This window comes from Oryctolagus cuniculus, chromosome 3 (genome assembly GCF_964237555.1).
Source record: "Oryctolagus cuniculus chromosome 3, mOryCun1.1, whole genome shotgun sequence".
Taxonomy (NCBI): Eukaryota; Metazoa; Chordata; class Mammalia; order Lagomorpha; family Leporidae; genus Oryctolagus; species Oryctolagus cuniculus.
The window spans coordinates 144,943,859-145,088,037 of NC_091434.1; the positions used below are offsets into that span (position 1 = coordinate 144,943,859).

General features: G+C 40.8%; 1 long non-coding RNA gene and 3 pseudogenes across 5 annotated transcripts; all 4 read left to right on the plus strand.

Annotated features, from left to right (window-relative positions):
• Positions 1-513: 513 nt before the first annotated feature.
• Positions 514-62,922, plus strand: LOC127491650 (uncharacterized). Of its 5 annotated transcripts, none has more exons than XR_011387407.1 (6): positions 514-1,384; positions 32,943-33,067; positions 49,804-50,073; positions 53,961-54,204; positions 55,259-55,359; positions 60,231-62,634. It is a non-coding gene; the product is annotated as an uncharacterized lncRNA (long non-coding RNA). The 5 variants fall into 5 exon arrangements; XR_011387406.1 differs by lacking the exon at positions 32,943-33,067 and adding an exon at positions 62,641-62,922 and having other exon boundaries at positions 517-1,384; positions 60,231-60,305; XR_011387409.1 differs by lacking the exons at positions 32,943-33,067; positions 60,231-62,634 and adding an exon at positions 62,641-62,922 and having other exon boundaries at positions 518-1,384.
• Positions 62,923-67,686: 4,764 nt separating this feature from the next.
• LOC127491649 (cyclin-G1 pseudogene) lies at positions 67,687-70,770 on the plus strand (annotated as a pseudogene).
• Positions 70,771-138,233: 67,463 nt separating this feature from the next.
• On the plus strand, positions 138,234-139,222 carry LOC108176917 (small nuclear ribonucleoprotein-associated protein N pseudogene; annotated as a pseudogene).
• Positions 139,223-143,739: 4,517 nt separating this feature from the next.
• On the plus strand, positions 143,740-143,861 carry LOC127491922 (small nucleolar RNA SNORA40; annotated as a pseudogene).
• Positions 143,862-144,179: the final 318 nt, after the last annotated feature.

Sequence of the window (144,179 nt, forward strand, 5' to 3'; positions counted from 1 at the left end):
ATGGCTCTACTCCAGATTCCAGCTTCTTGATAATGTATACCCTGGGAGGCAGCAGGTGATAGTGCAAGTGCTTGATCCATGCCACCCATGTGGGAAACCTGGGTTGAGTTCTAGGCTCCTGGCTTTGGCCTAGCCCAGCCCTGGCTATTGCAGACATTTGGGGAGTGAACCAGATAATGGGACATCTCAGACAGTCTCTATGTGTAAGAAACATTCTGTGTCTCTATCTCTGCCTTTCAAATAAAGTAAGTAAACAAATAAATAAATAAATAATTTATACGCAATAGGAGGAGAGATATATTACACTGGTGAAATGGGCACATCAGGGAGTATGGCAGAAAAGGGAAAAGGGGGGTTTAAACTTTTTACCTTATGCACTTTAGTTTCACTCAAATACATTATAACAAGCCTTTTGTTTTATAACTATATAAAGTTTATCATTTAAGTATTGAAACAGTGGATTTAGAAAAGTTGATTATTTGCACATTTTTATGTCTTCTTTAGCTTTGAATGTTTTATCAGCAGCTTTTTTTCCCTATCAAAAATCAATGGAGTTATAGCTACTGAATTGTGAGAGACAATTCTGTTTCATAAAAAAGTAAATCAAGTCAGTTAGTTAAGATATCAGAAAGACATTTTCCAATGAACAGGTGATCTAAAATATATACTAAGCATGTATTTCTGAACAATACACACCACAAATATGAGCTTCATTCAATAGAAGTCACTGTGTAACAGACCAGTTATGAATATGTGAGGCATTGTAACACTGAATTAATACTGCAATAATAAAGAATATCCCTACAGAAAAGAACATAGATGCTGTAGTTCTTGAAATAAAAGCTAAACAGCAAAAATAATTTATGTATGAAAGACCACAACAAAATTTCCACAGTGTTCTCCCACAGTGGGAAAGCACAAAAATGTCCTCGTCTTTCCTGTAGGAAGTGTAGAGTGCTGATGTACCACTGGGACGCCCCTTCAGGATGACACGTTTCCTCAGCTGCCAAGGGCATGGCTGTGCTACCCAATCAGCAGCCTCAGTCCTCATCGCTCTTCAGGACTGGTCTCATTTGAAATCTGATACCTGTCCTAAGGTCATGCTCCTTGCAGGGACAGCCAGCTTACAGACAGGTCACCTCATCACCTCAGGGCCCCTCACCTATAGAATCTCTATAGAGATTCTCTATAGAGAATGCTCTATAGAATCAATTGTCTAAGTTCCAGAATTGTGGAGGACTCTGTTCAGATTGCCTAACAACCTTCCTTTTCTCTCTGCCCAAGTCCCTCTTCTTTTCTTCCCTCACACATGTATGATTCCAAGAGGACCTCCCCACCCCCAAATCTGGCTACACTTCAAGTCTCCATCCCAAAGGATACCATGGTAGGTTCTGGAAAAAAATATTTGACAAGAAATAAATTAGATATGAGTTATTTTTAAAAAATTCATGTTTGAAAAAAAACAAACAACCCTAAATTAAATGAAAAAAACAATAGTAAAGTATCATAGGAATTTCATAAGGAGATCAAGAAATATCAATATAGTAAGACCTATCATTCTCAAATCATAAATCAAAAATTTGAAAATAGAGTGGAATAACAGTGAATAACAACAATGACAAAATGTAAATAGCATGGAAACAAATATAAAAAGGAAATGTTGTGATATATGTGAAATAAATTTTAAAGATTTGTAAAAAGAGATCAATAGGGAGGAAGATCCTGCCCTACCATTTTTCAAAATGTCATATAAAACTGTTGGATGAGGAATGAAGAGGCTATGAAATACATGAATCTAAAAACAAGCTCATGAATTGATGAAGATTTAGTTTGTGATAAAAGTAGCTTTTATGTAAGTAGGGAAAAATTAACTTGTCAAGAATACTATTGCAGTGAGATGAATCAAGTTAGACACGTAAATTACATCATGGGTTAAAATACGGTTAAGTTCTAACTTTCCGCTTGAGCTTTTGATTCACAACCTCTTGGCATCTGTGTAAGAACATTCTATTCATTCTTATCATCTTGTTCTTTATCTTCTGCCTCTCCCTCTTCTTTAAAGAATATTTACTTATTTCTTTTAGAGAGAGATAATTGAAGAGAGAGTTCCCAACCACTTACTCTCTAAATATCATCTTTTTCTGTATATTCTGCCTCTCCTTTTTTTTTAAATATTTATTTATTGGAGATAGATATGGGGAGAGTCAGATAGAGACCTCCCATCCAATGGATCACTCTCCAAATGCCCACAATAGCCAGGGACTGGGAAAAGGCCAAAGCCAAGGGCTTGGAATTCAAGGTAGGTCCTCCACATGGATGGCAGGGACCCAATCACTTGAGCATCACCACTGCCTGCCAGGGGTTCCAACAGTAGGAAACTGGAGTCAGGAATTGAACCCAGGCACTCTGATCTGAGATATGAGCATCTTAACCAGCACCTTAACCACTAAGCTAAATGCTTGACTCTGCCTCTCTCTCTCTCTCTCTCTCTCTCTCTCTCAGTTCCATCAACATTTAAGCATGCTTAGGACTTTCCTATTTTAAATAGCCAATTGATAATAAGTAAAAACTCTCTCGAGAAGGTAGAAATCCTCTCAAACCCACTAGCTTCTTGGAGCTATTACTACATCCTCTCTTCCTCTTGATAGAAAGAGGTGCTCTGTCTTGGCCTCTTCTCTCCAATTACTTTTGCATTTTTGTCTTAGCTTGTGTCCCCAGGAAAATTCTGGGACAGAAAATGTGATGCAGAACGGCTTTGGGACATGATCTAGGAGATACACGGGCAAAATTGAGGAAGGCAGAGAGACAAAGAGATCAGCAGAGTGGTCCCTACTAAGGCCTCAAGTAGTCGTGTGGGGAAGCACAACAATTTTTTCCAATTGACACAAAGGGACTGGTCTTAATTATCTCTTCATCAGTGGTCCCTGGTCTGGGCTGCCTTGAGCATGACAGTCCTCCTTCTACATCTGAAGGGTCCTGCCTATGGCCAATGGCAATTCCTGGAGAAGGAAGGAGGTGGCTGACTCTACAGGCAGGATCTGGATGGAGCAATAAAGTGTATACTACATCTACACGTAGAGGTTCACAACCCTTTGCTTCCTAATTAATGTCTCTCCATCAGAGCAAAGCTTTCCCAAGGTTCTGATTCATCTTGTTTCCTGGTAAATTATGAAAAATTTGTTAGTGGGTTGAACTACAGCCCCTATTGTTGCAGATGATCTCATAACTATAGTTCATATACACCATCTTCCTTCTCTGTCACCCATCCTACAGTTCCCTCTCTCTCAGCTAACATCTCTGCTAGTGTAGGCAGCTGTGGGGTTGGGTGACTTCCACCACAATTTCTGAGTGGTTTGAGCCCTTGGTTACTGTGCTGTTCCCAAGTCATGGTGACTGTACTTTCCTATATACTATTTAAACTGTGCATGGCAGCAGCACTAATAGATAACCCAGTGGACTGCCTGAGGATCAAACATATTCTATTCCCCTCTCATTAGCTAGCAACTTTCCCACCTCCTCTGACAGCTGGATCAATTCCTTGTGCCAATCTGGTGAATCGTTTCCTTTCCTTTCCTATTGGTCTCTTTTTCTAATGATCCTACAAGATGGTTTGGTAGTAGTCTAAAATTCAATGATGGCCAGTGCCGTGGCTCACTAGGCTAATTCTCCGCCTATGGCGCCAGCACCCTGGGTTCTTGTCCCATTTGGGGCACTGGATTCTGTCCCGGTTGCTCCTCTTCCAGTCCAGCTCTCTGCTGTGACCTGGGAAGGCAGTGGAGGATGGCCCAAGTGCTGGGGCCCTGCACCCACATGGGAGACCAGGAGGAATCACCTGGCTCTTGGCTTCGGATCAGCGCAGCACGCCGGCTGTAGAGGCCATTTAGGGAGTGAACCAACAGGAGAAAGACCTTTCTCTCTGGCTCTCTCTTTTCTCACTGTCTAACTCTGCCTGTGGAAAAAAAAATAAATAAATAAAATAAAATTCAATGACACCATTACTGGGAACTGGACTCTCTAGACCTTCAGAAAAAAAAATATGGGCAGAAAAAATATTTTAATTGAATCATTAGGAATAATGCTATTCGAAGTCACTCCTACTTTATAATCTTTGGATTCCCAAAGACTAGAGATGCTGATCTAGGCTGATGATTCCCCATAAGCTGATGTCCACTCCACCTGTTCTCCTTTAAAATCTGTGACTTCAGCTATGCTTTTAAGAGACCAATCTCTCTTCATCAGGTTGATTGTCTTTGAGTTATGTGGAAATTGATAAGGGCTGTGTGTGCCTTGGTCTCGCATAGGGTCAGAACTAGTATGAAGCAAGAAAGGCACTGAGGGTGCAACATTTAAGGATGCATTCCGCCTCATGGCTATGCACCTGCTCTGGGCCACTTCTTTTTCCATAAAAAATGACTAACCAGGGCCACCACCAGGTGTTCTGCCCATTGGGAGGATCTCCTCTTGGCAATAGCTTTTTAGACCACCTCTGAGTTACATTATAGTGCTGAAACATCCATTTTTAAATTGAACCCCACAGACCCTTCCATTAATCCTGTTTATTCTTTTCCTGTATCTGTAACTGCCTGAAAGGGCTTTGCCGAAGCAGTAGGAATGAATTGAGGGGAAAATGCTGTACAACACTGGCAGATGACTGGGCTCCTGGCCATGTACTCATGTGGTTCACTTGTTCTTTCTGGCCCTGTCATGCTCAATTCCAGATGTAACAATTCCATCGTGTAAGATCGCTGCAGGGCCTTTCTCAGTGTGTGATTTGGTGATGTTGACAGAATGAAGCTCACAAGAAAAACTCTGGCTGTGCAGACACTGGATGGCCCTGGACCAGATTCTAGATTCTGTCAGCTGTTGGGACTGCTATACACTCCACAGTGTATTTTCTCTTCACAGATAGGCCTAGTGCTAGAGTTCCTAGCGAACAGTCTGGGTGACACGGTTGCTTACACTGTATCCTGGACTTGCTCTTTCCTACAAAGCCCTTTTCAGTTCTTGTCTCCATTCAAAGATGGCAACTTTCCATGCTGCCTGGTAAAAGGATTCAAGCAGTATTTCTAATGGCAAAGCTGTAAAATACTGACCCAGTGTGGTGATTCTTTTTAAGTTCTGGAAGATATAGGATGTAATAAATTGTCCCTTATTTTAGAGAATGTCCTAACACATCTAAAATTACTGAATCCTTAAAATCTTGACTTTTCTGTCAGTTTGCTAAGACATTGTAGGGTTTATCTCCCATCCTATGGAATGCATGTGTTCACTCAGTTTCTGACATCCTGTTTACTGCTAATCCCATCAGATTAAAATAATGTCCTTGGGGCCTGCATTGTGGCATAGCAAGTTAAGCCACTAACTGTGATGCTGGCATCCCATAAGGGGCCCAGTTCAAGTCCTGGCTTGATCCACTTCTGATCCAGTTCTCTGCTAATGGGCTTGGGAAAAGCAGCAGAAGATAGTCCACTTCTTGGGGCCCTGCCATCCACAAGGGAGACCTGGATGAAGCTCCTGGCTCCTACTATCAGCCTGGCCCAGTCTCAGCCATTGCAACTATTTGTGGAGTGAGCAAGAGGATGGAAGATCTCTCTCCTTCTGTCTCTCTGTAACTCTACCTTTCAAACAAATCTTTAAAGATTAAAATAAAATAATTTCCTTGTGGAATGTCCAAGTTTCTTTAGAGCATGGTAGATTGCAGATGAGTTAATGGTGCTCTGGGGTAGGACCATAAATGCATACTGTTGTCCACCTCACATGAACTTCTCCCGATTTCTGCTTCTCATAGAAATGGGAAAGAGTCTTTTCCGGGTTGCTAGTTGCATCTTATTTGCCAGAGATAGGCTATACACCAATCCATTAGCTGCAATGAGACCACTTCTTGGTCTAGTGGCCCTAGCAGCCACAGTGATCCATGTGATTTTTGCAAATTAGATGGGACTGTTATGCAGCAACCTTTGCCTTCTTTAAATCTTTGCTGTAAATTCTTGCCTTTGCATACCCCTTAGATGTTGGTTTTCCTTATGATTCCATCCTAGAATTCCCCTCATTATCAGCAAAATTCACAGTTGCATAGGGTCAATTACAATCTGTACTGAATAGGAATCTCATGTTTACCTTCAATAAAATATGTAGGGTATAAATATTTAGGCAGACTCCTCTCTGAACATTAGGAAATGTGAAAGGCACATCTAAGGTTAACATATCAAAAACGGAATCTTCTTGGAGACAGGCTCCTGTTCCCAGGTTCTTAGCGAATGATATTACCTTCCAACAATCCCTTTAACCAGATATCTGTGACTTGGCTCATTCTCTTTCACACAATAAATATTCTATGTCAGCAAGTGCAATTGATTCTACCTCAAGTCCATCCTTGACCTCATTTTTGCTGATGTAGACGAGGCCACCTGTGCAGCCTCCCAAGTCACTGGTTGTCAATGGCTATCTTGCTAAATGTGAACTTCTTGCAGAGTTTGCAAGTCTTTTTACCCAACTACTCTTTACCTTTGCAGTCCCTTTTCTCATCATTCCTCAATTTCTGTCCTAATTTATTCCTGGCCTTTGACTAGATAATCCCTTCTTAACTCTGAGCTCTTAGTTGAAAACCATTCCTGAGGAGATAGTTTATGTTTTTGTTTTTTTAAGATTTATTTATTTGCTTGAAAGTCAGAGTTACACAGAGAGAGGGGAGGGGGAGAGAGAGAGGGAGAGGTGTCTTCCATCCTATGGTTCACTCCCCGGTTGGCAGCAATGACTGGAGCTGCGCCGATCTGAAGCCAGGAGCCCGGGGCTTCTTCCAGGTCTCCCATGTGGGTGCAGGGGCCCAAGGACTTGTGCCATCTTCTACTGCTATCCCAGGCTACAGCAGAGAGCCGGATCAGAAATGGAGCAGCCGGGTCTCAAACTGGTGCCCATATGGGATGCTGGGTGCTTCAGGCCAGGGCTTTAACCTGCTGTGCCACAGCACTGGCCCCAGGAGATATTGTTAATCATGGGTGAAATAGTATAGAATATTCATTAACAGATTATGTTCGAAAGTCCTACTCGCTTGGGTCAAGGGCCTCATTGCTTATTATTTTTTTCAGGTTACCAAATCTCTTTGTCCCTCACTTTCTTTCTCTCTAAAATGGGTATATGCTTTTCTCCTATAGTTTTATAGTGAGAATTAGACAAAATAGTGCACATTTAATCTTTAAGACATTATAGGAGACACACAATATACTAAACAAATGGTGATTATTTTAAAAAGTTAAATAGCATAACTATTTATCCTTAATCTTATATACATTGCAGCAATTGCCTATTTCCCCCTTTTAAATTCTTTTGTAGATTATAGATTCCTTGGGAACCCAATATGTCTCTAGTCTCTCCCTCTCTCTCTCTTTTAAAGAGAGGCAGAGCTACAGAGAGAGAGGGAAAGAGAGATCTTCTATCAACTGTTTCATTCCCTAAACGGACAGTCTGAAGCCAGGAGCCTAGAGCTTTCTCCAGGTTTCCTACATGGGTGCAGGGGCCCAAGCACTTTTCCTAGGACATTAGTAGAGAGCTGAATCTGAAGTGGAGCAGGCAGGACTCGAACCTGAGCCTATATGGGATGATGGTGCCGTAGGTAAAGCCTTAACCTACTATGGGATAGTGCTGGCCCTTCAATATGGATCTATTCTAATTACAGACTCTTTTGTAGCAATAATACAAATATATATAGAATACAATGGCATTGATACAAGGGTGTAGAAATAATTCTAAGAGATCCGGCGAAGCTCAAGGAAAGGAGTGACAACTTGAACTTGGTTCTGAAGAATAAGCCACAGAGGTACAAGCAAGGGTGAGCGAAAAGGGCAGTCTCCCTCCAGAAGACAGGATCTACAAGGGCTTAGCCACAGTAGCCCTGTGATAGCAAACACTTGATAAGACCGCTGTCAAAGAGCAGGCACAGAGAAAGACCAGTGGCTGGCAGCAGTCAATTTTGGAAGCAAAAGCTTTGTCTCCTAGGCACCCAGAAAACCTCTGGAATTCACTGTGGTTCAGTGTGTGAGGTACAGTGCTCTCAGGAAAGCAGAAATCAGTTTTCCCCACATCCTAGCTGGATGAAGAATTAGACTTCTATTCATTTTTTAAAAAATTTTTTGACAGGCAGAGTGGACAGTGAGAGAGAGAGACAGAGAGAAAGGTCTTCCTTTGCCGTTGATTCACCCTCCAATGGCCGCCGCGGCCGGCGCGCAGCGCTGATCCGATGGCAGGAGCCAGGTACTTATCCTGGTCTCCCACTGGGGTGCAGGGCCCAAGCACTTGGGCCATCCTCCACTGCACTCCCTGGCCACAGCAGAGAGCTGGCCTGGAAGAGGGGAAACCGGGACAGAATCCGGCACCCCAACTGGGACTAGAACCGGGTGTGCCGGCGCTGCAAGGTGGAAGATTAGCCTAGTGAGCCGCGGCGCCAGCCTGACTTCTATTCATTTTTTAAAAAGATTTATTTATTTATTTGAAAATCAGAGTGACACACAGAGAAAAGGAGAGGCAGAGAAAGAGAGAGGTCTTCTATCCTCTGGTTCACTCCTCAATTGACCGCAACTGCCGGAGCTGCACCAATCCAAAGCCAGGAGCCAGGAGTTTCTTCTAGGTCTCCCATGCAGGTGCAGGGGCCCAAAGAGTTGGGCCATCTTCCAGTGCTGTCCTGGGCCACAGCAGATAGCTGGATTGGAAGTGGAGCAGCCGGGAATTGAACCGGCATCCATGTGGAATGCCGGCACCAAAGGTGACAGCTCTACCCACTACACCATTGCACCCAGACTTCTATTCATTTTAATTGAAATAAATTAAGAAAGATTTCTTTGCCCCACCTTGTGTAGGTCTCTCAGCGTGGAGTCACACCTGCTGCAGAGTTTCAAGAAAGTACTGTTAGCCATGTCATCTTGGGTTTTAGATCAAACTTTGAGCCAAAGCAGCTATGATAACACTGCATACTTCTTCATCAAGGAGGTGTATGTAAAAGGAGAGAGATCCAAGGGGTTTAAAGGCGAGCTGTCTTTTGAAGATGAGGGAATGTTGTACAAAGGGGAAATCGGAGAGTGATGATATAGCAGGTTCTGAGGAGCAGAAAGCAATACAAATGAAAGAGCAGGGGGAAGAATTTGCCTTGAACAAGAGAAGTGAGCTAATTCTTCCCCTAAGACAGAAGGCAAGCAGAGGAGGAGAGGTACATACTACATTAAAACTTCTGTGAGGGAAAGAAGAAAAGGACTCGGGAGAATGGAGCAGACAATGGCGGAGTGAGGGCAAAAAACGAGGTGTTGTGGTTCAGATATGGCCCCTACAAGTGCATGTTGAAATCCTATCACGTAAGGTGATGGTATTAAGCGACAGATCATTAGGCAGTATCTACGTCATGACAGTGAAGGCCTCATGGTTATAGAGGAGTTCTGAGGCTGCTTTTCCCCTTTCTACCATGTGAGTGTACAGTGCGCATGCATCACCATGAACCAGAGACTGAGCCCTGACCAGACTCTGGATTTGTTAGCCACTTGATTTTGGACTCCCCGACTTCCAGAACTGTGAGAAAGAAATTTTTGTTGGGTGTGTGTCTGAATGGACTAAGATACTTAAAAACCCCCTGAGGATGAAAATAAAATGACATCTTCCAGGGACATTTAGGATGTTATCTGGGCAGAACTGGTTTAGCTTGCATCTTAATTGAAGAGATTTTGTTTTAAGTTGGGGGGGGGGGGTGATGATCTGAAATGGCAATGGAAGGAAAGAAAACTCTGGTATCACCTGTTACCACTTTTAAGCACATTATGCAGTCATAATGTATTTGCAGTCCTTTGTAAAATCTACAAAGACAATAACCACATCCTTTTAAATTTTTGTGTCCCTGGCTCTGGAATGGTGTTGCCACATAGTTCTGGAAAGGACCACAGAAGGAATGCTCTGTTAAAAAAAGGTTTAAGGCACATTTCCAACATGATGGGGTTTCAGGAGAGGTGTAATTAGACAAGTAAGCTGTTGGGGGCTGGGTAGGAGAAAGACAAAGCAAAGTTGTAATGACAAGGCTGTGTAAGAGAGAGGCCCAGAGGGAATTGTGCTAAAGCCTGTGAAGTTGTACAAGGATGAGAAGCAAAGTGGGATGAACTGACCTCAGGCAGAAATTCTGGACTCAAACTGTTTCTGTAGTAAAGCAGTGGAAAACCTTGTGAGGGTCAGTGCTAGGTTGTATGCTCCACTTGGGGCCTAGTCAATGACCCGCAGGCTCTTAGGAATGCACATGGAATATAGAAGGGAAATTGTTATTTGTGTGGTTAGAATTCAGCAAAAGGAATGTCATGGTTAACCCAAGTCATGACAAAACATCCAGTCTGGAAAATTATTTTTTTTATTTAATCCTTTAGTGTATAAACTGTTTTCTCAGATTACATTGGGTATTTAATTCTGAGTACTTCAACGTGATTTCTCCTGTTGCTTCCTGTTGATTCTCTCAGCTGTTTCTTCCCCCCTCCTTTTTTTTCTGACAGTCAGAGTTAGACAGTGAGAGAGAGACAGAGGTCTTCCTTTTCCGTTGGTTCACCCCCCAAATAGCTGCTATGGCTGGTGCGCTGCGCCAATCCGAAGCCAGGAGCCAGGTGCTTCCTCCTGGTCTTCCATGCGGGTGCAGGGCCCAAGCACTTGGGCCATCCTCCACTGCCCTCCTGGGCTACAGCAGAGAGCTGGACTGAAAGAGGAGCAACCAGGACAGAATCCAGCACCCCAACCGGGACTAGAACCCAGGGTGCCGGTGCCACAGGCAGATGATTAGCCAAGTGAGCCGTGGCGCAGGCCTCTTTTTTCCCTTTTCTTTTTCTCTCTGCCCTCTCCCCCTCTTCACCCAGTTTTGGTACCCTTGCTTCTCTTATTTCCAGTTTTTTTTCCCTTAGTCTTCCTTTTATTTTCTCCTTAGCCAATTTGCCTTTGGGAGAAAAAGAGAGAGTTTGCGCTAAAATAGAGAAAGAAGGTGAAGGAAAGGTGTGATGATGTCCAATGAGCATGCCTTTCTCCTCCAGATTTCATAGGAAAAATGTTCCCTACAAGTTGTGATTGACTGCAAACAAGTGACATTGGTTATCCAAGTGGAACAACAGTCAGGGATGGAGAAATTTCAGGGTTATGGGCAACTGTGAGCCTGAACTCAAGAATACATGGCAGGGGCCAGCATTGTGGACCAGCAGGTGAAGCTGCCACCTGTGGCAACAGCATCCCATCTTGCAGTGCCTGGGAAAGCAGTGGAGGATGGCCCATGCTTGGGTCCCTGCCACCCTATGGCAGACCTGAATCAAGTTCCTGGTTCTTGGCACCAGTGTGGCCCAGTCTTGGCTGTTACATTCATTTGCAGAGTGAACCAGCAGCTGGAAGATATCTCTTCTCTCTCCTTCCCTCTCCCATCCCTCTCCTTTTCTGTTTCTCTGCCTTTCAAATAAATAAATAAATCTTTTTTTGTTTTGTTTTTAGGAAAGGACATGACTTTTAATTCCATCTTCACCTCTCACTGTGTAGGAAGTTCTTTAGCCTTTCTGAATCTCAAATTTCTTATTTCTAAAATGAATACATGGTGATATAACTGTGGTAAGCAGAAATGTGGTCTCCACAATCCTCACTCATGAATATATGTTACTTCTCATGATGAAGGGGACTTTCAAGATGTAGTTGAAGTGCCTAATGTTGACGCAGAGACTAGGAGATCATCCTAGTTGGTCCGGAATCACCCAGTGCACTGATGGAAGACCCTCAGGGCATGAAACAAAGGCAGAGAGATCCAACTTGTGAACAGGGCTCCGTGTACTGTTCCTGGCTTGAAGATGGAAGAGGCCATGGGGAAATCTCGAGAAGTAATACATTCTGGCAACCATCAGTTCTCTTGGCAGAGGATCTGAGCCCAGTTGAGAGGAGAAGCACCAGCCAAGACTTTGATTTCAGCCTATTTAGATGCTGAGCAAAGATTCCAAACATTGTGTGCTAGGCTTCTGACCTACCCCACTTAGGAGATGATACATTTGGATTATTGAAAGGTGCTCAGTTTGGTGGTCATTTGTTGTGGTATCAATGGAAAGCTAATGCTAACCATGTGAAAATTAAAGGAATTGAAATATATTTGGAGTCTTAGTGTAGTAAATAAGTTATTTCCCTTTCATCTTTCAAATATAGGTCCTACTATAGTGCAGTAGATTAAGCTGCCATTTGCAATGCCCGCATCCATATTGAAATGCCTGTTCAAGTCCTGGTTGCTCTACTTCCAATCCCATTCCCTGCTAATACACCTAGAAAAGCAATGGAAGATGGTCCCACTGCTGGAGTTCCTGGCTCCTGGCTTTAGCCTAGCCTAGACCTGGCTATTGCAGCTATTTGTGGAATAACCAGCATCTGGAAGATATTCTCTCTCTCTCTCTCTCTCTCTCTCTCTCTCTCATGCTCTGCCTTTCAAATAAATAGTTAAAAAATACAGGAGCCACTGAGAAAGACAAAAAATGCAAATGGGAATTTAACACTGATGTTATTACTGGTAACGATTGAATTGGGCAGTGGGACTACCATGTACAAAGTTTCTAGTATTTATCCCTGGAAACAAATTCATGTTTCCAGTCATGAACAGAGTCAGATGACCTCAGGCCTCCTCTGTGAATTGAGAAGAGATTAGATCACAGCCCTTTCTGTAAGTAGGAGATATGGAAGAGACAGACCCATGTGTTTGAGTGGAACATGGTTATTTTCTCCTTGCAAACTCCTATCAGGTAATTCCCACGCACCCAAATGGTAGGAAGAGAGCTTGCCAGTGCTGTTCCAACTAACATGCACAAGGAAAAGCAGTCCATGAGAATGAGGTCCTTGGCAATGAACTTGGCAAAAATTTGATGTTTCATAATTAGTTACTAACACGTGACAATAACCAATTTTCCTAGCACTGTCGAATTCCCTATATCTGGGGTATATCCCATTCCAGTGTGATTCTTTTCCCTGAATCTGGTCCCACTCCTCACATTGACCAATGCCCAGAGATCTCCATTTTTGTACCCACTGAGGCTAGCCTCTCCTGCTTGTAGAACCTCACGTGGCTGCCCACCTTTCTTTGCCTCCTGTTCTAGTCCCCTTTGGGATTGGCCCAGTGAGTCTAACTAACTTGAGATCAGATTCTCCATGCTTCTTCAAGTGTAGACTCATAAAATATGTGAGACAATCACTGCACATGTGTTTTTTGTAAAGAGAGATGCAGTAGGACTCCTCTCTTCATTCTAGATGCCCTACATCCTCTCTGGAAACTCAAAAACTTGAGTAGTCTTGAAACTCATCCAATAATCACACCCTTTTTCTAATTTGAAGACACTGACAGAAATAGTCAATTTTTATACTTTTACTATTTTTTTCTTAAAAACTTGGTAAATGTGTATCACAATCTAGTGACCAATGGTGTATAATTTCCCACAACATTATTGATGGTATAATATATATATATATATATATATATATATATATATATTCATGGTTAATATAATTAGTAATTTATGGTGCTACACAATGAGCATAATGCTTTCATATTTCATACCTGAACAAATTTGATAAAAATGATACAACATGAACATGATATTAGTGATGAGAATTTTAGGCTAGGTAAGAAAAGGTGAGGACTGTGGTTTTCTGGTAGCATTTAGAAGGAACAGAAATTGCACAGAAGCCTCACAAATTACAAACCTTAATAGTCACTGACTTGAAATCTAGGCTGGCGCTGACTATAGTACTATTTTGTGCTCCTCTTTCCCAGCCAATTAAAATTCCAGCAATTACATGGCATTCCACTTGGCTATTTTTGCTATCTGCGTAAAGCCAGCATCGCCTGGGAATCACAGGATGTAGAAGGGAAGTGAGAATAGCACAAACTCCTCTCAGTTTTAGAAAAAATATGCTTACTTTGTTCAGCTATCTAAGGGGGTAAATGTGCAGTCTTCTCACAGCACTATCAAGATACCATGGTCAATTCTAAAATATTTGAAGACATCAACATGCTCATTGAACAAACCCCTTCTTCTTGCTGCATTTAAACAAAATACCTGTGAAAATCTGTAGGGCCTTTGGTTACTCTGAAAAATACAGACACTGATATATATTTCATAGGATGTTTTGGAGTATTAAATTCATGTTCCTCTATCTATAGAACACCCAGTGACCCTCCCCCTCCACAATGCTTAGAATAGTGCCCAACACACAAAAAGATATAAGCTATTATTATTATTCCTTAATACTATATAAATCTGATGATACATTCTTTCTGTAACAATACAGTATTTATATGGTATCTATAAATATTTTTTGTTTGTGAAGTGCTTCAATAATTCACAAAACTTAACCCTGTCATGAAGCCATGTCATCAGGCCAGGTAAATGTATATCCATCCAATAGATTTTAAAAATGAAACTATAAATTTACAATTGAAAAAAGTTGGGAAGGATGGCATTGCAGTACCAGGGGTTAAGCTGCTGCTTATGATGCTTGCATCTGATATTGGAGTGCTGGTTCAAGTCCTGGCTGCTCTGCTTCCCATCCAGCTACCTGCTCATGTGCCTGGGAAGGAAGCAGAAGGTGACCCAGATGGAGTTCCAGACTCCTGACTTTGGCTTGGCCCAGCTCCTGCCATTTCAGGTATTTGAGTAATGAACCAGTAGATGGAAGAACTCTCTCTGTATCCCTCCCTGGCTCTGGCACTGTGCCTTTCATATAAACACAACTTTTTGAAAATTAGCCTTGAAATTAAAACTTGTGTTATCACCTTCTAAGTAGTATTATTCCTATATAAATAGTCCAATAGTATTATTATTCCTATATTCATATTACTAGAATAATTTATTAATAATTAATTAAATAATAAATGTTATTAAAAACTATGTAAATGTTAGTAAAACATTTTTAATTTTTCATCTTCTACACAGACATTCTACTCAGATTAATAAATTAAAGTTATTTTCAAAAGGGAAAATTTTTCATTTAATTTCAGTTTTATCTGAAAATGCTATGTTGCCTTGTCAAGTCCATGTTTCTGCTGGAGTTTCAGAACCTCTGTGATTTTGAAGCAGTCAACATTTATATTTCAGCTTATAACAGCACTCCTTGGCAAGCAGCTGCTAATGACAAATGTTTGCCATTCTCTGAGCTCAGAGGAAGGATTCTTTTGAGAAGCAGAATTTACACTGTCTCCCTGGAGCAGTGACTACACTGACCTTTGCAAAATGCTCACAATTGATTGTAAGAAAATAGAGACTTCAATGAAATAAATACAGGGCTCTAAATGGGAACAAGAAATGCACAACAAGGCATAGACAAAACGGGATAAAATGCACATAAAGGCCAAAGGACTCACAATAAGTTGCTCAAGAAATCGGTTTATGAGTGAAAAGAAATACAGAATAGATGACGCGAGGGAGAGCCATGCAAACGTGGGTTGTCAGCTCTTTTCCTTCAAGTCAGAAGGAAACAGATTCGCCAAATAGAACAGCCGTTCCTTGATTTAACAGGACTCTTTATCTTGCAAAAACTGGCAAGTTTCTAGGCTTCTCCCATACTTAAAAAAGTCTTTAGACTAGACATTTAACATACACTTTATCAGGCTCTAAGGACGGGAACTTTAAGAACAGCTGCTGTAGAGGCAGATACCTCAGCAAAGACAGTGGTTGGGGGGTACACATCCCGTACTGGAGTGCCGGAGTGCAATCTTCAGCTCTGCTTCCTCTCCCAGATTTCTGTCAGCGCAGACCCTGGGAGGCAGCAGGTGGTGGCTCAAGTGGTGAGGTTCCTGCACCCGACGTGGGAGACCTGCACTGAGCTCCCAGCTCCTGGCCCCAGTCCAGACTGTGTTGGGGGTTGCAGGTGTGAGCTACCAGAAGGGAGCTCTGGCTCTATGCCTCTCAAATATAATAAACAGATGAATAGATTTTATAAAAGATATCTGCTCTGACTCAGGCTTCAATCTTCTTTATTATTTCATAGCTAATGGTGGGTTCTGAGCTGGAAGAGAAAGCAGCATATGTACATTAGGGTTTGGGTCTGGGAACGGAGAGGCAGTGCACATGGGAGCCACAGAAAACTCCACTGAAGGGGAAATGAGTGGAGAGAGTTGGGTTGGAGGGGACTTGGACACTGAGCAAGAGAGAGTAAGTATTGCCTGAGTCAGTATTAGTCATATTTCTGGCTTTCAAGCATTATAACCAAGCTCTGCCTATCCTACACAAAATAAGAATTTTAATTGGAAGGACATCGGAGGTTTTACAGCTTGGTTTGGCAAATGAGCAAAACCAAAGGAGCTCTGAAGGGTGAGCTAATAGGAGCCTAACAAGACTTGTGCACTGGTAAGAGGCTGGTCACACTGCCACATGAGAAAATATGAGCTCCAACTAGTGAATGACGTCATCAGGCTTCATGGTTACAGGAGCCTCAAGGTCAAATTGGCAAATTCAAGATCATGGACACGTTCCTTGCTCTGCAGGTGTCGAGTGAGAATTAGAACCTCTTATGGAACTGTAGGGCTGGACACTCTAGCAAGGCTACACAGAAAGAGGCTTTGACAACAGCTAGATAAGCTGCTCATAAGAAAGGATGCTAAACAATGAAGAAAATCCTATCAAGGGGCAAGTGTTATAGTGCAGTGGGTTAAGCTGCTGCTTGTGGTACTAGTGCGGGCTCATACCATGCAAATACTAGTTCCATTTCTGGCTGTTCTGCTTCTCATCCAGCTTCCTGCTAATGTGCCTGAGAAGGCAGCAGATGATGGAACAAGTGCTTGGGGACCTGCCACACATGCAGAAGGCTGGACTTGAGTTCCAGGCTCCTGGCTCTGGCCTAGCCCAACCCTGGCAATTGCAGCCACTTGTGGAATAAACCAACAGATAGAAGATCTCTCTCTCTCTCTCTCTCTCTCTCTCTCTCTCTCTCTTGCTTTTATGCCTTTTCAAATAATAAGTGCATATTTAAAAAAACGTATTTATTTGAAGGGCAAAGTGATAGATGGAGAGAGAGGGAGAGTATGTTTGAGAGACAGAAACAGAGAGAGAAAGGGAGGAGGGGGAGAGAGAGAGAAAGGAAGAGAAAGGGAGAGAAAGGGAGAGAGAGAGAGAGAGAGAGTTCTTCCATCTGCTGGTTCACTTCCCAAATGACTGCAACAACCAGGAGTGGGCCAGTCCAAACCCAGGAGTCAGGAACTCCATCTGAGTCTGTCACTTGGGTAGTGGGGTTCCAAGCATTTGGACTGTCATCTGCTTTCCCAGGCACATAAGCAGGAAGAAGAGCAGCTGGGACTTGCCAGTGTGGTAGGCAGAAGCTTAACCCACTAATGCTGGCCCTAGATAAGTAAATCTTAAAAAACAAACAAAAACACCCAAGATCCATTATGAACTCTATCGGCAGTATTTATTTGAGTCTATTCACATGTCATTCAGCTGAGTTGAATACCACTGATGGCAGAATGTACTTTTTCTTTCTTCTTCTTTTTTTTTTTTTTAAGATTTATTTTATCTATTTGAAAGGCAGTCACAGAGAGGCAGAGGCAGAGAAGAAAGAGAAGTCTTCCATCTGCTAGTTCACTTCCCAAATGGCCATAATGGCCAGAGCTGGGCTGATCTGAAGCCAGGAGCCAGGAACTTCTGGGTCTCCCACATGGGTGCAGGGACCCAAGGACTTGGGCCATCTTCTACTGCTTTCCCAGGCCATAGGAGAGAGCTAGATTGGAAGTACAGCAGCCGGAACTCAAACTGGCTTCCATATGAGATGCCAGCACTACAGGTCACTATGCCACAGTGTCAGCCCCACAATGTACTTTTTCAACTCTTCCAATTCACTCTGCTTTCATTCACACATCACACATATGCTACATTTCTCTCATGAGAAATTTCTCCTTCCTTGTGTTCATTCACTTGCCAAACGCAGCCATTCAGTACTTTAAACTTATTACCTACTAAGGTTGTGTAATTGTCTGAACATGTTTGAACAGATTGAATGCATCCTTGCTCACTTATTTTAATGAACACCCTCTGCATTTGGAAGCCATCCATTGGAAAGGCAGACTGTCCAAATTCAAAAATGAATTGCTGAAATTCTCAATTTTACTTCCTGTGTAATTGTAATAGCCCCAGTTTTCAGCAGTGCTTCAATGCAAAATATCTGGACATGACAACTATAGAATCTTCATATTTTGTTAAGTGTGAGACAAATTAGTTTAATCATATACTTGTGTGTCCAACCAGCTCATGTCAAGTGGCTCAAATTTGCTTTGCCCATCATTCTTCTAGTCCTGTTCTAAATGAAATTCCAATTTATTAGGAAGATAAAAAAAGAAGACACATAGTAAGAATAATAAAGTATTACAATCTATGATATTATTTGTATACACAAGTTAAACCTTCATAAAAGCAGTGGAACCTCACTGAGACCTTGAAGAGCAGAAGGGAACCTAAATAGTAGGAAGGGGAAGCTGTGTTGTGAAAGCCTTAACAGTTAGGCACTGTTTCAGACCTAGTACTTCCTTATCCAATAAATTGCTCCACACAGTAGTAGTTTGTGTTTCTTGGTAGGAGATTTTTCCTTCAGCTCCACACTGATTCTTTACTCCAAAACTCATCCTGTTTTCCCAGAGCCTATCTCTGAAGTAGGAGCACAGTAGAACTGGTATGCTATCTTCCCTCTTCTCCCTTCTCCATGGAGGAAACAGCACTCTTCACAGGTGCATTTGATGTCAACCTCCTTCCTAAAATTCTCCCATGACCTAACTTTTAACTTAGGAGAAGACTAAATCCCATCCCATGGTCCACAAGCTCCTGAATAATTTATCCCTGGCTTCTTTCTTATCTCTACTCATGCCTTTTACTTCCCTCCTTACCAGGCCATCACTTATTTCCAAGAGGCACCAATGTCCTGACCTCAGGGCTTTTGTTCTTCTTGGTTCTGCTACTTGGGATATTTTTCCCGGGCTGTTGAAATGTGTCTTTTTATCAGGCCTTATCTCAGAAAACCTGCTGTCATGACTTAATCTATGATTGTCTCTCCTCTATCAAATTTACTCTCTGTTGTATCCTCTTGTTTATTTGATAGCACTCATCAACTTGAAATTATCTTGATTTTCTATGAATCTCTGGCACTTTCCTCTGAGGGCAAAGATAGGGTATGTATTGATCACCAGTAAAGCCCTGGAGCCTGGAAGGTGAGCTAGCATATGGAAACTCCATGGAAAAGTATTTAGAATGACTCCTGCTGACTATTTGTCATAAGTGAAACATTACGGAGCAACTCCTGAGGGTTTGATTTTGAGGACAATGTGGAAAATATTAATCTTACATGTCTCATAGGAGCGTATTGATCCGAGGCTGGACTACTGCATTGCTTGTTCTGTTGATCATGACAGTCATCATGAGATCAATTACATTTTTGAAATTCTGGAAATCAGGCTTATCACTGCCTTCACTTCATTCATCCCATGCCCCAAGGGCCTGAAGTCCCTGAGAAGGAAGAGTTCTTAGAACTGGTCTGATTTAAGTTGTGAGAAGCAGAAAAGCATTCTGGGGAAATAAAGCAGGGTTATCCTGAGCCAGCAGACATGAAGAGGAGAAAGGACAAAGATAAGACTCTAACCAAAGAGAGATTATTTAGTGTGAGGGGAGTTGCATGTAAATAAAATTCTTCGATATTAAGACTAGATCAATGCTAAGGAACTGTTAGGTTAAAGAATAAATCATAAATCTAGGAATAAGATTATAAACTGGATGCTGAAATACTTGGGGACAAGTTTAAGTCCTGGTGCAGAGAAGTAGCCTTGAAATGGCAGTATCTATGCAGATAATATTTCAATTCATTATTGGGTGAATTCTACATGGTAAGAAAGAGAATTAAGAAAGATGCTTTAGACAATAACTAATGGTTCCATATCAACCAAGAAGCACATTGTTTTTATTTTTGATAAATCTAAATTTTAACATTTATTTGAGCTTCTTTGCCAGAACATATAGTTTTCTCTTGACTACATAAATTATTGAGATTTGATTTGTTAGAAATTTTATTTCTTAGAAAAAATAGAAGTTATAAATTTTTCACAATTGTATAGTGAGTAGCATAGCTGATTTTGGGTATTCATTGCTTTTTCACAATTCTATTTTTCATCTTCACTGTCCCTCTGCATTTTATTTTTTAAAAATTATTTATTTTGTTTATTTGAAAGGTAGAGGGATGGAGGGGAGACAGACAGACAGACAGAGATACTGACAGACATCTTGCATTTGCTTCTTTACCAACTGAATGCATGTAACAGCCAGGCCTGTACCAAGCCAAAGCCAGGAGCCTGGAACTCAATCTATGTCTGCTACATGGTTTTCAGGGGGGCCCAATCACTTAAGTCAGCACTTGCCACCTCTAAGGAATACATAAATAGGACGTTGGAAATAGAAGCAGAGCCAGGACCTGGACCCAGGCCTCCAATATGATATAGATGCAGGTGTCACAAGCGGCATCTTGACCACTGTGCCAAATGCTTTCTCCCCTCTTTCTTTTCAACAGGCATTCATTTTTCAGAGTTTGAAATGTGACTACAACAAGATGCTAGATTCCGTTAGAGACATGAGAAGAGAAATCTAGAACACTTGCAGGAGTTTGGGAGAGGGTGGTGGATGTGGGCGGGAGATGTCAGAGAAGGCTCTGTGACCGTGAGACTGACTACAGGCCTGCTTGACTCACTCACAAGCACCTTCCAATTTGTGAAGGGCAAGGATCTCTCTTCATCACTTTCCACTCTGAATTTAGCAACCCTGAAGGCATCAGGTCCTTTGGCTACAAAAAAAATGAGAAGCCCCTGAAGTCTCTTCAACTTTTGTCCCTTGGTTGAGAACATGCACATCCAGAAATGCAAAATTTTGTCACTCCGTTCATGTCTATAATGATAGCAGAAGTGCTGCAAATATATTTTTTAAAGATTTATCTTTTTATTTGAAAGGCAGAGCAACAGCAAGCAAGCGAGTGAGAGAGAGAGGAGAGAGAGACTTTACCTGCTGGTTCATTCCCCCCAAATGGCTACAATAGTCAGGACTGGGCCAGGATGAAACCATGCGCCTAGAACTCCATCCAAGTGTCCCATGTGGGTGGCAGGAGTCCAAGTACTTGGCCATTGTCTGCTGTTTTTTCAGGTGCATTAGCAGGGAGTTGGACTGCAAGTGTAGCAGCCAGGACTCAAATTAGCACTCTGATAGGAGATGCCAGGTGTTGCAAGTGGTGACTTAAGGAGCTGAGCCACAACAAGGGGCCCAAACACTGTGAATACTGGTTTTAAGGTTACATTTACATTTTAGGACATAGGCAAATTCCCAAATATGGAATCTGTGAAAAATGAGAATTTTGTCTCTTTGTACTACTACCAGGTATAATTATTTCCTCAATGTTCCAGGCACTATTTTTGTTTTCAGCTATTTTGGTTCAGTTTTTTTGTTTAAGCTCCAACTGGTTCTTTTGAACCTTAATTTCAAACCAGGTAATATTTCTGTGAGTTCTATACTCTTTTTCCACAACTGTCAATTTCTCTTTCATATTTATTTACTTATGTGTCAAAAGGGGTATCTTTTTCTTTCTTATCCCTTTGAAAACAGTCGCAATACTTATTTCAACTCCTTTCATGTCTGTGTTATCTCTATGTTATTGGGTATAAATTTTCTGATTCATGAATCTGGTCCTCTCAGGTCAGTGATGATTCTTGGTCTTGCTTCCACTGTATGTCTCTGACTGTGAGCACCGTGGCCTTTCAGTTCAGTCAGCTCCATGGTGAGGTCATTGCTTTAGATCCAGCCTTTGTTCACTGCTTTGATCTCCTATAGGATCTTTCACTCTCTTTCTCCTCTTAATACTGCAGTGTGTTGATTAATATTTATTTTATAAACTTCCCACAGTGTGAGTTTTAAGCTGATAAGCTACAATGTCAGATTTGAATAGGAGCCAGAAGTTACAACGTTCAGTCCACCATCTTGAAACCAGCCATTTCATGATGTTGTCAGAACCTGGTAGTAAACATAGCTGTGGAAATAAAGCTACTGACAGAAGTTGGACCATAACCAAAAAAATGCATTGGTAGCCAAGAAGGATCACAGAATGGAAAGGATTGAGGGAACAAATGCCCTGAGCCTCACTTCTTCCCTTTATTCTCTCTCTCCCTTTAAGATTAATTTATTTATCTGAGAAGCAGAGTTACAAACAGAGAGAGGGAGAGAGAGAGAGAAAGAGAGAGAGAGAGAGAGAGAGAGAGAGAGAGAGAGATCTTCCATCTGCTGGTTCACTCCCCAGATGGCTGGGACTGGAGCTAGGCCAATCTGAAGCCAGGAGCCAGGAGATTCTTCCAGGTCTCCTAGGTGGTTGCAAGGGCTCAACCACTTGGGCCATCTTCTGCTGCTTTTTCAGGTGTATTAGCAGGGAGCTTTGATTGGAAGTGGAGCATCCAGGACTTGAACTTGCATCCACATGGGATGCCAGCCATGCAGGAAGAGGCTCAATCTACTATGCCACGGTGCCTATGGCCCCCCCTTTCTTCTTTTGACAGTGACACTCCCATCCTTTTTTAAGAGACCCAGCCTTGAGCCACAGAGTTGGAAAAACTCAGGAGACATAATCCACTGAGAATTTCTGAGCAGAGCTTAGAAGAAGAAATAAATGGAGAAAAAATAGCACATCAAACTATTGATTTTTCCCAACATCCTGCTTTTACATATACAATTCATGTTTAATTGATTAATAACTTATAATTGAGGGCCAGATTGTTGTGTTAGCCAAAATTAATATATATGTTAGCATAATCTAACTAATAATGCATTTTTTAGATTAAATCTATTCACTAGGACGTGTGTTTGGCCTAGTGGCTAAGTTACATTAGGGTGCCCATAATGCAAATTAGAGTGTCCATATTTGAGTCCTGGCTCTGCTCCCAATTTAAATTCCATTCTAATGGTACCCTGGCAGGCAGCAGGTTATGTCTCAAGTGCTTGGATCTCTGTCACCCACATGGGAGACCCAGAATGGGGACCAGGAACATGAGAATGAGGAATCCTGGGTATTGCCTTCAAAGATTCATGGTCTTTTAGAGGAAAAATTCATATACACAGTTAATTCCATGCCGGATAATAGGTAAGTCAAAGTCTTTAAATGAAATAGATCATGTAGAAATAAGTCAGGCAAAATGTAAATAACTATGTCTGAGAGGTTTGTAGGTTTTTTAGAGAAATTATCTGAATTGTGCATCAAAAATTTTATTTATTATTTGAGAGGCAGAGTGACAGAGAAAGAGACTGATAGACAGAATGAGAGAGAAACCCTTCATCTGCTGGTTCACTTCCCCAAATGCCTGCAAAAGCTAGGAATAAATGCGGGCTGACACTCAGTGCCAGAAACTCAGTTCAGATCTCCTATGTGAAAGGTAGGGACCCAACTACTTTAACCATCACCTGCAGGCTCCCAGGGTATGCACCAGCTAGAAGCTGGACTTAGGATCATGTCTAATTACACTGGAAGACCTTTCTTTGCTGTTGTTCCATTGGTGTGAGACAGCTCTGACAAGTTTGTGCTTTAATGGAACCCTTGTGTACACGGGGAGAAGTCTCCCTGGGTTGCAGCCCTTCTGCAGTTCTTCTAAATCAGCAAAACCTAAATGTGTAGGGTCCAGAAGTAGATTCTAAAGCTGGGGTACAGTGGGCCAATCCTACTTCCTCCCCTTATTTTTTGGGCACAGGAAGTCTTGCTATTGGGTATAAAGCACTGTATACATCTCATCCTAGAGGATGCTCCAAGCAGCTGCTTTGGATACTTCAATAGGTGTTCCAATATTCTACTCAGTTGGCTGCTTCCAAGATGACACGCTGTATGATAGGAACAGTGAGCCCCATGCCCACTCAGTGTTATACCTTTTTCCTTGGTATGGATCACTCCATCTGAGGTCATTTTATATAGGATCCCCTGGAAGTAAATCAGGCCCTCTGTAAGTTCTTGAGATGTCCTCTGTTGAGATGTACAGCATGCAAGAAATGCAAACTCATGTTTAGATGTGGTTTCACCTCTGGCAAGAGAAAATTGCTGTTCTCTCCAGGGTGAATATAGTCCAGTATGATCATCTCACCATAATGTCAAGGGGTGGCCTCCATTGATGACACTGTCTTGTGTGAGACTTGACATTGGTTTCTGTTACAGATAGATTGGGAATTCCACAGTTTCAGTAGCCGCAGTGGAATATTTGTGCTGCTGTTTCTCATTGGGCTAAGGTTGCGATGGGAATTCCTGGAGGTGTCTAGGTTTGCACACATATCAGAAAGCATGAATAGATTCGTGCAGGCATCCACATGATGGTGGCACAGATGCTCCAAGTCAGAGAAGGTGTCAGAGAGCGGTGGGGGCCAGCTGTGGTCAGGTCACGTCTGTAGGCAGGTTACCTCATTATGTAGCAAGGGCCAGCACAGAAAGATTGTACAGAGAGAATGTGAGGCAAAGCATGTGCATCATCTTTTTAACAAATAGGAATGTGCCTTTGTTTTCAGTAGCATCAAATAGAGCATGGATATAGGAGAATCTGCCTGATATCAAGGCTAGGAATTAGTCACTTTACTGGTAGGCAGACTAAAGGAAGAAAGCTTTCCATTTTTAAATGGCAAATACTTTATGTTCTTGAATGGACTCATGATAATGAATATTTTAGCATCCTTGATACTGATTACTACGTTGTTTTAAAAATTACCTTTGTAAAACGCATTGTAATGAGTGTCAATTCACTTTATCTTTGGTAACATTGGGAATGAAAATTCTAGTCTCAAAATTAATTGAAGAACAGTGTATTATTTCAAATGTGCAATTTTTGAATCACTAGTATGGTTATATATTTTAAAAATGTATGTTTCTTCATTAATCTCTTGGAGACCAGTTCAAATCACTTACCCATTTTAAAATTGGATCTCTTTATGTCTAATTTCTTTATGTACTAATTTATTTTACTTATTGCTTATCATGTATGTTGCTAATAATTTCTAGTTTTTCATTTGATTTCTAATATTAATTAAGAATTTAAACATATAAATTCTTTATTTTTCCTTTTTAAAGATTCATTCCTTTACTCGAAAGGCAGAGTGACACACAGAGAGATCTCTCATTTGTTGGTTCATTGTACAGATGCCCACAATGGCCAGGGCTGTGCCAGCCAAAGCCAGGAGCCAGGAACTCCATTTGTGTCTCCCATGTGGATGACAAGGACCCAAGTACATGGGCCATCTTCCATTACTTCCCAGGAGCATTAACACAGAGCTGGGTCAGAAGCAGAGCACTCAAGACTCCAAATGACTCTCCAAATGGGATGCTGGTGTCACAAACAGTGGCTTAACCCACTGGGTCAGAACACTATCCACACTTTTTTCCCCTGGAGATTGACATTTTAATTACAACCTTTTTTTTTTTTTTTTTAATTCCAGGCTCGTTACTGATCGCTAAAAGAAAGTCTGCCAATCATAGTTGTCAATATGTTAACTTGTCTCTACATATCTGTTATAATCTCTATTTATAAAACATCACTGATTTTTTTTTTTTTGACAGGCAGAGTGGATAGTGATAGAGACAGAGATAAAGGTGTTCCTTTAGCCTTTGGTTCACCCTCCAATGGCCGTCATGGCTACCGCGCTGCGGCAGGTGCACCGCACTGATCCGAAGCCAGGAGCCAGGTGCTTCTCCTGGTCTCCCATGCGGGTGCATTGGGCCATCCTCCACTGCCTTCCCGGGCCACAGCAGAGAGCTGGCCTGGAAGAGGGGCAACCGGGACAGAATCTGGCGCCCCGACCGGGACTAGAACCCGATGTGCCGGCGCCGCTAGGTGGAGGATTAGCCTAGTGAGCCGTGGCGCCGGCCACATCACTGATTTTTATTTTGCTTCAAGTTAGTTTTTTGAGAGAAAGAGTCCGGAACTCTATCCAGTTCTCCCAGTAGGTTTCAGGGATCCAAGCCCTTGGGCCATCCAATTGCCTCATTCCAAAGCAGGAAGCTGGATCGGAAGTGGAGGCAGGACTCCGGTCCCAGTCACCGCAATGTGAGATGGGCGCATTCAAAGCAGGGGCTTAACTGCTGTATCACAATACCTACTCATATTTTTTATTTTTATAATCAATGAAAGATGTGGAGAGGAGTCTAAAATTTGCCTTGTAGGGAAAACAGCTAATAAAATTACATTAAAAATTATAACATCTTTTAGTGGTTCAATACAATTACATTTATCGCTCACCTCAAGCAATACGGACTATTTTAAGTTCTTAGATCTTTGCTTTTCCAGTGCAGTTTGCAAATAGCAGCATCAGTTTGGAATACTTGCTTACAATTTAAACCCTGTTCCAGAATGGATCCATAAAGATCCACAATTCAACAAGGTGATTCATCTGTTATTGTTTGAAAAGCATTAAGCAACTAATTAACCAATTTCCTGGATTATGAGATTCATGAAAAATGAGTTGTAGAATAGCATAACTGAAATCTGTATTGTTTGCAAATTTGCTCTCCTCTTACCCCCAAGATTTTCATTTTAGTTTCTGACCACGGGTATTATCATCTGAGTTCTAGATGATGTCTTCTTCTTTTTTTTTTTTTTTTTTTTTGACAGGCAGAGTTAGACAGTGAGAGAGAGACAAAGAGAGAAAGGTTTTCCTCTTTCCGTTGGTTCACCCCCCAAGTGGCCTCTACAGCCGGCACGTTACAACCCGCGTACTGTGCCAATCGGAAGCCAGGAGCCAGGTGCTTCCTCCTGGTCTCCCATGCGGGTGCAGGGCCCAAGGACCTGGGCCATCCTCCACTGCACTCCTGGACCACAGCAGAGAGCTGGACTGGAAGAGGAGCAACCGGGATAGAATCTGGGGTGCTGGCGCTGCAGGTGGAGGATTAGCCTAGTGAGCTGTGGTGCTGGCTGATGATGTCTATTCTTGACAATGATCATTAAGCTGTGATTCTCACCACCCTGCAGAATAGTTAGTCCATAGTCAGAGGAAATAATAGGAAATCTCACTTTATTTCCAGGGATAATGAATTCTTGACTCTGTATCCTTAAGGAAGAAGATTAAAGAGAGAAAGAAAGAGGAAGCATTTAATTTAGGTCGATGCATTTTAAGGAGTTGTTCATAGCTGTATCATAATTGCTTTCATTAATTAACTAATTTATTACGTACTAGTATATACAGCACTGTACTGGTTGTTGTTGGGGATGATAAAATAATAACCAAAAGAAATAGAATAACACCATGATTATCCGTAACTAGTATCTCTTGAATGCTGAAAATGTACTGGACATTTTCCTGGGCATTTTTCTGGCTTTGCAGTCTCATAATCACTCTTTGAGATTGGCACTTCTACTAATTCAGCTATATAGAAGTCAAACGAAGGACTCAGGAAAACCAATCAGACTTTTGCAAGGTCACGCAGCTGGTAAATGATGCCCGAATCCTTGGAACTACCATCCATGGGTGACTACCTGCTCCATTCCATCAGGAGATGGCAGTTTGCAAAATTGATGAAAGCATTTATTTGCATTTTGAATTTCTTCCTTTTAAAGTTTAAGATAAGGAATGTGAGCACTACTCCCATTGCTGAGGTTGAAAATAAATAAGCATATTTATAAAATATAATAAGCATAAGGCAATAAATAAGTAATAAGCATAAATAAATAAAATAGACATAGCCAGTTTATTTCTAGTTTCCTTAAAAAGCCTGAGAGAACACATCAGGAAGGCCTACTCTATGTCCTTTCCCCTGGGGCTAATTGGAAGAGAAATTCGTAATAAGTGAGTGGAATGAGCAAGTGGGGTTGAAGATGCAGGTTTTCTGCTTCTGCACTCTCTAAGCAAAACTGTGGTGAGGAATTTATTTCTCTACTGTGTAAAGAACATCATCCATTATATATGTACTGAAAGAAAGAGTGATTATTTCAAAGAAGAATAGATGGATTTACTAAGGGGAGAGGGAATAATTCTCTGTGTGAGTGTGTATGTGCATAAGCAGGAGATTGTGTGAAGCACTTTGCTTGATTTTATTTTCCAAATGTGAAGTGGAATAATGGAAAACCTTTACGTAAACTGCTTAAACATATAAATGTCATGTGACCCAAGCCTTGTCATGGCAGAATTGCCTCTTTGATTTATCACGATTCTGTGAAATTCCAACTCCTTATTCTCAGCAAGATGCATGAAAAGAGCGTAGAGTGCGAGCACTGTGGCTTAGTGGGATAAGCCTCTGCCTGCAGAGCTGGCATCCCATATGGGTGCTGGTTTGAATCCCAGCTGCTCCACTTCCGATCTAGCTCTCTGCTATGGCCTGGGAAAGCAGTAGAAGATGGCCCAAGTGCTTGGGTCCCTGCACCTGCATAGGAGACCCAAAGGAAGCTCCTGGCTCCTGGCTTCGGATTGGCGCGTTGCGTTGCCGCCAACTGAGGAGTGAACCAGCAGATGGAAGACCTCTCTCTCTCTCTCTTTCTCTTTCTCTCTCTGTGCCTCTCCTTCTCTCTCTGTGTTACTCTGATTCTCAAATAAATAAATAAATCTTTTAAAAAAAAAAAAACATGTCTCCTTTATCTTGGCCAGCGAATGACTGCCTTACTACTGTCATATTTTCTCTCGCCCTAGCCTTAACCCTTTGGAAACCACCTGCACCTGCCTCTAGTGAGGCTCTGCATTGACAGTCAGGACCCCACCCAGATTCCCTTCCTATATCTGGTGCTTTCTTTGGCTTTTGTGTTCCGTGACAAGAGGCTGTGAATCCCAGCCAGGCACAGAAGCAAACAGTGAGAGACCCTAAGTCATTATCTCCCATGACTGGTCTTTGTGTTTGTTCTATTAGCTGCAAATACTCTAATCAAATAGAGTAAGATGAACAGGGGAAAAGATTGTTGACTTACTTCCTGGTGTCACTTGGTGTGTTGTAGATCTTAGGGTTTATGTAGGACCTACAGTGGAAATTATGAAGTGGGATGTGATTTTTGTCCCACCAGTTTCCACTTTGAGTCTTTCATACTCTGCTGTGATCCCCTGTCCTCCTGTCATACAACTTAGCCTTTTCTTCTCCCACTATTTATCAAAGGATCTTTATATGACTTTAAAATAACTTCTATGACTTTTACTCAATGTTAACTTTTCCAAAAGCTACATACATTACAATATGTGCATCTAATTGTGAAATGAAGAGTGCTTTTTTTTTTCATGTTAAAAAACATTGGAGATATTGTGGAGTCGAAGAAGGAAATTTCTTTTTTTTTTTGGAATTAAAAGATAAGTTTATTTTAATGCAAAAAAACCCCTTGAAACATGCATTTCCATGAATTTTTTTGAAGAAGCATCATATGCAACAGGGAATAGTCTCAAAAACATGAGCAAAAGAAGCCACGTGCCAGTGTCTAGGACCTGTGATTTCATTTATTTGGAGTTCTTTTTTTTTAACTTTTATTTAATGAATATAAATTTCCAAAGTACAGAATATGGATTACAATGGCTTCCCTCCCATAACATCCCTCCAACCGGCAACCCTCCCCTTATCCACTCCCTCTCCCCTTCCATTCACATCAAGATTCATTTTCGATTCTCTTTATATACGGAAGATCAGCTTAGTATATATTAAGTAAAGATTTCAACAGTTTGCACCCACACAGAAACACAAAGTGTAAAGTACTGTTTGAGTACTAGTTATAGCATTAAATCTCAATGTACAGCACACTAAGGACAAAGATCCTACATGAGGAGTAAGTGCACAGTGACTCCTGTTGTTGACTTAACAAATTGACACTCTTGTTTATGGCCTCAGTAATCACCCTAGGCTCTTGTCATGAGCTGCCAAGGCTATGGAAGCCCCCTGAGTTCACTGACCCAAAGCCAGGGGCAAGGAGCTCCATCCTGGTCTCCCCCATGGGAGGCAGGGACCCAAACACTTGGGCTGTTTCTGTGGCTTTTCCCAGGCTATTAGCAGGAAGCTGGATCAGAAGTGGGACATGAACCCATGCCCAAAGGGGATGCTGGCATTATAGGTGGCCGCTTAACCCACTACGCCACAATGCTGGCCCCTTCTCCAAGTTTTTAATTTACTTTATATACTCACTCGAAAGGGGATTTTATAATTAATACTTCAGTCAATGGAGAGTTAGGTCCTAAATGCTGGGAAGTTCCATTGTTATAGCTTCAAATTTGATAAATGGAAATTCTGCACATGTAGATTAACACAGCATACAGGGAGGAGGCATTCTTATGTGGGAAATCTGGCTTTGAAGCCTATTTTCCTTTCCAAACCTTCCTTGTTCACTTGCCTTATTGTGCTTCACTGCCCCCTGTTACAACTCTATCTGTTCAAATGCCTGCAACATCCAGGAATGGGTCAGGCTGAAGCCAGGAGCCTGGAGCTCAATCCGGGTTTCCCACATGGGTAGCAGGGATCCAAATACTTGATCCATCATCTGCTGTCTCCCAGGGTGCACATTATTAGGGAGCTGGATCAGAAGTAGAGGAGTCTGGATTTGAACGCAGTCACACTAATATGAGGTAAAAACATCCCATAACAAATGTGCCATGTGCCCACTTTGATAGTTTTTTAATTTAAGCTTTAACAGCTTTATTTCTAGGCATTGTATACCATATTTCATGCATGTTATTTTCACACTATAATATCTCTGAAGTCAAGATATTATCTTCAGTTGGTGGCATCCCAATGAAATGAAGAGCCATGCTTTTTGTCATCACTGTGAACTATGAATTCCCCCCTAAACTTATCAAGATTTAATTTAGAGTATTACATTCACAGTCAATGGTGAAATTTAGTTCGTAGGCTTATCTGTTCATACTGCTTTTCTTTTTATCAGTATATTATATGAAAATTAATTTTGGGATTCTCCAGTCATTAAACAGCCTCATTACTTTACATGTTAAAAATTATGTTGCAGTACAACTTGGTCCAGCTTTTAAAAATGGTAGATCTTTAGTCACATTTTCAATCTCTGCTACAGTTTCCAGCTCTTGGGCTTCTTGGATACATTCTGAGTAAGTTATATTTAGCTAGTATGTTCTTTGGAGAATGTGTCTATGAAAGTTGCCTCAATCTATATTTTTCATTTTATATAATTCAATTTTGTTTGTTCTTTTAACCTAATATTCCACCTTGTCATCTGTCATTAACATTTCCACTCCTATTTTCATTTTCTTTGAACTTGCAGGGAATCTTTTGTCCCATTCTAATATTTTCAACCTTTGCTCCTCACTTATGTCAAGTGTGTCTGCTGTTTGATAATCCACAATGACAAGCTCTGTGTTTCCAGGGGATGTTGCAACCCTCTCATGCTTTAGTAGGAGATGCAGACAGTTGATTTTACTCCAGTATGTTACCACATTTCCCTCCTCTCCCTCCTTGCTTCCTTGGTCTGCCATTCATTCCCTCCCCCTTTTCTAAATATTAGAGTTCGCCCAAATTTTATTTAATTAAGGCTTATCTTTCCTTACACAGTTTTCATAATCATGTGGGCATTTTATACTGTTTTCTGACAAAACAACATCAATTTTTAACTACATCAAAATGTTTTATTCCTTCCTCTCCCTAACCTGTAAGAACTTTAGAAGACTTTGACTCTCCGAAGCCTATTTTTTAAAGCTAATTCCTTATTCTCACCCTGTCTTCTATACTACAGTGTCTGAGTGTTTACAGCAGGTGATAATGGAACAGGCAACCAGGCAGTCAACCAAACGCTGCTACAGGGATGTACTCGGCTCCCCACACAGGAGACAGCAGCTTGAGACATCGCCCCATGCCAGCGAAGAGTACATCATTGCCCCATGTCAGCAGGAAGTAGCTTTAAAGACAGATCATCATCCCTCTACCCCTCTTGGACTTTTGGGACTAATGTAATCCCATACAAACCTTGCTTTATAAAAAACAAAAGCGGGGAATGTTAGAAAACTGGCGCAGTTGGCCGCATGGCCCAGCTACCTGAGCCAGGCTCCACCCCCATCCTAATGGGATTGGCTGCTTCTGCTTCCCTGCCCACCCTCAGGCAAAGTTTTAAAAGGGCCTGTTCCTGAACACGTGCTCTCTTGGCCCTTCTCTCCTGCTCTCTCTCAGCTTCTCTCCTCCTCTCATCTCTCTTCTCCCTCCTCTGTCTCTCTCTCTTACAGTCTCCTTCTCTTTTTTTCCTTCGCTACCCCTTCACTCCGGTCTGTAGGTTATTCCCCAATAAACCCTTTCCCTTAAAAAACAAACAGAAAACAAACAAACAACAACAACAACAACAAAATAAAGCTAATTCCTTACCACTAAAATGCAAAATATTCTCTATCTAATGACTTCTCAGGAACTTATAAAGAAGGAAATGTATCAGAAGTCATTATTTTGCCAAAGAAAGTTATGACAACTACATGATAACTAAATAAAGCATCATATACATTAGTGCATATTTTTATGTTTTTGCAATCATAAATTCAGAACTAAGACATCTGAATCTAATAGATAAAAGTCATAGTACAGTGAAATCTTTAGTAGTTATTTAATTTTATTAAACTTGTTCATAAAATGCAAAGATACAGCTAATTCACAGTTTTATTGCAAGTTAATATTGGGAATTTTAAAAGTTTTATGTATGCATTTTATGGTTATAAATAGATACAAATTTCTTGAAAAGTTAGTATAGAAAAATATTTGTGGTTTTTTTGGAAGTTGTTATTAGTCTACCGTATCTCCATATGTTAAGTAAATATCTCAATAAATTACCATTCATAATTTTATGTATTTATTTTTGAAGAATTATTTTATTTATTTGAAAGGCAGAGTGACCAAGAGGCAGAGACAGAAAGAGAACTTCCATCCACTGGTTCATTCCCCATTGGACACGATTGTTGGCACTTGGGCCAGGCTAAAGTCAGAAGTGAGAAACTCCATCCTGGTTTCCCACATAGGTGGCAGCAACGCAAGCACTTGGGCCATCCTCCCCTGCCTTACCAGGTGCATCAACAGAGTGCTGGATTGGAAGCTAAGCAGCTGGGATTCAACTGGTGCTGCAATATAGAATCCAGTGTCCCAGGTAAGGGCTTAACTTGCTTTACCACAATGCCAGCCCCATAATTTTATTTTTTTCAGGAAAATAGTTTGTTTAGTTTTTCCAACTTATATTTGTTTAAACCATTAACATCTATGTATCCATGAAAAAATGCCTGAATACCACAAAGGCAGCTGAACATAAAGGGGTTGTACATATTTTTTTTTAAGATTTATTTATGTATTAGGAAGGCAGTTGCAGAGGGGGTGGGGAAGAGAGGGGGGAGAGATAGAGATAGAGATAGAGATAGAGATAGAGATAGAGAGAACCTCCAGCATCAGAGGAGAGGAATCATGTGGAAAGAGGGCAGATCTGGGTGTGTGTCAAGTTTTGAAGGGGGTTGACATATCAAGAAGATATCTGGCTAGATTTAAAGCAGTGTTCAAACAGTTTCTAAATAGAGTACATAAATGTTTACACTTCTATCAGTCTAGAAATAACATGACCAGTGCGTGTGAGGCTCAGGTCAATTAAGGCAACTGTAGACTAGAAAGGAAGCTTTTGGAGAAAAATCATTGGATGGTTTTACAGATATTATGAGGGCATGAATGTGATGAAGTATTCAATAATTCAAGGAAGATATCTGAGCTTTAGAGATCTACTCTGCAGAGTAGAGTCCGAGAAAGAAAAGTCAAGGATTGTGCAACCCCATAGGCAGAAAGCAGGAAGTTCCTTGTTCATGTTCTTGAGGTCTAGGCAAGAGAGTTTCCCAGGCAATTGAGCGACCTGTAAACAAATGCTCTTTCTAACCCAAGAAGTAGAGACAAATAGTTCTTACTGATCACCCAAGATGAAATTAAGGGGGGATCTTCAGTAAGTTTTAATCATAAAAGTTTCAATTATCTACTTTTATGCATGTATAATCATGAGAACAACAAATTAGGCACAACAAAATTGTTAGGTAAACATATGGTACCAAATCAGACAGGGCAAGGGGTGGAAGACAGACATGGAAGTTGTGCATAGACATTGCTTGCCACGTCTTGATCCCTCGGAGGGCAGACACCCCCAATTTCTCTGCCAGAAACCTACATCCCTGATGAGATGAAATTGTCCTCACATCCTTCTGATCCTGGGCTGACCCTTTGTATGTTTCATCCTCTTTATCCACCTTGTTACTAGTGCCTAGACCTTCAGCGTTCCTTCCAACCAATCTCTATAGTTTATCAGTTTGTTCACTCCTGACCTAAATCTCTGAAAGGTTAATTTAGATTTTCATCATTTCATCTGAATTAGTTTCTTCATGAGTCAGTTTTACAACAAATATTTATGAATTACTTACAGAGTGTTACTCCAAACAGAAAACTTGCTCTTCCTTTAAGAAAACACACTTGCAAAACTTTATTTTAGGGTTAGACTAAACATGTACAGATACTCAACCACAAATTGGTATGCATAACAGATTTTTGTAACTCAATAGATGTTATTGCTAGTAAAAATGTATTTTTGATTGAAAAGGAGCAGAACATAGCCTTTTTTTCTAGAACATGCTGATTCCTTTTAAATGACTTTCTGTACTACATCAATTGTTCTTGGTCAATATTACAAAAAAGGTTTAATTATTAAAGTAATAAAAGATACTTATTTTGTAGCATTTTCATTTAGAAAGATTTTAGGGATCAGAGCTTGGTCCTAAGGTCTAATACACTCACCTTTCAAAACAGATTCAATGCATATCCACTTTAACCATCCCAAGACATATAATTTCATAATATTGAACAACATCCTTTAGCTCCTATAGTTCTTAATGTTTTGTTTGAGCTCCTATGCTGACTTCCATGATTCAATAGCTAGTTAACCAAATTCTGTTTGATCTTAGATTTTATATTCTATAATTTTCATGTGGAAATAGAAACACATTTTCTTAATTCTGACACTGTGACAACAAAGACTCAGAAAGCAGGTCAAATGTATTTCTTTGAAATTAACTCTTTGGCCAGTGCCACGGCTCAATAGGCTAATCCTCCGCCAGCAGCGCCAGCACCCCGGATTCTAGTCCCGGTCGGGGTGACGGATTCTGTCCCGGTTGCCCCTCTTCCAGGCCAGCTCTCTGCTGTGGCCCAGGAGTGCAGTGGAGGATGGCCCAGGTCCTTGGGCCCTGCACCCGCATGGGAGACCAGGAGAAGCACCTGGCTCCTGGCTTCGGATCAGCACACTGCGCCTGCCGCAGCGGCCATTCGGGAGTGAACCAACGGAAAAGGAAGACCTTTCTTTCTCTCTCTCTCTCACTGTCCACTCTGCTTGTCAAAAAAAAAAAAAAAAAAAAAAAAAAAAAAGAAAGAAATTAACTCTTCTTTTTTCTTTTTTTAAGATTTATTTATTTATTTGAAGAGAGAGAAGGAGAGGCAGAGAGAGAGAGAGAGAGGTCTTTCATCCGCTGGTTCACTCCCGATATGGCCGCAATGGCCAGAGCTGTGCCAATCCGAAGCCAGAGCCAGGAGCTTCTTCCAGGTTTCCTACATGGGTGCAGGGGCCTGAGGACTTGGGCCATCTTCTACTGCTTTCCCAGGCCATAGCAGAGATCAGAAGTGAAGCAGCTGGAACTCAAACCGATACCCATATGGGACGCCGGCACTGCAGGTGACAGCTTTACCTGCTATGCCACAGCACTGAACCCCCACACCCCCTTTTTCTTAAGAGTGAGCTTTTACTGAGAAGTTGGACTGAATGTCCTCTTGTACTCATGATAGATTGCTGCTCTTGAGAACACTCTCAGAATGCAATTTCGGGTTTTCTATGGATGTTATTTTTTTAGAAATGTGCATTTGGTGTAACTTTTTGGAAATGTGCATTTGGTTTGTTTACTCATCTACATGGCCAGATGATATGAGTAGCACTGAAATGTTTTGATATCAGGATCTTGATAAAAAGGAAATAGAAATAATTCAGGAATTAGATTAATGTATTTTTCTTTGATTTACATAGTCAGGACTAAAAAGAGAGGACTGCAAAATGGAATCATAGCTAGAGGAATGTCAGGCAGGACGATATACACCAAACAGCAACAACTGTAACATTAAAGGCGTGAATAGAACTAAGATTTTTCTATGTGCTTTTCATTTACCTGTTATTTTACATAAACATGGAAACTAGAATTTAAACTTGAGTCATAAAACCATGTAATTCAGGCCTGGGGCCTCTTAATTTTAATAATGAAAACCTTGGGCAAATTAGTCAATGTCATATGTCTTTATCCACTCAGGTCACTTTAAGGATTTTTAAATTCCATTATACAGAGAGGTAATTATATAGACTATATTATTGTGATGTACAGCCAATTTGAAAATTCCTTTTCTAATAAACTTTGCTTGACCCTTAAATTTTTATCTTAGGCAGGAAATGATTGTAAAACAACCTAAATTAATATATTCCCTTTGGGTGACTATATTATTGATGTCACTTCAGGTTGTTTTTTCCTTTAGTGAGCAAACAGGCTGCTCTCTCAGTTCTTTCTTCTGATTTTCCATGACAATGATTGGAATAGCCTTCACCCATGCTGCTTATCAGTGCTTATCATTGCCTGTTGAGAAGCCATCCTCTAGACTAGTTAGTGAGATGAAACACTGAAATTGTGAGACCACAGCTGATGCAACACTTGCCTTTGAAGATGCCTGCCAGAGAATATGTTCAAGGTTGCTCCATAAATAGTAAATCTTTTTCCTGTGTAGTCTTTAACAGGAGCTTAAAATGGATCTCTAGAAGGCTGTGTGGATTGAACAACAGGAAATTTTAAACAAGTCATTAATAGCTAATGATGTGAGTGGTAGGCAACTATCCACGAGCAGCCATTGGAACACGAGGAGACGGAGGCCAGGTCAAGGCAATGGGACGTGGCAGCTTTTACTGCCGCAGCACTCCCTTCTTGCCAAGTACGAGAGCACTTCCAAAATCCAAGGATAAACGGAATTAAAATATGTCTATTTTGGTGTAAAAAGTTGAAAGCTCTGCATAATTTGTTCATAATGATCATCTTCCATGAGTTTTTAAGGCCTGATATATGTTATTTCAATGCTAGATGTAATTTACTGGCTCATTCATTTTCACTTGGTTTACACATACATATGTGTGTCTCTGTGCAATATATATATCTACATAGATAATTTTATTTCCAAAAAGAACTTCTGAGTGTATATAGGTACTACATGGCAGTAGAAATAAGTGAACTACTGACACCTGCAACAATAGGATTAAGCTCAGGATAATTATTCCAAGAAAAAATTATGATTTTTTTCATAGATAAGTATGAACAGTATGGTTCTAGTTACATGATATTCTAGAAAATACAAATGAATCTACAGAAAGTAAATTATTGGTTACCTGGGAACATGGGTGAGGAAGTACCAAGGGGCATTAAGAAACATTGGGGAGTGATAAATGAAGGCAATTTTTAAAACTTGTGGAAAAACGGAATTAAAGAAACCTTTGTTGGTGAAAACAATTCTTGAAATCTGGGCACAACTTTTTCAAAATACACATTCCCCTTGAGCTTTTTGAGGACCTCCTGATGTAGTTCATTCACTTAATTGTGGTGATGGTTTCCTATGTATAATGTGTCAAAATTAATCAAATGGTATATTTACATGTGACCAAGTGATTATATGTCAGTCGTATCTCAGTTAGTAATCTATGAATAAATCTAGACAAAGCCCTGGGAGAGATTAAATGTTCTCAGAGTTCACCTGTCTCAGGTTGACTTGTACCAGGACTGTTGTAGAAGAGCCTCACGACTCAGCCACCTTTTTCTGTGCTCCTTTCCTCTTCTCTCTCTCCCTTTCTCTTGTTGTTTTTCTTCTCCTTCTCTTTTCTTCTGTTCCTCCCCTCTTCTCCTTAATCTAAAACACTTCCTATTAGCCCCTCATGGATCCCATTGGAGTCTTTTCTTTCTTCTTCGCTTCTTACTCAGCATAATACACATTGCCCCTAAAATGCTTGTGACTCCTGGATTTCTGAAGCCATACAAGCTCTGTGGCACCTGATGTCACAGCACCCCAGAACTGGGCCAAAATGCTAGAAACATTAACTATTGGGATGGCGCCGTGGCTCACTTGGTGAATCCTCCACCTGCGGCGCGGGCATCCCATATGGGCTCCGGGTTCTAGTCCCGACTGCTCCTCTTCTAGTCCAGCTCTCTGCTGTGGCCCAGTTTATTGGGCGCCTGCACCTGTGTGGGAGACCAGGAGGAAGCACCTGGCTCCTGGCTTCAGATCGGCACAGCGCTGGCCATAGTGGCCATTTGGGGGGGTGAACCAATGGAAGGAAGACCTTTCTCTCTGTCTCTCTCACTGCCTAACTGTGCTTGTCAAATAAGTAAACAAACAAACAAAAAAAGAAACATTAACTATTAAATTCCGGCTTAAGGATCATGTCTTCAAGGAGATTTTTTTTTCTCACCTTCATTCAGGGTGTTTCCCCAGCTCTCTGTTCACACTGTTCCCTGTACTCCATACAACAAAATACTCTGTATCCTTTATTGCCATTATTTGTTAAATGTCAGTCTTCACTTTTCATCTGCAAGATTGTAAAGATAGAGATCATATTACTCTATTCCAGGCTTCTGTGTAATTGACACAAATATTTTATCTGAATAAACTGAAAAGAGTATCTTAGATGAGAACAACTTTATCCATACATTACCTAAGGTAAATTACAAGCAGAAACTCAAAGAGGAATTGCCTGAAATCAACATTTACTAACTATAGGACACTCCATCAGTTAACAAAGAAATAGTTACTCATTCACACATTAATCAAATATTTATTACAGAGTGTTGAATTTTGCCCTGAGGAATACCAAGAATAAATAGATTTTTCACCTGTCCTTAGATTATTTATAGTCTGGTTGAACAACTAAAATGTGCACATTAAAAAATAACTAATAATGCAAGGGAGTGTGTGAACAAGGCTGATGGACCTATTAGGTGTTCAGAGCTCACTCGGGCCAGCGTGGCAGGGAATACAAGAAGATAGCACAAGGATTGTCTAGAGGAAGGCAAACCTGACAAAGGCTCTGAAAAAAAGAGTATGAGGAGCTTAAAGGTTTGTTTATAAATTTTGGAGACTCAAATGTAGAAGTTTCAGTGCAAAACAATTTATGCCCCCAGGTGAAAGAAGTTTAAAAGCTGTGATAGAATCTGATTGAAATTATGGATAGAATTAATGTCCCACGGAATCATCAGGGACCATGATTTCTTCCTGTTCCTGTTCTGCATGTAGGATTTCTAGCGGTAGATACACCTCATGGTGTAACCTGGTTGCTAGAGCTCCAGAGATTGCATTGCTTCCCTCAAAAAAAGGTTTATTTATTTATTTGAAAGAGTTAAAGAGAGAAAGAGAGAGAGAGAGAGAGAGAGAGAGAGAAAGAGAGAGAGAGAATCTTCCATCTACTAGTTCACTCCCCAGATAAACAAAATGGCCAGCACTGGGCCAGAAGCCAGGATCCCTATCCTGGTGTCCCACGTGAGTGCAGGGGCCCAAGCACTTGGGCCATTCTCTACTGCTTTCCAAGGCCACAGCAGAGAACTGGATCAGAAGAGGAGCAGCTGAACTCAAACCAGCACCCATATAGGATACTAGTGCCGCAGGCAGAGGCTTAGCCCACTACCCCACAGTGCCAGCCCCTGTGCAGCTGTTTTTTTTTTTTTTTTTTTTTTTTCCAAACAGCTCTCCTGGGCAATCTACACTATGCTCTCTAAGGTCTCAGTGACCAGAATTCAGCCACATGGCCATGTCCACTTGCAAAAAGGACTAGAAAATGCCACAATTACACCAGATGACAAAGTACTCAGACAATGTGTACCAAGTACAGGGGAGAAATGGAGATCAGGAAGCCGTCGGCAGTGTCTGTCAGGTGTAGGCAGAAATGAGAAATATAACTTGAAAGACAGGCTTATTTGAGATTTTGTGGATCTCTGTGAATACAACCTAAGGATTTAGGAGATTATATAATTATGCAAGTTTAACTGTTAATCTTGGATAAGCTAGTGAGTTTCATTTAGTACAAGAATCTTCAGGGACTGGTGTTTAGGCTAGCAATTAAGACACCAGTTACAGGGTGGGCATTTGTCATAGTAACATTATTATATTAACACTTTGGGGGGAAACACCTGCAACCCATCTCAGTATGCCTGGGTTCAAGTTGTGGCTCTGCTCCCAATTCCAGCTTCTTGCTAACACACAGTGGGAGGCAGCAGGTGGTGGCTTAAGTAATTGAGTCCCTGCCACTCATGTGAGAGATCCAGATTGTGTTCCTGGCTTCATCCTGCCCCAGTTCTGGCAGTTGCAGACATTTGGGGAGTGAACCAGTAGATGGGGATCTCTCTCTCCTTGCCTCTTTCTCTGTCTCTGTCCATCTCTCTCCCTCTCTCTGATGTGTTTGTGTGTGTGTTTGTGTGTATGTGTGCACATGCATGCTTTCTCTTCCTTTCAAATAAATAAATAAATAGTTTTTTCCCCAAAAGTTGCTGGTTAGGATATTCCATCCCACATTGGAATATCTGGGTTTGATAAGCGGCTTGTTCCAGACTTCAGCTTCCTGCTAATACAGACCTGGGGAGCAATAGTGATGACTCAAGTAATTGGGAGTCACCCACATGGGAGACTTTTGGCTCCCAATCCAGTCCTGGCCATTGCAGGCATTTAGAGCATGGAACTAAATGGAAGCACACATACACACACTCTCTCTCACTCTCAAACAAATGAATAAACAAACAAATACATAGTTTAAAAATTCTTCAAAACAAAAAATTGGTTTTAATTAAATAATAATTTGGCCAAATTTACTATGAATTTTGTTAAATTGTACTTGAAAAGATTTCTCTGCTTTTGCTTTTGTTTTTACCAGTATGTGAAAAACAACCTGAATTTTATCCACATTATCCCATGATTATTTTTTCAAAATTGAAGTGATACAGTTAAAAATCAACTGATTTTCAACAAATATGTCAAAACACATATTTGAAAAAAGGACGGTTGTTTCAATAAATGGTGTTGGTAAAACTGGTTATTCATGTGCAGAGAATAAAAACAGACCCCTATCTCTTACCATATATGAAAATCAATTTAAGATAGTTTCTTTTTTTTTTTTTTTTTTTTGACAGGCAGAGTGGATAGTGAGAGAGCGAGACAGAGAGACAAAGAGAAAGGTCTTCCTTTTTTGCCGTTGGTTCACCCTCCAATGACCGCCACGGCTGGCGCGCTGCGGCCGGCACACCGCGCTGATCCGAAGCCAGGAGCCAGGTGCTTCTCCTGGTCTCCCATGGGGTGCAAGGCCCAAGCACTTGTGCCATCCTCCACTGCACTCCCTGGCCACAGCAGAGAGCTGGCCTGGAAGAGGGGCAACTGGGACAGAATTCGGCGCCCCAACCGGGACTAGAACCGGTGTGCCGTCGACGCTAGGTGGAGGATTAGCCGGCCTTTAAGATGGTTTCTATTCTTGTATACAGCCCAAAACTATAAACCTAATAAAAGAAAACATAGAAGACTTGCTTCATGACATTGGGCTAGGCCTTTTTGGTCAAGAACTCAAAAGCATAAGCAATAAAAAAAAGTAGAAAATGGGCTTACTTCAAACTGAGAAGTTTCTGCCCCCAAAAGGAAACAATCTACAGAATGGAGAGAAAACCTACAGAATGGGAGAAGATATTTGCAAACTATGTTTCTGATAAGAGGTTATTATCCATAATATGTAAGGAATTCAACCAAATAGCAGAAACCCTAATAATTCAATTTAAAAATAGGCCAAAGATATGAATAGACATTTTCAAAAGAATATATTCACATTGCTAATAGGTGTATGAAAAATGCTCAACGTGAGTATTTGTCAAGGAATACAAATCAAAACTACAGTGTGAGATTACCTCATTCCAGTTAGAATAGCTATTGAAAAGACAAAAAATAACAAATACTGGCATAGATGTGGATAAATGGGAACACTATACCTTGCTGGTGGTAATGCAAATTAGTGAAGTCATATGGACAACAGTGTGGAAGTTCCTTAAAAAAATTAAAACTAGAACTATAATTAGTCTCACTAATGGATGTTGATGCAAAGGAAATGAAATAAGCGTATCAAAAAGAAATTTTGCTCTTATGTTCATCGCAATAGTCAAGCAATACAATCCACTTAAATATCTATCATTGGAAAAATGTGTAAAGAAAATGTAGTATGCATATGTTATAGAATACTAGTCTTCTATAAAAAAGGGTGGAATCCTGTCTTGTACCAACGTGAAAGGACTGGAGGACCTTTTGTTAAGTGAAATAAGCCAAGTACAGAAAGATAATTACCAATGATCTTGTTTGTGGAATCTAAGAATTAGATTCTATAGAACAATATACAATTAATCACCATACTGTGCTTTAGAACATCAGAAATTTTTCCTTCAACCAAACTAATTTTGTGTCCAGTGAGTGATCTCTAAAGAAGCATTCTCTAAGGAATGTTCTAGAATGTTCTCTAAAGAAGCATTCTATAAGGAATAAGCTCTGATGCTCTGATGCTCTAATGCACAGCGGGTGATTATAGTTGTGAATATTATGTTGCATATTTCAAAATAAGTGAAAAGACAGGATTTTGAGTATTCTTTCTACAGAGAAACCTAAGTGTTTCCAGTAATGGATATGCTTAGAACCCTGATTTACTTCTTAAACAATATATACAACAATTGAGATATAACACTGTACTCCATAAATATATACAATTATTACATGGCAATTAAAAACAAAATTTTAAGAATTAATAATATACATGAAAATTTATTTTAGCATGTAAAAATAAAAAATTATGGTTATTTGGTAATTAATTTAACATAATAACTTTGCAGCTAGAATAATAGAAAGTCAACACATTGTAAAATATTTGAAGAAAATAATTGCTAACAACCTGAAATATTTTGTAATTTTAACATTTTTGTGTAGGATGCTGAAACACAGTAATAATCATACTTCAGTGAAGAACTTTAAAGTTTCCTTTATTTCTGCTTTTCTCTTGCTATGGAGTCAAAACATTTTGTTTATGTTGGCATCATTTTATTTTTTAAATGACAATCAATTACTTTAATTAATTGGGAATATTGTCTACCAGAGTATTTTTATAATTTATTTTCTTTGGTTAGGACATAAAATAAAAAAGTAATAAATGATATCCTTTGGACTTTGGATAGAGCTTCACTGCATTACAGTATTCAATGGCAAAACTAGACTGTAAACTCAAATTCAATTTCAAATTCTTTGAAAACTCATGTCAGTCTGTTCTTTCCTATGTTGGGCAATTGACCCAGCAGCAGCCTGATGAAAGGGCTTGGCCTATGAGTAATTTCAATCCCATCTGGGAAACTCCTATGTACACTCAGCATGCATCATGAGCTTTTACCAAAGGAGAAAATGAAATACAGAGATAATTATTACTGTTGAAAAATTCAGTGCTGTGCAAGACAGATATTATTTTGATGAGTGTGTATTATAATACATTTGTGGAACAAAAGACAAGTTTATTTGTTAGATCTTGTTTCTAGTTCAATGGGGCTTGGTTTTTTTCTTGACCCAGGCAGAGTCAAACGCAATAGGATGTTTTTTCCTCTCTTGGCTCACTTTCTTTCTCTCTTAAAGATTAACAACAAAGAGGAGAATCAAGGCTATTCCCTTACCAAGTATTTGCCCATTGATTCCAGCTGTTTAATCTTTGCTAAAGAAATGTAGTGGCATATATGGAAAAAGAATGTCAAAACAGTGCATAATTCTCTCTTCTGCCCAGTGTTGATAAGTGTGGGAAACAGACACTCATATAGTCATGGCAGAAATGTGAATTCTTTCAACCATTTTAGATACTAATTTAGCAGAATTTTTCAAATTTCAATGTGTACAAAAATTTGGCTTAGAAAATCCACTTCTATGAATTTATCTCATGGATAAATTTGTACAAATATTAAAAGAATGAAAAGATGTTTACTACAGTGTTAGTTTAAGCAAAACAGTGAAAATACTCAAGATAATAATTTGCAGGGGACTGGTTAAATAAATTAATTTTTGTAGAAACCAGTTAATGAGAAATGGAGGTCTGTGCTAATAAGGACAGATGACCATGGTGGATATACAGATATATATATAAAATCCCCTATATATGTCTATGTGTGTGTGTGTGTGTGTGTGTGCGCACAATCTCAATTGAAATTTCCTGAATGGTAAATGTCAGAGTTAAGAGTGGATATTTTTGAAAAGAAAGGAGTTTTGAAGATAAGACCCTTTAAATTAATTTTTTTTGTTTTTGTCTTATCATGAGCATGTATTACCTTAAAAATCATAATAGGGGCCGGCGCTGTGGTGCAGTGGGTAAAGCTGCTGCCTGCAGTGCTGGCATCCCATGTGGGCACCGGTTTGAGTCCCGGCTGCTCCACTTCTGATCCAGCTCTCTGTTATGGCCTGGGAGAGCAGTAGAAGATGGACCAGGTCCTTGGGCCCCTGCACTCGCATGAGAGACCTAGAGGAAGCTCCTGGCTCCTGGCTTTGGATAGGTGCAGCTCTAGCCATTGCAGTCATCTGGGGAGTAAACCAATGGATGGAAGACCTCTCTCTCTCTGGCTCTGCCTCTCGGTGGCTCTGCCTTTCAGGTAAATAAATAACTCTTTTTAAAAATCATAATAAAATATTCATTAATATAATTATTAAAAACATGATTATTATCTTTTTGGAATGTTCCAAAACAAATGTCATACAGATTTTAAGGTTCTTTATTTCATTAGCTTAAAACCTTATGTAGAAGCAAGACAAAGAAATAGGAAAAGAACTCTAATACTACAACAATCATCAAGATAAATCAAAGAATAGTTGTAGACACTTGAGAAGTCAGTAATAAAAATTTTTTGAGGATTGCCCATTTATTTAGAAATATATATATTTATTTTATTAACTATGATACTTAGAATTAACATTAGAATAATATGAACTTTAGTTTTCTGGCTGGTAGTGAGAAAAAATCATTTATAGACATGTCTATTACACAAAATGGATGTTCATTAAATGAATGCTAGCTTTAAATGAACAAGTCTACAAAGAGACATTCAGTCACAAAATCAAATATAAGACTATCTGCACATATACTCTTCTTTTTTTTTAAGATTTATTTGTTTATTTGAAAGGCAGAATTACAGAGACAGAGAGAGGGAGAGGGAAAGAAAGACACACAGGCACACACACACACACACACACACAGATCTTCCGCCTGCTGATTCATTCTTCACATGGCCGCATTGATCAGAACTAGGCAAAGATTAAGACATGAGACTGGAATTCCATCCAAGTCTCCTATATGGGTAGCAGAGAGCCAAGAACCTTAGCCATCTTCTGCTGCTCTCCCAGGCACCTTAGCGGGGAGCTGGATGGGTAGTGGAGCAGTCTGGACTCGAACCAGTGCTCTTATGGGATGCTGGCATCAGTGGTGGAGGCTTAACTGCTGCACTGGCCCCAACCCATGGTTTTCTACTAGTGAAAGATAAGGAGAGAACTGTGGAAACAATGAGGGACAGGTATCCTTTGTATTAGGATGTATCGAACTCACTTGGATGCTAAACAAAATAGAAACTAAGAGAGAAGCACTCAAGAGAGAGGAGCATATCATTGAAGATCTATTCCTGAGGCAATAGAGAAAGGCAGACCTAGAGGAAATATCTGGGCCTCTCTCTGGCTATGAGGGGCTGATTCTCACGAGGCAAAGTGCTTGATATTATATTTATTATAATGTAAACATTATGCTAATTTCTAATTTCAAGTCAGGCTTGAGTGAGTTTGGATTTCTGGAGCTCGTCCTTGGGCCTAAATGCTGTTGGTCAGGTAATGTATCGTGAACCAAGTGGAGCACATGCCAGGAGCAGATGTTAGCTGATATTGTTTTCTCTTTTAAGCATATCAAGTCCTATGTTTGTGTCAAACAAAAAAAGTATTTACAGAAAGATTGGCATGGGGACCTTATGTTTGTCCCCTTCAGTTTACATAATCAAAAAGCCAAGACAAACAAACTCAATCTTTCTCACACTGTTCTTATCTGTGTGCAATGATGTAGCATGATAATGCCCTTTTCACCTATGGGAGTTAAGTTTCTGCCCTCCCCTCCTCTTCTCTTCCCTACATATCCCCTCTCCTTCCATTTGTTTTCTTTTCTTTGTCTTTCATGTATTTATGTGACTGTCATGGGGCTCTGCCAAAGATGCCCACTGATCACAAACACACACACACACAACTCAAAAAAGCTCATGGAAAAACATAATTAAACTGAAAAGTGATCCCTGTTAAATATGAGTGGGAATAAGAGAGGGAGGAGATGTACAGTTCAGCACATGCTCACTCAACTTACTCCTAATGGTAGAGCTAGAAACGTGCCAGGGGATTCCAATTCAATCCCTTCAAGGTGGCATGTACCAATGCCATCTCACTAGTCAAAATGATCAGTTTCAGTTCATAATTAATCATAATGATAGGATTAAGTGTCAAAGGGATCACATAAGCAAGACTAGTGTCTACTAATAATAACCAATAGAATTAAAAATGAGAGAACAATCCAACATGGGAAGCAGGATACACAGCAGACTCATAGAATGGCAGATGTCCTAAACAGCACTCTGGCCTCAGAATCAGTACTTAAGGCATTTGGATCTGGCTAAAAAGCCCATGAGAGTTTCACAGCCATGGAAAGCCAAGACACTCTGGCAAAAAAAACACAAAAAACAAAACAAAACAAAAAACACAACAACAAACCTAAATAAAAAATCTCTGTGAGTGAGATCCCAGAGGAAAGAACAGGCCATCAAAGAAGGAGGTACCTTTCTCTGAAGGGAGGAGAGAACTTCCAGTTTGACTATGACCTTGTCTAAATGAGGTCAGAGTTGGTGAACTCAAGAGGCTTCCATAGCCTTGGCAGCTCATAACAAGAGCCTAGGGTGATTACTGACGTCTAAATAAGAGTGTCAATTGTTAAATCAACGACAGGAGTCACTGTACACTTACTCCCCATGTAGGATCTCTGTCCTTAATGTGTTGTATTACGAACGGTATTACTACTCAAACAGTACTCTATACTTTGTGTGTCTGGGTGGGTACAGTCTGTTGAAATCTTTACTTAGTATACACTAAGTTGATCTTCTGTATATAAAGATAATTGAAAATGAATCTTGATGAAGAGTGGGATGGGAGAGGGAGTTGGAGATGGGATGGTTGCGGGTGGGAGGGAGGTTATGGGGGAAAAGCTGCTATAATCCAAAAGTTGTAATTTGGAAATTTATATTTATTAAATAAAAGTTGAAAAAATGAAAAGAAAAACATAATTAAAAGATGTTTGTTTATTTTGGTGCGAATTTTTGGAAATGTATGCATTTTCCATAAACTTTTTGATGATTTCTCTATGTATGGTGTATCTATAGCTATCAATAATAAAGCCTTTGACAAGTCAATGCTTCTTTACCTTTTTGAGTGGTGAACTCCAGTTGAATCTGCTAGCTAAAAAGAGCAGGCAAGGTACATACTTCCCAGGTTATGCTTACATAAGGGTCCTCTGCCAAAGATACAATTTTGTAATTTCTGATTAGAATGGATGATCATATGTCAGATGAGCCAATAAGACTAGGGGCAGTCCCTTAGAGCATGAAGTCACTCATTTAGATTCATTATACTGTGTGTCTTCTTTATAGAGCAGAAAGCTTGGAAAGCAATGGTAGAAATCTTCAAATATTGCCCTGCTATGTCTCAAATGGGACAAAACTACTTTGAGTCATTCCAGAGAAAGATTAAGGAACACTGGATGGAACATTCAGAGAGGAAGATTGGACTCCAAATGAGAAATAGGTTTCTAAAAGTTAATAACTTTTAAGAAAATGGGAACATGCTAAAATTGACATTTTCACTTGGAAGCCTGGCTCTGGCTGTATTCAATGGCCACTCTCCCCGACCCTCCAAGAAGATAGTTGAATATGTATTTCCTGTGATTGCTGGTTCAACCCAGAGATAGAATTCGATGTAGAGTGATCAATACATCCTCTAACTCAAAAACTCTGGCTGACTGATAGGTGTCTCCTGATTTTTCTGATACTAGTAGATGGCCATATATATTAACATATGTTCTAATGAAGGCATGAAAGAACTTGCAAAACAATTTCCAGAATTTTGTTATCCCTTTCTTCCGTCCTTCTCCTACCAGTCTATACTGCCATCTCTACAAGTTAAAACCAATGCAATTCTTGCCTTGGAGAAAAAGGAAAACTGTGGCATCTGACAAAAAAGGAAGCCAGCATCCCCCTTAGATGCCCAACAGGTACAGACCTGTTGAGTTTGTTGGTGTTAACACTGGCAACTGTATTACTGAGCCATTGCAATATCTCAAGTTACTTATAATGGTGTGCATTAAAATGCAGTAGATCAATCATTTCATTTGTTGTCTAAAACCAATATTCTTACACATAGGATATTCCAATAGCCAAAAGGTATGATACTGTTTTTGTTTTATAAACACTTAATCATGTCATATATTATTTAAATTATAGATTTTGTTCATCAGTATCTAACTATTATGAAGAAAAAGATGATAGTTTTAACACAAGTAGATAGGTTTCAGTTGCTTCTGGGTAGAACGTTGGTCATGTTTATTGTATATTTGCTTTTGAAAGTTTGGCTTTAGGAAATTAATGTTGGCTCAATATCTTTCAATCCCTATATACTCAGTGTTTGAGACACGACATTACTAGTATGCTTTGCAACTCTTCCCCTGGAGATAACTCAGGCTGTTGCACATAGACAGGTGGGGCAGACCATAGCTGTAACCATGACTATTAGTTACATGCCAATCTCATAGCCTTGTCAGTTCTCTTAATGTGGTGGTGATGAAATATTTAAAACCCCAGTGATATTCAAGCATAGCAGGGAAAATATGACAAATAAATTAGTTTGGTTGATGCACATCAGCAATACAAAAATGAATTGTCATTATTTCTTAAACATATTCCTTAAAACAGAAACTAAAGTGTGAAGTGAGTAAGGCCTCATAAGAGCTTATAGCTTTTGCTCAAAAGCTTAAAAAAGAAAATATAATATTGAGAGTAAGTGACAGGATTAAATGAAGTTCTGATCATGACAATATGGTACTTTACAGATATGTTCACATTTTTGACATTATCAAATGACTATAAATAATGCAAATGTTATTATGGTCAAAAGACATGGTAAAAGGTACAGAATTTAAACAGTGATTCAGGCACAGTCAAAAGAGTGCTTTGCTTTACCAACCAGTGAAAAGATTTCTTAAGTGGAAGGTATTAAAGCTCATAAGACTCTGCAACTACTTTTGCTTTCTTCAATAATAAAGACAAATGCCTAGTGATGCTATTATGGTTTGGAGACATCTAATAAATAGCAATGCTGTGTTTTGAGACAAGATCTACACGGCTCCAGGGTATACTAAGCTGCAGCTCAAAATAGAACAAAACAGATTAAGGATCATTTTAAGTCAATTTGGTCACAGAGCTCAACATGTGATCAGAAAAGACACAATATGGAGCACCATATTGTAGTGATACAGTTTTGCTTACAAGTAAGCAAGGCTTACTGTCTATGCCTTTAGCAAATGTTTTCTAAATCCTTACCACGTGGCAAGGTTGGTATGTTTTAGTTTCTTGGTATGGAATGTAGCCAACATAAAGTAAGATGGCATTACAACAGTTTTGAAGGCTTGGGCGTATTCTTCTACAGATGCAACCTGCTTTGAAAATTCCTTTGGGTCACTTGGAAACCACTTTCTGTACCCATTCAAACTTGTAGAAATTGTACTTTCATGAACCAAAGAAAATACCTACTTTATGTTCCTACCCTTATCAACTCCACCAACAACCCCAAAGGAGAAACCAGCATTACAATATGGAATAATGACATCTGCAGTTCCTGAATGAAGTTAATGGTGATAGTTTGTAAAGCACCCACCAATTATTGAGAGCTGACGCTATGCCAAGCCCTGTGTTAATGGTATGTACATTATCTTACTCATTTTTAAAACAGCCATGTAAAGCAGTATTAGCTCGACTTTGCTGATTATGGCACAGGTTCAGAGTGCTAAAATAATGAGCCCAAACTACCCAGAAAGCAAAGATAGTATTCAAGCACATATTGTGAGCAACTTTATTACTTATAAAGTACACTAGAAATACAGTAAATGTTCAGAGGCTTTAGAAGAAGTATAGGATTTATTGTATCTTAGTGGGAGATTGAAGCAGGGTATAGTGTATATTAAGGAAATCCTATCCAATCACTCATCATTAAAAATGGTTTGTGGACAAATTATCTCCCAATTAAAGCAACTACATCTGACTTGATCTGATAACCCTTTATAAAAATTAAATTTAATAATTCTACAATTTTATGGAGGTGTATTTTGTATACAAAAACTGCACATGATATATATATATATATATGTATATATATATATATGATTTGGTGAGTTTGGACATATTTATAAATTTGTGTTTTCCTAACCATAATCACTGTAAAAATATATTCATCATTTCCAAGTTTCTTTGTGTTCTCTTGATTTTGTTTCTTTTTCTTTAAAGATTTATTTATGTATTTTAAAGGCAGAGTTATAGAGACAGCAGGAGAGACACAGAGAGACAGAGAGACAAAATGAGATCTGTCTGGTGGTTCACTCCCCATTTGGCCACAACAGCCAGGATTGGGCCAGGCCAAAGCTAGTAGCTAAAAGCTTCTTCCAAGCCACCCTCATGGGTGGCAGGGGCCCATGCACATGGGCCATCTTCTGCTGCTTTTTCCAGGTCATTAACAGCGAGCTGGATCAGAAGTGGAGCAGCTAGGACCTGAACCAGCATATAGGATGCTGACACCACAGGCAGCAACTTTCCTCACTATGCCACAGTGTTGGCTCTGATTTTGTTACTTTTCTGTTTGTAACAAGAATAGTTAACAGGAAGTCTACGCTCAATAAATTTTACAATGTATGATACCTTATTGATCATAGGTACTGTGTTGAACAGTACATACACCTCTGGAATTTATTCATCTTATATAATTACAACTTTGTACCCATTGAAGAACTCCTGGTGACAGCCTTCCACAAGCCCTAGTGACTACCATTCTCTTGTGTACTTCCACATGTCTATATTTAGATGCTAGATGCCTCATAAAAGAGGAATCATGTCGCATCTATTTTGTTACTGATTTAGCAAAATATCTTCTAGGTCCACTCATTTTATCCTGAGTGGTAGAATGCCCCTTTGTTTCTTTTAAAGACTGAACTATATTCCAGTGTATGTCTATACTAATATTTCCTTATTTATTCATGTGTTTATGGAAACTGAGAGGTTTTCATATCTTGGCTATTGTGAATAATGTTTCAGGAAAAATGAGACGTCAGACATCATTCCAAGATCATGATTTCACACCAGAATTAAACTACACTATAGATCAAATGGACCTAATAGATATTTATAGAACCTTCCATTCGACAGCTGCAGAGTATAGATTCTTACCATCAGCCCTTGGAAATTCATCAGGATAAGGCCATATGTTAGACCACAAAAAAATCTAAACAAATTTTTTAAAAAAATTATAGGTATCTCTTCTGATCATAATGAAATAAAATTAGAAATTAACAATAAAAAACTCTATATGTATACAAATACATGGAGATGGAACAGTATGTTCATCAATGAACACTGGGTCAATGAAGAAATCAAAAGGAAAACTTAAAAATTCCTCAGAACTCATGAAAATAGAAACAACATTCCAAAATTTATGAAATACAGTAGGAACAGTACTAAGATGGAAGTTTCTAGCAATTCACACCTACACTAATTATGTGTGTATATACACTAAATATATATATACTAACTGTACATTTATATATGTACTGAATATGTTTCTCTGGAGAACTCTGACAAATATGAAATCATAGAAATTCGTAAGGTGGGCATTTTAAACCTCATGCCACGCACTTACTTTTTTTTTTTTTTTTTTTTTTTTTACAGGCAGAGTGGACAGTGAGAGAGAGAGACAGAGAGAAAGGTCTTCCTTTGCCGTTGGTTCACCCTCCAATGGCCGCCGCGGCCGGCGCACCACGCTGATCCGATGGCAGGAGCCAGGTACTTCTCCTGGTCTCCCATGGGGTGCAGGGCCCAAATATTTGGGCCATCCTCCACTGTACTCCCTGGCCACAGCAGAGAGCTGGCCTGGAAGAGGGGCAACCGGGACAGAATCCGGCGCCCCGATCGGGACTAGAACCTGGTGTGCTGGCGCCGCAAGGCGGAGGATTAGCCTAGTGAGCCGCAGCGCCGGCCCGCACTTACTTTTTAACACTTAGCATCTGAGGCTAAGAATTTGGAGAGTGAAGGTTTAGAGATAACAGTTCTTCTCTCTTCAAACTGTTTTACCTGTAATGAAAGGGTTAAGTGATGAGTCATCTGGGGTCCATGGGCACATGTTCCAGAGGAGCACATCACATGTTCAGGAGGCATTTGCCAGGATCCAGCCACCAGAATCATGAGCCAAATTAACCCTCCATTTTATAAGTTAACTAGCCTCAGGTGTGTTTTTTATAGAAACACAAAACAGACTAAGACACTCTCTATTCATTGTTGTGCTTTCCATAGTTTCACCTCCCCCTGGTCAACTACTGTCCAAAAATATTACATAGAAAATTCCAGAAATAAGCAATCCATAAGTTTTAAATTGTGTGCTATTCTAGTAGGGTGATGGAATCTCACACATCACCAAGAACCATTTTGCTCTGCGTATGAGTCATCCTTTTGTCCAGCATGTCTGTGCTGTGTACCTTACTCTCCTGTTAGCCGCTGAGTGGTCTTCCTGGCTATCAGGCCCGCTGTCATAGTATTGCTCTGCATCTGCTCGAGGAACCCTTGTGTACTTAGACATGTCTCCAAATCACAAGAGCAGGAATGCTGATAATTCAGATGTGCCAATAAGAGAATGTAAAATGTTTTCTTTAAGTGAAAACCTGAAACTTTGTCAGAGGTATGAAGCTGTAGGAAAAACACAGTGTATACAGGGTTCCGTGCTCTCCACAGTCTTAGGCATCCATTGTCCTCCTGTGGGTAAGGCAGGGCTCCTGTGCAGTCTTAGTGTAATGATTTTCTCTGAGTGAAAACTCTCCTCCTTGGCTGACGCCGTGGCTCACTTGGCTAATCCTCCACCTACAGTGCCAGTACCCCGGGTTCTAGTCCCGGTTGGGGCGCTGGATTCTGTCCCAGTTGCTCCTCGTCCAGTCCAGTTCTCTGCTGTGGCTGGGAACGCAATGGAGGATGGCCCAGGTCCTTGGGCTCTGCACCACATGGGAGACCAGGAGGAAGCACCTGGCTCCTGGCTTCGGATCGGCTCAGTGCGCCAGCTGTGGCAGCCATTGGGGGGGGTGAACCAATGGAAAAGGAAGACCTTTCTCTCTGTCTCTCTCTCACTCACTAACTATGCCTGTCAAAACAAACAAACAAACAAAAAACTCCTCCAGAATATGTCCAGCCATAACCATAAGTACTCATATCTCCCTTGATGTGATTAATTACTCTTGGTATATGACTGTATTTATAGTTTTACTTTTATTATCAATTTAAAATTCTCCTTCCAGTCAAATGTAAGTGACTCTTGTGCCCTCCCCTCTCCAGGAAGAGAGGAGGGGAATGTTTTACACCAGGATGGAGTCCAAATGGGCTCCCCATATGTGGAGCTCTACCATGAGGAAAGAGGAAGGCTTTTTGCACCCTCTGCACTGTACTGACTTAGAAGGTCCATCAATATTCCCGGTTATTTCAGGGGAAAGGCCATCTGCAGGGCAGAGTCACTCCCTGGATATTCTTAGAACACTTTGACATTTGGTGCTCTCCCTCTAGTGGAGCCTGTGGTCTATTTTCTTTTGTGGTGGAGAAGAGGCTCTCTGGGTACTGCAGAAGCTTCTGAAAATAATGTCAAGAAAAGAGAAGGACAGAAGGCACTGGGAAGTCTTTGCAGAACATCCAAGTGCTGAGGACCCCGAGAAACAGCAGACACTGCTGATGTGATGTCCCTGTACAGAAGGAGAAGTGACAGGTGTATGTACTCCTGAGTGTGATCAGACTCGTCTCCAGTGCCAAGCTGGTAAGCTGCCCTGGAGGGTCCTTTTCACTTGATAGCTGTGATGCATTTCCTCCTGAGAAGCCTGTCCTGCTCTCTGGGCTGGGCAGCTGCTCTGACCTCCTTAGCCTGCAGAATTCTCATTGTTAGGAATGATTGTGTCACTGTGGCTCCCAGAGAGATGCCCTGAGGCCCCTCCATCCTGGCACTTTAGAGAGCTCAGGTCTAACAACTTTGCACCCATTATGGAGGCCCTGGAGGCACCTGTGCTCTTCATTTTTCTTTTGGAAAGCTGACCAGTGAGGCAAGGCTAGAACAGCTACAGAACAAAGAAAATCCTGTTGAGAATTAAAGCCATGACCTCATTCCCATTAGCACTAATTCAGTGCTGTCCACAAGCAACACAGTGTTCCCAAACACAGCTAACTTATTGTTATGTAGCAGATTCTCTCTTTTTTTTGTTGGAATTGTAGCTGGTGCAAGTAATGCAGGTACAGATGGTCTGTTGATTGTTGTGGAAGTATGGCTTCTTTTACTACACTGCTCTAGAAAGAAATGTTATGGAAGGAAATGTTGTGGAGGTATTAATTTTTATCCTGAGCTCTTGTTATGCACAAAGACAGGAATTCTTAGTGCTGACACATGTAAGATAAATTTTATTCAGGAGGCGAAAAAGTGAACAACACACACACACACACACATACACACGAGCATAGGTTGTCCCACATGGCAAAACGCCCATCATGAGTCGGCTCAGAGGAAGAAGGAAGTTGGGGGAGGGGGAAAAAGAGAGAGCATCCCAGCACCTTCTCCTGTCCTGGTCTCTGTCATGAGAGCACCTTCAGAAACTTCTTTTTGTGAGCTGGGAGGGATGGTTGCGTCTACAGACAGGAAGTAATCTGGGAGTTTTTTGATACCTCCATAAAATTCTGTGAGGATCTTCATATATATATTTCTATAGTGCCTCCTCTCAGGTCCCGGGTGAAACAGATGTAAAGGGGGCATTTTTATTGACAAATGAGATAGAATTACACATGAGGCAGGAGCTTGTGACTTGCAGGCACCTCTTGCTCCACAGATCTACCTAGTTGTCTGCCTTCACACATCAGAAGCAACCGTGATGATGTCACCATATGAGGACTGGATCATCAGATGATAGACAAATGCCTAGGAAGTGAGGTAAGGAGGTTGTGAAACTTTTCATTAGCTATCCTAAAAATCAATTTTGTTTCTCCTTTAGAAGAGAAGATAACAATCCTATTTCTTGGAACTAGCAGAGGAATACCTTGGATAAGACAGCCTGGGCTATGATGGCAAAAGGAAATATTTATAATTGCTAATTGCTTTATGGCTGGTCTTATTTTCTTCCTTTCAATATTTTTTCTCCCTTGTCTGTCTGTTAAACAGTGTGAATGTGAGGTCTGAGTGTTCTCATCACTCGTAGAGGAAAGGTTGGATAATCTCTAAGGTGTTAGAGACTGAATATATTCAGTTCTCTCTTCTCATGAATAGCTCATCAGAAAATGAAGAAAATAACTGGAAAAATCCATGCTTTACACAGGGTCAGAAGACAGGATTCCTGTATTTGCTGAATTATATCATAAGAAAATTTGATACTTTGAGAATGAAGGGTTGGTGGGTGTTTGGTGTAGCAGGTTAAGCCACCAGGTGGGATGCCCTTATTCCATATCTGAATGCCAGTTGGATATTTTGGTTCCTTTGTTTTTGATCCAGCTTTCTTCTTATGGATCCTGGGAGGCAGCAGATAATGGCTTAAGAGGCCATCCACATGGCAACCCAGATGGAGTTCTGGGTTCCTGGCTCCAGTCTGGCTGTTGCAGGCAAATGGGGGAGTGAATCAATGGGGGAAATTTTTTTTCTCTATTTGTCTGTCTGTTTGTCTGTCTCTGTTGCTCTGGCATTTGAGCAAATGAAAATGAATAAGCATTTGAAAAAGAATAGGGGCCAGCACTGTGGTGTAGCAAGTTAAGCCACTGCCTGGGATGCTTCATCGCATAGGAACAGCAGTTTGAGTCCAGGCTGCTCTGCTTCCAACTCAGTTCCTTTCTTATTCACCTGGGAAAGCAGCAAAAGGTGGCCCAAGTATTGGGGGCACTGCTACTCTCATGGGAGACCCAGATGGAATTTCTGGCTTCTCAGTCCCTGCCTTTGTGCCCATCTGGGGAGTGAACTAGTGAATGTAAGGTCTCTTTCTCTGGGTGTCTCCCACTCTCTCTCCATTACTTTTAATAAAATAAATATCAAAAAATAAAAAAGAGACAAAGCTGCATATACTTTTTATTTTTCACACTACTTCTGTAACAGAATATGCCTAAGCAAACAGGTAAACCAAAAGTACAAAATGTTCTATGTAGTGGGGTGATTTTTTTTTTTCAATTTTAAACTTACCTTTAAAATATTCACATAATTATTTGCTCTTTGTACACACGTGCATCCATAGATACAAACGAAACTGGATAAACAAAATAAAAATGAAAGTAGTTTGGCAGAAAAAGGTAGGAGCAGGATGAAAACCAGACTTTTCAGGGATGCTGTTTTCCTTTTCTTATTCTCGTTCTAGTCTGTATTCCATCAGCTCCCTGCTGCACTTGGGGCCCAGAGCACAGTAACTTTTGTTGTGTGGATTTGTTAACCTTGATGCTGGATGCATGGCGTCCAGCAGAACTATTGCTTGCACAGTAAAAATGTCCACATCTGACTCTTCGGTAATTTAATGATTAATTTCTGCTTGCAAACTCACACTTCTCGGGAGAACTTGGTGGGAGTCAAGTGGTGGAGGGCGTGGAGTGTTATTCAACGAATCCAATGCAATCTCGGAAAAGCCAAAACTGTAATTCAGCAGCACACTGTGAAAAAGATGTGTGTCATTTATAGGTCTTCTCATTTCATTCCATTTCCTGTCTGAGAGATTAATAGTATTGGGTACAATAAGAAGATAAAATGCTTTGATTGAAGGGATAATGAAAATGACTGACAAAAATTTTTTTTTGCATTGAAATAAGTCTATGGATTTGGATATTTCTGACCACATATTTTTCTATACAGAAGATTCAGAATAATAAGAAAATTTACAGTATATGCTGTGTGCAGGCCAAGTACTGTCCTTTGAACTCTATACATAGTGACTTACTTAAAGCTTATAATATGCCATGAGGTAGTGAGCACTATAATTTTCATATAAAGAAACAGACACAGGTAAGTTAACTTACTTGGCCCAGGTCACAGACCTGGGCAGTGGCTGAAACTCAGATCCAGGATGTGCTTACAAGGACTGTGTCAGACTGCCAATTGCTTCATGTCTATGAAAAAAAATCAATGAATTAATTAGAATAGCTAACATTATTCTGCACTCCCTCTATGTCAGCCATTGTCTTAAGTATTTTACCTGCAATATCTCAATTTGTCCTTGCAAAAATCTTCCGTGGTATCATTAATTCCATCAAGAAGATAAAGAAATGAGGGCTCAAAGAATGAGTAACTTGTCCAAGTTATGAACTTAGTAAAAGGGAGACAGGATTCAATAATTAGATTCGAGTCTTCCTGTTCAATGGCTTGGATTGTCATCAACATTTATTGAACACTCATCGGATTCAGAGTTAGACTAATGGGCATCTGTCCCTTGAGATATGCCATTACCTAAAAGCTGTAATTTGTCTGATGGCTTGAAGAATGGAGCCTAAGCAGCAGCATGATGTTGACTAATTTAAAGTCCAAGAATTAGAGTATTAGATGATTGCTTCATTGTCCTGCAATCTGAATGGTTGCATATTTAAATTCTTTGACCAAATATCCTTAAACTTATTAATAATGTTTGAGTGATTTTTCAAGACATGCCGAGCTTATTTGAATAAGTATTCTTGTCTTTGTGGGTTAACAGAGCTGAGATTTTGCTCAGCGATTGTAGCTTAGGGCAAGATGACATCAGACAAACTAGATACAGTGTAATTATTTGTGAATCCTGTTCAACATTGGTATTCTCTTTTTTTGAAAAGCAATTAATTAAATTTATTTGAAGGTGCGTGTGAGAGAGAGAGAGAGAAAAAGAGGGAGAGAGAGAGAGAGAGAGGTCTCCCATTTACTGATTCGTTCCCCAAATATCCACAAAAGCTAAGGCTGTTTTAGGCTGAAGCTAGGACCCAGGAACCCAATTTAAGTCTCCCACATGTGTGGCAGGGGCCCAAGTACTTGGGTCACCACCTACTGTCTCCCAGGGTGTGCATTAGAAGGAAGTTGGAGTTGGGAGCAGAGCTGGCAGTCAAACCAAGGCACATTTGTTATCAGATGCAGGTATCCCAAGTAGTATCCTACCTATAGAGTCAAGTGTCCATCCCAACATTGGTATTCTTGATGTATTCTTCATAGAAAGGGAAGAAACTAACAACAGGAATGGACAAATTAAAAATTGGCTTTTATATGCATTTAATGAGTGCATTTATAATGTATATAATGTGTGCAGTTTTGCAATGTATATAGTTATGTGATTTTGTCATGTTTGTAATATAAGTAATGCATGTGTACGAACATTATGAAAAAATTAGAGTACAAAGTTTAACTGAGAGTTAGTTGTCAGGGACTTTGGCTCCAACCCAGCCAGGTGAGCTGATGTCCCCTGGGACCCAGAATGTGTAAAATGGTGGGACTGATGGTCTCAAGAGGATCTTTATTCCATTTATAAGGTAAATACCTCTTATGAGACGTGTCCTAATGCATGATTTTCCTAACAGATAAAAGCTGTCAGTGATGGTGAAGCAGTGGAATACTGAGAAGGGTGGTGGTAGATTTTGATATAAACACATAATGAGAAAGTGACTTATAAAGTAGACAAGGTCATTAGGATGTATTACAGTTCAGGAATGCCAGTATGTATACTATATTCTATAAATGCCAGCATATTACCTATTGCAGAAGTTATACAAATTTCAAGGAATTAAAGTAATGGTAATTATATATATCTATGAAATATATGAAATCTGTTCTCTTTATATTAATAAAAATGTTTAAAAATAAGAAAACACCAGCATATAAATAGTAGTTTTGAGTGGTGACCAGTTCACTGTTGTTTTAAGTATAAAACAGAATAAATGATTCTTATTTTACACAGGAATGAATATATATCAATCTATTTTCTGCCCATCTCTCTTGATCTACCTTGTAGTCCAATTTTTAGACACTGAAACTAATAATGTAGGACTAATAACCTAGAAATCTTGTCTTACTTCCTATCTGAAGATTGTACAGTGGAGGAGAGGCCTCTTGAAGTCTGACTGTAGCAGCACTGATATTAAGAGATGGAGAATGTCTTCAGAGGTTCTTCTCTGCTATTTAACTTCCATCTGAAACTTTATTAGAATTTAAACTTTGATGATCCAGTAATGTTGATGTATCTAGTTTAATTTTAGTTCAATTTACCTACAGAATAAAAAATTCAAATAATTTCTTTCAATTGCTAATTAAAATATGTGTCAGTAATTGTTTTGCAAAGCCATATTACTGCCAAAAGCTTTATTGCTTTTCAAATGTTCTGCCAAAATTGAAACTGTTGCTGCTCAAAGAGATTCCCTTGTAAATTTTCTGCAAGGGATGAGTCAATCAATAGAGCAGCTGGGGGCTGGAGTCGTGGCCTAGCAGATTAAGTCACCTCTTGGGATGCCCACATCTCATACTATAGCACCAGTTTGAGTTCTGACTGCTCCACTGCTGATCCAGCCTCTGCTAATCACCTGGGAAGGCAGCAGATGACAGCTGAAGTACTTGTTTCCCTGTCATCCCCTAGGAGACCAGGAATGAGCCCCTGGCTTCTGGCTTCAGCCTGCCCCAGCCCTGGCTCTTGTAGCCATCTGGGGAGTGAACCAGCAGATGGAAGATCTCTCACTTTCTGTCTCTTTTGCCCTTAGTCACTCTGCCTTTCAAATTCATAAAATAAATAAATCTTTTTAATAGAGCATTTTATTTGTATTGCATCTTAAATGAGTTCTTTCTCCTGTATCAGCAACTCCAGCTCTCATTTTTGTTCCTCTTCTTGTCACCAGACAAGTGAAACCAACTCCAAATGGGCAAGGACAAGAGGTGAAATGTAGCTGCACAACAATCAGCTGAAACTACATGTAATTCACTGCAGTTCTGCTTCTCAATAAGGAAAGCTACTTTTAGTTGTCTATTGTACATTGTTTTATGCAGAGGATTTTTTTTTTGTATTCACTTAAAATCTAGAACACTATTTACTAAGTGCTAGGTGCTGTGTGAGGTAATAAGTAGTGAACAACCAACACACTTACTATTCTGGGGTTACCATTTTAAAGGAAGGAAAAAAGTGAAAAGTGGAACTGATGGTATGGCTCCTTGGGTTAAGCCTCCACATGGGTAGCTCACATCCCATGATGCAGTGCTGCTCCACTGCTGATCTAGTTTCCTGCTCCCTTCTGCCCACATGAGAAACCAAGATGGAGTTTTGGGGTCCTGATTTCATCCTGGCCAAGCCCTAGCTGTTGCAGCTGTTTGGGGAGTGAATCAGAAGATGGAAGGTCAATCTCTCTCTCTCTCCCTCTCTCTCTCTCTCTAGCTTTGCCTTTCAGATAAATAAATAATTCTTTTAAAAAATTACAGGTAAACAAGCAGTTGTCTTTTAAATAATACATATGCATGTGTAAATCAACTGGTTACCCCATTTAACTCTACATTTTTGATTAAACTTCTCCTCCCAATCTTTCCCCAGGCTCCTTCCTAGTCAGGAGGGCTTGCTCTTATTCTTGGTGATCCAAATAGGCTTCTGAAATTACCCTATTGTTTAATCATCTTTAGGTACAGAATCTTATGGCAAAAGACCTACTGAGTGCCTCTCCCTCAGGAAACTCAGTGGCTGCAGAGAATCTAACAGGCAATCTATGGTTGCCCTGCTATCTCTTTTGAATTTGCTAACTGGGATTAGATTATGTTCGGTCAAGAATAAATTATTGGTGACAGGAAGTTAGTGAATTTATCCACCAGGTCTGGACAGGCTAGGTGAATTTGTCCATGGGGAATGGTACAGTCAAATCAAGATGGCCATGGTCAGTGATCAGTGTTATAGCCAAGAGCTGAGTGACTGAGTTGAACTGAGTAGGAAAGATAGAAGAAAGGAACTAAGGTTAGCAGCTGAAGCCAGAAGAAAGGGGTACAGAAGCCAAGACTGAATTTGGTCTCTGTGTTGAGATGCCTCCATTCCAGTCTACACAAGCACAATCCACTAGATCTGTAAAACTGATCAAAGTCACTTTCTGGTGGTATAGCCATCACTGAGCAATGGTAAAAGCAAAAACAAAACTTGAGTTCAAATCTTCGCTCCAGTATTAACCTCACAAGGAGAATTTTAGTATTTCAGAAAATCTTTTTTCTTATTCCAAAATGGAGATTTATTTGAAAATTAAGTTGTATCTGTACAAAAAAACACCCCCAGGTTAAAATATACTGTACACATTTAAAATTAGAAAATGATGTGACATCATTTCAATTAAGAGTACTCTGGATAATAACTCTTCCTGGAGACAGATTTTTCTCCCCTGTTTGATTTACATACTGCCTAGACACTTTTAGATGCTTGTAATGTCTATTAGAATTCTAGTTATAACAGAGATCACTCTCAAACACCAGAAAGGCTGAAAGAGCTTAGAGAAACTGTGCGCTCCAGACTCAATGTGGGATTAACAGTAAGTCTCCCACCGTGGCAAAGATAAACTAGAAATTCTGCATGGCCGACTAGAAGTCAGCTCCACCTCTGCTTGCCTGTTTCCTCTGAGGTCTGCAGCAGTCAGAGGAGGTGGTGTGCTGGGCCAGTGGGAGGAGTGCTGGGTCCCAAGCATTTGCAGACTACAGACACAGAGGGGCAAAGGCCCAGGAGATCCATGGCCTGGCCACTTAGCTAATGTGGGCCTGCAGACAAGTTTAGTGCATTGTGACTCACTTGGACAGTGAAGGTCTGAAATCCAGTGACCTTTGACACCTCTTCAGTGTTCCAGGTCTTTGGTTCTATAGATTAACTAAGCTGGGCCTTTGCAGAGATTTTACATTGCAGAGCATGTTGATTCTATCACTCATTGATCCTGTGAGGAGGGACAGTGTATGATTTTATCCTCATCTCGTGGATGAGGAAATAGAGATTTGGAGGTTGTGTCCATTACCAAGTTTCATTACCAAGCCAGAGTCAAGCATCTAGAGTCAAAAACATTTTGTTGATTTTAAAAATTGTATCAGAGTCGGGTGTGTTTCCCTTTAAGAGGTCTTGGCAATTACAAATTATTTTGAACTATCATGTGATGTGGTGGCTGCTATGGAAACTGCATTAATACATGAAACATGCAAAGCTTGTCACCACATCAGATGTTGCTGCCCTTTGGCTATGCTAACTTACTCATCTGTTTTTTTTTTTTTTAATATTTCTCTTTCTTCTTTATTTTTCTTTCCCAGACACATGCACACTGTACTTATAATCCAAGAAATCTCATTTTGAAGTGACTCATTCTTATGAAATGCATTCAGTGGCTTGGAACAAAAGATTCTGCTGGAAATTCAACCTGGGAAAATAATCTATTTTTAAAAACACTTACCTAGTATTCATTTTGTATTTCTGTGGTTCAAACAAAATGTGAGAAGAAGCTAAGGAAGAAAAACTAAAGTCATGAGCTAAGATCATGCTTGTATTATATTTGCAAAGGAAAATAATGCATGGGTTTAAGTATGAAAATTTTTTCATTATAAATATATATAAAGATAAAATGTCTTGAACTATGTTTTTTAAAACCTTATATGCTGTAGTGAAACATTAGCACTTACAGGTATCAATGAATACTAAAACAATGTCATTCTTTTTAGAAAAAATATACAACTGTATATTACATATGCTAAAATATATGTCATATTTGTAAATGGTTATGGCCCATACTCCAATGCTTGATACTTCAATGCAGATTCTCTCCCTCCCAAGTGGAACTCACTATTATACTTTCTTGTTGTCAACTTATAAGCTATTATGCTATGCTGATATTCTTTTATTTGCATTTCTGACTAATGAGTTAGATTTTTTCCTAAACCTCTGAATTAATTATATAATTTATATAAAATATTTATTCAGAAATTTGACCATTTTGCTGATTTATATTTATTATTTATATATAAAGGGAAATAAACTTTTAATAGTATAGAAAATATTACTGTTTTGATATCATAAAGATTTAAATTTATGGAATTGAAAATTCTATCCTCATGATGCATTACAATAATTTTATGCTTACAAAATTCTCCCTCATGCATGTATTAAATATTCAAATGTATTTTATGCTCTTAGTTGTTACCCTTTAAGCTTTCAATCAAATTTCAATGTATCTTGGATACATTACAAATTGATGAGCAGCCTTTTTATCAAAATAGTTGGTTCTTCCAAACACAACATTAGAAATAATACACCATTTCCCTAAGGACTTATGCTGCTTTAAATTCTGTATTAAGATTGTCATATTTGTTCTAGAATATTTGTTAAGAATTATCTCAATTCTTAAACCAGCACTATACCTAATTTTTATAATTCAAAAATAAATTTTAGTAATCTAATAGCATAGTTCACTCCTTAACATTATTCTCATTTGTTTCATCTTTCTAGATAAACAAAATGAAGTCCTTATTCCCAATCAAAATTCCCAATCCTTTGCCTCTTCTGTTTCATTTAGCTTGATTTATTTATTCTGGCTTATATTTAATGTTTAGTTTAAAAGCGGAGGAAGCCATTATTTTACCAGAATTATAAGGAATGGAGTGCTGGACTCACAGAACATTTTTGTACAGGACTTCTTGGGGAAATAAGAGTTAATCGTAGGCAGAAGTTCAGAAAATACTAAAAAAAAAAAAAATGCTCTTGAACACCTGCAACTTGGAAAATGGGCCTGAAATGCAAGAATATTTTTTTAAAGCAGCAGCAGTGGTGATATCACGGTGGTGATGGTAAAAACTCAACGACTTACACAGAGGGAGCATGAAAGGGTTAAGTGGTCAATTAATTTACAGTAGTCCATCCACTGTAGTGTTCTCACCCTCAATAGCGAGCAATATTTTTACCTTGGGAAATTTGGTTATAATCTGGAGGAGTAATGCAGGAACCCAGAAGAGCCTCTCCCAAACCATGCCAGTCACACTGGCATAACAGAGAAGACTGACATTGGACACAGTTGAAAAACAGACTCATATCTCCAGCAGTCACTGCATAACATGTTCTTATTTAGTGTTATGGGAATTACAAGACTAACAGGATTGTGAAGGGGACTTGACATTTTAAGGACAGATATGCACATGAGACAGCGAAATATTACAGATAAGCTAAGCTTTGAAATTTGGCTCCAGTCTCTATACTGGTAGTTTGATGATGGGCAATTGCATAACTCATCTAATTTTAGAGTTCTCATTCAAAAAATTGATTATGATAATATTTTGTCGAGAATGAAAAAAGGTGAAAGGATTTAATGGAGTGTTATACAAAGTGGGAATGATATGTAATAATAAATGTTCATAAATATTTTGTATTGTATTTACTGCACAAAGTCAAAAGTGTGTCTCATGTTGTGTACAATCTGAAATGACTTATATGCTCCATGGAGTGTAAAAGAAAATGAGAAGTCCCAAAGTGCTAGCTGATTAGATGGTTAGAGGAGACATCTGAAAACACTGAAAGATATTTAGAAAGTGGCTACTCTGATTAAAGACCAAAAACAAAAACAAAACACTGCTGTGACCATTTATCCCTAGTGAGACAGTTAGAAATAGATGAAATAATTTCCAAAGAGATGAATAGCAAAAAGTCCACTCAGAAGTTAGGAACTGTGCTACGGAATTTTCAAATAAGTTATCAACATCCAAAAGAGAAATCTATTACTCGACCAAGAGAGAGAATTATCAGGCCAAGACAACATCCTGAATGAGAGAAGAAGTTGAAAATACCACTGAGTCTGTGTTCCCCAGTTCCAAATCTACTCAAGTAGATAACAATTCCACAGTGGAAATGTATGCACCTGGGGATCTTCATTTTCTATAGAACTGACAGTTCTATTCTGGATGATGAATAGTAATAAAAAAAAGCATTTAAAAAATTTGAGGCAATTGTGGGTTGAATCAAGGAAATTATTTGCCTTAAATTTTACCCTGTAAATTTTTGGGTAGGACAACTCATCAAAAGATCTTTCACGAACCTGTCAGTTCCTTTGATGTCTAAGGGAGTGACCAAGTTATGCTTGTGTTATGGCCATTCAAATATATTTTGTAACAGGGTAGTTTGCTGGGAAAGACAGCAGCATAAAGTAAGAACAAGAGAGCTGGTATTTTCATTCATTCATTTGATCTCTCATTTAGTATATAATTTATTGAATATGATACTCTGTGTGTGGGCTGACAATACGATTTTGAATGAAAGCACGGATGTTTTGCCTAACAGTTAATATGCCCGCATCCCACACTGGAGTACCTGGGGTCAGCATATAGCTCCATGCTTGCCTCCATCTTCTTGCTAATCCACACCTGCTGCCTACAAATGCAGCAGTGATGGCTCTAGTTAATTGGGTTCCTAGCCAGCCATGCAGGAGAACTGGAATAAGCTCCCAACTCCTAATTTTGGACCCAGCCCACACCTGACCATTTTAGCAGGCATTTAGGGAGTGAACCAGAGGAAGATCTCTTTCATTTCTCTCTCTCTCTCTCTCTCTCTCTCTCTCTCTTGCTTTCTGTATGTATGTATGTGAGAGACAGAGAATGAAGCTGTAAACACTCCCCCGAATTTTTATAATAGTAGCAACCAAAAAATCATAGTATCTAAATCAATTTATAGTATTATGTAGCCAGCAGTGCTGTGAAATGATGGTGTCATTATCCACAATGTGGAATAAAACTTGGGAAGTACAAAGTATTTCAGGAAAGGTAGACTGGAGGTAAGCAATTCAAATGAGTGCTGAGTCAGTTGCTACAGTAGAGCAGCCTTACTTTCCTGAGCCCCTCAGTACCGGCTGATTCTGTAGTGCTCTGCCCAGGTTGACTTACCACCTCCAACCTGCTGGGGAAACAGGTTTCTGACAGTTCACAGAGCAGGCCACTCAAGGATACACCCCTTCCTGGCAGGCTTAATGAATAGCAGGGATGGGACTGAGTACTCAGGCCTAACCCCTTCTCTCAATTGGAGACAGCTCTAAATGGTTATCCCAGCTCCAGAGCTCCAAGTCCGTCAGCTGAGAGCTGGATTGGAAGTGGAGCATCTAGGTCTCGAACCGGCGCCCATGTGGGATGCCGCCGCTTTGGGCCAGGGTGTTAACCTATTGTGCCACAGTGCCGGTGCCAGTCCTCCATCCAGTCTTGTCTCCTCCCTTCACCTTGCTTCCTTCAGTAGCTTCTCCTCAGGCCCTAGCCCAACCAACCTACTGCCTGGAATTCTGTCTCTCGGGGATCCAGGCTAATATACAAAGAATCGGAGGGAGCTGGGGCTTCCCTCTGGAACTTAGGGAAAATTCAGAATGGTTTTGTTTTAAAAGATTTATTATTTGTTTGAAACGCAGAGCCACAGAGAGAGACAGATGGAGTCCTTCCATCATCTGGTTCATTTCCCAAATGGCTGCAATAGCCAGGGCTGAGCCAGGCTGAATCTAGGAGCCAGGAACTCCATCCTGGTCTCCTGCTTGAGTGGCAGGGGTCCAAGCACGTGGGGCTCCACTGCCTTCACAGGTGCATTAGCAGGAAGCTGGATCAGAAGCAGAGTAGCTGGGACACAAAGAGGCACTCCCATATGAAATACTGGTACTGCACGCCTCAGCTTAAGCAGCTGAACACAACACTGTCCCCCCGACATTTTTATATGCAAAGAAATAAAGTACAAAATTTGAGGGGGAAATTTAGATATTGACTATACATGGATCTTGTAAATAACATCCATGAAGAATTTTTAAACTTGAGCTTACGTCTGTGAAAAAAAAAGTTTTTAAAAATTGGCTTTTACACCTGTAAGGACTATTCCCACCTCCTTGAGAGAGACAGAGAGAAAGGTCTTCCTTTTGCCGTTGGTTCACCCTCCAATGGCTGCCATGGCCAGCGCGCTGTGGCCGGCGCACCGCACTGATCCGATGGCAGGAGCCAGATACTTATCCTGGTCTCCCATGGGGTGCAGGGCCCAAGTACTTGGGCCATCCTCCACTGCATTCCCTGGCCACAGCAGAGAGCTGGCCTGGAAGAGGGGCAACTGGGACAGAATCCGGCGCCCTGACCAGGACTAGAACCTGGTGTGCTGGTGCCACAAGGCGGAGGATAGCCTAGTGAGCCGCGGCGCCGGCCCAAAGCTTTTTAATGACAATCTTTTCAGATTCTTGATAGTCACTATCAAGAAAAAAAAATTGGTTTACACAGAACAGATGAAAAATCTTTTAAATGCATTTTGCATCAAATAACATAATAAAATTCAGAATTAATGAAATAATATATAAAGAATATATATAAATTGTTGAAATTACATATAGAAATTATATAATGAACCTTACATGACAAAATGTAGTGATAAAACTTCTGGTGATACTTGTAATGGATCTCAAATCAAATCAAACTTTTTCAAATCAGAAATTTCAAAATTACGCTGAGTATCTCCTTTGTAGAATACATATACATTACTAGGGCTATGACCAAGCCCCTTGCTTGGATGCCTCAAAAATGCACCTGGATTGCAAAATAGACCGAGCCTTCAGATGCGTGTGAGCAGAGTTCCAGGTTTCACCCCTGACTTTGGCCTGGGTATTCGCTGGGCTCCTGGAACATGTCCTCTGCAGCAGATTCGTGGACCCCACATCCACGGCGGCTGCTGACATGGATGCAGGTGGTGGAGGACTTCTTCCTTTGTAGCAGAGCAGCAGGTGCTGGATGTTTCTTGTATCACAGCTTTCAGGGACGCTAGGCACGCTGTTAGCCTTGCTCTTCCTGAGCCGCTGTCTAAAGATCTGAGCAAGAAAAGCTTGGAACTTTGGAGACTATCCCAGGTCCTCTTTGCCTCCCTGAGCACTTCTCTTAAGTCATTTGTATTTTGTGTAACATCTTTTTCCTTTTTTTCCCAAAAGAAACTTTTTAATCTAAGGGATGCAAATTTCCAAAGTACAACTTTAGGAACATGGTTATCTTCCCACCATGCCGCCCTCCCATCCACACTCTCATCCCTCCCCTTTCTTCCTCTTCCATTACCAGTCTCATTCTTCATTAAGATTCATTTTCGATTAACTTTGCACACAGAAGACCAACTCTATACTAAGTAAAGATTTTGACAATTTGCACACACACACATACACACACACAAACTGAGAACAAGTTTTACAGTTAACTCTCAGAATACAGCTCATTGAGGACAGAGGTCCTTCATGGGGAGTTAGTGCACAGTGACTCCTCTTTAACCCTTTTGTGGCAGAACGTTGTGTGCTGTAGAAACATTGGAATACTATTTGGGTATAAAAAAAGAATGAAATCCTGACATTTGCAACAACATTGATGGAATTGGAGCTCATTCTGTTAGGTGAAATCAGCCAGACACAGAAAGACAAATGCTTCATGTTCTCTCTCATGTGTGGATTTTTTTTAAGTTGCTCTGAACTTAAAGTAGTGGTTACTAGAGATTGGAGGAGGGATAGAAGAGGGGAGATAGAGGGTGGTTGGAATACGGGTACCAAAACACGGTCAGAGGGTTGACACTGGCGTAACGGGTAAAGCTGCTGCCGACATCCCATATGGACACCGGTTTGAGTCCCGGCTGCTCCGCTTCTGATCCAGCTCCTTGGGCTTCTGCACTTGAGAGAGAGAGACCCAGAGGAAGCTCCCAGCTCCTGGCTTTGGATTGGCACAGCTCTGGCTGTTGTGGCCATCTGGAGAGTGAACCAGCAGATTCTCTCTCTCTCTCTCTCTTCTCTCTGCCTCTGGCTCTCTGTAACTCTGCCTTTCAAACAAACAAATAAATATTTAAAAAATAAACATGATCAGATAAAAGGTATAAATTCTGCTATTCTACAGCACAGTTGGGGAACTAGAGTTCACAGTGACCTACAATATATTTTATGAGTGGCTGGAGAGGAGGTGCTCAAAGCTACTAAACACAGGGTGGTGATAGTGAGAAGGAGATGCTGATTGTCCTACTCATATATTATTGGGGGTCTCATGTTGAGCCCCAGAGTCATATGCCACTATTGGATGCTAATTAAAAATTAAAAACAACGGGGCCCTTTGGCTCCGAGCTGACCCTCTGGAGAGCAGTGTCATCTTGGCGGGGCTGTGAAGACCTTCACCCAGGATGGCTCCCCCTCCCCGGGCCTCTCCCCTCTAGCCCGAGAGTCCCTCGTCTCATAGACCTCTGGAATCTGGTGTCGTGGTGGTGAGGTGAGAGCAGGCCTGGGGAGGGAGGTTACCACTGAGGAGCTGCAGCCACTATCAAGATGATGGAAGTACTGACAACAACTGGCTCTCAGAAACTGCTACACCAGCTGAACACTGTTGAAACAAGAGTCTAGATGTCAGCCAAAGGTCTGCAGCTTGAGACTAATTGAGTCTGCACACGATAATGGCCTCAAAATGATTGCAAAGTACTCAGAGGGACTTCAGAGTACAAGATCTTGGTCTAACTAAGGTTTTTGGCTTTGCCGCAGAGACATTTTCTCTAGCTGTGAATTCATTGGACAGATACCTGTCTAAAATGAAGGTACAGCCCAAGCACCTTGGGTGTGTTGGTATGAGCTGTTTTTATTTGGCTGTAAAATCAATAGAAGAGGAAAGGAATGTCCCACTGGCAACTGACTTGATCCGGGTAAGTCAGTATAGGTTCACGGTTTCAGACTTGATGAGAATGGAAGTGATTGTATTGGAGAAGGTGTGTTGGAAAGTCAAAGCCACTACTGCCTTTCAGTTTCTGCAACTCTATTATTCACTCATTTAAGAGCAGTTGCCTTTGAAAGGAGAAATAGCCTTCATTTGAAAGACGGGAAGCTCAACTTAAGGCATGCCACTGCAGGATCTCATTTTCCAAAGCGAAGCCTTCTGTGTCGGCTTTGTCTGTCTCTGCCTTGGAGACCCAAGCACAGAGTGTGTAGAGTTAACAGAAGGGACAGAATGTCTTCAGAAACATTCCAAGATAAATGGCAGAGATGTGACCTTCTGGCAAGAGCTTGTATCGAAGTGCTTAACTGAGTATTCATCAAACAAGCGTTCAAAACCAAATGTTCAGGAGTTGAAATGGATTGTTTCTGGGCATACAGCATGGCAGCTGAAGCTAGTTAGGATAGAATAACTCAGGCCGGCGCCGCGGCTCACTAGGCTAATCCTCCGCCTTGCGGCGCTGGCACACCAGGTTCTAGTCCCGGTTGGGGCGCCGGATTCTGTCCCTGTTGCCCCTCTTCCAGGCCAGCTCTCTGCTGTGGCCCGGGAGTGCAGTGGAGGATGGCCCAGGTGCTTGGGCCCTGCACCCCATGGGAGACCAGGAAAAGCACCTGGCTCCTGGCTCCTGCCATCGGATCAGCGCGGTGCGCCGGCCGTGGCAGCCATTGGAGGGTGAAACCAACGGCAAAGGAAGACCTTTCTCTCTGTCTCTCTCACTGTCCACTCTACCTGTCAGAAAAAAAAAAAAAAAAAGGATAGAATAACTCCCCTTCCAACAATTCCTGAAATGGTTCCTTAATTCATAAATTCGGATCATTGTTATTATTTGTACAGAGGACGTTATCCAGTGCTATAATTTTTTTACAATTGAAGAATTAAAATATCAATTCTCTTCAAAGTAAACAAAATCAAGTTGCAATAGCAAAAGGGAAATGACTTCACTGATCTGGTCAGCTAATATTTGAAGACGTTTACTATATACAGTACCCTAAGGGTAAGGAATTATCTAACTTCTGATATGTATGTTAGTCATTTCATTAATCAGCACAATAAAAGTATCTTCCTCAACAATGCAAGTTTTTTTATTTTTTTTTATTTTTTTTTTATTTTTTTTTTTTTGACAGGCAGAGTGGACAGTGAGAGAGAGAGACAGAGAGAAAGGTCTTCCTTTGCTGTTGGTTCACCCTCCAATGGCTGCCACGGCCGGCGCACCGCGCTGATCCGATGGCAGGAGCCAGGAGCCAGGTGCTTTTCCTGGTCTCCCATGGGGTGCAGGGCCCAAGGACTTGGGCCATCCTCCACTGCACTCCCGGGCCACAGCAGAGGGCTGGCCTGGAAGAGGGGCAACCGGGACAGAATCCGGCGCCCCGACCGGGACTAGAACCCGGTGTGCCGGTGCTGCTAGGCGGAGGATTAGCCTAGTGAGCCGCGGTGCCGGCCAACAATGCAAGTTTTTTAAAAGTAGCAGTAAAATTCTATTTTCTTATTGCACATCATCTTGCTCTATGTAGACCCAAGCTCTGGCTCATTTAATAGCTGAGTAGGACAATAAGACCAAACTTTTGGATCATATGTGGACTAATTTGAGAATGTTATCTTATAAGTAAGATCAATATGAACTTGGATAGTGTATCTAAAGAAAAAACAAGATACAGCAGATCAGTCTTGACATTAGGTGTCTGGAAACCGCAAGGGTGTCTCAACACTGTAGTTACTTTAACATTTGGAATTCTGGGAAAGTAGTTACATGCATTAAAAAAAAAAAAACTTGGGGTCACCGCAAAAAAATTATAAAAATAAAACCAGGGACCGGCGCTGTGGAGTAGTGTAAGTAAGGCTACCACCTGTGTTGCCGGCATCCCATATGGGTGCCAGTTCAAGTCTCAGCTGCTCCATTTCTGATCCAGCTCTCTGCTATGGCCTGGGAAAGCAGTAGAAGATGGCCCAAGTTCTTGGGCCCCTGCACCTGCATGGGAGACCCGAAAGAAGCTCCTGATTCCTGGCTTCACATCTACACTGCTCTGGCCATTGCAGCCAATTGGGGAGTGAACCAGCGGATGGAAGACTTTCTCTCTCTCTCTCTCTCTCTCTCTTTTTGCCTCTCTGTAACTTTGCCTTTCAAATAAAGAAATATATAAATCTGGCCGGCGCCGCGGCTCACTAGGCTAATCCTCCGCCTTGCGGCGCCGGCACACCAGGTTCTAGTCCTGGTCAGGGCGCCGGATTCTGTCCCAGTTGCCCCTCTTCCAGGCCAGCTCTCTGCTGTGGCCCGGGAGTGCAGTGGAGGATGGCCCAAGTCCTTGGGCCCTGCACCCCATGAGAGACCAGGAGAAGCACCGGGCTCCTGGCTTCGGATCAGCACGGTGCGCCAGCCGCAGCACGACGGCGGTGGCGGCCATTGGAGGGTTAACCAACGGCAAAAGGAAGATCTTTCTCTCTGTCTCTCTCTCTCACTATCCACTCTGCCTGTCAAAAAAAAAAAAAAAAAAAAAAAAAAAGAAAAGAAAGAAAGAAATATTAAAAAAATTAAAAACAAAACAGCTGTGTTTTCTGACTTGTCAGCATTATCGATAATATGAAGATATAATTTGATTTTATTTGGGTAGGGTTGCAAATATTTAGCAAGAAGGTACTTGAAATGATATCCAACTTTGTTTAGTGTTATAGTATATTTGCCTAAAAACAGTTTCCAAAATCCTCTGACAATTTGCAATCTAAAAGCTAGGTTAGGTAATAGCTATTCATTAATTTCTAAGGGAGATAAACTACTGAAATATATATAACCAAGTTTGAGTTTTAACATTTTTTCTGTGTCATACAGAGAGGCTAAGTGTATTTGACTTTGTTTATGAACTTGACATATTATACTATGAGGAAGCATTTGCCTCCAGAAATTATGAAATAATGTATTCATAAACTTCTAGTCCACTCTAGAATCCTGTTATGTGAGATACACAAAATATATCAAAATATATCCTTCTAGGGGCTTGGCACTGAGGGTTAAGCCACTGTTTGTGATGCCCGCATTCTATATTGGAGTAACAGTTTCGAGTCCTGGCTGCTCTGCTTCCTGTCTACTCCCTGCTAATGTGCCTGGGAAGGCAGTGGATGATGGCCCAAACACTTTGGCCCTTGCACCTAGGTGGAAGACCAGGATGGAGTTCCTGGCTCCTGCTTCCGCCTGGCCCAGCCCTAGTCATTGGGGAGTGAATCAGTGGATGAAGGATCTCCCCCTCCCACTCCTTATCTCTTTCTGTAATTCTGCCTTTTAAATACATAAATCTTTATAAAAATATATTCTTCCTAGGTTTCTCTGAAAAAGGAAGTAATACTAATGATTAAAATTACAATCAATAAATAAAACTATTGGAAATAACCAAGGTAAAGGGGAAAACTGCAGGCCAAGTATGCAGGAAAAGTAGGATGTGTTTTTGATAAGGAAAGGTATGAGATATGCAGGGTGTGATTTTGCTAAAGGAAACATGAATAATTTTATCCCAAAGTAGATGACTGTTTTTTCTAGAATGAGAAATAGGAAAACATAAAAGAAAAACAACTTGAATGGATAGAAAAATTCTGTAGAAGTTTTGTGTTGAAGGAACATTGAAAAAGGAATTCATCTGTGATCAAGCTGGACAAAGATTGGAATGGATTTATTTTTGTTTTCTTTTCAAATGAACTTTAACGTCAGAAGTGTATTGATGCAAAATTAAGATAATGAAGTATTACTGGATTATTGGTCTATCAGAATGCCCACATCCCATATCAGCCTGGGTTTGGGTCCCAGGTCCACTTTTATTTTTTAAGATTTATTTATTTATTTGAAAGTCAGAGTCACTCAGAAAAGGGGAGAGAGAGAGAGAAAGAGAAAGAGAAGGAGAGAGAGACAGAGGTCTTCCAGCTCTGGTTCACTCCCTCGTTGGCTGCACAGTTGGAGATGCGCAGATCCGAAGCTAGGAACCAGGAGCTTCTTCAGGTCTCCCACGTGGGTGCAGGGGCCCAAGGACTTGGGCCATCTTCTGCTGCTTTCCCAGGCTTAGCAGAGAGCTGGGTCAGAAGTGGAATAGCCGATGTCCATATGGGACTCCAGCACTGCAGGCGGCAGCTTTACCTGCTATGCCACAGCGCCGGCCCTTCTGCGTCCACTTCTGATTCCAGCTTCCTGCTGATGTACATGCTGGGAAAGCAGCAGCTGATAGTTCAAGTACTTGGGTCCCTGTCACCCATGCGAGAGGCCTCAGCTGAGTTCTGTAACTAATGAAGCTGGCCTGGTCCAACACCAGCTGTTGTGGGCATTTGGGGAGCAAACCTTTGAATGGTAGATCTCTTTTTGTCTCTCTGCCTTTCAAATAAATAAAAGAAATTATGAAAGGTATTTTTTTACCTTTTATGTAATCTGTCTGGGAAACCAAGACTTTGTTTCATACAAAAAAATCTGTGCTTTATACTCATATCCTTGACTTCTCACTTTAAAAAGAGCTAAGATTTTTTTTATACTTGTGAAAACTTTGCCTTCCCACAATCAAATCCTAAGTGAAATTTTCTTCTTGTTCTTGAACTGACTTCGAGTTTTCCTTGTGGGTCCCTATAAAAATCTTGAAAGATTTGCTCCTTCACATTGTAAAAAATTATAAAACAACTTGGCTTATTTAGTATATATGATTTCATGGGGATCCTTATACAATGAGAAGTGATGCTTAACCTTTCCATAGTTGTACTGGTAAATGTTATTAATGTAAGTATTTCATAAATTGTATAAATTACCTGCCTGTGATATTTCCTGGCCTGTTGTTATCAGTTGTAATTATAGTTATTACTGAAAATGTTGTATGCCACAGAGGTAACGAAATATTTTTGTCAAATTCTCATAAAGTCTTAATGTACTTATTTGAAATGCATAGTGAGAAAGAGAGAGAGGAATCTCCTATCTGTTGGTTCACTCCCCAAATGTCTGCAGCAGCTGGGGCTAGGCTGGGCTAAAGCCAAGTCTGGGAACCCAGTCCAGGCCTCCCATGTGTTGTTAGGGACCTAAGATTGAACTATCAGCAGCTGCCTCTCAGGGTGTGCATCAGTAGGAATGTAGAATTGGGAGCTGAGGCAGGATTTGAACACACGCACTTAGATATAGGATGCGGATGTCTTAACCTCTATTCCAAATGCCCACTGCTCTTATCACATCTTTAATTATGAGCATTCAAAGTCTTTTGTCATCCATTCTGACTTCATTCTGATTCCTTGCTGAGAGCTTTCACCATCAGCTACAGGTTAGACCACTTCATGATGGTTTTGCTTCAACAACTTCGAGACCTTACCGCAGGGCTGCATGTGAGTTCCCAGGACAGGTTTACACAACTGAGCCCAAGACTGACTGGAAGGTTCTTTTTGTTTGTTTGTTTGTTTGTTTTTTGTTTGTTTGTTTGACAGGCAGAGTGGACAGTGAGAGAGAGAGATAAAGAGAAAGGTCTTCCTTTTCTGTTGGTTCACCCCCTAATGGCCGCTGCGGCCGGCGAGCTGCAGCTGGTGCACCGTGCTGATCCGAAGCCAGGAGCCAGGTGCTTCTCCTGGTCTCCCATGCGGGTACAGGGCCCTAGCACTTGGGCCAGCCTCCACTGCACTCCCGGGCCACAGCAGAGAGTTGGACTGGAAGAGGAGCGACCGGGACAGAATCCAGCGCCCCGACCGGGACGAGAACCTGGAGTGCCAGAGCCGCAGACGGAGGATTAGCCTATTGAGCTGTGGCGCTGGCCGAATAGGTTTTGATTTGGACCACTGCTGGCCCATTTGTGTTCTGTTTTCCATATTTAAGAAGCTATTTTCTCTTCATCTATTACAGGCTTCCAACCAGAAATGAAACATTTATCTTTTCTCTCTGTTTGATCAATGCCTTAAGAATTTGAAAATTCTGGCCTGCGCTGTGGCTCAATAGGCTAATCCTCCACCTGTGGCGCCGGCACACTTGGTTCTAGTCCCAGTCGGGGTGCCGGATTCTGTCCCGGTTTCCCCTCTTCCAGGCCAGCTCTCTGCTGTGGCCAGGGCATGCAGGGGAGGATGGCCCAAGTCCTTGGGCTCTGCACCCACATGGAAGACCAGGAGAAGCACCTGGCTCCTGGCTTCGGATCAGTGTGGTGTGCTGGCCTCAGCAGCCATTGGAGGGTGTACCAACGGCAAAGGAAGACCTCTCTCTCTCTGTCTCTCTCTCTCTGTCCACTCTGCCTGTCAAAAACAACAACAACAACAACAACAACAAAAAGAATTTGAAAATTCTTGCTTTCCCTGCAATTAGTTATTGGCATAAATTTACTAAGAATCTGTTCTTATATTAGACACAGTTGGGTACATTGAATGTATTACCAAGGTTTGCACCAGAATGTCCTATTGGGGAGTTATGTGCAGAGAATCTGGTTTAAGGAATTGAAGTTGGCTTTAAGGAGTCAAGACTTCCAAAGCCATCTTTGAAACACCACAATGGTGCAAGGCTTATAGGGTTCCCAGAGTCATAAGAAAGTCACTTCCTGGCAGCTCCAGGAACCTGGAGATAACTAGGCAACCTCAAGATGAGTGTGATCCATTTAAATCTATAGGGTTGCAAAAAAACCTGAGAGTGATTCCTTGACTTGTTGTCTTGGCCTCAAAGAGCTCTTAAAAGTCTAATCTGAGTTTATGGTATGGGCCTGTACCTTAATTTTCAATGCAGGATCTTGAAAACAAGGTTTATTTAAAAGGTAAGAAAGTAGGGCTGATGTTGTGACATAGCAGGTAAAACTACCACCTTCAACGCCCATGTGGGCTCCAGTTTGTGTCCTGGATGCTCCAATTCTAATCTAGCTCCCTGCTAATGGCCTGGGGAAATGCAACAGAAGATGGCCCAAGTACCTGGGCTCCTGCACCTATGTGGGGAGACCTGGAAGAAGCACCTGGTTCCTGGCTTCAGCCTGGCCCAGCTCTAGCCACTGTCTGCCAACTGGGTAGTTAATCACAGGATGGAAGATATCTCTTTCTCTCTCTCTCGCTCTCTCTCTCTCTTTCTCTTTCTCTCTTTCCCTCTCTTTCTCTAACTCTGTCAAATAAAAAAATAAATCTTTAAAAATAAAAGGTGAGAAAGTGAACATACATTCACCCATGAGTGAGGGCTGACCTAAAGGGAGAAACACACATCAAGAGTAGGCCAGAAGGGTGATCAAACAGAGAGCAAACAGCGTGGACAGCACCCCCCAACTGTGATCAGGGCAAAAAATCAGCTTCTTTTATGAGGTAGGAGGTGGTGCTGTAGCATGCTTGAAGCTCCTGGGAATTTCATGGCTCCTCCACATAGAATTTAATATCCACATGGTCATTATGGCCACTCTCCCTTTCCAGGTGCATTCTGGGAAGATGGGTATTTTAAACTGATAGGTAAAGAGGTAAAATTATACAGCAGGGCTGCAAGGGTTCCAGCTTACCTAGGCTTAACTAGCTGTTTGCCTATTCATACCACGTCAGTTCCTTATGAAATGTTTCAGCAAAGCACATTCCAAATAGGCTACTTAAACATTATCATTCTTACTGTGCATTTGCAAGTAATTAAGCCAAACTGAATGACAGTTGACTTATTTTATAAAACAGAGTCTAGGCCGGCGCCAAGGCTCACTTGGCTAATCCTCCGCCTGCGGCGCTGGCACCCTGGGTTCTAGTCCCGGTTGGGGTGCTGGATTCTGTCCCAGTTGCTCCTCTTCCAGTCCAGCTCTCTGCTGTGGCCCGGGAGGGCAGTGGAGGGTGACCCAAGTGCTTGGGCCCTGCACCCGCATGGGAGACCAGGAGGAAGCACCTAGCTCCTGGCTTCGGATCGGCACAACACGCCGGCCATAGCAGCCACTTGGGGGGTGAACCAAAGGAAAAAGCAAGACCTTTCTCTCTTTCTCTCTCACTAACTCTGCCTGTCAAAAAAAAAAAAAAAAAAAAAAAAAAAAGGAAAAAAAAAACAGAGTCTAAAGGGGGGTGCCTATAAGACAGATATTATTCCAACTAAAGATGGAAGAGCACCCTTTTGAATTCTCAGTTCTTCTAGTTTCTTCTGATACATCATTGCACCTTTTCAAATAAAATTTTCCCAGTTTGGTTCCTATCCTCTTGACTTGGTGCTCGTAAAAACTAAAACTGCATTTTGGATGACTGATAGAAGCTTCTAAGAAGTCAACACTGGAGTACATATATGGGCAAACTTTATGTCCTCCATTGTATGAGGTGCTCGCAGTTTGATAACACCTCATGCCAGCATTAAGTACGTTTAAAATGCAAACCAGGACATCTGTTGGAGTGTGACTGCCATCTTTGAGCCCAGCATCTAGAGTCTCAACTGGCTGCGCTCTGGACTCAAACTGGACTTGCAACTACTCATCTTTGATTTTCTTTTGCATTCACAGAAATTCCCTGCATTATATGCTAGACTATTGCTGCTATTTAACCAATATCCTCACTACTAAGTTCCAAAGATGGATTGGCTGGTCTTTAATAAACAAAAGGCAATTAAGACAGGCCTTTGGCCAAGCAGTTAAGACATTACTCATGAATGCCTGCATTCTACATTGGAGTGCCTGGGTTTGAGTCATGGCTGCACTTCGAATTCCAGTTTCCTGTTAATGACAGACAATGAACAATGCTCAGTGGCCAGGTTCTTGACTTGGCCACAAGAAAAAAAATCTAGAGCAAGTCTGAGAATAGCAAGCAGTACTTGTTTACTGAGAAAGTACACAGACTACAGCGTACGGACTAACTCAGAGGAGAGGGGCCCATCTCTGTATGGGTTGTTTAATGAAGAGGGAGGTATATTCTAGTAGGTAGAGCAATCTTCATGGTATCCTCAGAATTGGACAGAGTCTTCTCCAGATCCAGCTACTACTCTTTTGGCCTCCTTTTATGGTCTCATGTTTGCTGTCATGATGGCTCATGGATATGTTATTTAGCATGCTAATTTATTGCAATCAGATATAGATCAATCCAAATCAGCTTTGGCCCCTTAGATTGGTATGAAGCAGCCTAGGCTTGGGTCTGTTTATCTCCAGGGCAGCAAGAGGAGCCAAACTCACATCTTGCAATTCTTGGGATAACAGGAATTATTCTTTGGTGATTCAACCACTCCATCTTCCACCCCATCTCACTGGAATGCAGCAGGTGATGACTTAAAATGAAGGAAAAATCAATCCGATGAGAAATGGATATATAATATTCAAAAAAAGAGAATGTCTCTCAGATGACCAACATTCAGTCAGGTCTTTCTGATCTCAAGTAGTCTTAGTCCTTGGGCATGTTCTCTAAGACAATTAAAGTGTGTTTGTATTTTGCAATTATGTGTGTACAAGAAATATGAGGGAGTGGTCATTTGGCCTAGCAGTTAATCTACACTGATCAGGAGCCTGTGTCCCATATCGGAGTGCTTGGGTTGAACTCCCAGCTCCAACTCCTAACTCCAGCTTCCTACAAATGTATACTCTGAGAAGGCAGTTATGATATCTCAAGTATTTGTGCTATGGAAGAACCAGGCAAGAATATTAGATAGGAGTGGGTGAGCCAGAAGCTGTTCCTGATAATTTCTGCCTCTAGTCCTGCATTGTAACTCCACCCTTTATCTGTCAATCCAGTAGGCCTAGTTTCCCATGATGCACCTGTGTCTCATTCTGGACCAAGGAGGAGGAGATGCCATGATGTCCACGTGCAAGTTGAACTCAACGTGGAGGCGCCATTAGTTTAACAAGGATTGTGCCCAGCCGGTTAGTCAGAATTCCTCACCCTGATACCTGATTATCTTTAAGGTCTGACCAAATTCCTCATGTCAGCCACCCCCAGGTGATGTCTGATCACCTTGGCCCACTTTCACCAAAAATCCTGATGGGTCAGTTATACAGAACTGCCCCACCTGATGTTTCCTCTTACTAATTGTCCATCCATCATCCTCCACCCTGCTCCTTGATTGTACATTTCCGAAGTGGACAGGTGGGTTGGTAGTGAATGAGGAGGAGCTGAACACTGCCAGCAGCACATGCATACCTCAAACCCCTCCCTTTTCCAGGTGCACCAACCAGATACATGCAACGTGACTGCAGGCTCCACACACCCATTCCCCCTTATGCACTTGAGCTTCGCTGCCCATCAGGGATACATGCTGTGACACTTTCTGGAGATGACCATGTGTGTGCTGCAGCCCCACATGTACCTGACGCCATGGAAATGAGTGGTACTCAAGCCCTGCCCAAACTCAGCTTCCTTTGAATTAGGGCCCTGCAATGAGCACCACCTTCTACCCTACAAAAGGGAGACCCCAATCTCGGTGTGGTGTCGTATCACTGAATCTTGCTTTCCTGTACACCTTTCCATCTCCTCCTTGAATTCTTTTTTCACATGGAGACAAGAACTTGGAACAAGCCCAGCGGGAGGTTGAGCAAGCCCACAGCAGGCATTTCCACTTTTCCTCATACTCAAGAATTTAGCCCAATTCTAAACTGAGATGTTTGCCTCTGTTGTAACAGCTCATGCATAGCTTCTGTTTTTGCCATTGTAACCATTGTTATAATTTATGACTTTCCTTGGATGAAGACAGCCATCTGCATAGAAAGGCTCAGGAGAACAATCCTTCAGGACTTTTTGGGAGATACCATTTTTCTTTTCAGATTTACTTATTGGAGCCGCCGCCTGCAGTGCCAACATCCCATATGGGCGCCGGTTCAAGTCCCAGCTGCTCCACTCCCAATCCAGCTCTCTGCTATGGCCTGAAAAAGCAGTAGAAGATGGCCCAAATCCTTGGGCTCCTGCACTGGCATGGGAAGACCAGGAGGAAGCTCCTGGCTTCTGGCTTTGAATTGACACAGCTCTAGCCATTGTGGCCAATTGGGGAGTGAACCAGCAGATGGAAGACTTCTCTCTCTCTCTCTGTGTCTCTCCTCTCTCTGTGTTACTCTGACTTCCAAATGAATAAATCTTTTAAAAAATATTTATTTATTTAAAAGTCAGAGTTAGGGGTGGAGGGGGGGAGAAGGAGACACACACACACACACACACACAGATCTTTCATCCACTGGTTCACTCCCCAGATGGCCACAACTGCCAGGGCTGGGCCAGGCTGAAGCCAGGAGCCAGGAGTTTCATTTGAGTCTCCCACATGGGTGACAGGGGCCCAAGCACTTGGCTTATCTTCGGCTGCTTTGCCAGACACATTAGCAGGGAGCTCGATTGAAAGTGGAGCAGTCAGGGGCCAGCGCTGTGGTGCAGTGGGTTAACACCCTGGCCTGAAGCACCGGCATCTCATATGGGCTGCTCCACTTCCTGTCCAGCTCTCTGATATGGCCTGAGATAGCAGTAGAAGATGGCCCAAATCCTTGGGCTCCTGCACCCACATGGGAGACCAGGAAGAAGCTCCTGGCTCCTGGCTTAGGATCGGCACAGCTCCGGCCATTGTGGCCATCTGGGGAGTGAACCATCGGATGGAAAACCTCTCTCTCTCTCTCTCTGCCTCTCTTTCTCTCTCTGTGTAACTCTGACTTTCAAATAAATGAATAAATCTTTAAAAAAAATAAAGTGGAGCATTCAGGACACAAACTGGCACCCATATGAAATGCTGGTACTGCAGGCGGAAACTTAACCTGCTACACCACAACACAGACCCCTGGGGGATAAAGTGTGGGAAACCCTGGTGTGGGGAGCAAGTTGGACTAGACTGTTACTGGAATTAAGACTTATTCTATGCATCTGTTCTCCCACAATATGGCGCTGAGAAGGGAGTAACAACTTCTACGCAGCTGCCTCTTGCCAACTTGAGTGATGACCTGCAGGAGCTGATCCTGCTCCTGATTGGAGGAGAGCAGCGTACTCGGCGTGTGGGTAGCAGAGTTGGGATTGGTGGAAGAGGACTATAAAGGAGGAGAGAGACAACATGCACCAGGAACATCTATCTGAAGGAACACCTGAGCAGCCCCCGAGAGAGCCGGCCAGCGGTGTGCTGCTCCCCTGCGGAAGTGGGGAAAGAGGCAGGGGGAACCGCCCTTCCACCTCCGTGGAAGAACCAGCAACAAACCCGGGGAGGGCCGAGCAGACGAAAGAACAGCGCAGGGTTTAGTGTCGTTCCTCCATGAAGAGGGGGAGCAACATAATGGTGCCGTGACTCGGATAGGAAGCCTAGGAAGGGTTTAGTGTCATTCCTCCGCGAAGAGGGGGAGCAACATAATGGTGCCGTGACTCGGATATGAAGCCTAGGCAGGGTTTAGTGTCGTTCCTCCACGAAGAGGGGGAGAGACACCCTGGGGTCTCTTTCAGAAGAGATTCTGACTTCACGACACTAAATTATTATTAGATATCCTGCTCTCTGTGTTTGGCAGATAATTTTAGCCACTCATTTAAAGTTAGAGATAAGATGCACCTTGTAACATTTTATTTCTGAACTAATTGAAGGTTTTTTTTTTTTTTGGCAGCAAAGAATAATTATTGATCCAGTAAACTATGTGGAGATGGCAGTATTATTGAGTGAGATCTTGGTGATTGAATTCTGTGATTTATGGAAGCACAGCAGCTTACAGATGGATGACAGTGGACATGTACTCATAGAGGAATTCAGTGGCAATTTGCCAGTATCAAGAACGTAGGTATAATGGGCAGCACTGTGATGTAGCAGATAAAGCTGCTGCCTGTGACACCCGCATCCCGTATGGGCGCGGGTTCACACCCCAGGGCTTCACTTCCGATTCAGCTCACGGTCAATGCACCTGGGAAAACAGCAGAAGCTGACCTGAGTGATTGGGTCCCTTCACCCACATAGCAGACCCAGAAGATGCTCCTGGCTCCTGTCTTTGCTCTGGCCCTGCCCTAGCTGCTGTAGCCATCTGGGGGGTGAACCAGAGGATGGAAGATCTCTCTGTAGCTTTGCCTTTCAAACAGATAAAATCAATCTTTTAAAAAATAAAAACTAGTTGTAGAATAGAAGTGAGAAAGTGTATGACTAATTTTTCCAGGCTCTTGCTTTGGACCTAAAGAAACATTGTAGGTACAAGAATGTATAAGGTACACAAAGGGACAAAGTTTTATTTAAAAAGAGAAAGGGTGAACACACATATGTGAGCATAGCTTGCCCCACACAGAGAAATAACAGTCCTGGCAGTGGCCAGGAAGAGAAAGGGGGTTGGGGGATGTGAAGCACAGAAAACACCCAGAAGAGAACTGTTGGCCTCTTTTATGATGTCTGAGGGTTGCCACCTTGGAGTTTTAGGATACTTCCACAAAATTCCACATGGAGCTTAATATCCATATCTTCATGGTGTCTTCCCCCTCAGGTCCCAGATAAAACAGGTGCATCCAGGAAAGAGGGCACTTTTATTGACAAGTAGAAGGATTGAATTACGCATGGGGTAGGAGGTTCTGGCTTGCAGGTACTTCCAAACTCATCAGATCATAAACTAGCTACTTGTTCCTCTCATATCAGAATGACAATTGTCTGATTAAGAAAGTAGGTAGAGAAATGTTGGACACACTTGAAAACTTATATCCCTGAAATATGGATTGATGCTGGTAGAATCTGGTCCATTGGGAACCAAGAGGAGGAAGATTCAAAGAAGTGATGCCTTAGGAAGCTGAAAGTACAAAAGTTAAAGCCCTCATTATTAGGCACTGTCATTTACAGTGGGGCCTTTGGAGTATTTCTCAGATTTGCATGAGAACAAGAAAGCTGCCAATCAAGAAAGGCAACATCTATGCCATTCTTACAGTATCGGGATCCTGGGTTAACAGCTTCTGTTGTAGAACACATCAAAACTGGCTGGAGGAATAGCTACAGAATCCCCAAAACAGGGTCCACATGCCCATTGTGCAGCAAGTCGATTACTAACACTGGGGGGTGGTAAAATAAAGTAGGAATTTGTTTACAATGCAGAGTGCCAGGAGTCAGCCTGCTATGGCTGAATTTCTAAATTCTCTGAGGGAATTAAAGATTATGAAGTGTACAAAATGCGGGTTGAATAGTGCATGCTCTACTGTGTGTGGGCTTCCTTTAATTGGTCAGTGCGTTTCTTTTGTAATGGTAAAGGTGGGCTCTGGTCTGCCTAGGGTCTAGGAGCTAACTGGGTATTTCATTGTTGTTTGATCAGGGCCCTGGAGTCTGCAAAGCTCTCAGTGATAGAGGCCAACCTTGAGAGGTTAGCTAGAGGGGCAATGTGGGTCTTTGTGATTCTGGGTCCTGGCTCTGGCTTTAACCTTGTGTGACTCCTTTAATTTAGTGACTTACTTTTTACAGAGCAGCTTCAAATTAGGGAGAGATACTGGGGCCTGATAAAATTTATACCAAAGGGGTTGGGAAGCTTCAATTCCATTTATGGGTGGAGGCCTCCTCTGGTTATTCTTTTTATCAGTTCCCTATGACTGAAAACACATAAGACTCAGATTCTAGTTTCCAAACTGTGTAAATCTCCTACTGAGAAGTGTCTGGCCCTACCTTTTCCCTCATGATTACAATAGAGCACTCATAATTAAAAGTAACGCAGTCTTCAGTGATTGCTTTAGTACCCTCAAGGAATTTCAGATTACTTAGCACCAAAGATACATCATGAAGATCTTGCTTGCGATCTTGTGGTTTGCTTAGACAAGATTTTTAAAAAACAAATCCTTCATCTTGTGAGGCCTCTGCAGGTTTTTATAAACATTTCTGGTCCATATACTTCATCTTTTTAAACTACCTTCTGTCTCCATCTGTAGCAGCCGGGAACTTCTCACACATTGAAAACACAGAAAAAAAAGAAAGCGCTTTTGGTGCTAACGTTGTTTATATTGCACAAGTATATCAATTAGAGAACATTAGAAAATACAATGAAAGAAGGAAAATCACCTATCACGAAAACTCTCAGAAAAAATGACTACTACCATTTAATGTAGTCTTTGTATTTATTTTATTTTTGTTATTTTTATTTTATTTTACTCACTAGGCAAAAGTGACAGAGCTTTCATCCACTGGTTCACTCCCTGCCATGCCCACAATGGCCTAGGCTTAACCTAGAGCCAAAGCCAGGATCCAGGAACTCAAAATAGGTCTAACAGGTGAGTGTCAGGGAATCAGCTGTTATAGGACTATGTGCCTCCATTTTTACTCTAGGTTCTTACCCTCACAGAGATAAGCATTCAGATCACAGGCATAAAGACAGTGCAGGGGTGAGAGAAGGATTTACTTAAGTCAGTGAATAGACATTCACACTTGAGCATGAGCCACCACACATGGAGAGGTACCCATCATGCATTGGCCAGAGAGTTGTCTGTGTAGAGAGGGCATGTGAGGAGTCCAGAGGAGGACCCAAAAACAAAGCAAGATGCAAAAACAAAAAGAGGGGGGGTGCTGTTCGTATGTGTAACAATCATTTTTATGAGGCAAAGGGTGGTGCCCTAACTGAATATGCAAATAGGCTGGACTTTGGGTGAAGTATAGCATGTGTGAGGCTTTCTGGGAGTTTCATGGTTCCTTCATGTGGAGCTTAATGTTCAAATGACCATAATGGCGTCTCTTCCTTCCAGGTCTGGGATGGGACCCAGGTGTATTGTGGGAAGTGGATGTACCGATTGACAAGGAAGGGGTGGCCTTACAATGCAGGGGTAGAAGCAGACATGATTAGCAACATCTTCTGGCTCACACATTTCTACTTAATATTCTTGCCTAGTACCCCATTATCACAACTGCATGACACATCATTGCTTTCTCAGGATCTGCTTTGGTAGGCAGCTGGAATCAAGATCTGGAGCTGGGACTTCAACTGAAGCACTCTGATATGGGACACAGACTCTTAATCAGTGTAGGTTAACTGGTAGGCCAAGTGTCCCTGCCCCTTCATATTCCTTATATATATGTAACTTCAAAATATAGAAAAATTCTCATTGTAAATCAGAATAATATGTTTCAAATAATTTAATTCTGTTAATATGCATCTAAGTCTTCATTCTCAATGATACATGGAATTTGAAAATGTGGATTTACTCATTTTTCTCACTCAAGTACCTATAATGGCTGTTAGGATTGTTTCCTTTTCTGATAAAAGACAATGACAATTTTTTAACATATCTTTGCTAACATGCACAATTATTTTCTAATGATACAGTATTAAATGTAAAATTCTTGGTCAAATGATATGAAAATTTAAAGCCTGTTGTTTATTCTGCAAAATTGACTTTCAGAATTTTTTTTACCAACTTTAATTCCAAAAAATGTTGGGAAAGAGGAAACAAAACATCTAAAAAATCTTATAGATCTAGGGCGAGCAAAAATATCTAGAAGATAGATCCATTCGCAAAATGTTATGCATTCTGATGTGTACTATGCATGAAACCAATTCTTTTCTACTCAAACACGCAAGTTTATGGTACTCTCAGAGCACTTGCTCTCTGCATTTGGCATAATAAACACTTCATGCAAATGCCCATCACATCTAAGAAGTATCAGGAAGAATCACCAAAACACTTTTCTAAAAACTATTGGTTCAAAGAAGAAATCAGATTTTAAAGACACATTATTCAGAAACTTAGAAAAAAAGATGATTCAAAGAAAGAACATGAAATGCACCTAAAGGCAGGATTAGTTTTAAAATATGCTATGTAGGGGCCAGAGCTGTGGCGAAGTGGGTAAAGCCGCCATCTGCAGTGCTGGCATCCCATATGGGAGCTGGTTCAAGAACTGGCTGCTCCACTTCCTATCCAGCTCTCTGCTGTGGCCTGGGAAAGCAGTGGAAGATGGCCCAAGGTCTTGGGGCCCCTGCACCCGTGTGGAAGACCCAGAAGAAGCTCCTGGCTGCTGGCTTCAGATTGGCCCAGCTCTGGTTGTTGCGGCCAACTGGGGAGTGAACCAGCTGATGGAAGACCTCTCTCTTTCTCTCTGCGTAACTCTGACTTTCAAATAAATAAATAAATAAATAAGTATTAAAAAAATTGTTATGTATTAAGAAAAACAACCATAAAAGATGAATCTAATGGTGGGCATTGTGGTGCAATGGGTTAAGTGACCACTTGAGACTCACACATCCCATATCAGATGCTGGTTTGGATCCTGGCTACTCAGCTTCCAATCCAGCTTCCTGCTGTTGCATCCTGGGAGATAGCAGATGATGGTTCAGGTAATGGGGTCCCTGTCAGCTATGTGGAGACCCACATGGAATTCCTGGCTCCTGGCTTCAGCTCAGCTTAGACCTGTCTACTTCAGGCATTTGAGGAAAGAAACAGTGAATGGAAGATCTTTCTCTCCCTGTCTGTCTCTTTCTGTCCCTCCCTCTCTCCCTTCTTTTCTGTTTCTCTGTTTTCTACTTTTCAAGTAGATTAAAATAATAAATAAATAAAAATATTTTTAAAAACCCTATGGAATAGAGATGATGTATTTTTGTTCATATTTTTAAACTGAAGTAAAGATTAAGAACTCAATTGTCCAATGCATGTATCAACAAGAATATATGAGAGAATGTAATAAAGATAAAAGAGGAAGTTAGTGAATTGTGAAAATATGAACTAAAAACTAAAACCCATGGCATTTGTTATATTAATGTTAATAAAAGAGTTGAAGGATGAGGTTTGCTTGTGTAAAGGTTATTGGGAAGGCAACATTTGCTTACATTTCCTTGTTTCTATGCTATTTTTCCATGTTGCAGAAAACAGTTTTCCCTTGAGATATGAAATTTAGTGTCAAGATATGAAAAAGATATGAAATTTTATCCTTTTTTGCAAATAAACGAGTTAGTTTGCAACTCTTTCTTGGAAGCTGGCAGAAGATCTGAGACTCCAGGGCTGGAGATGAAAGACTATTGTTCAGAACAACAGCAAATACCAGATGATCTGCATTTGCATCAGCTCTGAAAGGCACACATCCCACAGGGCAGTGCAGAGAGAGCTGGGTGGCACTTGCACACAGACTGGGTGGGTTGCAGGTGAGGAATGCTAAGCCCAGGGTCCCTGAATCTTTGGACGGGAGCAGTAATCCTATCTGGCATTTGCCCTTAAGGGAAACATCATTCTTGTCTTCTAAAACTGTTTGCTACTTATCCTTGCAAAGATAATCTGGAATAGCATCAGTGAGTGCCTTTATTTGCAAGATGCACAGAAATGTGAGACCCATGGATAACTGTCTTCCAGCAGAAAGAGAAGGGGGTACCATCATTGAACAAGCAGCAGTAGATAGGTGTGTAAGATTATAAAGGAACAGATGGAGATTTTTGTCAGCATTTTCTAAGTGTTTTCCTGTTGAGTCATCCACTCTGATGCTAAAGGCAGCTGAGGGAATAAGCAGTGGTTCCTTACAGGTTTTTTACTTCCTAATTTCTCAAATCTGGCAGATCTTTGCTACCTCTTCCAACACAGATTCTCAAATTGTTTTGTAAGGTTCTAATTGCCTCTATGAAATTCCTTCCTGCTTGTAATACTTGATTGCTTTCTGTTTTTTTTTTTTTTTTCTGAACAAATCCTGACTGATAAAATTGATAATATAAAAATGTGGGTCAGGAAACAGATCTGCAGCAACAGGGACTGAGATTGGCTATGTAAACCCATAAAGATTTCATTCTTAGTGGAAAATGGGATATTGGTGTTACTGGTGAATGACAGGGTTCTTGTCTTTGCACAAAAAAGAATTCAGGCGTGAGACAGAGTAGTAGAAAGTAAAATAGCAAGTTTTATTAGGGAAGGGGTGTCCGTAAGAACAGATGGGCACCTCTCCAGACAGAACCTGGAAAGAGTGCCCAGTCACTCGGACTGGAGGAGAGGGGGGTTACATGGTTGAGTAGTGGATAGAATACACCTGGGCAGGCCAGGGGGGCGGCTCAGCAGCGAGGCAGAGGGCTGAGTTGAGGCCGGGAGTTTTTAAGGGGATGGGTCTTTGTCTTCTCACCTCTGCTCCTCTTGGAACAAAGGACTTCTTGGATGTAAATAGAAAAACTCCTATCTGAGTTTTCCCCCTGAAGTTATCAGACAGGAGGAAGCCAGGCTGGCATCACCCAGGTTTAGAGGAAGGATGGTTATGGGGTAGAAAAGTCTGGGCGTGTTTGAAGTACAGATACTGGGCTGCCCCTGAAACGTTATCGGGATGACTTTGAGATGTATATGCTGGACCCAAATGTCTCCTTAGGCCTTTGTCACACACACATAAGCTCATATCTGACTTCCTACCTAACATTGGCAGTTGAAAGAAAACAATGGCAAATCAGTATTTGAAGGAAATAAAGCGCCTAAGAAAGACAAACTGAAAAGTTTATGGAAAGAAAAATGACAAGCCTATGGCACATAGAGGCAAAATGCTTTATGATTGTCCTTAAAGAAAGATTTTTTAAGCAGTTTGTAGACACAGAGCTACTAAATGAACAGAATTAAGAATGGATCCAGTGATTTGCAAACTTAAAAGGAAAATTTAATTCTAAGTTATTCCAGGTCTTTCATATAGAAGTTGGGGTTTCTGTTGGAAAATAGAATTCTGTAACTGGGAACGCAAACTTTCTAATGGGTTCCAATGAACTTGAAGTCTGGAACCAGCTTCCATGGACTGACCCTTGTTTTCCATCCAAAGCAAACCATCTCCCCTGTTTGAGGACAACAGCCTTCCATGGCTTAAAGATTCTAAATGACCTCAGTGAGATGTCTTTTTGTGGGGCAATGCAAACTTTATTCAAGACCCATCTCCAGTACCTCTCCTGGCTTCTAGGTTCATACTTAGAGGAGCACAAAAGAGTTGTAAATGATTACAAAGTCTGATCCAGGAGAGGTGGCATACACACTGAAAACAACAGTATGTCCCAAATTTACATTCACAGAAAACCCACTCCACGGGGAGCAGCTATACCTGGAAATGTCTATAAAGGTTTCATAGTAGGAAAAAAATCAAAACAAAAACAAAAACCAAGTGAAATTCACCAGGCTAGATTGCTGATGTGAGTGAGTACTAGAGATCCTGGAGTGACTGTGCTCCCTCCAGCAGCTGGGAGTGGCTCTAAGAGTTTACTCATTCTGTTGACTTAAATCTGAACATAGCAGTGACCTAAATTAAATTAGGTTCAGGTGCCCAGCACATCCTTAGGATATTGTAGACTAGTGAATCTGAAAGCTTAGAGCAATAAGAATGTTGGGGAATATTTCTCATGGGAAACACTCACACATTTGCCCTCACTAAGTTTCCCTGAGGAAGGACTAGCAAACACTCCCTTCACCCAAGCTGGCCAAAGTGGCTCCAGCATGATTGTGGCTTTTCTTGCAGTCAGGGGAGACTGCCATGGATTGGGCCTTGATTGGAAGGAACGAAAGATGTTGGAATGGCAAAAGCCAAGAAGTGGCTCTCAGCTGCCAAAAAGAAGGAGGGACAATCACCATAAAGGGAGAAGGGTGGAGCAGATGGGTTATGTGGGGAGACGTTTGGCTTCGGTAGCTGAACTGATTGTTAACACTTTTCTTAATCTGTGCAATATATACGTGATCTGGATATTTGACAAAATTTTGGGGTTTAGAGATTAGAGATTTGAACTGATTCACTACACTGATCATTGCCTCTCCCTCAAATACCAGATTTACTCCACTTCGAGATCCAGGAACTTTTAAGTGAAGAAAATCAGTTTCTCCTCAGAAAAATCTCAATAGAGTTTCCACAAGCAGTGACTGCAAATGTTCCTTTTGGCTTTCTGTGGAGTGATCTAAGGGGATTCACATCGATATCCATGAGCTGCATAATGGGGACACCACAGATTTCTCAATGGACTTGGACATTGGACTTGAACTGACACTAATATATCAGGTTTCAAAATGCCACAGTGAGTTTGACCTTATTATAATCAAGAAATACATAGAATTTTAGCTGATGTCTTCCTGACATTGAGCCTTGTATCCGTAGGATGTCAGAAGGACATTGGTCAAAACACAGTATCTCAAGTTTTGGTCAATAAAAACATTAAATTGAAATAGGCACACTTAGAAACTGATAGTACCCATACTATCAATAAAGTAGGAAATAAAGTAGGAAATGAAAATTGAGTTCTGTCTGTCTCTCCCTCACTCTGTATCTCAAATAAATAAAATAAATTTAAATAAATTTAAAAATTATAGGTTGGGGCCAGTGTTATGGTTCAGCAGATTAAGTGGTTGCAAATGATGTTAGCATTCCAGATGGGTGCTGGGTCAAATCCTGTCTGCTCCACTTCTAATCCAGCTCTCTGCTAATGTGCCTGGGAAAGCAGCAGAAGATGGCTCAAGTGCTTGGGGCCTGCCACCCATGACGGAGACTCAGATGGAGTTCTGTGTTCCTGGGCTTTGGCCTGGGCCAGCCCCAGCCATTGTGGCCATCTGGGGAGGGAACCAGCACATGGATCTCTCTGTCACTGTCTCTGTCTGTCTCATTCTCTGTCACTCTGACTTTCAAATAAGTAAAGTATATCTTTTTTAAAACATAAAGGGATATGTGGTATTGGGCTAAATGGCTGACACCTGTATCCCATATTAGAAACTCTGGGCTTACATCTTGGGTCCATTCCTGATTCTGGCTTCCTGATAATGTAAACCTTCAGAGGCAGCAAGTGATGGTTCAAGTAGTGGGGTTGTTACCACCCACATAAAGACTCAGATTGAGTTCCTGGCTCCCGGCTTCAGTCTTACCTAGCCCCAGAAATTGCAGGCATTTGGGTTTTTTTCTTTTTAAATTAACTTTAAATTAGTTTCAATGTGATTTGTAGATACAATTCTAAGAACATAATGATATTCCCCTCCCTCTCCCATTCTGCCTCTCACTCTCCTTCTTGATCCCTCCTTTTTTTAAAAAGCTTTTGAGATAATGTATTTTAAATTTACATTATGGCATAAAGGCTTAATACTTGACCAAATAAGAAGTTTAACAAGTATAAAGCAAAAATACTCTAGTTTAGTGGAACTATAGACAATGGATAAAAACAGTAATTGGAACAATCACCATTTCACCCATATACAGTAAATTTTAAAGTAATCATAGCTCACTAAAACTGTAGTAGTATAAAGTTCAATAAAGGTATAAAACAAAGTTTTGCAGCAATACTGATATGCACAGACATTTCTTTCTTTTTTTTTGGTATTTTTTTTTAAGTTTTAGCTCCCACATGTAAGGGAGAACGTGTGGTATTTGTCTTTCTGGGTCCAGCTTATTTTAGTCAACATTATGTCCTTCAGTTGTGTTCATTTTGCTGCAAGTGGTAGAATTTCATTATGTTTTACAGCTGAATAATATTCCATTGTGTTTATATATCATATTTTATTCATTCATCTGATAATGGACAGTTTGTTTGATTCCGAATTTTGCTTATTGTGAACAGTGCTGCTAAAAGCATGGTGGTGCAGGTGTCTCTTTCATTTATGAAGTTCAAGTCTTTTTACTCAGTGGTGGGGTTGTGGATCATATGACAAGTCTATTTCTAGTCTTTTGGACGTTTGGGATTTAACCAGCCGATAGAGTCTCTCTCTCTCTCTTTCTCTCTCTCATTGCCTCTCTGTCTCTCAAATAAATTTTTAAAAATAAAGTTATAGTGTCTGTCAAAAGATCAATAATTGCAGACTATCACCAATATCAAATATCTAAAAGGGTGAATTTTAAAAATTATATTCCTTTTTAACATTGTGCAGAAGACACATTAATCTTTGAGAATATCAGTACCAAGTCTTGGTGTTTATCAGATGGTGACTCTGATTTCAGCTGTTGCTGCAGATGTGATATCCTTATTGGAGTAAACCAATTTAGTCCCTAGACACAGTAAACAGTTATTTCCTGGGAACTTTTTTTCCTTATAGTAATTAGTGAAGACCGGCACAATTTGCTTTCATTTATCAGGGACAGCTGTATGCCTTCATCATCCTACCTCAAATCTATAGAAACTCTTCCTCTCCATTATAATAAGTTCCACAGGGAATACTATGCTAGTTCACTATATTCATGGCTTCATGCCAATTGGATCTTGGGGAAAAGTAGCAAGAATTCTAGGTGACTTGTTAAGGCACATGAGTAGCAAGGAGTGGAGGAAACTCTGATGGAAAACCAGGGACCTTAATGATTTTCTGAGAAGTCCAATGAGCTACACCAGGCTTGTAAAGAAAAATTAAAATGGTATTACTCCTTATGCTGTCACCGCAAAGAAGAGTGGTAGCTTTGGGTGGGACATCTTTGATCTGAAGGCAACATATACAACATTTCAGGATGCGCTGATCTACTTAGCAAGGAAGGCATGTAGCTGCTACTTTTGAATGGAGCCCTAAAGAGGAGAAGATAGTGTGGTTGGTTTGCCCCGCAGAGCCTGCTGAGATCTGTGAAGCCACTGCTTACACCACCCCTGGCCCACTCTGTGGGGTATGTGACAGCATGTGTCTCCAGGGTTTTTACAGAAACTGCTTCCCTTCACTGTTAATTTCTGGCCTTTTATGAAACAGTCTCTTGCTTGCTTTTTGGCCCTGAGAGTGACAGAAGGAGTCACCATAGGTAATAAACTGACTATGCTGCTTGCATTTCTCATCACAAACTGGGTGTTACCTGATTCCAATCCTAACATTGAACATGCGTGGTATTACTTTATCATCATGTGGAAGCGATATACATGAAATTGGGTTCAAACATCTCATGAAAACAGAATCCCCAAATGCCTGCTCCTACATCATTGTCCCCTTCACGTCAGTCCTAATGCACAGATGCACTGGGCAGTAGCTCCTGATGACCAGGTGTCTCAGGCAGAAAATCTGAGGTTTGGTTTGGAGATGCTGCTGGATGATAAACTGCTGCCATGCAACTCTATCACCCTCTATTTAAGAGGGTCCAGAGACAGGGAGCACAAAGTCCCTCCAGTAGACAGAATTTTAAGAAGTGCATTGTATTTTTAACTTGACCTTGAGAGAAAATGGTCAGAGACAGAGCTGGATCCTAATGCATGAACCATGACTAAGGGAAGCACTAGATGACTTTTGGCTTGAATTGAGTAAGATAGGAGACTTGGAGATGCCTGGAGAAAGTGTATGTGAATGCTCACAAATACATTCCAGAGAAAGCCTCCAACAATAGTTGGACACAACCCATTCTGTACAAGTCCGTTTGCCTCTTTTCTTAGTCACTGCAGTGCTTGGATATTGGATTCATGAATAAAATGGACCCCAAACAACGGATTCTTTGCTTTCTCACCAGGCTCATATGGCAGCCTGCAGAGTTGAATGGGTAATCAACCAATAGTGCAGATCAAATTTCAGTTCCCCAATATAGCACTGTTTCCTAGTGGGACTCGTGAGCCATTCAGTAACAGAATGATTACACTGGATCCCTGCCATCCTGGAAGGGGAGAGAATTTTGCCTTTGGAAAAGCTACTTTGGAAATGAATCTCTATTTCCTCCCTCACAATGCTTCTGCCAGCACCACCACCTGCGTATTTACAGAGCGCCTCACTCTCTAGCCTGGTGTCCCACATAATGTGGCGTTTCACCAAAGAGCTCCTTGTGCAGCAGGAGCAGTGACTCACATTCATGAGGCTCACTGGGGTGGCCACGTACCACATCATTCAGAAGCCTGTGCTGCTGTGCTGCAGTGGTCTGTGTGGACGTGATAGTGCGTTCTCTGCTGGTGGGACAAACAGCCAGAGCAGATAAATAGAAACTTGCAAATCTCAGGTGCTCTCTGAGTACAAAGGTACTTCCAAAAGTTTATGCAGATGGAATGCAAAGGTAGTTTATTTTTGAAATCTATGCATAGATTTTTTTTGTAAAATGCATTTTCTTCCATGAAAGTTTTGAAGACCTTTCATATTCACAGACTTCAGTTTTTTGGCAGCAAGCTAAGTTTCTTTTCGTTCTATTTTCCATGAACTTTTTGAAGTTGCCACATGTGTTCTGATAGAAAGTGACAGCCAAAGCATTCATGCATGATGCTGCTTTTAGGACAGCCAGGGCACACAGGTCTGAGAACCAAGGGGTGGAGAGGGAGCAAGTTTCTTCATCCTTTCCCTATTTCCTCCATAATATACTCACCCAACATTCTGTTTTCTTTTCCTTTAACTTTGAACTCTGATGGACTGAGTTTAGTTTTTACAAAAATAGCTTTTGGGGGCTGGTGCTGTGGCATAGTGGTTAGGCTGCTGCTACAGAGCAGGCATCCCGTATGGCACAGTTGGAGACCTGCTTTGTTCCATTTCTGATCTAGCTCCCTGCTAGCACACCAGGGAAAGCAGCAGGAGATTGCCCAAGTGCGTGGACTCCTGCACCCACGTGGGAGACCAGATGAGGTCTGGGCTCCTGGCTTTGGCCTGGCCCAACCCTGATGTGGCCATCTGGGGACTGAATCAGTGGATGGAAACTCTTCCCCCCTCTCCACTTCTTGTCGTCCCTCTTTCACAATGATTCTTTCAAATAAATAAATAAATCTTGTTTAAAAATAGTTTTATTCACCAGGAGATTGAGATATCTTCACAACCACTTTGAGTTCCTAATACCAACAGGTAAAGCAGGAGTTAAATCTCTATAGTGATTGAATCTGATGATCCAGGATAAATGGGCCTGCTTTTATTTGAGGGGGTCTTCAAAACTTCAAAACATCCTTGGAAACTGCTTATTATGAACAACAACAACAACAACAACAAAAACCATGCCTGAGTTTCTATTTTTTGGTTGCACCAGAATAAACATTATGTAATTTCATTTTCCAAGAAAATTTCAAAGTAGGCTTGTACACTGTGGGGCCTGACTACTTTTTCTATCATATCAATGCTGCAGTTGTTAACACGACGAGCAACACTGCAGGAATAACCTTTGGATCAGCCAACAAGGCAAAGGGTAACGGCCAGACCAGAAATGCTGGCTGAGAGACAAGGAACAAGAAATAGATTCAGGAAGGAGGAAACTGTAAAACGCAACCATGACCTCAGGACTTGTTGCTATGTATATTTTCATCTTTCTTTGTTTATTTAGATACACAATGGCATATGTTGATTGAAGCAAAACACTAAAATTAAAAATAGATAATTCAGCATCCTAAAAGCTACAGTAATAGAAATTCAATAATTAAGCCTTCAAGTGATTTTGTTTTTAAGTGTACAGCACTTATACTTCTGAAGTTATGAATGCTCAAGCCTTCATTTATATTTGGGAGATAACCTGCATATGATATGTATATGTGTCTATGTGATTTAATTTCTACATATCACCAATTCATTTTTCTCCTTCTCTCTTTACCATTATATGTGTGCTGTTGCTGATGGTTACCTTTATAATACTGAAGAGGTATTTTATAGCAGGTATGCATATTTTCTTCCTTATTAGCTTATGCACCTATTTTCATGCATAAATTAATTTGTTCCTCCTTCTTTTTCTTTTATTTGCCAGGAAGAAAATAAAATGATTGACACACTTCCCAAACCACCCCTGGAACTTCTTGTTCATAATTTCTCAAGATCCACAGGAACAAATACAAACAGTAGTTACAGGGCAGAAGCATTCCTGTCTTCCCTGGAGGGAGCTGTATTCCCGCTGCATCCTGCATTCCTTCCCTGAAATGTTTTTCCAGGGTGTTGCAGAGCCCCAGAACCCTTGGTTGTGTTGCCAAGAACAAATTGTGAAGTGGTTTCTGAACTCACTACCTGCTAAGATGCTGTTGCTCATCTTAATCTGACAAAATATATATCACTGGTTAAATAATGATAAGGCAGCGTATAAATAATGCTTAGAACGCATGACTATAATTCTACCCTCCCTTGGCGAGTAAATTCTGCTTTGAGGTTTTTTGGTTTTGTTGTTTTGTTTCAGTTTTTGTTGTTTTGTTTGTTATAATATTAAATTTGTAATTTATTTTTAAAATGTTAGATTAACATGAAATACATGCACACTGGATTGGATTTTTGAAATATTCTTCTAGAAATTATCAATTATATAAAGAGGGAAAGAGGGCTCTCTCTCTCTCTCTCTCTCTCTCTCTCTTCAGGACTTGAGTTGCTGCTGTTTTGTGTTAAAATCCTGTAGAAGACTGAACTTGCTACAGATTTCTGGGGGATCACAGGCTTAGATAAACCAGCGCAGTGTTTGGGGGAAGCTCCTTCAGGAGAAGTCCCTGGGAAGACACGGAAGCAGAAGACAGCCTCTGAAAGGCATCAGGCACTGCAAACAACAGCTGCAGCTGCAACCCAGAAAACACTCAGTATCTCTGTGTGACAGCTCCTTCCTCAGCATTCCCAGGGGGAGGGTGTGCACACACACATGATGTAGATAAGACCAGAAAGAGAGTTGTTTATATCCTTACAATGTTTGCGCTTATACACATGAGTGGGCAAAAAGTAGGCAGAGAAGCACATTTGAAAGGCTGCTCTGTGACTAATAACTCAGTCTTATCATCAAAGTCATAAACTGGAAAGAACTGCTCCCATTTATGCCGAGTCTCCCAGGGCACTCCAGCAGCTCAGCTGTCACGGCTAGACCACAGCACCCTGAGAATTTAGGGTTCTGTGCTCTCTGGTGTGATAACCCCGGAGGACGAAGGCTGGGCCTATTGGAGAACATCATTTATCTGCGCCCTTTCTCGAGGCAGAGGGAGGCAGGGTGCTGTTGTGGAGAGAGAGGAGAAGGAGGGGAGGAGAAGAGACAGCAGGCTTAATACACTTTACAGCCACGCTTGTTCCTGCTGAAGTGGCATGAGGCACTGTCTCTGAATTTTATGGCCATGCATCTCATACCTGCTTGGAGGCATCTGTGTGTGTGTGTGTGTGTGTTTTAATGTAGTTTTCTGTTTGATTTCTTTCATTTTCTAATCTAATATTAAAGTACATCTAGACTTCATTGCCTAAAATATAAACTTTCTTATGGAAAACAGTAACAGCATTTCATAAACACCTGTGGTACTGCCTTATATTAAAATAATGTAAATATTAAAACCACTATCAGATGTCAATATATACAATCTTATTATTTTACTATACTATCCACATTTATTTTACTATACTATCCACATTTTAGAGCTCCTACTATAAAAAGAGGAAAAGTCATATTGAAATAAACCATACTAAAAGAAATGGATAGAGACGCTTAAGTTGAATATATGAATATTTCAGTCATATGAGCGTTCTTAAAAAAGCTTATAGAAAATGAGCATTGACTTTTGATTCCATTTTTCTAAGAACTCTTTAAAGTATCCTCATGTTGTCTGTTTTCTTGGAGCCAATATGTTTTATTTCCTCCCTTACCTTAGTGACAACTTATCATCAGGAGATATCTTTTGTTATTATAACAACCATGAAAACATTTCCAAATTCATGTCTCCAATCTATTTAAAGGGTGAAGGACTTTCACATTTAAAAGATTATGAGGGCAAAGTTGCAGTAGCTTTAAGGCAAAATTTAACCACTTCAAGGGCAAAGGCCATGGGGATGCATTAGGAAGAAGGTCTACTAAAAAGCAAAGGAGGATTTTTTCCTTTCTAAAAAAATAAATTAATATCATAAAAATTTATTTTGGTTATTTTATCTGAAAGGTAGAGTGATGTGGTAGATTTAGGGAGAAAGGAGGAAGAGAAAGAGAGAGAGAAAGAGAAAGGGAACTTCCATTTGCTGTTTTATTCCCTAAATGGCTGCAATAGCCAGATCTGGGCCAGGCTGAAGCCAGGAGCCTGGAACTCCATCAGGGTCTCCCACATGGTGGTAGGGACCCAAGTATGTGGGCCAACATCCTAGCAAAGGGTTGTATTAGAAGTGGAGCAGGCCGGCGCCGCGGCTCACTAGCCTAATCCTCCACCTTGCGGCGCCGGCACACCGGGTTCTAGTCCCTGTTGGGGCGCCGGATTCTGTCCCTGTTGCCCCTCTTCCAGGCCAGCTCTCTGCTGTGGCCCGGGAGTGCAGTGGAGGATGGCCCAAGTGCTTGGGCCCTGCACCCCAAGGGCGACCAGGATAAGTACCTGGCTCCTGCCATTGGATCAGCGCAGTGCGCCGGCTGCGGTGGCCATTGGAGGGTGAACCAATGGAAAAAGGAAGATCTTTCTCTCTGTCTCTCTCTCTCACTGTCCACTCTGCCTGGCAATAAATAAATAAATAAATAAATAAAAGTAAGAAGTGGAGCAGACAGGACTTAAACCAGCACACTGATATGGGCTGGGGTACCACAAGTGGTGGCTTAGCTCACTGTCGCACAATGCCTGCCTCCACAATTTTGTCTTTGGATGAGTGAATCATGGAACAGGGAGATGGAGGCTTTAGAGAGGAAACACATTAACTCTCTGCAGTTGGAGGTTTCTCAGAAACACAACTGGAAAATGTGTGTTGCAGTGTTGAGAGTCAGCTTCTTTGAACTCCACAACACAGGCTGCTTATAATCGTGTTACATTTCTTTGCATGTACAGAAAGATGGTATAATATGGAGGACCACTGAGCATTTTAAATGAATATTGTTTATGAACATGATCAGTTTTTTAAAAAATCATGTTTTTTAGAAAGAGTTCTAATTTTACCAAAATCTTTGGAAACTTCAGAGTTTTTGTATGCACTGGGTCCCCAACAATTTCTCCTATTTTTAAACACATTGTGTTAGCATGATTTTTACAACTTACGAGCCAATATTGATGTTATTATTAACTGCAGCCACAGTTTAAATTGGGATTCATTTCATGGTTTTGACAAGTGTGTAATGACATGTGTCTACTGTTCCAGTATCATACACAATGATGGCTGCCATTGTCATATTGTGTTTTCATTTGCTATTTCAAGAACAATTAAGCAACCACATTTGGGGTTAAAATAACTTCCATGTTGTGCTGGATATTCTCCAGAGTGTTCACTTTTCTCCATCCTGCTCAGCAGCCCTGTTGGAGACCTCTTCAGAATGTATCACTGGGAGTCTCTTCTGACTTTTGGCCCTGCTTGCTCAGAGAAAAGCAGCAAGTGATCAGGGGAGAGAAAGAGAGAGAGTTCGGTGAGACTGTTTCCTGCTTCAGCTCCAACAAGTTTTGTTTCTGGTCATAACCATGTTCCTGCACCCATGGCTACCGTGGACCCCTCCTTCACAAGTCCAGCTCTCTCCTAGTTCTAAAAGTAGCTTCCTCTCCTGTACCCTCAGGTCAGGAGTGGTTACCGCCTCTGGTTATAATAGTCCTTGATTGTTTTATCATCCCTTTTAAACAAAACTTTACCATGCCTTGGTAAACAAACCCTTCATTAAATTCTCTTCAGTTACCCCTGGAGTGTGCATCACCTCCTGTGGGAAGCCCACACACCTGTTCCATTGAATTAGTACAGCTTTCTTAGTAGTTGCAGTCGGTGGGCTTATCCTCAGATTGAAGAATGGGATGCTCAGAGCCTTGCCCAAGGTAACAGATAGATTATGTGTTGAACCAGAGCTAAAGCCTTAGAAGTCCTGACTCCATGTCAAACCATCTCATTATATGTAAGAATATTTGAGCACTTTGCTATTGTGTGGTATTTCCATCATTATCTACAAAGAAAAATCAATAAGGAAAGGATCTACCTATTTATTTTCAAAATATTGAGTTTGTAAGTGAACTAATTGTTTAAAATGTGATGAGCTAACAGTATGTTAATTAGCTTTATTAAGCCATTCCATAATGTATTTATATTTCAAAAACATTATATTGCATATGATAAATATACACAAATTCTACTTGTCAATAAAAATAAATCAACTTTTAAAAAGTAATGTGGATATTAGTGTTATTTTTTGGGATTTTGGATGCTATGATAAGTTATTGAATACTTATTAGCACACAATACATATATATGAAAAGACATATTTTACACATAAAACTATTGACTCTTAAAGATTTCATTCCAGAACTCACTTAATGGCTCAACTAGTCCATAGTATGTCTATATTTAATATTTAGTAGGCAGCTACATATTTTGTATTGAATTAAAATATTTTAATTGTATAGATATTTTGTCAGATATAACAAATATTTTGTTGAATATAATTTAGAATTAGCAAGTATTATTTTGAAAGAATCCAGCAAATTAATAAAACAATAGCCAAATGACAGGCCTTTTGGGGCAACATAGAGGTGAGACAGAGGTTCTGATTAGTGTGGTAATGGAGTATGAAGGACTGACTCTATAGGATAGATTGTTAGGAAAAAGTAAAGTGGAACACTCATTGTAGTGATTCTTTTTTTAAGATTTGTTTCTTTTAAAGGCAGAGTTACAGTCAGAGAGATAGAGATAGAGAGAGAGAGAGAGAGAGAGAGAGAGAGAGAGAGAGAGAATATCTTCCATCCATTGGCTCACTCCCCAAATGGCTGCAATAGCCAGGCTGAAGCCAGGAGTCTGAAATTCCATAAAAATCTCCCACAGGAGCCCAATCACTAGGGTTCTTCTGTTGCTTTCCCAGGTGCATTAGCAGGAATCTGGCTTGGAAGAGGAGGAGCCAGGACACGAACCAGTGCTCAGACGGAATGCTGGGGAGGCAGTGGCTTAAGCCATGCCACAATGCTGGCTTCATCTTAGTGATTCTTAACCATGGCTGTAGTCATGTAGGTCACATGAGGACCTTTGAAAACGAATATTGCCCAGATCCTAACAAAACCTAACTAATCTTAATGTGGCCTGGCACTGAGATTTATTAGAAAAACAAACAAAAAAATCTTCTGGTTATTCTAATGTATAATCAAAACTGAATGAGAGAAGAAATAAAAAATTAGATTTCTGGTAGTAGTGACATCTACAGTACATCCTGAAGAGATGTGTGTGTGTGTGTGTGTGTGTGTAATGTTTTCTAGACAGCTGCTATAATGTGAGACATGATGACTAGACCCTATGATATGTGTAGGTTCCACAAGCTGAGCCTTATCAGTAGAGTAAATATGTGGTAGCGAATGGCCGATAATGACGCTTGAGAATGAAGCCATGGATAACAAAGGATCTCTCTCTTCTTGTCTAACAGCAATTTCCCTTAGTTGCCTAACATTCAAACAATCCATAATAGTCGTTTGTCTACTTTTGTGTAGTAACTGGCTATCCCATAACAACTGTCTTTGCTAAAAATCTGTTGAACTGTCTTTTAGAGTTTCTGATAAAATGAGACAGACTGAGGTGGGCTTTTGGTAGTGTGTTTAAGATGTGGTTTATGGGGCCGGTGCTGTGGTATAATGGATAAAGCTGCCACCTGCAGTGCTGTCATCCCATATGGGTGCCTGTTCGAATCCGGGCTGCTCCACTTCCAATTCAGCTCCCTGATAATGTGCCTGGGAAAGCAATGGAAGATGGCCTAAGTGCTTGGGCCCCTGCACCCATATGGGAAACCTGGAAGAAGCTCCTGGCTTCAGATTGGCCTGGCTCCATCTGGGGAATGAACCAGCAGATGGAAGACCTCTGTCTCTCCGCCCCTCCCCGCCCCCGCCTTTCTGTAACTGCCTTTTAAATAAATAAATAACCTTTTTTTTTTTTTTAAAGATGTGGCTGGGAAACCCACATTCCATGTTGAATGAAGTGCTTGTGTTTGAGTCCCAGGTTTGCTTTCCAGTCCAGCTTCCAGCTGATGCATATCCTGGGTGGTGGCTCAAGTAGCTGGGACCCTGCCACCCATGTGGGAGACCCAGATGGAGTTCCTGACTCCTGGGTTTAGACTGGCACCATGCTCGTTATGGCAGGCATTTTGGGGAGTGAACCAGCAGATGGAAGAACTCTCTCTGCCCACCTCTCAGATTACATACATAAACAAAAAAAGGTAAACAAACCACAAAAAAACCAAGAATCATCTATAGCCAAAACTGATTAATCAGAGGGCTCTGTCAGGCTTCACTGTAATACTAAGTGACATCAGTCTGATGATGTTTCAGCAGCCATCTTTGAACATGCAACACAGGTGGAGGAGGCTCACACTCAAGGGATTTCCCACACACCCTTTCTCTTCATGGGTTGTCCATTGTGTTTTGTCATCTAGTTTCACCCATTTCTGCCCCTGCAGACCCTAACTCTATTAGCTCTCATATCTGTTTTGAATGGAGAGATCAATTTGGGATTTTATCTCATCTCCTTGTGTGGCAACTTGTAAATAAAGTGTCTCTTTCAGAGATGATGAAACTCCTGGTGTTTGCTTTTTGGGGTAGCACATGGGAGAGGTGGACCTGTTGCTTGGCAACAAGAGGTAGATGCTAGGTTTGCCTGCTTGGGTTTTATACTGAGGTCAATAGGGATTTGCTGCAATTTTATCTGAAACACATTTTGAAGGGGCTATTGTGCTGCAGTATGGAGAATCATTTGGAAGTAGGCCTAAAGGCAGCAAAAAGACCAATTGTTAAAGTATTTTAGTTCAGAGGTGTCAGCAGCCTGGGTTTTGGTGTTGGTAGCAGAGATAGAGAGATGTAAATGAAATCAGGAGATATTTCCAATGCTTTGGTGGCTGAAAGCATGCACGGGAGAAAGAATGGAAGGGATCAAGAATGACAAACATACTTTAGAATATGAAGCTTCTTTCACTATTGTTTAGCAATTTCTGAGAACAAAATATGAAAGATTCTTCATCTCAGAGCATGTTTAGTGAAAAATTTTAAACATGCTGCTATTGCAGTTGAACTATAGTCTTGGATCTTAAACTCTGTGGATTAGAAAAACAAAGTTCTGAATTAACATCGTCACCATTGACTATACATTAACTAGAGTGGATAGTTGTCACTTAAAAAAAATTGCAGGTATATATGACTAGGCATAAAACCTAACTCAATTAATTATATAAGGAAAAGAAAGATGAACTTTGTCAAATTTTTAAAAATCCAGCTAATGTATGTTTCATTTTCCTCTGAAAATGTCAGTTAAATCTCTCTTTAAGGAAGAGCATGGTGAGAAAACACAACACTTCAAAACTCCACTAAGAACCACTTTGTGGAAATGGCAAGTTTCAGATTAGAGTGACAAGGTTCTAGAAATCCTAAAGGAAAGATTTCCAAATATATCAGGCGAGTGAGAAATGAATCAGAAAGATAGATGTAGTCATCGTTTTCAGCTGCAATTCAGCTCTATCCGTAGATTCTTTATTCTCCTTATGGGTTTTCTGAAAGAAAATGAATATGCTTACAATTAAAAAATAAATAGAAGTACTACATTTCATTTTTCTGGCTCAATATATGATAAAGATAGTGTGGATACCCTCCTGCCTCTTAGATTCTGGCTTACCAGGTGGTACCATGTACTAACCAATCATTCATATCAATGAGGCTAGCTTATTCATGTATACATATATAATTCTATATAAAATGTAAGATGTAGCCCTGGAAAAAATAGTCTCTGGATTACGTTTATTTTCATGTACCTTTTTACATCTGATTTGAACTCAGATGGACGGAGTTGGCTTTTGCCATCTTTGGGGAAAACATAGGAAACTCATCATCTCAATATCATGTGTATTCACTTATATAATTTCTCATGGACAAAAGACTATCAGTCATTGGTTTCCCATTAACGTATTACGGTGGGTAAAAGCCAGAATGATGAACTCTCAAGGAGGTTTATCATTGCTGATGTTCTCACACTGAGTATCCAGTTTTGGAAAGTGTTATTACTGCAGCTCCTTTGTGTGTGTGTGTGTGTGTGTGTGTATGTGAGAGAGAGAGAGAGAGAGAGAGAGAGGGAAAGAGAGGAGAGAGGAAACATGAAATTTAATACTAATACTACAAAGAGGACAAGAATTATCTCAAGAGCTAAAAAGAAGATTTTAAATATGCTGATTGCAAAGACTTGATAAATATTTGAGATGATAGCTACCTAATTGGCCTGAATTGGTTATTCCAAAATGTGTGCATATATCACACCACATGGTATTCCATACATTCATACAATTACTATTTGTCAGTTGAAACTAAAATAAAATGTTGAAGATGTATCAAAAAAGAGATTTTCATGTAGAGGACACCCAAGTGTTTCTTTTTACTGAAATTTACTGTGTTCCTCAGGCAAATTGTTAAACTATGAACTTAGCAGGGGGTTCTGCACACTGCTTTTTACTTATTTTTAAGGATATTTATTTATTTATTTATTTGAAAGGCAGAGAGAGAGAGAGAGAGAGAGAGAATCTGCCATTCACTGGTTCATTCCCAAATGGCCACAAGGATGGGGATGGGCCATGTTGAAGACAGGAGCCTGGAATTCCATCCTGGTCTTCCACATGGTGTGACAGGGGCCCAAGCATTTGGACCATCTTCTGCTGCCTCACAGGTGCATTGGCAGGAAGTTGGCTTGAAAGTGGAGAAGCTGACACTTGAACCATCATTCTGATGTGGGATGCCTTCCTTGCTAGTGGTGCTTAATCCTCTACACCACAATGCCAATCCCCCTGCACGCTGTTAATAGAGAACAGCAATTATCTTTGACAGAAATTTTTAAATAAAGGGTAATTTGTGAGACCTGTATCTGCCATGGAGTTGTATCATCGAGATGCTGTGTACTTATCATTCTTTCTGACACATTTACCCGTGTATTTTTTTATGCTTTTGCCTCCAAGGAAGCATCCTACTAGTTAATTATGTAGCTTCCATCTATGTAGATTTTTAATTAATTAGTTTGGGCTTTATCTTTGTACTGGGACCCCAAGATACTATGGAAGTGATCTGTGGATTAGATTTTTAGAGAACAGAATAACATAATATAAAGTGGCCAGTATAGACATTGCTGGTGTGTTTATAGTAGGAGGGTAATTCACAAAGTTTATGGAAAATGGAATTAAAACAGAAGTGTATTTTGGTGACTAGAAAACTGAAATGCACACATACAAGATGTCTCCAACTGTTATTTAGAAACACACATTATAAAGAAAATATGCATGATTTTCAATTATTTTTTCCACCAAAACAAACTTGTCTTTTTATTCTATTTTTCCATGGACATTTTAAAGAACCCTTGGATAACTCCATTGACCAAATCATGTGCAGCTCATGTTGTAGAATGAGAAAGCCTCTGAGTAAGGGAACACTAGACTTTTTGCAGAAACGTTAGCAAGAATAACAGGAGCTTGACCATTTGCGATTATGCCTGCCATCCCTCTGGGTGTTGACAAATATGATGGAACCCGCTCAGGTGCAGAAGAAGAAAGGGGGTACAGCAAACGCAGCTTCTGGACAAAAAAGGAAGAAAAGAAAGGAACCAAAGGCTTCCCACTGCTGTCAAAGGACTGGTGGGGTGGACATTCTTGAAGTGCACTGGTGATGAAAGACTTGACGCAAGTACCTTGTGCTCTGTGACTCAAGATTTCTCCTTGCTGTTGCAGACGGCAGCAGCCTTATTTGGGTGTGTGCACACCGTGGGCATCTCAGCCATCAACAATCAGTCACTCTGAAGCCTCTATTACATGCTAGGCACCTTTCCCAGGCCTGGAAGGCAGCGGCGCGTGTGTGGGATGCAGATTCATTGCCTTCACAAGCATTGCAACTCAGTCTCCTGCAGAGATTTTTTTCTTGGAAAATATCAGGCATGTTCTTTATGAAAAGAAATTCTATTGAGTTCTGCCTTCTTCCTTTCTCTCTCCCTTCTAAAAGAAGTATATTCCCTTTATGAATGAAAATAAAACAAACAGAAAAGATGGCATGTTTTATTTTGTAATTTTCTCTCATAGAATAGGTCCAAGGTTTAAGTGCTCTGTAACTCTTAACATCTATTAAGTGAGGCCTTTCACATTTTATACTTTGCTCTTAGAACCTCTTCAACTATTTTTGGCTGAAAATTTGAGGAATGCACATGAAACATCGACATCTGTGGAATCAGAAACAGGAGAGTCTGTATCTCAGATTTGTCGCTTCGTGACCAGGGAGTAATTACTAAACTACTTAGAGTTTTCTTTTTTGGCAAAACAATGATTTTTTAAAATAACATTTCTATGTTATTATTACTATAAATATTCTCCCTTCTCCAAGGTGAAAATGGTACTAGAAAAAAAATAAAATTTTTGCTAAAAATATAATCTTTTGTTCTCATATTTAATACTCCCAACATACTCTTACTGTATATAAAGATAAAAGAGATCATAATACTTTGGTCAAGTTTCACCCTTTTCTGCCTTTGTTCACCCTGGAAATAAATTTTAGTTAACACAGACTGGAAAAAGCAGTGAAGGTAGAAATCTTAAAATTATGTCAATTACGGCACCACGGTTCACTAGGCTAATCCTCCGCCTTGCGGCGCCAGCACACCAGGTTCTAGTCCCGGTTGGGGCGCCGGATTCTGTCCCGGTTGCCCCTCTTCCAGGCCAGCTCTCTGCTGTGGCCAGGGAGTACAGTGGAGGATGGCCCGGGTGCTTGGGCCCTGCACCCCACGGGAGACCAGGATAAGCACCTGGCTCCTGCCATCAGATCAACGCGGTGTGCCGGCAGTGGCGGCCATTGGAGGGTGAACCAACGGCAAAGGAAGACCTTTCTCTCTGTCTCTCTCTCTCTCACTGTCCACTCTGCCTGTCAAAAAAAAAAAAAAAATTATGTCAATTAGAGAGTATTTGAATAACTCAAAGTTGATTACTTAAAACCTGTCATGATAGGCAGCTTATCTTCTATTTCTTGCGTAGCTTGCCAGAAGCCAGAGGAGTCTTAGAAAATCCAGAAAACTCTTAGAAGAAAAATGTACACATAAGCAATCTGAAAATGACTAGTAGGTGCTATGAATTTTGGAAGTTATACTCACCAAATTCCTGTTTTTCTATAAATTCTCATATACTGAATTACTTCTGCTGAAAGGTTAGTGAAATTTTCATCAAATTAGCTTTGAATTAAAAAAAATCAAAGCTTATTTCAGCTGTGTGGTATTGTTGGTGTGCAGGAAACATTTTGAATTGACTGATAAAAATTTAAAATAATGATACAAAATTTAAAATTTAAAATCCTCCCAGCAGCTGTTACAACTCAAGGTGTAGCCTGTACTGAGATGATCCAGTAACTGCTTAGCAGGCAGGATCTCAGGGCCCATCTCAGCTCCACTCATCGAGAATCTGCCTTTTAGCAAGATTTCCTGACCAAATGAAAGCTGCTGGTAGAGCAATGTCAATGAACCTCATGCATCTCTCTGATGAGAAATGGGACTGAGTGGGTAACGGGGTATCTCTGCAAACAGATTTCATTGTGGTTCTTGGTTTTGTGCAGGCAGGGACCAGTGCCATCCAAATTCTTTCAGAGGATTTATATAAATGTTTGCAATTGCCTAGAAGTGAAGAATGTTAGACTCTCACATCAGAATTTGGTGGCAGCTGTATTAATTACCACTTTGTGGCTTTGTGGCATACTCTATACTTAAAATGTGATTGTACACTTAATAGAAGTGGCTTTGCACTGTATGGCTGTTAAAACTTTTCCAGCAAATGCTATCAGCTAAATTATAAGGGTGAAGGAAAGGGTGCCCTTTATAAATAGTCACAAAAGACCTCTTCAGCTGATTAGAGTGTGGGTGTAATTTGGAGAAAGTTTTGCTATAAGCCTGAAATTATAACACTGTTATTGGAATATAGCCAAGAGCCCAGCTATTTTCCAGGAGCTTTATCACCACCTGCTGGGACTCTTATTCAGGATTGAGTCAGAAGGATGGGTGAAGTCTAATAAACCATTAAGTCTTCATCTGTAGGGGCTGGCGCTATGGTGCAGTGGGTTAACGCCCTGGCCTGAAGCGCCGGCATCTCATATGGGCGCCGGTTTGAGACCCGTCTGCTCCACTTCCTGTACAGCTCTCTGCCATGACCCGGGATAACAGTAGAAGATGGCCCAAGTCCTTGGGCCCCTGCACCCATGTGGGAGACTTGGAAGAAGCTCCTGGCTCCTGACTTTGGATTGGTGCAGCTCCAGCCATTGCTGCCAATCGGGGAGTGGACCATCGGATGGAAGACCTCTCTCTCTTTCTCTGCCTCTCCTCTCTGTGTAACTCTGACTTTCAAATAAATAAATACATCTTTAAAAAAATAAAGTCTTCATCTGAAACACTTAATGTAGCCATTGCTTGTCACATGAGCCTTGTTTGAGCCCCGGCCTTGCCAATAGGCTGACCCTCATCCTGAAGATGAGGGCCTTTTGATTAACACAGTGTCTGTTGGGAGTCAGTCCCAGGAGTCTGTCTGGATTTCAGTTCTTTCGTGGTCCTCATTCATGAGCACAAGTGTGAAGGAATCTTGACTCTTCCTCCTTAGATGCTGGTGTGACTCCCCAGCAGACATTTCTAGCACTAGGTCAGTTGAAGAGGCTTTGTTGTTTAGCTCCTTATGACTCTGAGTGGCCAGGAAGCACATCTCCATATGTTGCTGTACTCAGTGACAAGTTGCTGGCCACTAACATCTACCATGGCTTGGGGACAGTTAGCTTGGGCATAGTTCTCCCTTCCTAAGGCTCCCTTTTCCACTAAATAAAGTCTTCCAGTATCTTGCCCATATGGGACTAGAGTTTTGAAAGTACATCTCTTTTATGTGTATGGGTGTGTGTATAAAACTTTTGTGTGCCTCCCACAATAATACTAATAGCTCCATTTATGTACAACGGACATGTATAAGGCCCTAGTGTTAGTATTGAATATGTACATATGATCACATTAATTCTTAGTATACTTGGCAAGAGAGAGCTCAGTGGGAAGTTTTGTAGAAACACAGGAAGCTAGAAGTTTTTTTCTTAATTTCCGTTCAGTGCTGCATTGTAGCTCTACCCCCTTACCCATCAATCCAGTATGCCTATATTCCCATGATGCACCTGTGCTTCATCTGGGACTAGGAAGGAGGAGACACCATGGTGGCCACATGGATGTTAAACTACAGTTGGAGGCACCGTGAAACCTCTAGCAGAAAGTTTCACACACATACTAAACCCCTTTCAAACTCGTTGGTAGATTCTGTTAGGGCACAACTCCCTTCCCCAGAAAAGGGACTAGTACACGTATGAGCAGACTTTTGCTTTTGGGCTTCTGGACTTTGCTTTGGGCTTTCTCCCATGCTCTCTTCTCATAGCAGCTCTGTGGCCCACTCATGACAGGTAACTCTTCATGTGGAGTGACCCACACTCTCACATGAATAATACTCTCTTTAAATAAATCTTACTGTCACACATGCACCATGGTTGTGCCTCTGTTTTGAATTCTTATCTCAGTGGGGGTGAGAACTTGGAGTAAAATTGAGGTATTTATGCCCATAACATAACCACAACTTATCTACTTTTATTTTTTTTGTTTTTCAGATAAGGAAAGTGAGCAGGAGCCAGCTTTGTGGGTTAAGACACAGCTTATGATGCCGGCATCCCAGTTCAGAGGTGGCTTTGATCCCTGGGCTCTGTGCTTCCCATCCAGTTCCTTGCTAATGCACCCTGGGAAGCAGTGGAAGATGGCCAAGGACCCATGTGGGAGACCCTGATGGATTTCCAGTCCCTTGGCTTGGGCCTGGCCCAGCCTGAGGCCCCAGGCATTGAGGCTATTTGGGGGGGGGGGTACACTAGCAGATAGATTTCTCTGCTTCTGTCTCTTCATCTCTCTGTGCCACTCTGCCTGTCGAATAAATAGATAATTAAAAAAAAAGAAAGAAAAATAAAGCAGAGAAATGTTCAGTGCCTTGATAGAGGCCCTAAAGCTAAGAAGAAAGAGCCAAGTTTCTATTTGAACCCACACAGTGAGATGCTAATTTGTACTGTTAACATAGTTATAGCTGATGGTGACTAATGTCAGTGGAAAACCAGGTGAACAAGAGTGAGACGGAGGGAGTCAGGAACTCTGATTAGGGCCCAGAAGGAGCGAGTCTCCAGCTTTTACAGTGACCCAAAGCTCGTGGGGTGGTGAAGCAGAGATACACAGCGTTCCTCCTGCCTTCTCCAGCTGGAAAGCAAGGGGAGCGGAGAAGCAGGCGTAGTGCATGGACAGACAGCGGAAGGAGCAAGTCAGGAATCCCTCATTCCAGGAGGCAGATGCCACCCCCCAGAAAGACCACGTGCTCACATACTTAGGGTCTTAGACAGAGACACGCAAGTTTTTCCAGCAATCTGCTCTCTGCGTGCAGCTGGCTAGACTGCCCTGAGTTAGATGGAAGGGTGTGGGCTCAAGGAGGCAGGTCGTTGAGATCGGTTGTCCAGGCCCAGATGCAGAAGGATGCGCTTTGTGTGCTGAGCAGAGCATGGTCAGGGGGCTGGAGGGAACAACACAGCCAGTCCGACTCCATCTCTATTTTGTGCAAAATACTTGTCAATGTATTCATTCCACTACATGATCATAAGTATTATGAAGATAGAATTTCTTGAATTTAGCAATGTGCAAAAAATTCTTTATTAAAAGTAATTTGGTATAGCTCTAGAGATGGGAGACACTATTGCATGAAAGCATGCTCTTGGAAGAGAGAATGCTTTTAATGAACACGGATATAGTGAGGACTCCTCTGGCGTTGAGAACATGAAATATTAAAGCAACATGTTATTGCTTGTCACTTCCTTTTCTCTTTAGATCATTAGTAGAGGAATCAAATTTTTTTAAATTGGGTTTCAAACCCATTACAAGCAGCTGGGTCTTCTATTACACAAGACAATACGCTCATACATATGTATTGTGCACTTAATTAAAGCAGTTGCATTTTTATTTAAAACATTCTGATAATGCCCCGAATTTTTATACTGATTTGTATTTCTGGACTGCCACCGATTTTGCATTTTGTAAGTGGGAAAGGAGGGTTTGAGTCCATCAGCATTCTAAAGTTCACATAATTGGAAGAACTTGGCTTGAAATTAGCCTTCGTACTGGCCTAAAATTCCACCATGGATACTACATCTTTCTTTTTATAGGAGTTGTTTTCTTCCCTGATATTTTTAATTGCAAATAATATATGTTTATTATAGAGATTTTAGGAAAATATAGAAAAATACAAAAAAATTAAAATGATCTATAATCCTTTTCTACTGAAACAAGCATATTGAGTCTATTTTACAGATATTTTCTCTACTTTTATTGTATACGATCTATATAGTTTATAGAATTTGGATCATGTCTTCATAAATGTATTTTTTTGTTTTCACTTAATTTTAGGTGGAGAATATTTCCCATGTTGTTAACATATTCATAAATACAGTTTTTTTATGGCTACATCATCATTATCAACAATGTGGTAGAATATCTGAGGCTTCCACATTTATGATGTATGTAATTTGAATTACCAAGGAACTAGAGACATGATTAAAAATCAAAATCGTTGGAAGAGGCAAAAGAGAAATAGTGCAGGACAAGCTCCTAAAGATTAAAACACAAAGTAAGTTAATTATGGGTAGAAATAAATTAAAAATGAAAAGGAATAATAGTATAAACAGCCAATAGTCTGAACATTTCAAAATTTGCTTCTAAAAAGAGAAACTGGAATTGAAATGATACTGGTGATTTAAATCATAAATTCTCCTTAATTGCTTGACTTAGCATATATGCCTTGATTCTTAGAATAGTGTAAATGAGGAACAAATTTTTTGAAGATCTATATTTAAAAATTTTTTTTGACAGGCAGAGTGGACAGTAAGAGAGAGAGACAGAGAGAAAGGTCTTCCTTTTCCATTGGTTCACCCCACAATGGCTGCTGCTGCCCACACACTGCGCTGATCCAAAGGCAGGAGCCAGGTGCTTCTCCTGGTCTCCCATGGGGTGCAGGGCCCCCTTGGGCCATTCTCCACTGCCTTCCCGGGCCACAGCAGAGAGCTGGCCTAGAAGAGGGGCAACCGGGACAGAATCCAGTGCCCCGACTGGGACTAGAACCTGGTGTGCTGGTGCCGCAGGTAGAGGATTAGCCTATTGAGCCGCGGTTCTGGCCTAAAAATTTTTAATTCATTTTTAACAGATTCAATATAGTTATTCAATACAGTTCTAAGAATATAATGGTATCCCCTTCCCTCCCTCCTTCCCTTCCTTCCTCTCTCTCTTTTTTTTATTTTTATTTTTTGAGATAACATAGTTTATATTTACATTACAGTAAAAGGGCTTAATGCCTCACGAAATAATAAGTGAAACAAGTAAAAAGCAAAGAGACCCCAGTTTAGTGGGAATATAGACAATGGCTAAAAATAATTGAAGGGAAAAATGATCATTTCACTCATATACAGTACATTTTAAAGCAATCACAGATCATTAAAGTTATAGTAGTATACATTCTTAATCATTGGTTTGATGAAGGTATAAAACAAAGTTCAACCGTGAAGACTTTAGACAGGCATTGCCCACAACACACCCACCCCGGCCGAACTGAATACTAATAATACAGTAAACACAAGGTGGGGAATTCTTCAGAGTGATTTTCCTGTTTTACATAGACCTGTCCTTGAGATGTAGTTCCTTCTTCACTAGTCCATTGCTCCATTTTAGGCCTGGAAATGACTGTTTTGCAAAATGTGCCCCTAGATCACAGATAATGAGTGGGGTACAGCATCTCTTGGGAATCCTTTTCCATAGTGAAGTTCTCTACTTGTTTTGGTTGAATGTCTGAGGTTTGGGTAATGTTCAAGGTGTCTTTTTTTTTTTTTTCTTTCCTTGCATGCTTATATTTCGAGAGGGCTACCCATTCTCTAACCAGGTGTTTTGCTTTATTGAGCCCAGCTGAATGTCAGCATTACCGCACAATAACAGAAACCATCCCAGCTCAGGCCTGAATCAGCCGAAATTGTGAATAACACAGCTTCTGCGCCAGCTGGGTGTTTGAGCGGTCCCTGAACACTTGGAGAAGAATAACGGTAGGGGGAAGTGGAAGTGTCCTAACGGTTCTTAACATCTTTTGCAGGCTTGATGGGCTTGAATTTGGAGTAGATTTCAGGAGGAAGGATGAGACGAAAGAGGACGCACAATCCCAGCTGCAGGATAAAATCTTGTACCATAACAACTGAATACAGAAACACACAAACAAAAACAAAAACCCCAGACTGAACACTGTGCCATGGAACTCAGAATGTGTCTACAACGACCCAACTATAACTCATTTAACGGCATATAGATAGTAACTGTAAAATTCAATGGCAAATGACATGAAATTGTTATTTACTCGTAAGAACCATCTACAACAACGAAATTTACCTCAGTTGCCTTCCTGCATATGTAGATAGCTAGAGAAGCATTTTTGTAGAATGTGATGTAAACCAGCCTCACTATAGTTTCAGTTTGCTCATGTCAATTTGTAGGGTTTCCTAAGGCTTTTAAACTCTGAAATTGATAAACACTCAACTTGTGGCATTTGTATCAAACCTTAGGGAAGAGTCAAGGAACAAGCAATATTAAGGTGAAACTCTGATTTTAGGATTTCTCATTAGCTTGTCAGGATACCTGCTCAATTATTCAACAAACATTTGTTGAACATGACTTTGTAAGACATTATTCTAGCAGCTGGGGATATAGTAACAAATAAAATAGAAAAATGGCTCTTGCTCTGTGGAACACGGTAGCTTTGGGATCCGCAAGGAGGGAAGGATTACACTTCCGGGAATGGAGAGGCCTACTTCCGGGAAGAAAGTCCTGGTCAAGGTCCCTGCGGGTGCCTAAAGGTCAACCAATGAGGATCAGACCCACCTCAACCTTTAACTCCCATGCCCTGAATCTATAAAAGGAGCTCTCCCAATCTCTGATGCGTGACTTCCCGGCCCCTGCTCTGTTGCTCTGTTGAGACCGGGGAACCTCGCCCGGGAGCGGAACCCCAATGAAAGCCTGTGAATTAATTGATTCATCTGCCTGGGAAGATTTGTTGTACGCCGAACACCTTACGGAGCATAATCTTCATAGGAAGTAGAATATGCGAGTTTATTTTCTCTTTTAAAGATTTATTTTTATTTATTTGAAAGGCAGTTACATAGATAGAGAAGGAGAGACAGGGAGAGAGAGAGAGAGGCCTTCCATCTGCTCTTTTACTCCCCAAATGGCCACGTGGTCGGGGCTGGCCAGGCCAAATCCAGGAGCCAGGAGCTTCTCCTGGGTCTTCTATGTGGGTGGCAGGAGCTCAAGCACTTGGGCCATCATCTGCTGCTTTCTCAGGTACATTAGCAGGGAGCTGGATTAGAAGTGGAGCAGCCAGGTCTCGAACCAACACCCATACCCGCTACACTACAGGGCCAGCCCCAAGTATACTAGTTTTCATGGAGAAAAAATGTGGGTGATCCTGTGAGACTGCCTGACTAGGCCATGCAGGAGGTTAGCCTGACTGCTGGCAGGCAGCAAGAGCCCCAGGTACATTTCCCCCACCCCAGTCCCCGTTAAAGGGCCTTGTAATTGCCAATCAGGCAAACTGCTCCCGGGTGTGGCCCAGGCACATTAGGACCACCTGAAAAGCTACAGTGGCCTTTGTGACCCTCAAGCTGATTGGAGAAGCAGAGCAGCACCAATATCGGCTCTATCCTATAGAATTAGTGTTGTCCTGAATTAGCTACGCCCCCTCTGACTGCACTTAAAAGGTTTGCTTGCTTGTTGATAAACAGACAAATTCACTGAAACTTTTTGTTGAAGAATGCTGTCGCCCCACCATCCCACAGTGCACGGGCCTCATGGGATGAGTCCACAAAAAATTAAACAGGAAAGAGGTATAGTATACAGGGGAAAAGGGGAAATTTTTAAAAAAGATTTATTTATTTATTTGAAATTCAGAGTTACACAGAGAGAAAAGGAGAGGTAGAGGGGGAGAGAGGGAGAGGGAGGAGGAGGCGAAGAGGAGAGAGGGGAGAGGGAGAAAGGGAGAGATATCCTGGGGAGAGTTTTTGAGCAAAGGAACAAGCAGGGAAAGTCTGGAGGTGAGAGTGAAACAGCCAGGAAGTCAACATGGCTGTGGAAGAGACATTAGGCAGAGAAGTTCAGAAAGAGGCTGTGGCCTGGGGAACCTTACAGTGTAGGTCATTGCAGGTCATTCTGAGGATGTCGGCTTTTATTCGGAGATGAGATGTTATTGGAGTTTCCTAACCTACATATTGAAAGCACATATTTTGAAGAAAAATGCCATCTAAAACAGTCATGTTTAGCCACATGTGGTGACTTAAATAAAGTTAATTAAAAATAAATATATTAAAATTCAGCTGCTTACTCACACTAACAGCTTTTTACATAACTTTAGGCTGAATAACTCATGCTATGCTTTGGGCATGGTTTGAGTAAACTCTAAAAGTTCATTGTGGTTGGAAGGCTTGGTCCCCAGTGTGGCAGTATTGGGATGTGCTGTGGGGTTCTGTGAGAAGTACTTAGGTCATATGGGGTGTGCCCTTGGAAGGTGGTTCTTGAGGAGCCCTTTGGTAGTTCTGGCCAGTGGGTTATAAAAGTATGGGTTTTATACCTCTGGTTTGAGATGTGGTCGCTTGCTTGCTCTCGCATGCATTCCTGCTACTGCTATCCATGCCATGAGATGCTGCTGCCTGAGGGATGCTCACCTAAGAGCCTGTGCCTTGCCATTTGGACTTGAGACACTAGAACTATGAACTAAAGAAGCCTCTTCATAGGTAGCCTGGGTCAAGTGCTTCATTACCTGACTGCAGCTGACTCATATACCACACATAGTTATTGAGTACCACACTGGGCAGCACAAGACTTAAAAAACTTCCATTATTGCAGAAATTTTGTGAAAAGTGGTATTCAAGGGTAATTGTGTAATTCTTCAGTAATTCTATTAAAATGTGTAGCCCTAAAATTTGGCCAAATGTTGTGCTAGGTTTTAAAGATAACAAATAAATATGCAAAAGTACATCAAAAAATTCATGGAAAGCAGAATTACAAGAAAAGTTTATTTGAGATGAGAAAATCTTGGAATTTATAGTACAAAGGATCCTTAAAAATAAAATTCTCTTTTAAATCAATTTTCCCGCAGTTTGAAGTATCCTGGTAAAAACAGATGGAAGACTTGGGCATTTCTTTATGAATCTTTCAATCTCATAAGGAGGACAAAACAAATATAGTCATAAAATTACTATTGAAATATATTCAATACAGAGGCTTCAAAGGCAGCATCGACAGTCATCCTGAGGAAGAAGAGTTACCCTCAAAACAAGCTGAGAAGGGACAGGCATTTGTATAGCAGTTATGATGCTATGATGCTGTTTGGGACTTCTGTGTCCCACATTGAAGCACTTGGGTCCAATTCCTGGTTCCACTTCTGATTCTACCCCCTTGATAAAACGCACCCTGGGAAGAAGCAGGTGACAGCTTAAGTAGCTGGGTCCCTGCTGTACACACAGAGATCCGGCTTGAATTCCAGGTTCCTGACTTCTACCTGGCCCAGCCCTGGCTATTGCAGGCATGTGGGAGTGAACCAGGAGATGGAAGATCTTTCTCTGTTTTTTTTTTTTTTTTTTTTTTTTTTTAGCTTTTCAAATGAAATGAAAATAAATTTAAAAATTTTCAGACATTGAGAAAATGAGTTAGAGGTCACACAATGAATTTTAAATAAAATGTGTTTTAAGTAAAGAGATTGTAGTGATTATAGTGGTCCTTAATAACTACAATAATATATCAAATATGTATTTTTCCTCATTTAACTCTTGGAAGAATTTTGTCAGAGCAATACGGATACCCCATGTTACAGATACAGAAAATAGAAATGTAAAAGTTAAGCCAATTGCCAAGCTTACAGCTGATAAAGGAAAATTAAGGTAGATTAACTGTATGTAGAAAAACCAAATTACTCTTGTAAAAGTGATTATAAAAGATGCACTAGAATGAAGATTTGAACTCAGAGCATCTGGATTTAAAGGTTAGAATTTTATTAGTCTTCTGTATTATGAGTCTAAGAAAAGGTATTATACAATGCTAAAGTGTGTGTGTATGTGTGCGTGCTTTCAAATAGTTGAAATCTTTACTTAGTATAAAGTTGGTCTTTTGTGTATAAAGTTAATTGAAAATGAGTCTTAATGGAGAATGGGACAGGGAATAGGAGAGGGAGGTGGGATAGGAGTGGGGTGGGAAGGTGGGTTTGGGGGCAAGAACCACTGTATTCCTAAAGTTGTACTTATGAAATTTGTGCTCATTAAATAGTTTATTTAGGGAAAAAAAGGAATGAAGTAGGGACTTCTGCCTCAACTTGGACAAACCTCAAAACCATGATGGTAAGTGAAAGAAGCCATATATGAAAGGCCACTCAGTGTAGGACCCCTTTTATTTGAAATATCCCGGGTAGGCAAATCGATTTGGATGGCAAACAGATATGAGGTTTCCAGGGATTAGGGAAGAATGTGGAGTCTTTACTTACCAATGTTGCAACAGGAGAACTGCAGTCATTGCTAACATTGTGAGTGCACAGAATGCTACTGAGCTATGCATTTAAAAATGTCTAATTGTTACTTAGTGCATCTTATTCAAAAAACAATTTAGGAAAAGAAGAAAAAAGAATATAATGAAAGTGTCAACAAATATCACAGAATAAAACTTCTGAATTTATATTTTCAAACATAAGAAAATAACAAATTAAAAAACAGAAAATAATAATCAATACATTTGGAGATGAAATAGCATAATTTAAGGTAAACATCATATTAACCATAAAAGAAATAACATATAATTTACTTAAAATGAACTTCCATTAACTTATTTTTTTAACTTTTATTTAATAAATATAAATTTCCAAAGTACAGCTTCTGGATTACAGTGGCTTTTTTCCCCCAATAACCTCCCTCCCACCTGAAACCATCCCATCTCCCGTTCCCTCTCCCATTCCATTCACATCAGGATTCATTTTCAATTAACTTTATATACGGAAGATCAATTTAGTATATATTAAGTAAAGATTTCAACAGTTTGCCCACACACAGAAACACAAAGTGTAAAATACTGTTTGAGTACTAGTTATAACGTTAATTCACATAGTACAATACATTAAGGACAGAGATCCTACATGGAGAGTAAGTACACAGTGACTCCTGTTGTTGATTTAAAACTTGACACTCTTGTTTATGGTGTCAGTAATCACGCGAGGCTCTTGTCATGAGTTGCCAAGGCTATGGAAGCCTTTTGAGTTCACCAACTCGGATCTTATTTTGACAAGGCCATAGTCAAAGTGGAAGTTCCCTTCAGAGAAAGGTACCTCCTTCTTTGATGGCCCACTGGGATCTCACTCACAGAGATCTTTCATTTAAGTCTTTTTTTTTTTTTTTTTTTTTGCCAGAGTGTTTTGGCTTTCCATGCCTGAAATACTCTCATGGGCTTTTTAGCCAGATCCAAATGCCTTAAGGGCTAATTCTGAGGCCAGAGTGCTGATTAGGACCTCTGCCATTCTATGAGTCTGCTGTGTATCCTGTTTCCCATGTTGGATTGTTCTCTTCTTTTTAGTTCTATCAGTTAGTATTAGCAGACACTAGTCTTGTTTATGTGATCCCTTTGACTCTTAATCCTATCATTATGATCAATTATGAACTGAAACTGATCACTTTCACTAGTGAGATGGCATTGGTACATGCTACCTTGAAGGGATTGAATGGGAATCCCCTGGACGTTTTTAACTCTACCATTAGGGGCAAGTCCGATTGAGCATGTGCTCAACTGTACATCTCTTCCCTCTCTTATTCCCACTCTTGTATTAACAGAGGTCACTTTTCAGTTAAATTTAAATACCTAAGAATAATTGTGTGTTAATTAAAGAGTTCAACCAATAGTATTAAGTAAAACAAAAAAAAATACTAGAAGGGATAAAGTATTAAGTTATTCATCAACAGTCAGGACAAGGGCTGATCAAGTCATTGTTCTCATAGTGTCCATTTCACTTCAACAGGTTTCCTTTTTGGTGCTCGGTTAGTTGTCACTGATCAGGGAGAACATATGATATTTGTCCCTTTGGGACTGGCTTATTTCACTCAGCATGATGTTTTCCAGATTCCTCCATTTTGTTGCAAATGACCAGATTTCTTTTCTTTTCTTTCTTTTTCTTTTTCTTTTTTTTTTTTTTTTTACTGCTGTATAATATCTATAAAGTACAAAGTTCAAGTGTAAATATAGACCACCAGGGCTGGCGCTGTGGTATAGCAGGTAAAGCTTGCAGTGCCAGCATCCCATATGGGTGCTGGTTCAAATCTCGGCTGTTCCACTTCTGATCCAGCTCTCTGCTATAGCATGGGAAAGCAGTAAGGGTAGCCCAAGTCCTTGGGCCCCTGCACCTGCATGACAGACCCAGAAGAGGCTCCTGGCTCCCAGCTTCAGATCTGCACAGCTCCAGCCTCTGTAGCCACCTGGGGAGTGAACCAGTGGATGGAAGGCCTCTTTCTCTCTCTCTGCCTCTCTTTTCTCTCTGTGTAACTCTGATGTTCAAATAAATAAATAAATCTTTTAAAAAATGTAGACACCCTTGCCCAAGGGTAAATGTTGACAAGTGGTGTGGACAACCAGAAAGTTTAAGTTCCAACAGCTTCAAAATTGGCCCATGGAAGTAAGTTAGGTCAACAAGGAATAGAGCCAAGGGTTCAAAGTACTATTCCTTCCTGTGTGTATTGTAATTCTGACAATTTATGATGTTCTAATTAAGCCTCCAGTACTTCTCACCTTCACCATTTCAATAGCCTTTTAAATAAAGAGTTATGTATTTATTTATTTGAAAGACAGTGATGGAGAAAGAGAGAGAGATCTACCATTACTCCCAAATACCCACAACAGGCAGATCTGGGCCAGGCCAAAGACAGGAGCCACAAGCTTCATCCATCCTGGTCTCTCTCCTGAAAGTGGTCTTTTATTATGCTGGCGTGAGACCCAGAATTTCTTATCCAAAATCCTGAGCCCTGAGCAGAGAAGGCTTTTCCCTTATATATGGTCTCCCTTATGTGGCTACATGCATATATTTCATTGGATATTCTAATGTTACATGGTGGCCACAGGATTGGTACAATACTTTGCATGCAAATGTAGTTACTGAAGATGATTTTTGTTTTGTTTTGCTTTGTTTTACATACTGAGCCATAGGCTATCTGGCAAGCGTTAACATCATTGCTCTGTACTAATGAAATGGTTACATTTAAGCAGCCTACAGCATAAGCATTCACAGGCAAGCAGATAACAACCACATTTCATGGCTAGGACAGATGCCTCCCTTTTCCTCCTCTTACCTTGGGGAGGCCTCTACTACAACTTTAATCATGTCAGTTAGAAACAAGTCTAATTAGAAGACAAAGGCCTCTACCACATGATAAGGGATGCAGGCGTCCCAAGTGGCAGTTCCATCCACTGTGCCTCAATGCCCACCCCATAATAGCTTCTAACTCACTCATCCTGTGCTTCTGCTCTTGACCTGACACCATTCATCTGCCTTAAAGCAGAAGAACTCTTTAAACTGTGAGAGATTGTGTCACTTATTGACTCAAAAACATTCAATAACTTCACATCACAGTCAAAGAACTCTTCATCATTTCTTACAAGGGTTCCAAAAAAATTTGGCTGTTGCCTATCTCAACCATTTGGCATCTCATTCAATCTGCCCAGCCACATTGATCTTCCTGTTCCATGAATGTCTGTCTGTTGCAACTTGAGTATTCCCTATCTGAAATGCTTGGAACCCAAAGTGCTTCATATTTCTGATATTTTTCAGATTTCAAAAAATTTTATGAATATCACATGGGGAGAAGACTCACACCTAAATATAATTCATTTATGTTTCAATGACACATTGCACACATAGGCTGAAGGTGATTTTGTACAATATCTGTAGCACACCTGCATTCTGACTATGAGGTCAGGAATGGAATTTTCCACTTGTGGCAACATGTTTGTATTCATAAAATTTCAGATTTGAGAGCATTTCTGATTATGAATTTTTAGATTGTGAATGCTCTGTCTTTATGATGATATTTCAGAAATGGAAGTAAAAATATCATATTTAATGTAAAAATTGATATCCATATATAGAAGAGACTTTCAAAAATTTATGGAAAATGTGTATTATGAAAGAGCTATGCATGAATTTGGAACTTTTTGTGCCAGAAAATAAATATATATTTTCATTATACTTCCCACAAACTTTTTCAAGTACCTGCATGGGCTTTTTTTTTCCTTCATGGTATTTTAGTCCACCAGATCTCATGTTACATGTTTATATGTTTATATATTTATTTATTTCTCCACCACTAACATTCATATAGCAGGCAATTTGCTTAATGCTATCTCCAAAGAGAATAAGAGATAGCTGGGAATATAAGAAGTGTTCGATACACCTTTGCTGAACTCATAAATGGGTGAGAAAATGAGAGCTGCATATGATCCAGTTTAGGAAATGACAGCTTAGGGACCTGCTGAAATGCTGCAGACCTCGCTCCCAGTTAAGTTCAGAGCACAGGAGAGAGGCAAGAGTGAAAGCCAGCCCAGCAGCTGAGCTTGAGCCATCGACTCATCACTTCATCCCAGCATCTAGGTGGAGACTAGATAAGAGACCATAGACGCACTTCCTTAATCACCCATAATTCCTAAGGATTAGTGGCAAACTTGGGCTTCCTGACTGTCAGGCTGAGCTGCGGATTAGGACAAGAGGAAGTATTAACAGATTGAGCTGTGTGGAAATGCTGATGACAGAAGGCTGGTGACAATAAACCTAATCATTGTGAAAGAAGCCCAACCTGCTGATTTGCTCAGCTTTCTCCCTTCTCTTCATAGTCCTAGAGGTTTACAAAACACCATTAAAGACAAAGAGACTCTTGCAGCAGGTTACTCACCCCTGGAAAAGGGAAATAAATCCAGGAGTCATAGACATATTAAGTTCTGGAGATGGTTGTGTTACACAGTGGATTGATGAAACCACAGGCAGTGGCTGCCTAGGGAACAGGAGCATAGTCTCTGTTCACATTAATGGGAAATTTTATAACTGCTCTAAACATAATTAATGTTCTAGCCTAGAATAATCTTGCTTTTCTTGTTTCTGTTCTTAAAAGGAGAGAGTGATTTATTATAAAAGTGTTATAATTCAATAATATCAGGGGGTGGGTGTCGTGGCTTAGTGAGTTAAGCCACCTCTGGGAATACTGGCACCCTGTATTGAAGTGCCAGTTCTATATGGGAGACCAAGATAGAGTTTCTTGCTCATGGCTTTGGACTGGTCCAGCCAATGGCTGTTGCAGCCATTTGGGGAGTGAACCAGCCATTTGGGGAGTCATATTGTTCAATATGACACTTGCAACCCTTTTGATTCCAGGATATGATTGTTCAATACCTTTATCCAGCAAGGGAGTTTCCTCTTAGACCTTACCAATTCTTTCACACTGCCCCTGAGTTTCAAATGCTTCCTGTGGAGTCTGAACTTTGGAAAGCTGCCTAAAAATTGACCAGTGTAAATACCATAAAATGGTAACCAAATGTGGTAACATATACTTGAATTTGCTGTATTTAGTCTTCCTTTTATGTGTTTAAAAATTTTCTTCTTGTGCTTACTTTTGAAGCACATATATTAAAATAGGACAAATATTTTATCTTTCCAGGACCTTATATGGCTTCCCCATGTGTGGAGTAAATTTCTTAGTTTCACTAAAACAGTAAGAAGCATTAATTAAGAGAAGCTATTTGGATGAAAAATGTAACATACAAAATTGAATAAGTAGGAATGGACCAACTCGTGATTCAGTTAGTGAAAACATTAGAAATATAAGAAATACATGTATAAAATAATTTTATAGTCAAGAAATTAAATTCAAGATTAAGATATTTTGCAGAGAATTTGATTCCATTTAAAAAGAATCCAATGGAAATTCTAGATTTAAACAATGCGAAGTTTACTGAAATTAAGGAAACATTGAATAGCTTCAATCACATATTAGACCCAACTAAAGAAAAATAAACTGGAGAAGTGGCCCCAAATCATCTATCTGAGCTTAAATTTCCTTGTCAGGATTTGAGTTCTTAACAAGTTTTTTTTTAATTATTAGGAATATATTCTCACTTAGATCATCATACTCATAAAGTTAAGTAAGTTTTCTTAATTTTTCTTTTATGAAATAGTTCCCCAATTTGGTTATTTGTTATTGAAAATAGCAAATAATAAGTTCAGTCTTCCTCATACACACAATTGTGTCCATATGTACGATTCTGATAACATACTCATTAGTTTGAAATTAATGATGTGAGCTCTTGACTCACAGATGCCCGTGACTCCTTCCCGTTTTCCTTATTGCCATTGGCAACACCACTCTGCAAGTATAACTGCTCACATAACTCACAGCTACAAGTCCCTCTTTCCTTTCCTTTTCATCTGCCTCTGTCCCAACCACCCTTCACGTGGCTGCCAACATGATCCTCCTAAGCTCAGGTCTCAGTGTGACGTCATCTTGCTTGAACGCTTTGCTGGGTGCTGGCAGACTGACTTCTGTAGCCTTCTCTACTTCTCCTTTTCATTTCCTCCTTTCTCACTGTTATTACCACAATAGCCCCTCAGATTAGCATCCCAGTGAATGCACTTCTGGAGTTTCTTCCCAGCCCTGGCTAGGTTGAAGCACATGACAGTAATTAATCGGAAGCAGTTGTTGGACAAAAGCTATGAGTCAATCGTATTTAGGAATTGTTGGGATGCAGTAGGCGGGAATGGACTCTATTGCATTCTAGGTCTGTGAAACTCCCAAGGAACAGCAAAATGCTCAAAGGATAAGCGTACTGGAAAAAGAAGACAGGAGGCAATGTTTTACGAAGTAATTGCAATTTAAGTTCAAATCATTTTACATTTCTATGTGAGACTTGAAAAAGCATAAAGTGAATAAGTCAGTGGTTATAAGTTATAATTACAATAAAATTATAAAAATATTATAAAATCATGTTAATGAGACAAAAGTTACTCTCTTCAGGAGCTCTTTTGATAAAGTCACTATCCCTTAGGGATCCAGACAAGTTGACAATTAGTGCATTCATCTGTGCAGCTTATTCTCAAGTAGGATGCATGTCATGCAATTTTCCGAATTGTGCTTTTCTAGTGTTTTAGAGGAGTGCCCGGTTTCCTTATTGGGAGAGCAACTGGAGTACATATATTCTACATACCTTAGTAACGGATGTTATCTCACATTGTACAAATCCCTTGAATCATTCCAAGTAAACATGGTGTCCGGGAAGATAAACTATTTCAGCCAAATTTCCATCCCAGAGTCAGCTGTTTATGCAGTCAGAAAAAAGATGCCATTCATAGCCTCCTTTTCTGGTTACAGGATTCTGTAGCATGCTTTATAAACACTACAAATATTTACTTCTCTTTCAGAACAGCAAATAGATTGCCCACAAATTTACTCAGCATTTTGTGTTTCTGTTTACTTTTCTTTGATGAAGAATGAATGTTGTTTGAATTGAAACAGAGTAAATCTTGGTAGGCTGTTGGGCTTTGGAAAACTGTAGCACCATCCCTGTAATAGCATAGAAGAGATATTTTTAAACATGCAGACCACCTTATGTATGTATGATGTTAAAGTGAGGACATAGCTTTCCTTATGGGCACTGTCTACCTCACAGGAAAACCACTATCAGAACATGTCTGTGACTAAAGATTTCTAGCTTGGGCCACCAAAGATTAGGGATGGGACTGAGCAACTTCTTGACTTGTATCCTCTTAAAGGTTTCTTTTGGTCTGCTTTGCCAGAAACCAGGAGGAAGGGGAACAAGCTAGGCAGCAGAAGCAATGTAAAGATAGGTGGCAGGCCAATTAATTGCTGTTTTACATAGTGACCTGCCATCAGGGAGACCCAACAGGCCAGTCCACAGCAAATGGCACTGGTTTTCAATATGGAAAGCCAAGGCTTCAGATAGACACAGAAGTCCGCTTATGAAGAGCCCTGGCATCTCTGCCAGACAAGAGCTGGATCACTGGAAATGAAACTGCTCTGGGGGTTGAAGACCCCCGGGGTCAGAGCCACAGACCCTGCGGGCTCTAAGCTGAAAAAAAACCCTTCACTCAGCACAGCTTCCAAAGTAACCACCACTGTTCAGGGGATGGCCAAGCAGGACTGTACATTTCCTTTGAGAGCTGCCACCTGCCGTACATTCAGGCCAGCTCTCCTCTCAGGCCACTGAGGTAACAGAAGTCAGCAGGGTGCCTTCCTTAAGGAGGCTCACACCTCCCTTATGATGTCTCTTCCTGTATCCCATATGAAGAGATAGATAGGTCTGGGCCTTATACCTGGCCAGGCCTTAAAGCCTGCCTGATTATTATAAAGCCCCTTCTGTCAGTTTCTATTTGCCTCTCAATGGGAAAACTTCCTCATGGTTTAGACAGCATCTCTCTTAGGTCCTCTAAAAACAACTCTATTCTTTGTTTTAGACCATGTGTATTTAATCTTCCTCCAGATGTGAAACAGTGAAATTCTAGATGACCATGCACACGCAACTTTGGATGCAAGCAGTTTCTGCGAGCTGGCACTGCATCTCCCTTGAGAGAGAAGCCATCTCCTGCTGGAACCCTGTCCTGACTGCCATTCCCAACGATGTCTCTCTTCAGCAGGAAGGAGCCAGGGTGGTCACCTCCCAGTTCCCCTAACAGAAGTTGGGGTCAAGTCTTCTGGAGGAGGGAATGTGAGGAGCAGTCAGGTTGGTTCCAGTGGAAATTTAGGGTGCAAAATTCTTTTTTTCCCAAAAGTTATCTTTAGCAAGGTCAAAAGTGCCTGCCTGCCCACTCCTTGAAAGCTTTGTTTACCGTAAGAATAGCAAGGGAGTGAGGATTCCATCCTTCTATGCTCACAGTTTACTGTAAAAACAAGTTACCTATCCCACCCCTCAGCAAAGAAGATTACAGATAATGCCTTTTGATGGGTTTTATCCTTGCCTTGTAACTTAATGTCAAGTTAGATAATTTTTTTTTCTTCCCCCAAATTGTGCTTTAAAACCCCAGTACCGCCAGCTCCTTTAGATTTTTCCTTTCTTGGAGCCCCCTCCACACCACTCTGGCTGGAGGTTCCTGACTCTAATAAACTTGCCTTTTTTAAATAAGTATTATTAAAAATTCTTTCTGCATTGTTTTTCTGGATGCCTTTTATTGTAACTCCCCTCTCCCTTGAAGTTGCTTCTTGCATTTTGATTTCTCAGTTTGGATTACTTTTACCTGCTCTGGCGAAAAGAATGAAATGCAAAGTTGGTTACATGTCATTTTGCCCTAAAATGTGAGTTCTGTTACTCTAAAGAAATATTTTAATTTTTTAAGCAAAATGAGCGGAACAGAAATAGAATAAAACAGGACAAAGTGACAGCAATCTGTTAATTTTTGCCAACTGCTGGTAATATTGGTTTCTTGTGTCACTCTGACTCAAAAGCGCATTTGAAAATGTAATATGACAATTGTAAATGTCTTCAAGTACGTCATTTGGGACACATGACTCAGAAAAGAATGACTTTGTTGGATATGTGCCAAGGGTAAATGCCTGCATAGGAAGGCGTAAATAGTCATGAAAATCATTAATGCATATTTTTGATTAAAATGTCTTTCTGTTCAAATTACTATTGTCTTATACAAGATTCTCATTTTAGCTGTCATATTAACTGTGTGACCCATCTTTCCACCTCCATCATACAAGGGAGTTTCAGAAGGATCATGGGAAAAGTGAATTCAAATATGTTTATTTTGAATTCCATATATTTTTTTCATAATATGCATATCCCATGAACCTGTTAAATATTCCCTTACTTTGAATGGAGAAAACACTAAAGAGAAATATTCAGATAAGGCAAACCAGAATACAAACTAGGGAGGGTCTTTTTTTATATTTATATTTTATTTTATTTAATGAACATAAATTTCCAAAGTACAGCTTATGAATTACAATAGCTCCCCCCCATAACTTCCCTCCCACCCACAACACTCCCCTCTCCCACTCCCTCTCCCCTTACATTCACATCAAGATTCATTTTCAATTCTCTTTATATACAGAAGATCAGTTTAGCATATATTAAGTAAAGATTTCAACAGTTTGCACCCACACAGAAACACAAAGTATAAAATACTATTTGAGTACTAGTTATAGCATTAATTAAACACCTAAGAGTAATTGTGTATTAATTACAGAGTTCAACCAATAGTTTTAAGTAGAACATAAAAAATACTAAAAGGGTAAAGTATTAAGTTCTTTTTTTTTCTTTTTCTTTTTTTGTTTGTTATATAGTTATTTTGTTTTTATTTAATAAATGTGAATTTACAAAGTGCAACTTTTGTATTGTTGTGGCTTCTCCCCCCAAACCTCCCTCCCTCCCGTGGCCCTCCCCTCTCCCACTCCCTCTCCCATCCCGCCCTTCATCGAGTTTCATTTTCAATTACCTTCATATACTGAAGATCAACTTAGTATATACTAAGCAAGGATTTCAACTGGCTGTACTCACACAACCGCACAAGGTATAGGGTATTGTTCGACTAGTTGTGTTGTTTTTAAGTTTCGTAGTAGAACACATTAAGGTCAGAGATCCTACGTGGGGAGCATGTACCCAGTGACTCCCGTTGTTGATTTAACAATTGGCACTCTTATTTATGACGTCAGCAATCACCCAAGACTCTTGCTATGAGCTGTCTAGGCTATGGAAGCCCCTATCACAGTGGAGGTTCCTTCCTCCCTTCAGAGAAAGATGCCTCTCTCCTTGATGGCCTGTTCCTTCTGCTGGGGTCTTGTTCACCAGGATCTTTCATTTAGATTGTTTTTTGCCACTGTGTCATGGCTTTCCATGCCTGTGAGACTCTCATGGACCTTTTAGCCAGAACCGAATGTCCCAAGGGTTGATTCTGAGGCAGGAGTGCTGCCATTCTATGAGTCTGCTGTGTGTCCTGTTTCCCCCGCAGGATCATTCTCAGGGAGGGTCTTACTATCTAGGTATCTACACCATGTTTTGGAGTTGAGCTTTCTAACCATAGAAGTATGGTTTAACTATATCAAAGTGCACCAATCTTGGCGGAGCCAAGATGGCGGAATAGTGAGGGCGCGCACCGATAGTCCGGGAAAATTTAGTTTAATAAAAGGGGAGTTACGGTAGCCGCAGAAAATAGAACCAAACAAAAATTGCAGGGGAAACCCTTCTGAATGGAGCAGGCGTGAATCGGACGACCTACTGGGAGAACAAGGTCGCCCACCGCAAGGAAGCAAAGTCGCGGGACCCAGCCGCAGAAGCCCCAGGGTCTGCGCGACAGTGCTCCAAGGAGAGTGCACGCCACACAGAAAACAGCGGGGAGACTTGAGACGCTCAGGGCTCCGAGTCCACACATCAGCGCTGGAAGGGGAGGTGAGCTCAATAACCCGAGACATTGGTGGGGAAACGGGGGTCAGAATCTAGAGGGGGGCCGGAAAGTGCAGCAAACTCACTACCGGAAAGAAGGAAAAAAAAGCTTTGGGGTTTCTCTTCCCCCTAACCTTGCAAAGGTTACAAGCCTGCAAGACTTGAAGAATTCCCAAGAGACAAAGAGCAGGCCTCCTCTTTGGATTTACATATCAGTGGGGGAGAGTTAAGGAACTGAGTCACTACAATTCAGTAGCCTAGGCAACCCAGTGGGAGTCCAGAGGAGCCAAAGACTGGAAGCTAAATACCATCAATTCTGCACAGCCCTGCCCTGCAGTGTTACTTACCCCCTGAATAAATAAAATAAATAAATAAAAAGAGAGAGATTTACCACGCATAACCTGAGGGTGTCACCTTTGCACACCCTTAACCTGGAAGAACCAGGCAGAGCTCTCAGGCCCCACCCATCTCAAGCCTCCAAGGCTCCTCCAACAGCAGGCAGTCCACTTAACACGGACACAGTATAAAAAAAAAAAAAAAAGAAAAAAAAAAGCGCACAGTGACGCAAGAAGAATTAACTATGCCGAGTAACAAACACAGAAATAGAGGGAGCAAGATCAACGATGACACTATGATGCCTCCAAATAAGCAAAACACCCCAAGCCAAGAGTATGAAGATGATGAGATAGAAGAAATGCAAGATACGGATTTCAAAAAATTTATGATAAGAACATTTAGAAGTTTTCAAAAGCAAATCCTTGAACTACAGAAATCCTTAATGGACAAGATTGAAAATCTTTCTCGTGAAAATGAAATTTTAAGGAAGAGTCAAAATGAAACTCAGAAACTAGTAGAACAGGAAAGTGTAATAGTCAAGAGAAATCAAAATGAAATGAAGAGCTCAATAGATCAAATGACAAACACATTAGAAAGCCTTAAAAACAGAATGGGTGAAGCAGAAGAGAGAATATCGGACTTAGAAGATAGAGCACAGGAAAACATACAGTCAAACCAAAGAAAAGAAGAGGAAATTAGAAACCTGAAAAATATTGTTGGGAATCTACAGGATACTATTAAAAAAACCAACATTCGAGTTCTAGGAGTTCCTGAAGGCATGGAGAGAGAGAAAGGATTGGAAGGCCTTTTTAGTGAGATACTAGCAGAGAACTTTCCAGGTTTGGAGAAGGACAGAGATATCCTAGTACAGGAAGCTCATAGAACCCCCAATAAACATGACCAAAAGAGATCCTCACCACGACACGTGGTAATTAAACTTACCACAGTGAAACATAAAGAAAAGATCCTAAAATGTGCAAGAGAGAAACGTCAGATTACTCTCAGAGGATCTCCAATCAGACTCACAGCTGACTTCTCATCAGAAACCCTACAAGCTAGGAGGGAATGGCGAGACATAGCACAGGTGCTAAGAGAGAAAAATTGCCAGCCCAGAATATTATATCCTGCCAAGCTCTCATTTGTGAATGAAGGTGAAATAAAGACCTTTCATAGCAAACAGAAATTGAAAGACTTTGTGGCCACTCGTCCGGCCCTGCAAAAGATACTTAAAGATGTGCTACACTCAGAAACACAGAAACACGGCCATCAATATGAAAGAAGGGAAAGGAAGAACACCTACCAGTAAAAGAGCATGGGAAGCTCAAAGCACATACTAGAAAATATTTCCGGGAAAATGGCAGGGCAAAGTCACTACGTATCAATTGTCACATTGAACATTAATGGTCTGAATTCTTCAGTTAAAAGACACCGTTTAGCTGACTGGCTCACAGAACACAACCCAACTATTTGTTGCCTACAAGAAACACATCTCTCTAACAAAGAGGCATGCAGACTGAAAGTGAAAGGTTGGAAAAAGATATTCCATGCCAACAGAAACCAAAAAAAAGCAGGTGTAGCCATATTAATATCAGACAAAATAAACTTTAATACAAAAACTGTTAAGAGAGACAAAGAGGGACACTATATAATGATTAAGGGTTCAATTCAACAGGAAGATGTAACTATTATAAATGTATATGCACCTAATTACAGGGCACCGGTCTATTTAAAAGATATGTTAAGGGACTTAAAGGGAGATTTAGATTCCAATACAATAGTACTGGGGGACTTCAATACTCCACTCTCAGAAATAGACAGATCATCCGGACAGAAGATCAACAAGGAAACAGCAGATTTAATTGACACTATTGCCCAAATGGATCTAACAGATATCTACAGAACTTTCAACCCTACATCTACAGACTTCACATTCTTCTCAGCAGCGCATGGAACCTTCTCTAGGATTGATCACATACTAGGCCATAAAGCAAGTCTCAGCAAATTTAAAAGAATTAGAATCATACCATGCAGCTTCTCAGACCACAGCGGGATGAAGCTGGAAATTAGCAACTCAGGAAACTCAAGAAAGTATGCAAACACATGGAGACTGAACAACATGCTCCTGAATGAACACTGGGTCATTCAAGAAATCAAAAGAGAAATCAAAAACTTTCTGGAAGTAAATGAAGACAACAACACAACATATCAAAACTTATGGGATACAGCAAAAGCAGTATTGAGAGGCAAATTTATAGCAATAGGTGCCTATATCAAGAAATTGGAAAGGTACCAAATAAATGAGCTTTCAGCGCACCTCAAGGACCTAGAAAAACTGCAGCAAACCAAACCCAAATCTAGTAGGAGAAGAGAAATAATTAAAACCAGAGAAGAAATTAACAGGATTGAATCTAAAAAAACATTACAAAAAATCAGCCAAGCGAGAAGCTGGTTTTTTGAAAAAATAAACAAAATTGACACCCCATTGGCCCAACTAACTAAAAAAAGAAGAGAAAAGACCCAAATCAATAAAATCAGAGATGAAAAAGGAAACGTAACAACAGACACCACAGAAATAAAAAGAATCATCAGAAATTACTACAAGGACCTGTATGCCAGCAAACAGGAAAACCTATCAGAAATGGATAGATTCCTGGACACATGCAATCTACCAAAATTGAACCATGAAGACATTGAAAACCTAAATAGACCCATAACTGAAACAGAAATTGAAACAGTAATAAAGGCCCTCCCAACAAAGAAAAGCCCAGGACCAGATGGATTCACTGCTGAATTCTACCAGACATTTAAAGAAGAACTAATCCCATTTCTTCTCAAACTATTCAGAACAATCGAAGAAGAGGGAATCCTCCCAAATTCTTTCTATGAAGCCAGCATCACCTTAATCCCTAAGCCAGAGAAAGATGCAGCACTGAAAGAAAATTACAGACCAATATCCCTGATGAACATAGATGCAAAAATCCTCAATAAAATTCTGGCCAACAGAATACAACAACACATCAGGAAAATCATCCACCCAGACCAAGTGGGATTCATCCCTGGTATGCAGGGATGGTTCAACATTCGCAAATCAATCAATGTGATTCACCACATTAACAGACTGCAGAAGAAAAACCATATGATTATCTCAATTGATGCAGAGAAAGCATTTGATAAAATTCAACACCCTTTCATGATGAAAACTCTAAGCAAATTGGGTATAGAAGGAACATTCCTCAATATAATCAAAGCAATTTATAAAAAACCCACAGCCAGCATCCTATTGAATGGGGAAAAGTTGGAAGCATTTCCACTGAAATCTGGCACCAGGCAGGGATGCCCACTCTCACCACTGCTATTTAACATAGTTCTGGAAGTTTTAGCCAGAGCCATCAGACAAGAAAAAGAAATCAAAGGAATACAAATCAAGAAGGAAGAAGTCAAACTATCCCTCTTTGCAGACGATATGATTCTGTACTTAGAGGATCCAAAGAACTCTACTAAGAGACTATTGGAACTCATAGAGGAGTTTGGCAAAGTGGCAGGATATAAAATCAATGCACAAAAATCAACAGCCTTTGTATACACAAGTAATGCCATGACTGAGAAAGAACTGCTAAGATCAATCCCATTCACAATAGCTACAAAACCAATCAAATACCTTGGAATAAACTTAACCAAGGACGTTAAAGATCTCTACGATGAAAATTACAAAACCTTAAAGAAAGAAATAGAAGAGGATACCAAAAAATGGAAAAATCTTCCATGCTCATGGATTGGAAGAATCAACATCATCAAAATGTCCATTCTCCCAAAAGCAATTTATAGATTCAATGCAATCCCAATCAAGATACCAAAGACATTCTTCGCAGATCTAGAAAAAATGATGCTGAAATTCATATGGAGGCACAAGAGACCTCGAATAGCTAAAGCAATCTTGTACAACAAAAACAAAGCCGGAGGCATCACAATACCAGATTTCAGGACATACTACAGGGCAGTTGTAATCAAAACAGCATGGTACTGGTACAGAAACAGATGGATGGACCAATGGAACAGAATTGAAACACCAGAAATCAATCCAAACATCTACAGCCAACTTATATTTGATCAAGGATCTAAAACTAATTCCTGGAGCAAGGACAGTCTATTCAATAAATGGTGCTGGGAAAACTGGATTTCCACGTGCAGAAGCATGAAGCAAGACCCCTACCTTACACCTTACACAAAAATCCACTCAACGTGGATTAAAGACCTAAATCTACGTCCTGACACCATTAAGTTATTAGAGAACATTGGAGAAACCCTTCAAGATATTGGCACAGGCAAAGAATTTCTGGAAAAGACCCGGGAGGCACAGACAGTCAAAGCCAAAATCAACTATTGGGATTGCATCAAATTGAGAAGTTTCTGTACTGCAAAAGAAACAGTCAGGAGAGTGAAGAGACAACCAACAGAATGGGAAAAAATATTTGCAAACTATGCAACAGATAAAGGGTTAATAACCAGAATCTACAAAGAGATCAAGAAACTCCACAAAAACAAAACCAACAACCCACTTAAGAGATGGGCCAAGGACTTCAATAGACATTTTTCAAAAGAGGAAATCCAAATGGCCAACAGGCACATGAAAAAATGTTCAAGGTCACTAGCAATCAGGGAAATGCAAATCAAAAGCACAATGAGGTTTCACCTCACCCCGGTTAGAATGGCTCACATACAGAAATCTACCAACAACAGATGCTGGCGAGGATGTGGGGAAAAAGGGACACTAACCCACTGTTGGTGGGAATGCAAACTGGTCAAGCCACTATGGAAATCAGTCTGGAGATTCCTCAGAAACCTGAATATAACCCTACCGTTCGACCCAGCCATCCCACTCCTTGGAATTTACCCAAAGGAGTTTAAATTGATAAAGAAAAAAGCGGTCTGCACCCTAATGTTTATTGCAGCACAATTCACAATAGCCAAGACCTGGAACCAACCTAAATGCCCATCAATGGTAGACTGGATAAAGAAATTATGGGATATGTATTCTTTAGAATACTATACCGCAGTAAGAAACAACGAAATCCAGTCATTTGCAACAAAATGGAGGAATCTGGAACACATCATGCTGAGTGAAGTAAGCCAGTCCCAAAGGGACAAATACCATATGTTCTCCCTGATCGGTGACAACTGACTGAACACCAAAAAGGAAACCTCCTGAAGTGAAATGGACACTATGAGAAATGGTGACTTGATCAGCATAGCCCTGACTGCTAATGGACAACTTAATACATTATCCCTCATAGTATTTTTTTTTTTGTCTGTTCTACTTAATATGACTGGTTTAATTCTGTAATTATCACACAGTTATTCTTAAGTGTTGAAAATTAACTGAAATGTGATCCCTGTTAAACATAAAAGTGGGAATAAGAGAGGGAAGAGATGTATAATTTGGGGCATGCTCGGGCTGACTTGCCCCAATTGGTAGAGTTGGAAACATACTAGGGGATTCCAATTCAATCCCATCAAGGTGGCATGTGCCAATGCCATCTCACTATTCCAAGTGATCAATTTCAGTTCACAATTGATCATAATGAAAGGACTAAGAGTCAAAGGGAGCACATAAACAAGTCTAGTATCTGCTAACACTAACCGATAGAATAAATAAAGGGGAGAGTGATCCAACATGGGAAGTGAGATACTCAGCAGACTCATAGAATGGCGGATGTCCTAAATAGCACTCTGGCCTCAGAATCAGCCCTAAAGGCACTCGGATCTGGCTGAAAAGCCCATGAGAGTATTTCAGGCATGGAAAGCCAAGACACTCTGGCAAAAAGATCTCTGTGAGTGAGATCCCAGTGGAAAGAACAGGTCTTCAAAGAGGGAGGTGCCTTTCTCTGAAGGGAGGAGAGAACCTCCACTTTGACTATGACCTTGTCTAAACAAGATAAGAGTCGGAGAACTCAAGGGGCTTCCATAGCCTTGGAAACTCATGACTGGTGCATAGGGAGATTACTGATGCCATAAACAGGAGTGTCAATTTGTAAAGTCAACAACAGGAGTCACTGTGCACTTACTCCTCATGTAGGATCTCTGTCCTTAATGTGCTGTACACTGAGGCTTAATGCTATAACGAGTACTCAAACAGTATATTTCACTTTGTGTTTCTATGGGGGTGCAAACTGTTGAAATCTTTACTTAATGTACACTAAACTGATCTTCTGTTAAAAAAAAAAAAAAAAAAGAAACTATCAATTCCCAACTTGACTCTCACTGGGATTAAACATGACAATAGGTCTGATCTGATTTCATCATCATTTAAAAAAAAAATCATCTATTATTTTTCACTTTATGTTTCTGTGTGGGAACAAACTGTTGAAATCCTTACTTAAGGTATACTAAGCTGATCTTCTGTATACTAAGATAATCGAAAATGAATCTTGATGTGAATGGAAGGGGAGAGGGAGTGGGAAAGGGGAGGGTGGTGGGTGGGAGGGATGGTATGGGGGGGAAAGCCATTGTAACCCATGAGACGTACTTTGGAAATTTATATTCATTAAATAAAAGATAAAAAAAAATAGTATATATATTAAAAAAAAAAAAAACAAAAAAAAAACAAAACAAAGTGCACCAATCTTAAGGGTTACAATTTCCTGAGTTCTAGCAACAATATGTAGCAATATAACCACCACAATCATGTTGTAAAATACTCCTATCACTCCAACAAGTACTTTCTGAGTCTCCTTGCCTTCAATCTCCTTGCCCCAACCCCTTGACCTTGGCAAACACTAAATTTTTTAAATATAGTTGGTTTACCTTTTCAATAATTCATACAACAGATCTGTAGAGCTTATAGTCATTTATGTAGAGATTCCGTCACCATAATGCTGTAGAGATTCATCCATATTGTTTGTGTACTTCTTTCTTTCATCTTGTTGAGTAATATTTTTGAATGTCTATACTACATGTTTATTTCTACATTCCAGTTGATGGACATTTGTATCTAGCTGTTGGCTATCACGAATATACCTGTTATGAATATTTGAGTACCAGTCCTCTGGAAACATATATTTTCCTATCTCTTAGGTAATTTGTAGAAGTGGAGGTGGTTCTATGATAAATATATGTTTAAATTTATTAGATGTTTACAAATTGTTTTCAAAGTGCCATTTGACATTCCCATCAACAGCGTGTGAAAGTTCAAATTTCTCAACAACCTTGTCAACACTTATTTTATGACTTGGTTTTAGCCATCTTAGTGGTAATATAGTTATATTTCATTGCAGTTTTAATTTGTATTTCCCTAGTCACTGATGGTTTTGAATATCTTTCACATGCTCATTTGTCATTGTTACATATATTTTTGTCAAGGACCTGTTTGCATTTTGGGCCTCAGCACAGCTTTCAGAGGTACCATTTCTTTCTCTTGAAAAGTTCCAAGTGGTGCAGCTGAGCAATTTTCTTAGCCTGTTTTCTGCCTGTGAAATCTGGGGACTTACATTCTTCCCTCGTGTCAAACTTACCCTCACTGTCTTTTCAGAATCATAGAACAAGAGGTGGAGCCAGGGATCTCCCAGGATTAGTCACTGACACTGAAGCCCAATGACTTTACCAATTGAATTTTGAGTGAACTCATATATAGAGAAATCACATTTTCCTATGAATATAACCACGAGTCTGTCTCACCATATGGTCAATACATTTCCCTTTTATAATATTAGCCTTTGGTTATGATGAATTATGTAATATGTTCTTTGATGATAAAAGCATGCTAGTTCATCAGAATTATAAGATTTTCTGAGTAATAATATCAAAAAAGAAATTATTCTCTTAAGAAGAATATTGAATAACAATAAAAAGATATTTAACAATGGTTTGACAGAAATTTTAACTTAAAAATTTTCTTAAAAATTTTAACTTTAATAAATTGTGACATTAAAATATGTCTCAAGGAAGAACTTTATGTAAGCAATTAAGTAGATAAGGGTATTAATGCAGATTTCACATAGAATAATATTATATAAGACAAAACTAGGAAACTCAAGAGGACAGAGCTGTAATGGGCATTCAAAAATGGGCAACAGATCAGCATTGTGGTGCAGCAGGGTAAACTGCCACCTGTGATGCTAGTATCTTATAGGAGCACCAGTTTGAGTCCCATCTGCTCCACCTCCAATCCAGCTCCTGGCTAATGTGCCTCGGAAAGCAGGAGAAAATGGTCAAAGTGCTTGGACCCCTGCACCCATGTGGGAGAACCAGATGAAACTCTATTCCTGGCTTTGGCCCGGCCCAGCCTAGGCCATTGTGACCATTTGAGGAATGAACTAGCAAATGGAAGATCTTTGTCTCTCCCTCTTCATCTGTGTCACTTTGTCTTCCAAGTAAATAAATAAATAAATCTTCTAAAAAATGGCCAAGTGGTATTGCTGCAGGGCTGCCAGAGATACCTGATGCCTCTGCTTGTGGAGCAGTCAGCAACATGATGGAAAAAAAAATAAACAAACAAATAAAAAGGGGCTGGATCTGTGGCGTAGTAAGTTAAGCCTCCACCTGCAGTGTCCACGTTCCATATGGGAGGCAGTTCAAAAGCTAGCTGCTCCACTTCTGGTCAAGCTCCCTGCTAATGGGCCTAGGAAAGCAGAGGAAGATGGCGGAAGTGCTTGGACCCCTGCACCCACATGGGAGACCCAGAAAATGGGCCCAGCTCTGGCTGTTGCGGCCATTTGGGGAATGAACCAGCAGATGGAAGACCTTCCTCTTGGTCTCTCCCTCTCATTGTCTGTAACTCTGCCTTTCACATGAAAAAACAAAATCTTGAAAACAAAACAAAAACCGCAATGGAACCAGCAAGAGATTGCTTACACCAGTGCATACTGAAAGTGAAAGTCTGGAGAGATTCTCAGGATCCCCAAGTTCGCATGGTGGATTTCCAGGTGGCACTGAGACCAGCATTCTCAGCAGAGAGCCCAAGAGCTGGTCAAGGCAGCCCTGGATTCTCCTGGCTCCATCTGCTGCCTGTGAAGCTTCTGGCCAGCTTGCATCATTGCTGGACAACTTGCCATCATACCTTTAACTACAGCCTTCCCTTATGTCTTGAGGGTCCTAAAGTTTGACTGCAGATTCTGGATTTGATGGAACATCGATCATGACTGTGGGCAAGACTAGCACTGACTACAGAATGAGTTCATCTCTTGCAAGACAGCTGAGTCTTCTTTTAAGGTGTTTGACAAGCTTGTGAATTTGATTCTTAGTGATTGTGATGGATTCAGGATGATAAAGCCAAAGAATGTGAAGCAAGCAGAGCATGAAGAAAAGCAGGGTTTGGGTCTGTGCAGGGAGAAGTCTCTCCTATGATTGGAGGGGCCACTTTCCAAACAGTTTGGCATTGCTTGCATACCACTTGCTGGAGCCGCAGGAGGGCCTGGGGATTGGCAGGACTGCTGGCAGAGGAGTACCAGCCAGAGTCCCAGTTTCCCTGGCTCATGCTGGAGTGGAAGGCTCTGTTTGAGGAGTGAGAGGGCCATTACAGAAGGTCATGACTCCACAGGGAAGAGGCACTGTAATAGCCGCTGCTGTTGCTGCTACAGCCAACATTGCTGGAGCCCCAGCAGGATCCCCCACCTGTTGGCACAGCCGCTCCTCCACACGTTATGGCTCCTCCCCCTGGTGTGAGGCTACCTGCAAGCCCACCAGCTGGGCTCCCCCTGCTTGAAGAACACCAATGGGTATCTCCCTTCCAGAAATGAGACCCCTCCCACCAAGAATTAGAGGCCTCCCTCCCCCAGGGATGTGTCCACTAAGACACATCCTTAGTGTGTATCCTTAGGATACGGTTGATCTCTCTCTGCAGTGTATCTTATGAAATTGTGTGGAATGTTTGGGAGCCTTTTGTCTCTATTTCTACATTAATAATAGCTAATAATCAGTATAAAGAGAAATTTGACAAATTTCATGAAGACCAACATTTTATCTGATTATTCTGTAATGGCAACAACAACTTCTATTTGTGATGGGCTAGGATAGCTTTCCTCTATTGTTGGTTGTTTTCCTTTTTTGCACTCTATTTCATAAAGTCAGTGCTATTTTTATTATCTTTTATTTGACTTTTTGCCACTGTTATGTTTCAATTCCAATTATACACCTGGATTACTTTTTTTTTTTTTCAATTACTTCAGAAGCAGAATTGTGAGACAAAGAGTAACACACACACACAGAGAGAGAGAGAGAGAGAGAGAGAGAGAGACGCTCCCATGCACTGTTTCACTCCTCAAATGCTTGAAACATCCAGGGCTGTGCCAAGGTAGAGGGCAGGAACCAGGAATGTAATCAGGTCTGCCACATAAGTGATAGGAGCCTAGTTACTTGAGCCATCACCATTGCCTCTCAGTGTCTGCCTTGGTGGAAAGTTGGAGTCAGGAGAGCACAATTTAAACCTAGATTTTGATGGGGGACAAAGGTGTATTAACCACTATCATGTCTGCTTCTGTTCTGCTTTAACGTATGAATGGTTAAAATTCAACTCTCCTGTGTTCTCTTTAGATTTATTTAGGAGTTGTCATTAAAAAAATTGTGCTTTGTAAGAATTACTATTTCTCATTTGAATGAAGGACTTAAGTTTAATTTTCCACTGAAAAGAATAAATATATTATTAGTACAGTTAGACAGCTGCGCAAAGAACTGTGGCTAAAAGTGACACATTTATTCCTGTATTGGTCATTTATAATCTATCTTTTAATCAAGTTCTTTGCATAAGAATTGGTTCTATGAGGCAAGTGTTTGTTGCTGCAAAATATGCTGCTTGGGACAGCTGCATTCCACATCAAGTACGTAGCTTTGAGTCCTGGCTTCTCTCATAGTTCAGCTTCTGGCTAATGCCACTCTGGGAAACAGCAGCGATGGGTCAAATACTTGAGTCCCCGTGGACCATGTGAGAGATCTGAATTAAATTCCTGGCTTGCGGCTTTGGTTCAGTCTAGTCCCAGGGGCACTTTGAGATTGAACTGTTAGAACGGGGATCTCTGTCTCTGCCTTTCTAAATAAAATTAATTACTTAATTTATTAAAAGATGGTCAGTTCTTTTATTATTGAATCTTGTATGTCCCTATAACAAAATGTTCATGCTGGCTGTGGCCATCCTGAGACTGACCACTAATTTGCTACAGATTGCACAGTGAGAAGTCTTGCAAAAAATTCCTCTGTTACTTTGAAAACTGTCTTCTGATGATATTTATGGATGGAGCCTAAGCTTCAGATGATAACACTACTATTTCTACTAAGTAGCTAATATTCACCTAGGGTTTTTATGCTAAATGCATTATATCTTAGATTCCTGCATGGCCTGTGACATGAATATTATTACATTATTTAAATATTAAAAATACAAGATCTCCAGGAAGTAAGCACAACTTCAGATAGGTCCTAGGAGATGGGGAGAAGGAGAGGGCTCCGGGCTGGTTTTTAGGTCATGCACTGCCAACCTGTAGGTGCTAATGCCTGAGTGACACTTGCCACCACACCACAGATATTTATGTTCTGACTCTGTGCCAATCATAGAGGGAACACCAGTAGATGTGGTCCTTCCCTGTCAATGGAAGTTTCCAGACACAAATAAACAACCATGGAGGATCCCAATAAAAAAGTGTTTTGAGTCAAACATTGATTCAAAACACAGACAATTGTATTTGAGATTCGTTTAGATTTTTTAAAAGCAATCCTTCATTTTCTTACTGGAAGGAAAAAAAAAAGTAAAAGAAAAAACATCCTGACCAACCACTAAGCCTGCTTAGATTTTTTTTTTTTTTCTTGTTAGAAAGCTCAGGGTTACAAAGAAGGCAAGGGAACTAACATCTTTTTTCCCCCCAAATCTTCCATTAACTAAATAGAACAGTGGCACTCTGTATTGCTGATTCCTAAATACATTTTAAAAATAGGTGTTGGAATTGAAATTGTAGATAGATTATAATCACTATCGCAGCTTCAGTGGAAAACCTTACTAACAGTTTCTTTCCATATTCTCCTTCATATAATCTCTTCAATTTGCCACTGCTTTTTTAAAAAAAAATTAATTTATATTTATTTGTAAGTCAGAGTTACAGAGATGGGGAGAGAGGGAGAGGGAGAAGGAGAGGGAGAGGGAGAGGGAGAGAGAGAGAGAAAAAGAGAAATATGATTCTCCCATCCACTGGTTCACTCCTCAAATGGCCTCAATGGCCAGAGCTGGGCTGATCCAAAGCCAGGAGCCAGGAGCTTCTTCCTGGTCTCCAAAGTAGGTGGGAGGGGCTAGGAGGTGCCCAAGTGGGTGGGGGGCTCAAGCACTTGGGCCATCTTCAGCTGCTTTCCCAAGTGCATTAGCCAGCGAGCTGGATCTGAAGTCGAGCAACCCAGACTGGAACAGGTAAGCATATGCCTGTGTTTGCAGGCAGTTGCTTTACCTGCTATGTCACAATGCCAGCCCCTGTCACTGCTTTTTTACAACCAGTTTCAAGTCTTTTTTATTTTTTATTTATTTTTTTGACAGGCAGAGTGGACAGTGAGAGAGAGAGACAGAAAGGTCTTCCTTTTGCCGTTGGTTCACCCTCCAATGGCTGCCGCGGCCGGCACGCTGCGGCCTGCGCACCGCGCTGATCCGATGGCAGGGGCCAGGTACTTCTCCTGGTCTCCCATGGGGTGCAGGGTCCAAGCACTTGGGCCATCCTCCACTGCACTCCCTGGCCACAGCAGAGAGCTGGCCTGGAAGAGGGGCAACCGGGACAGAATCTGGCGCCCCGACCGGGACTAGAACCCGGTGTGCTGGCGCCGCAAGGCGGAGGATTAGCCTAGTGAGCCGCGGCGCCGGCCCAGTTTAAAGTCTTAATGGTGCTATGTGTGTTAGGTGAGAATTGCTTGGAAGCAGAATATAAGGCAGGGAATCCGGGGCCAGCGCCATGGCTCACTTGGTTAATCCTCTGCCTGCGGTGCTGGCATCCACTCTGATGCACAGGGCGCTCAGCAGCACAACTTGTTCCACAGAGCAGTGGGTCGGAGTGATTGAAGCAAGGGGCAGCCATTGGTACCCTCGGTGCCCGCCTCTATTAGGAGGCAGTTTTCTAAGGAAGGGATGGTTGTGAGGCACCAAAGTGAACTCTCAAAACGGCTGGGAGACGGATGCATCAGCAGGTATGGGGGTTCTGGGCAGGCCACTGGATAGTCCACTATGTGTTTCTATTTTAGAGTAATTACATTCCCTAGCGTGGTACTGACTGCCATCTGTTGAGTTTCTTCAAATTCACCATTTGTGTATTCCATTATGAGGGTGTATACCTAGAGGCTTACCTTACTGAACAAGAGAAGTTATTTTATGGAAAGACAAAGGTTGGTTTTCACCTGATTGTCAGTGACTTCTTCTACTTATTACACCAAATACTTTAAATTTCCAGTGCTTTAGTTAACACTTACCATGAAAACGTTGTCTAATATAACTGCTATGATATGTAAACTATCTATGTAAGCTCTATGTTTTTTTTTTTTTGAAAAAGGTTTATTTATTTATCTGAAAGGCAGAGTTACAAAGAGAGAGAGAGAGAGAGAGATCTTCCATCCACTGGTTCACTCCCCAAATGCCTGCAATGGCTGGAGCTGTGCTGACCTGATGCCAGGAGCCAGGAGCTTCTTCTGGGTCTCCCATGCGGGTGTAGGGGCCCAAGGACTTGGGCCATCTTCTACTGCTTTCCCAGGCCATAGCAGATTAAGTTCTATATTTTAAAAACAAATTTGAAAACATTTACATTTCTAATTTTATTTGAGAAGCAGAGAGAGAGGGGAGAGAGATATCTTCCATTTGCTGGTGTATTCCCTAAATGCCTATAACAGCCAGGGTTGGGCCAAGCCAAAACAGAGAGCCAGGAACTTAATCTAGGTCTCCCATGTGAGTGGCAGGGGCCCAAGTATTTGAACTGTCACCAGCTGCCTCCCAGGGTGTGATGGATGTGACTGGAGCCACAGCCGGGACACAAACCCTGGCTCTCCAGTATGGGATGCAGTGGTACCAAGTGGCATCTTACCTCTGTGCCAAATGCCCGCCCTAGGCTTTATTTTTCTGTGACTTGTTTACTCCCAGTTACTGTGTATTTTCACAGTGTGGAGTTATCAGGTAGTGTGGACAGTCATCTATGGGTTTTTCCATCTAAAATTGATGGAAGACCCTGGTGTTTTAGATTCCTCTGCTGTTTTCTTCTATTCCTTATCATTGAAGCAACAATGAGGCTTATAGTAACACACGACATATTTTAATGTAATAAATCAATTGCAGGCTTTTATCTAAAAAAATTCAATAAATGTGTACTGAATCAGACCTGAATCAGATAAAGAATGTTAACTCCTTTAACTTGTGGACAATGACTGACAGACAGGTGCAAAATATAAATCCTGTTTTGCAACTCAGAGCTCATTAATCAGTATGAGTTTTGATACATACAAGCGGGAATAGGATGAAAAAAAAGAATGTTAACTCTGAAATGATTCTCTTAGAAAAGCAGTGTCACACATTCTTGATTGAATTGACGCATTTAGTAAAACGCATTCTTTTCCCTAATAAGGCAGTTTTGCTTGGGGAAACACAAAATGCAGAAGTTTTTGCTTTCCCCTTAATTCGTCTCTCTCTGGTTTTGTTTACACTGACAACTGAAATAACAGAGTTCAATCCCCAGACGGCTGGCTGAGTGTTAAATGCAGTGTGTCTCGGCTACCCTTGTCAGGATGAGAGGGTATCAGTATTTCATTTGAAGCAGGACGTCACTATGGGTTTT